Below are 144,179 nucleotides of genomic sequence, written 5' to 3'. Positions count from 1 at the left end.
TGTAAATAAAAATTGCATTTAACAAGGATCTTCATATACGTAGTGCATGTAGCAACAGCAACAGTAACAGCAGCAGCAACAGTAACAGCAAGAGCAGCAGCAACAACAACTGCAACAGAATGTGGTTAACCACAAACTAAAAGAAGCACTGTTTAATTCTCACCTTTCCATGTTAAAGGCAGAAAACATTTGCACGAGTTATGAGTGCAAGAATTTGCCACTGCAATGTATCAAAATTACTTAACCAAATAAACGGATTACAACAACTGTAACAGCTGCAACAACAACAACGATAGTAGAGACAACAGCAACAATGACAACAACCAAACAACCACAACAACAAACGGTGATGATAACTTGTAAAAGTGTGAATTTTAATTACAACAACATTGTAAGCTCCTGTTTGTGCAACAAATAAAAATTACTCTGCTCAGTTGCAGCAACAGTAGCAGCAGTAGCAGCAACTTTAACAGCATTGGAGGAGCAACATTGTGGAAAATTGCGTTGGTAGATGCAGGATAAAGGAGGGCGTTCATGATAAGTAAATGCACTGAAGTGTTTACTTTTAGCATAAGTATGCTTTATTCCTTTACTTTTTTTTTCTACTTTTTAACACAGTTTATGCAGTAGTGTTGTAAGTGTATCTTGTTTTATGATCGTGCTGTTGCAATTTGTTCTAACATGGACAAGCCGTATGCAAGCCTTTTTCTCTGGAGTTGACTTATTTCCACAGCAACAGCAGCAACAGCAGCAAACAACAGCATTTGTTGTAGCAATAGCTAGGACAATTTAATCATTTGTTAGCATTTGTCTTGATTTGCACTGCTTTTGTGGCGGTTGCTGATGTTAACTCAACTCTGCTGCTGCTGCTGCAACTGCTGCTGCTGTTGCTGTTGCTGCAATTACTTTGTTTGCTGTGTTGTTGATATTGGAGACATTCGCATATCACAAGTTCATCCCCGTTTACACATTAATTATCACCTTTTCAGAGTGCGTTGGCTACTTTAGCGCTTATCGTCGCTGCTGGTCAGTTTGTGCCTGCAACTACACACATTTTTATTGCCAACTCCTGGTTGAGTTCGTCGTTGCACATGTAAATTATTGCTTAAAAGCAGGCAAGCAGTAGCAGCATCAAGAAACTACAGCAAATAAAGTTTAAGATGAAATTTGATGAACTAAACAGCGATGCACTAAGAAATGTGCAATTATTTAAATTGTCCACATGCATTTTTTGCTTATTTCATATTTATTATGTATAACTCAAAATATACTTATGATATAAGACCATATGAAATTAGATAAGTCAAAGGCATCAACTGTTGAAAGTATGCAAACATAAACGCGGAAATACTAAATTTTGCTGCTAAAGCTGCGATATCCAATTCGTCATAATTTTTGAAATGCTTTCAAACTAATTAGCTTTTCAAGTATATTTTTTTTCAAAATCTAAGGTATGAACTTACGTTCTCATGATATTATCATGAACCAATATGATCATTTTCGTATATAATATTTTTGGTGAATGCAATTTAAGTTAAAAAAAATAACTGTACAAAAATTCTTCTAGAAAAGCATTTAAAATTAAAACCAAAATTGTAAATAAATTTATTTTGAAATAATTAATAATAATTGCAGTTCTCTCTGCAATTCAACAATGAAGAAAGAATTTCAAAAATTTTCAAACGCCACAAATGAAGTTGTAAAAAATTAAGTTTCATAGAACAAGCTTTAGTTGCGCCGGTAATATCATTAAAATGGGATAAAATAATTTTAGGGTTTTAAAATATGAAAACTGCAATGTTATAATTATTAAAAAAATATATGCCAAGATAAAGAAATTTTTTTGAGCAAAAATCTGTATAATGGACTTATTCATCTTGAAAAACTTTTAATCGAAATGATCAAAGTTGAGTGGATCGATTGAAATAGATACTCAAGGCTTAAGCGTCAAGCCCTTGCTACTAAAAGTATTTGGCATCTTCCCTGTGCTGTACCATGGGCGTATTTTTAATACACTTCGTAAGGTAGAATAATCATTGGGTCACAATAAGTTATATGTTAAAAACGAGAATATTTAAGACCATGAATGAATATATATACCATTTTAAAAACTTTCAAAAAAAAATTTCATATACATAAACAACTGTCAACAGTGATAGCGTTAATATCTTGTTTTAGGTATAAAAATACTGATGAAAATATACCAAAAACTATATGGTCAGGAATACTCGTTAATTCAATCTTGAATCCTGTTTCTTACAGGAACTTGAAGGAACAGAACCTGCGTATCTTTCCCTGTCTCTCTTTTTTGCTCTCACTTTCACTCTCTTACCCACGATTGCCACTTGAAAATTTTTTCCTGTACCAAAATTGGTTTAAAAAGGTACCATTTCTGTAAAAAAAGGTCCAAAACTTTTTTGGACCTTTTTATTTTTTCGTTCTGTGTTTTTCATAGTGTTATAAATGAACAAAATATAAAATAGTGCAAAGTTGCATTTATAAAAAAAATTAATTGGAAATATCCACAATAAAGTTGGGTCGTCAAAAATGTAACATTTTTTGAACGTGTGTACCAAACGAAAAAAAAAGTACCAATTTTGTACTAAAGTACCATAAGTGGCAACCGTGCTCTTACCATCTTACCATCATTTTCTCTCTCTCTCTCTCTCTCTTTCTCTCTCTCTCTCTCTTTCTCTCTCTCTCTCTCTTTCTCTCTCTCTCTCTTTCTCTCTTTCTCTCTCTCTCTCTTTCTCTCTCTCTCTCTTTCTCTCTCTCTCTCTTTCTCTCTCTCTCTTTCTCTGCTAGTACCCTCTAAATCTAGTTCAAATCTGTATACAAATTAAATCCTATGCTCTTTTAGCACTTAAATCTAGAATTAACAACTTTCTTAATACTTAAATAATTAACAGAAATATCATTTAACAAATATAAAAACACAATGACAAAAATATTTTTTTATTTTAAAACTTATTTTGTGGACTATTAGGTCAATTTTATTTTTATTTAAAACAGAACACATTGGCTGTAAATTTAGTAAATTTAAATAAAATTAAAGTAAAATTTAAATAAAATTTAATCATAAATTTAATGATTAAATTGAGCCAATGTATTAAATAAAATTAATCTAATAGTTCACATGAAAACTTAAAAATGAGTGAAGCAATATAAAAATTAAAAACAATGTTCTATGAAATAAATTTAATCAAAAACATAATAAAGTTCGTAAACATAACTTTAATCAATAATGAGTAATATTGAGTTACATTAAGTTAGTTTGTTAATATTAAATCTCAAACATCACATCAAAGTATTTTCAACTACATTTTCCGCCAAAGGAGTAATTTATTTAATTTTCTAACAAGTCTTAAATTTAGTTATTACATTGAAAATACGAAAAAAAGAGATGTCTAAGATAAAATAAAAGAAATATAGTAGCTGAAATAAATGAAATATAATTTATGACACAAAAGGTAAAAATCAATTTATAATATAAAAATGAAATTCGCAGAAAGATTAGCTAAAAACCTTGCAGCAATAGCAATACTCGTAAATCGTCGACCCCTAATAAGACTCAAATGCCCGGTACCAAAACAAAAATCCATATAACATGTAATACTCGCCACAAAGCCAGTTCACTCAGCGTACACTTACGATTCACCATTCACATCCTTCGACTGCCAAATGACATTTACAATTTAACAAAAATGATATATGAACCGCGGAAAAGTGCTCCAAGGTATTTAAGTCATAATTCAAGCCTTGCAATTTAATCGATAAGAAAATGTAATAAAAACAATAAAATTCTGCAACAACACAATCAGAAATTTTAATGCAAACTATAAAATCGAAAAGCAAATAAAAAAAATATTTGCAATGATAGTCGAATAAAAGATACAAGGAAAGGGAAGAACTCTGGCAACACTACGCATGCGCAATGAAATTCTGCATTTGCTTAACATAAATTAAATTATAAAAAGTTTATGAATGCCAACAGGCAACCCACCGTTCAGTTCATGTCTTCAATGCTGTTTATATGGTAGATACCCGGTGCATATATGTAGGTATTCGTACAGAAAATGAGGGTGGACACCTTCTTCCAGAACAACAGCGCTTACATTTTGTGATATAATTTCTATTTGTGAATTGTATTTGTTCAAGTGGTCCAGGTACTTGCTTCTTCGAGCGAAAACTCATTCTGATTCCAATATTGTTACGCCTTCAATTCGTATATATTTGTTTTTCTCGCCCAACAAATCAACGTTGATCAGCAAATAGCCACAGGATATCCGTATAAGCAGTATTTTTACACAAAGTAATAATTGTATTTATGTAGCTATGCACTTTGGAATATGAGAATATTTTTTGGTCAAATATATTTATAAATTAAGTCTAGTTATTATTGATATACTAGCATCAATGTTAAATAAATAAAATAAGTACTTGATTTTTTAATGTAAATAAATATTGAATATTATAAAATTGAATATTATATTTTAGGAAGTTGTTCCGTTTCAATTAAAATTAATTATAATATATATAATTTTGTATATATGTTAGAAAGTATCGTTTATCCGATATTTATTGATTTTACTTTTATTGCTATTATTTTAGTAATCATTTCTTGGCACATATATGAGACTTTACTCTTAAGTGAAAGATACCTTAATAATTCAAAGTAGTTAAGAAACATAGTTTATCGCAAATAGGAATATTTTTAATGACGTGAAAATTATAGTCACAAAACAATCAACTGATTGATTATCTAAAATAAGTTGAATTAAAAGACTCTTCTGAAACTCATGTAGTTCGATCTCCAATGATCTCCAAAATATATTCCACAGTAAAACATCCAGAGTAATATGCATCGTGATTCAGGATCACATGCTTATTGTTAATCATTAATAATGGATCCATAAGATAGTAGTTTAAACTGAATGACAGAAATTTAAATTCAACTTGAAATTATGTATATATACACACGTATATATACTGACACTATATCAATAGAAATTCATTTCATCAATTATTATTTGATAGTCTATATATGGAGTTTTAATATTTTATATATATATTATTATAATGGAAATAGTTAAGCGGGTCCACAATGTCATTTACAGTTTGCCGCAAACACATATGCTTAATAAATTGACACTTTTCAGCAGTTTTTCAGATTTAAGTATTACATATACAAAAAAACAACAAATCTCTTTAAATAAAAACCTAGGTATAATCGCGAACAACACTAAAGTTATTCTAATCTAACAGGAGTATGTTATAAAAACGTTATGAGTGCATTCACTATGAATTTTTAATCGAAATCAATCTCACTATTACACCATAAACTGGCCTTCAAAATCTCAGTTCCCTAATAACAAACTTAATTTATATGATATCGGTAGTAAGAAATCTTCTGAGTGCCTTGGGACCCATATTGCTGTTGGGAACTCTAAATTTGAAAAAATTTAGAGTGAAAAATTTTGTTTATTTTCGAAATCACTCTTACCAATAGATGTTACTTCCGTCGAAGCAGGCAATTGAGAAATAAAGCTCTCACTTGATAAATTAAGACTATCCTGTATACTGTAACACCTCTTATTATATCTCTCCCACTGTATGTTGCAGAAACTTACATAATAATCAACAGTGCTGATAAGGCATTTGAAATATTAAAGACACAAATTCTTCGGAAGATCTATGTGTTCCACATGCATAATAAGTATCAAATTAGACGGAGCTATGATTTGCGTTAGCTATACTGTAACATTGACATAATTTAACAATTTTATCATGGCGTACGAAAGGATAAAAATGCTTCGTCTTAAAATATGTTTGGTTCGATATCAGCAGGTGAAAAACTTAGTACAGAACATTCGCACACCTGGTGGAAGGTTCAGGTAACAAACGACAAAAATACACTCGGTACTATATACTAGCGACAACTAGCCAATGTTAGATCTGTCTAAGATTGATCTTAAACGCTACCAGGAAAGGCTCACGTTGTAATGGTTAAGTAGATATGAAAGTAAGTACAAATTATTAAGTACCTCTGAATTAGGAAACGCTTGATGCGTTTACTCTGTGCACCAGATTTTCTATTTGCTTATCCCTCCAGTTGTTTTGATATTAGTAACTTACTTACTGTCCAACAGAATATTTTGATTATCTGTGTAGTTGCCGGATATGCCACCAACTTTGTTAAGAGTAAAATAACATAAAAAGATAGACGCCTTACTTGACGGCAAGTTAATTTTTTATATATGAATTGGTCAGTCCCTTGTCAAAAGCGTCCTAAATATCGATTCTTAATATACCCTCACTTTGTTTGTTTTTGTAAATACTTAAAATAAGCTGGTTTCCAAAAAAGTCATTGTATTGGAATATATATACCATACAAATAATTTTAATACAAATGTTATGTATAATTACTAAATATACATCATAAATTATCTGATTGATAGGTATTGATTTTCAGGAAAGTTAAGTCTTTTGTATAAATTTATTTAAAAATACTTTCAACAAATTAAAAATATATTTATTTACAAAAAGTCTTAAATTTACATTAAATAAATATTAGAATAACATTTTCTGGTTTGTGTATATCCCATTAAAGTGATTATCATAACTCTATAGTGTCAATATATTTCAAAGTTTAGCTACATTTTTATTTCCATATAAAGGCTACGTTGCATGACTCAAAATGAAAAGCGAAATCAAATCCGCAAATGGCAAATGCAAGCTTCAAATACTTCATTCGAATCTTGGCAGAAACGTGGCTAATAAAGCACCGAATGGCGCCACTATCATTAGCCAAATTCGCAGAAGACTCAAATGAGTAAGTGTGGAAGACTTTACAACGCTAACAGCAAAAAGTGTGAACATTTGCATTAGAAACAAAAAGCCTTTGAAGAAAAGGACTTTAGAGAAATAAAAAATTTGTTAGACGGTAATTTATTTAGGCACATAACTCACAGCGGGATTTCGTTAAATTTGTTGCGTATGGAAGTACATACAAATTACAGTACCAATCGCCCATTTCGACGAAAGAAATTTGATGAAGACCCAAGAATGCAGAACGACTAGAAAGAAGTAATTTTCAAAGCGCTGATACATGCTTTATCGAAGTACTGCACGCAAATTTAATTAAGTGAAGAAACAACTCTGTTATTGCAATTCGCATACATGCGGATTTCCCTCATCGACTGGCAGTTTTATGTGACAGACTGATTTGCAATTGATTTGATGGACAGTTTACCCTGTGTACGAAGACAAACTATTCGTTAGGCAATAGGAACAAAGGTGCTGTAATAAGGATGAGAGCAATCAACGCGAACTCAGCACATGACTTGGCCTGGGAAAAACTCAAATCAAGAAAAATTAGAAGAGTTCCATAGATAAAAATAAATACACAAAACACTACCATCAAGTAAAAAATCTAAGAAAATGAGCCATGATGGTACTAACAAACTGCAACAAGCACATGATTTGCTTGGGTTGCGATTGTTTGATTTGATGTTCCTTGTTATGTTTATTTCGTTGCAAATATTTGCAGTTGCTTATCTTCAGTTTTTAAGAATAGCAATGTTGTTGGTTTATTTGCTTAGTTGTTGCTGTTGCTGTTGCTGTCGCTGTTGCTGTTGCTGTTGCTATTGCTAATGTTGTTAGTGTAAGTTAACAGCGTATGCAAACGAACTTGAAAACGTCAATGTGCCATCAATTTGCATTCGCAATGTTTTTGTGCTTTATTGTTTTTACTTTTTAACAATTCTCTTGTTTTGTTTATTTATTGTTGCAAATGTTGAGCGCAAATATACAAATGTACATGTAAATGCCTGCACGCGCAAGCTACTACTCGTATCTCAAAAAGTTAGATGCATATCTTTTTTAACTCAGTATGACCCCTGTGGTCACCGTCTGCAGTAGCTAGCACATCTCAAACACATAGCAACAAACTGCCAAAAAAAAAATTGCAGTTGTCTTGATGAACAGTATGAATACGCTACAGTATTAGTGACACTGGATCAACAAATAAAATAAATAAAATTATCTTAAAGCATACGAAAATCATAACCAAAGTATCCATGTAGTGTTTAATTTAAGCACAGCATATACATTTAAATAACTGAATACGTACATATTTCCATTTAATATAATAATATCAGTCGTTACCAATTCGTGGACTTATGATAAACTAATTGGCTCTTCTTGTACCATCAGTACTTAAAACTTAACATCATATCGATAGTTTGTATTTTATAAGAATAAATCAAAATTTTATTTCGATGTCAATATTCAAGCCTGAATATTCGGATATAAGTTTATTATTTGACATTCATTAAGTATTTAATATTGGGGACTATTTGAACTATTAAAATCATTCCATGCAGAACCAAATGTTCATATTTGCTGCATAATTCGAATATCAATTAATTCGATTTATTCAATCATTAGTTATTAGTATGTACAGCATATTCTGCAGATCTACCGCCTTCAAATTATCTTTTTTTCGTAATTTATTTAAACGTTTTGATATTGGTTTAGTTTTTGCTAACAAATTCCAGAAATTTTATCAGCGTAGGATAACTACTAGTATCAAAAAAATAGGAAAAGATATTTGACCAAAATCGAGAATTCATTATTCGTCTTTATATGTAAACAATATTATCATTGCCAATTATAAGTCTGACAGATTAATATTAGCTCTTGACTCAATATGTATGAAATTGGTTCCACACTAAAAATTGGACTTCATATGGTTGCATCAAAAATTCCAAATTTCAGTTTTGTATTTAAAGTGATCGCAAGTTCTTAAACTTGTTTCATGTTTCATGGACAGAGAAAAATAACATTTTTTTTTTCTTTAAAATAATACAAAATAATTGAAATTACTGTACTTTCCGAAAAACTCACGATTTGTCTCTTTTATACGTACCGAAAAACTCAAGATCAGGCTTTAACTGCTGGTTTATATAATCATATGTATGTATTGTATATGTAATTTAAGACTTTTTGATGTTTATTGTAAATATTAGCAAAACATTGATATTTAATCTATATTATACAAAAGGAACAGTTAACTCAATTTCAATTCTACTTTTATGTACATCCCCTTTTCATCAAACCAAACCTAAATAAGTAGTTTATAGCTTAATGCATTTTTAAATTCTAATTATTTGTAGCATCAAATTTCAATTTTTTCAAATGTAAAACGAGAAAACTTGCCATTTAATAATTTAACTTATATGTAATTTAATAATTAAATACTATCTATGGTATTTCATATCCCCACCCAAAACGATTCTGCTGTCATTATATAGTACAGCTTATTAGCCTGATGTGAAATTGTTTATTTTAAGATAACGAAATTAATTTCCGCATTTGCATATATCTTAAAGATTAAGTCAATTTTAGGCTTGAAATGTAAGTTTCTAAGGCAAAGTAGCCCCAATCTCTCGCCAGAGCATATAATTTTAGAGTTACTGCACGCATGCATTTTTACCCACAACCTCCCATGCAACAGTTTAACACAGAAAACACGGAAGAAGCAGAGATTTGCAAATCGAAGTTCAGTTCTGCGGTTGCTGGTAATTGCAGGTGCCTTACAATGAAATTGATATTATGTGGAAATTAATGGTTTGAAGAAGTTCAAACATTTTTCTCCTTCTCCTATAAATTGTTTGTTATGGCCTCAAGTAAGCCCCAAAATTACCTACTGAAGACAAGCAATAAAAGTAGAAAATAAAAATTTTATATAAAAAAATATGTGAAATGGTTTAAAAGAAAATTATTAGCAAAAATAGTCAATCTCATTTACTAAAGTAATCAATCTAGACAATAAAATTATTTCTAAGACTTTATATAGTGCACTCATTTTTTTTTTTGGTAATATTGGAATAAGTTTTTTAAAATGTTTTGAAGAAATTGATCGTATGTTACCTCCTAACTCGTTAAATGTTCACTTAAACAAAAAAATTCGAAAAAAAAACATGAAACAAAACAAAGAAATTATTTTCGATTAGGAAAAGTCACCGAAGAGAGAATTAAATTACAAATTATTGAAGCAACCAGACTATTCACCAGATTTATTATTCTCTAGATTTTCATATATCTAAAAAAATTATTTCATAATGGTTATCACAAACTATAAAAGCCATCACAAACATATTCCTTTTCATGATCCCACAATAAAGGGCCAGCGGTAACCAATCAAACATCTAGCAAAGCATCTAGATCATGATAAATAGATGCTTTACTTCATAATATCACAACATGAATTATACGTTCATGAAATTTCTCGCAAAAAGAAGCTAGAACAGGACATCATATCCCGTGACTCATGAAACTGTTCTGTTAAAACTATATACATATGTTCTAATTCCATATCTTCAATTTCACTTAAAATAAATTAATAATGACTTGGCTCGTTTATCACTGCTACGAATCAAATGCCAAATGTATATACTAACATACAATGACTTTTTGTGGATGCAATGTTCTTTTGACAAATACTTCTGCATTTTAACTGCCCCAGATGCCAGATCCTACAATTTTTTTTTGTTAAAATATCCACCAATGACCGATAAAAATTTTATCACGCTATAAAAATTTGTCGTCGTCATCATAGTGAGTTCTTATAATTTTTTTATAAATGACAAACCTTGAAAGTCGATGCATTTGCAAAGTTTCATTTAGGTCGGTTTAGATAAGAATATCTTCTTCTTCAGTTCATTGTGTTCTCAGGGGAACATTAGGCCATAAGAATATAATTGAAAAAAAAATTAATGCGAAAATTCATTTTCTCTTATCCATTTTTAACCAATTTAGTTTTTAAAAGATTACTAAAAAATTCTACAAATTTGTCATTAAAATCATACCAGAAACCTATTTTCATTTAAATAAAAAGTTCCGTAATATAGTTTGAATCAACCTTTTTAGTAAGAACTCTTTCTTGTTTTATTTATGACTGTGTTTACGTTCTTACTTTAATAAAATACTTCTTTTATTATTTGATACTCAATCAATCTATAGTAAACATTTACTAAGACTATTTGTTTTAATTAGTAACATCAAATCTAAAGTACTTTAGAGTAAGATAAATATTTGAGACCAAATTATCGGCGAGGGTTATTTGAAAAATTTTGAGACAATATAATTTTTAATAATTAATATATAATATTATAACATTTTATTTTAATTTTTATTTACAAGTTTTTTTTTTTAATTTTTTTTTTTAATTTTTATTGTTAATAATTATTTATTACATTTTTGATTTGTAAGTATTACATAAGGATGTATATTTTTTTTATATTACATTTAAAGTTTTGTTATCTATTTTTGAAATAATCTCCTACTTTTTGTTGTTGTTGCAGCCAAACACCAACCTTAAAGCAAGTACATAAAATAACGACACAACACTGTACAATAGGGTCGGATGGTGGTGCAATTGTTGACTTAACCCGATACACTTTTTCTAATAATGATCCAACTATGATCCAACTATGTAGTTTAACCCCCGAAATTGTGTATTTTGTGTACTTATGTGTCAGCACTTTATTTAATTGAAATATTGCCATTTTATCTGAATTTTTAACTAGGATTGGTAAGTCTGACAAATAATTAATTAGTTTTTAAATAATACAACCGAAAAGACAAGACACCTGTGAAAATATGAGTCCGTATATCCTGTTAGAGTCCATTAGCAAATGGACAGTGCTGCATATAATTATGGTGCTTAATATATAACGATATGATGCACAAAATACTTCAGTTGCCATTTAAAAATATTCTAACACCTTTCTGACAATCCAAAAAACATAAGTCCATTAAAAACTTACTCCTTTACAAATGGGCAAGCATGCCTATAATTGCAATATTGAACATATATAAAGTCATGTTGCCTGAATTACTTCTATTATTAAATAGTGTAATGTTTAAAAAGTTTATAATGAGCAACACCTCTCTGACATTTCAAATAACAATAGTCATGACCTTAGGACAAAATGAGGTCGGCAATTAATACTATGCATAACTTACTATTACTAATAATTTTGTTTGAACAAAAAAAAAGTAGGAAAAGAGAAAAATTATGAAATGTTGATTATTTTAATTGAGTTGAGATGTCACCTTTACTTTTTATACAAAGTAAATGTTTACCGATATAATATATATAAAGTAACATTTTTACCATAGCGCGTTATTATTTTCTTTTAATCTTTACAAAAGCTTGAAGTCGGTCAATGAAAGAAATTATTAAATATAATGTTAACAGTAAACACATTTGATATATTCATGACTGAATATGACTGACATAAAATCAAACAAACATTTTCAGAGTTATGAAGCGGCATTATCATTAGCGCAAAACTTTTCAAACACCCTACGTAGGTGCATCCAAGTCCGTTGAGTTTGGCCAATATATACGCAACACTATTATAAAAAACAACTCTGTTCAATAGTAGTGGAATTTGGTGCCCAATCATTCCATTTAATAAGTTCCAATAGCATAAATAAACATTCACGAATACACCAGCGAATACAAAGAACTGCCACAAGTTGCACGATGACGTCGTCGACTGACTTATGGCATCCTGACTCAAGTAAAAGATACGGATATACAAGGTTTGCTTCTTTGTAATCCTGGCAAATATTATTCTTCAAGCTGAGCTCCATTCATATTTATGTTTTCTTTCCAACAATTACAAATAAAGAACTGCTTTGTTCTGTCAGTGATGTTGGGAGTCGAGCTTTTGCAGCTGCAAAAGAACGCATTGCGTTGATGGAAAAGACGAGTCGTGCTCATGTGCTAAAGAAGCGGGAGTCAGTTCAATTAAAAAAAAAATCTACCCAAAAATAAGAAAACAATAAACAAAATAAAAGATAAACAGAAGGAAATTTATATGTTTACTTTTGTTATGCAAAAGACTTGAAAAGTGCAATGTTGTCATAAATAAGTGATGCGTTCCTTTTGTTTATTTTTTGTTTGAAATTCAGTCTGTGTTTGCATATTCTTCTATTGTTATTCCTTATTTAAATATACAAGGTCTACTAATCATGAGTGGAAATAAGGATCCTTCTAAAATCAAACTTTTGCTTAGCTTTTAACTCAAGGCGCGAACATTTTCTTATTTCTTCTATATAAAGAAAATAGTATAAAAATACTTACTTTTTTAGATTCACTTCAGTAAAGAATCAATAGTAATCATACGAGTATATGATATTGGACATGCAACATAATGTATACATATACATTGAAACAACACAACAGTACAAATTTAGTTTTAAATGCAATGTATTATATATATTAATTAAGGTGTTTATTAAATTAAACATACACAAATCAGGAATGTTAATGCATTAATGGCGAAAAATGGCCAATATGAGCTGTATTCCTGGAACTGTATTTTAAAGCTATAGTTTTAGAAATAATGTCGCCAAGCAACTTTTTTACCAGTTTTTAATAACCAAAGATCATCCAAAAAATATTCATGTACGGGTTCAAAAGTTTAGGGAAATGTTTTATAACAACAGGTCAATAGATCTGAATGTGCCCTAATGGGTGACAGTCACTTTACTAAATCATAAAGTGTTTTGACTTTTGATACTGTCTTAAAAATGTGGATTTCAAATTGTATACAATCTAAAGAAAACGAAACAAATCAAAATTTTCTTAAACAACAAGAAGAAATATCTGAAAAAATACTCTATGCGATGCTTAATTACCTACTATCAAAAAGTTGAAACTGCTGCAAAAACATACCAAAAAATGTAGGTGATTTTTCGATACATGGAGTGGTTAGCTCGTTCCTAAAATTTCGATACCAAAAATGCACCTCGTATGGATCAACTAGTCAACAAAGAAGTAGATGAAAAGACATGCAAACTATAGCGAAGAAAGGAAACATCAATTATTGAAATCATTTGAAAAGAGCAGAATACGAGTAGCGGCTCGATTGTACGAATTACCATCATTGAAACGCTGCTGAAATGCAACAAAACTGATCCATTTTTAAACTGAGTCATTATGATCATGACCTCCAATAACGATCCAAAGCCTGAATTGGCTTCAAAAAAGATTGTATTGTTATTGTGTTGGGAATTGAAAATGAAATATCTACTACAATCTAGTTTAGCATACAACTCAATATCTTGAATGATATAATCAACAAAAAGTGACAAAAATTTGGCAATAAAACGATGTTGTCGTCTATCATAAAAACTCCACACCACCCCACACCACTTGATTAACAAGTTTTTATGCATCCACAGTATAGCTCGGATTGTGCGCTGTCTCACTACCATTTAATTTGATCTCTGCAAATTTTCCGAAATAGTATAAAATTGACCGATCATAGCAGTTCCACATCGATGTAATTATGAAGCTGCCCAAAAATGCCAAGGGATCTTAAATAGTAATGTCCAACATATAATTGATTAAAATTAATTTTCAATAAAAGAAAAAATGTTTGAAAATGTAAAAAAAACAGGAATAATAGGAAATTATTAAATAACCCGATATAAAGGAAAATTATGGATTTTAAAGCAAAGTGCATTTGATATTTAAAAAGAATTTAAAAAAACAATATATTTATAAAATTTTTCGACTTCTCTGGCATTATCAGTTTTTCACACTAAACCAACGAAACTATGTTTTTATAATACATATATTAGTTCCCGTAGGACCTATGATGAGCAAAGCGTCACAAAGCCCTTTGTGTTATATGTACTTATTATTTTGTTATACGAGCAGTCACACTTTTATCGTATTATTTAGAACCTTTATATTAAAGGATCTATACTATTATCTCATTACTATTAGATACGTTAATGTGGCAGTCGGTCAACTAAGTGACTAACTCACTTAGACCTTACCAGTTCGTCGTGGTTGTATCAAGATATCATTTATTTGTGTATTACTTATTTGTATGTTGCTCAACACAACAATCAACATGTATAAAACAACTTTAGCAACAAGTTGCTGAACGCTATAAAGTCAAAAATTGTTTAAAGTTTTATATTCAAATTATTTTTCTTTGATATTAACAGTTTATACAGAAAATGGAATCTCTTAACTTATTTAGCTAATATTGACATAGTGAAATATTCTTAACTTTATGCGATTAAATAAACGCTTTTCTGTTATGTATTTTTCATGTTATTGAACCTTATTGCGTTTTGCAAATAAAACAAAAATAATATGCGAATTCGTTTAAAAACCCAACAGAATAAACAAAACAAAAAGTAATAATTTCACAAGTCATAATAGGATTTGCAATTCAAATTTGCTCAGCAACAACAATAGCAACAACACTGTGACTGATACAACATTGAAAAGAACAGCTTAAATATTAACGAAAAGAACAATAGCAGAATCAGTGGATGTTACTAAGAAAAGAACACAAGCCTACGAATACACGAATTTACAAGAATTAAGGACTTGAGTAGTTGAAAAGATGGTAGAAAAAAGTCCAAACCAATATGTCAAAAATGTTAAGAAATACGCATGCGTACAAACATATTTTAAGCTCACACAAATAACAACCGACTAAAGTCGAAAAGACATTATTATTAGGCAGCAGCAGCAGCAACAGCAACAGCAGCAACAAAATAAAAAAACCGTAGCCACAACAACAACAGCAGTAACAACAGCACCAACAAACCGCAAACATGTTGCCGCACAGGCGATACTCGTAAGTACATCCTTAAGTCTTGCACTACAAACGGGCCTTATGGCTACAGTTTAAGTACAATGCGATTTGAATAAGAAACGATAAATATGAGATATGCCCCTATAAAGTTGTAAACTTAGCGATGTCAAATCGTATTCACAGTACATGGATATGTGGATACGTAGATACTTGTGCATTGGCACTGGCAGTGCCACTGGTACCATAACATATCTTTAACCAATTCCAATTCCAATTCAAATAGCCAGAAATGAAGTAATAAAGAAAAAATTACATTTCCTCGTCGGTAGCCGCCAGTGCAAAATTAGGAAAAAGAACAACAGTCAACAACTAACTGGTGGCAACAACAACAATTACAAAAATAGTTTACTCGTCCAACAACAGTAGCAACAAACATAAGACAAATTCATTGCGATGTTGCAATTGCACTAACAACAGCAGCAGTTAGTTCGACATCAGCAGGATATAATCGCTTGTACGGATATGTATTTATGCTAAAGAATTTTGGGCTTAGACGTTTGGAAGAAGTCATCTTCATCATAAATGCCAGTAGGGTACACATTATTGAAATTAATTCAATTGCTAAGTGGTGGCTATTGGGAGTTATTGGGCACAGTTGATTGTGTGGTATATGTCAGTGTGTAATACATAAATGGAGTGGAATAACTTGGAGTGCTTTAGGGCATGCAATGGCGAAAATAGCAGAAAACGAGAGATGATGGTAACAATTGAAAAATTATTACAATAATTGAGGTAAAGCAATAAAAACTGCAAATTAAGCGAAAAATATATTAAATTAATAGTCCTGATTTAAGATATAACTAATTATAAATACATTCCTAAATAAATGAAAATTAACAAAACTCCAAGTCAAGTACGGCTTTTGGTACTTTTTCAGAGTCAGCGTTGACTAACTAACACTGACTCTAAGCTTTAAATTTGGCACGGTACAAGTTTCACCTTTGGTACTTACAGTCTCATAAAATTGTATTTCTAATATCGTCTGATAATGGGTATTTGACAACACTTGAAACAGTTATATGGTCAGCTAAAAATGCAATTGATTAAAAATAATAAAATTTGGTTGTTCTATTTCAATACTGTTCAAAAGCCTCTCCAATACTATACGAATTTTGATTGAGGAAGTAGATCTTTTGTCATAATTCACTTTAAAACCAAGTAAATATGGTATATTTTGTACAATAACATTATAAAATATAGCGTTGCATAGAAGGGCGGCTCTACGCATCACATCAACGTATCGCACTGTCCCAGCGAAAATAGTTCTTGTAACAGCAGGTATACCATAAATTAATAACTGTATTTAAATCAATCCAATCAGTAAATTTTTATTAAAACTAACTTGAACCTGAAACATCTACTTGTCCGGCAGCGAACATATATCTGAACAGTTTATCGATTTACAGTATAACTATATGTATTTAAAGTTGAATAAATCATTACAGATACAGATAATTAGAGGTACAGATAATAATACAAATACCTTCAAATTCTGAAGAACTTGTTTAAAAATTGTAAACTTTCGAAAACTTTTAACATTTTTTATTAGAGACATTTTCCCTACACATGGATTAAAAGGTTACCATCAGAAAGAAACACAATATTTAGATAGATACTTAAAATACTTTCTAATGGTTAAATATTATTTGTACTTTTCCTTCAAAGCAACTAAAGCAAATTTGTCGAGCTTTTTACTAAACCTTTCAATCGTGGATAAGTAACTAATAGTAATATACAGTTAAGAATATTTTTCGGTTCATTGAAAGAATTATTTTACTTTGAGGTTAGAATTCTTCAATCTGCCCATGTAACCTAAAAATTTAAAATGACTTACTAAAGGTAGAAAAAATCATTTTCTCTTAAAAACTTTTATTATCTTAAAAGCGTATATATCTGCAAATGAATAAACTTCACTTTTTTTTGATATCTTTGTGCAATCACTGAATATATCTAACTTCATCGGTTAGATACGCATGCATATTACTTTCTTATGCGTTAAGGCACATAAATTTAAAGACGATAAATTCTTATCACTTTTGACTTCTCTCTACTTTAATTCAAATTGTTAAAATTACAAAGCTCTGTGCTTTTTTTGCCATTCTGAATACAAAAACTTGTAGATAGACCAAGTAAATGCAAGTACCCATCCGACCGCTTGTATCTAAACAATTTTATATGGAATGTAAATGCTAGTATCAATCGCATTTCCCTGTTATTAATGTCAAGTGCACTTTAGAATGTTTGCAATGCCTAATGCATTATATCTGCAATCAAAAAAGCATTAAATATTGCACTTTTCTTTAATAACAAACAAGAGATCAAGAGGATGCATGGGCATGAGCAAAGGCCAAAGTAAGCAAAACTTTGAATTTCAGAAAAATTGATGGTTCAATGGAGAAGATTGCGTTAAAAGGTTTCTTGAACCACAGCCACATATAAAATGAAATATTATAGTAATACAAATGTATTTTTTACGCAAGTTAAAGAGTGCAGTTAAAGTGTGATAGTCCCTGACAAATGTATTGACAAAACTGTGAAATATTCTTTAGTATTTGTGTCGCTAAGATTTCAAATAATATTCGTTACAGTTCATTTTCGAACTTTTAACACATACTTTTGCACTTTATATAGACAATAATAGTTTTTCGCACACAAATATAGTAGCCATACTAAATTAAGAGTTGTATAACCAGGAATACAAAAATAATGGATTGGAGATATATTTTTGATGAGAAATCCATTATTATAATACATCTTCAAAAAAAAATAAAAGTAGTCCTGTACTAAATGTACAATTTACTATTCAAAAAAGTCGTTTTCTAAGTATGCAAGTAAATCATACGATTATAATATTTAGTTCAGAACTGTTAATGATAGTGTATAACATATTCGATCACTCATATTCAGCTCATACTCATATTTTCCGAATCGTGATAATCAAGCCATGTGTATAAAACAAAGAGTGAACACATTTTAAAGATATGACTTCCATATTTCTACAATCATTCAATGTACTTCAATTCGTATACCTTAAGCTTTTTGAAAAACAAGTTAAATCAACAAATAAAATCCAAGTTGGATACACTTGGATCAATCAATAAATCCAATATCAAACTGGTACGAATATAAATGGTGTCTCTGTACTCTATAAAGTACAGCTGATTTTATTATTTACAAGTTTTTGGAACTGTGTATATCCGTCCCAGCTATTTAGAAAAAAGTTTCTCTTAAATGGAGTTTAAATGTATTCATATTAGGTTTTTTTACTAGATGATGTGGGTACCCATATATCTTGCAACACTATTCCGATTGTGTTAAACGAGCATGTGTACGAAAAGTGACGTTTCCCGCTATATCTTTTTTAAAGACAGTTGCTTAATTTGTCGTTTTTGTAAAAGGTAATATTGATTTGAAAATGAATTAAATATCTAAAGAAACAGACTGTGTGAAGCTTTATTTCTATAAAATACGTAAAGCCGCTGCAAAACATACCGAGAATTATGTGCAGTTTGTGGTGATGATGCTGTGAGAAAACATCATACCCAGGCCAGGATTGCTTGATTACGTTCTGGAAATTTCGATGTCACAGATACACCTCGCTCTGGTTGACCAGTCACTGAAAAAGCTGATGAAATTTTGACCAATATGCTAGCTGTCAGGATATATTGGAGGCATTAAACATCAACTATATGACAGTTTGGAATCATTTAAAAAAAGCTGGCTAAAAAAAAAATTTGATTAATCGAATTTTATATCAGTGAAACACTGCTGAAACGCAATGAAATGGAACTATTTTAGAACCAAATCATTACGGGTGATGAAAAATTGGTTAAATGCGAGAATATCCATGCTCAAAGACCGGTGACACTCCACAAACGATATTAAAGCGTGGATTGACGCAAAATAATCTTTTGTTGATGGTTTGTTGAGATTATAAGGGAATTGTTTATTATGTGCTACTTCAGCCTGGTGAAGCGTTTAAATCGGTCCTCTACTGCTCATAATTCGACAGCTTAAAAAAAGAAATCAAAGAAAATCGCTCAAAATTGACCAAAAGAAAAGGAGTTGTGTTCTATCATGACAATACCAGGCCGCATACATCTTTGATGACACAGAACAAATTGACACTACTTGGTTGGGAAATTTTAATTCATCCATCATATAACCCGGACCTTGCACCAACTGACTACTTTTTGTTTTGATGTTTGCAAAACTTTTTTAATGTTAAAAAATTGGTCAGTGTGAATTAGTTAATCGTGTCTAGACCCATAGCATGTTATATAGTGATTAACAGAAGAAAGTATTGCAAAATGGTAAAGTAGTGATATAAAGAAAATTTTGATTATTTTTTTTTTGGGTATTAATTAAGGTGTTAATAGAAAAGTGTTTACAGTCTTCTACTGTGTTACATATATATTTCAGAAACTAAAGTAACTTATGTGTTTATTAGTTATGCGTTTGTATTCTTAACTTGATACCTTTAACATTAATTTCATTTCAAATAAATTTCATCGCAATAAACTCAGTGAGGGCATTTAAAGTCATTTCCACAATAATGAATTTGTTATATCATTTTAACAGTTCTTCATTATGTTTTTCTTTTTGTAGGTAACATGAGGGCCACCAAAATCAAACCCATCAGGAACACCAGTCACGTGCGAAAATCGCTGCTGTGGTGGTGTTTGGGAAAGGGAATACTGCAATAATTTGACTGTCGACTGACTTTATAGTTTTTGTTCTTTGGCTTTGCTTGGCAGTGCACCACCAGCGAATACCTGCCTCGTTCCGTAACTTTTGTTCATACAATGGCTCAGGTGTCGATTCCACTAGCTCAGTTATTGTTCTTTGAAATATTTTTGTGGTGCGAAAGCCGCTATTACATAATCAATACATAATCAAAGTATCGAACGTAACACATGTCCGCATTAAAACCATAAAATTTTATGTACCATATCAATAAAAAAGAAATTAATAAACAGAAAAATAAAGCCCAAAATAATATGCAACTCAACGCGCTTCACCACATAAAGTCGAGAATTTCTGCCTTGAACTACACTTTAGGTAAGCATGTTCAGTTTAGTAAACAGAATAATTTAAATAACTTTAAAAAACTATTAACTTTTTAAAGAGATTTTTTCGAACAGTAGTGAACTACAACAAAAATTCTATTAAAAATATAATAGTCACTTCGGTTTGAAAAATTTGACCTTAAATTATAACTTATATTCACTATTAACTTTTTGAAATTTCTAATATCTTCTGAAAAGTATTTAATTATATTAAAGACGAAAATATAATAACTTAATATTTATTGGCAAAATATTTGAAAATAATTATTTCAAAAACGAGCGTAAAATGTATATCACTTGTAAGAGAATTTGGTAAAATGCATCATACTAACCTGAAATATTCCTGTTTCTAATTTTCTAATTTCTAATTTTGACAGGCACGAGTTCTAAGCCTGACACTTGCAGTCCAAACAAATTATATTCGGACTATAAACTAATCAAGAAATTCGAATATTTCCTAAGACCACTGATGATGAGCACTTTACAATGCTCGAAAAAGCGTTGTATGGTCAGCCAAATTTCTGTAAATTAAATAAATTTTTGTCCTTGTCTTTTCTTTGCTATTTGAATACGTCTAACTTTTAAATTAGAGTAGAATATTTTGAGACAATGGCGACTATTAAAAAATAATCGCTGAAGGATATTTAGATCATCACTCCTTAAGTCTCTTAAGTCTATGGGGCCTGGATCACATAACTCTATTTCACCAGATGGGGATTACTTTTAATGGGACAAAATAAATTTTGGATTAATTGATGATTTATATATTTTTAAAATAGTTCTTAATACTTTGTACACCGAATGTATTATTGAAATAAATTTTTATTTATAGATGTTTGGTTTTCTCGGATATAGTGTAATACTCTTAATAAAATGAATGTAGCTCAACCGAATGCGTTATCCATTTTTAACATTTTTATTAATTTTTAAAAATTTACGTGTGTGCACGTACCAAGTTCGGTCATCAGCCCAGTGATCAAAACAAAAACTCTTTGATTCATAAATTTTTATTATGAGAACTTTTTGTGTTTATTACATATTTCTTTTGTGAAGTAGGAAGTGTTAGATTGTTTTTTATCATTATCCATTAAATTTAATGAAAATTTAAAAAAAGAAATTTGTTTTTATGTGCACAAATTTGCTCATTTCGAAAACCCATCAATTTATAAGCAGAACTGGAAAATTTGTACAACGAACTGTTAAAGGCAATACATTTATATATATATTGTATTTTTTGAAATATATATAGTTTTTAAATTAATTATATAAATAAGTCAAATATCGTCAAAACATTGCAAATTTAATATGTATAATATTGTCACGGCGTTTGTTACTTAAGTCTTTCGTTTGGTTGAATGCTAAACTATTTTTCTTTTTTGACTGCCTTAAAATTTTCTTTCCCTTTCTGGTATATTATTTAATATCATATCATTAAAATTGACCATGAATATTTAGACAATGTCAGTTTTAATATTTTACCTTATTAAATTACAAAACAAATTACATTAAACAGTATCGTTATCATTAGAGTCTAATTAGACTCGAACTTTTTGTTTGTTAAAGAAAATAAAGGTGTTATTAACATTATTATTATATTACCGGACTATTATTTTATTATTTGTACTATAATTTTAAAACAATGTCATATATAATTTATGAAATTTCAAAATTAAATAATTTTATATATAAGCATTTGATGATGTCTTGCTATGAATCCGCTATTAAAAGTCTTCAAAAATACATTATACATGCGTAAAATCTAATTTGCTATAAACCTGTGAGACGGGGTCGCTAACTAGATCGTTGGTTCATAAGATCCAAACTTTTATTAATATAAGTTAAGTAATAAGTAATAAAAGTAAGAAACAGTAATAATAGTAATAGTCTTTTTGTAATAAGAGACCTGTGGTATCTTATCGGTATATGCTGGCTTGCAAGAATTTCAAATTAAAATATTTGGCTTCGAAACAATCAGAAACCGATTGCGAAAAAAAATTTACAACGAAAATACGGATGGTTAGATCACATATTGAGAAAACCAACGGATGCGAATGCTCATGTTGTCATAGAATGGAATCCCCAAGCAGTGAAAAGACCAGAGCGACCAAAAATTACTTGGCGTTAGACAATAACGAGTGAAACACAGAACACTTTAAGCCAGCTATGTTTTTCCGCTAGAAACAGGGACGAACGGAAAGAATTTGTACAAACTATTTGTGAAAAGACTAGGTTCAAGATTTTATTTTGTAAACTGATAACATATCGGTAAATGTAAATCATAATAAAAAATCAATAGAAGATATATACATAGAAAGGCATTCTACTGAGCAAGTAATGCACTTCATGAACAAAAGCCAGTTAAAGAAATTTCGGGTTCTGAACGAACCTAAAAGAGTTTGAATATGATTTTCTAAAAGCTTGAATAAAGTATTATTATTAATTATACTAGTTAAATGGTTGGCATCTGCAGAAATCTGTAATTATCTTTGTAAAAGAGCACTGTGGACCACTTTATTCATATCAAAATTTTAGAATTTTATAAAATATATATTTAATATTTTTTATTAATTTCTTCATTTAATTTTTGAAAGTAATTCCATTCTGAACCTATACGACTTAGAAATGTAAGGTAAATAAACATGTAAAATAATTAACAAATAATTTAAGAGTAACATTCAAAAAAAATCGAACTTATTATTAATGATGAATGGTACACCTCCAACAACGATATTAATCCAGATCTAAGCTTTAATCATTTTATGAGAGAATCAGAAAAACGATCTTATAACAACAAAAACATTAATGACATTAATTGGTTAAAACCATTTATTTGCGTCAATTTCAAAGCTCTCACTTTTAAGGCATATCCTACACAATCAACATATTTTGATATCGTCCAACAATAATAATAATCAAACTAATTAGTTCATTAACAGTCGATTTTTGTTTTCATACTTGTCCTAGATACCCACGTAATCTAGAATTATTCTATATTAATATTTTCAGTTCTATAATAATCGACAAGCTCTATTTATAGTTTGTAAAAAGTTAATTTATAATAATAGTGCTGTAACAAAGCATGCAAATGCCAATAATAACCACCATTTCTTATAATAATGAAAACTAGTAAAGTTGAAGTAAATTATGTTTTTGTTTATAATTATTATTTGGTTTGGTTAAAAGGGCGTGTGATATGGAACAGAGTCAATCACTAACGTAAAAAAAGTTTTTCAATTTTTCAATGTTTAATCTAAGCCATAAAGTCTTAACAACCTTACAGCCTTTGTGATTAGTGTTTACTTAATTCATTTGTTGCCGCAATGGTGAATTTTTTTATGCTCCTAAACGTTTCACACCTCAAGTATCATATCAGAGTGTCGGTCTCACTACATATTGAAAGCCATTCCAATAATTCATATAAAATTTTATATATAGGCACTCAACAAACGGACTCTTAATATTGTTCAAAATTCATCCGTGAAATTCGAAATTATATTACAATTCTCGATTTAACCATACTTGATTCTATTATGTTATTTGGTGTCTGATTATTTACAAAGACGGTGATATAACGTATATCACTTATGAAAGTCGAGCTGCTTTTTCAATTACATATAACTCGGCCTGCAAGATACTATAATTATCAGGGACTCGATATAACTACTTTAATTGCCGTTGTTTCACTCTCCATCTTTATACCATCTGTGTAGATAATAACTTCAGTGTACATCACATATCTCCCAGTTTTCCTTGATTAGTGAGTAAGAAGTAGAAACTCTATTCTTATGTTGAATCCAGTATTGGTGTCATGTACTTTGTGACTGTTTCCAGATCAGTCTTGACAACCTGAGCCTGCTTTTTAATGTCATTCAAAATTTCATGGTTTCTGTAATTGACCAAATAATATTTATAGACCGTCTTGCTGAGTACTCTAATTATATTAAAACAAAGCAGTCTCTGTACTTTCCAGTATAGGATGGATAGGATATACCATGAACATAGATATGAGATATTGCCACGTATGGTGATAATATCCATTGTTTTGTATATCATTTTTTATATATATTATAGGAAGCTAGTTCCTTCTTTGTTCTTACCAGGTGTACCGGTATGAAATGAGCGTTTTTTGGTGAAAATAAAACACTAATTATTAATAGGAAAGTAAAAAACATTTTATTCAACGTATTGGCCATTGCTTTCTACACATTTTGACAACCTTTCTGGCAATTTGTGGATACCACGCCAAAAAAATTTTTCGTCTTTTAAAGCAAACCAACCAGACACCCAATTTTCGACCTCCTCGTAGGAATCAAAGTGCTGCTCAGCCAATGCGTGTCCCATCGATGAAACCAAATGGTAGTCGGAAGAAGCCAAGTCTGGTGAATACGGCGGGTGGGGTAGCAGCTCCCAGCCAAGTGTTTTAATTGCATCCTGAACCCGTTTTGCTTTGTGTGCAGGTGCATTGCCATGGAGCAGAATTACCTTGCCGTGTCTTCTGGCCCATTCTGGTCGTTTCTCGATCAATGCATGGTTCAAATTTATCATTTGTTGTTCATTTGTTGTATATCAATGTTACTCCTGGAGTTTATTTTAGAAGTCATGTATAGGGTTGAATAAAAATTAATAGATATCCATAGGATTAATGAAGAGACAATCCCAAACAAATCCTTTAAACAGATTACTAAATACTTGAAAATGATATGACAAGTGTAACATTTTGCGAAGAACTCAACCTAAAATATATCATTTATCATTTTCTTGTTTTCATTTTTTAAAGAAGAAGATCATTTTTAAATATTATCTTTTTAGTTTATCATCTTCTAAAAATTCCAATTCTTCGACATTAACGTATGCAGCTGTCTCTTTGCAATCTTCTAATGGAAATGAATTTTAGTGAAAAAATTTCGTTTTTAGTTTTATGAATTATTTTCAATTTTCTGGATTAATAGATGAAAAGTACCGAAAAAAATATTTAAACTTAGCGCATTTTTTTGTTTCATATTATTGCATGTCGTCTGTGTAGCAATTCGATGTAGCACCAATTCCATTGTGTCATTTAATGATAATGTATAATTTCAAATTTGTTATAATTAAAATTTAAAATTAAATTTTAAAATCCAAAAAATTAAAATTTATATTTCGTTAGTAAACTGTAACTGTTTTTCCATATTTTTAATGCAAAATCAAAATTAAATAAAAAGCGTACGAATTTTTAATCATTCAAATTCGTTATTGCATATTTTGAAAGGAAATTGATTATTTTTTAAATAAATAATCTACAAAATACAAATAAAACATTTTTTATGTTAATTTATTGTTCTTTTAGAATTAATTTAAAGAATTTTATAAATTTAAAATAATTTCAATTAAGTTAACGACTGCTTTACTGCGTTACTGAAATATTTTAATCAACCTTGAACTCAAAATAACTTAGTTTCTTAGAAAGAAAGATATAAAGTATATTATAAATCTACCTGAACTTCTTACTATAATCTTAAAACACTCAAATATAAAGATCTCAAAAAACTTCAATTAATTAAAATAATATAAAAAGAATTTTTGTTGTTGTAGTTCACTACTTTTCGAAATCTATCTTTAAAAAACTTCCTAAATTTATTTACTGAAATGCATATTCCTTTAAACTTACTGAAGTTGCTTTATATTATGCAAATAAACACGTACATATATTATTTTTTGGCAAATCTTTTTAATCACTTTGTTGAAGAATATTTTGAAACAATAAAACAAAATGCGGTTTTGTTTTATGGGGTATATAATAAGGCCGATAAATAATTTTACGACAAAGACAAAACTCAAAAAGAATCCTCCCAGTTTTTTTCTAATGAAAAGCGTTATGAATTGATGATAATTATGTCCAACAACATGAATGATGGGTGAATTAATTGAAGACAAAGTCGATATTAAGATCTTAAATTTTTAGAAATGTATGTTTCTTTACTTTAATTAATAAATTTCTTTTATCCGTTTTGTAATTAACTTTAAGTGTTGTTTCTAATATTTTATAAAAACTGACATCTTTTAAAACATCAACCTAAATAACCATTCTTAGCAAACCTTAAACATAAATCCCATTTCTATTAAGTTTACTTATAATTTTAATGTTATTTTATATATATTTTTTATTTATAATGTTCTATTGTATATCAAAAATAGATAAATCTAATTGTTTAAACTCAATTATGAGAAAAGAAATTAATAGAAATAAAATATTTTTAACAATACTGAATCTCAACAAAAAGACTTTCTTTTTAATTAATTTAATTTTTTAGCTAATTATACAGCTATATCGAGTATTCCAAAATACTCACCATCGGGATCTTTGGAAGTTTTCGTAAGTTTTTATGTGAATACAGAAAAATCCAACAAAAGATATTTGAGTTTATTTTGACACGTAAATAGTTATTTAAAATTTATTTAATGCCTTAAATATAATGGCTTAGATCATTTTATATATATATCTTACGTATTGTTTTATAAAAATAAATTAATTAAATAATTATTTTTCTTAAAGAAAAAATTAATTAAATGAAAAATGCAAAAAAAAAATAAAAAGAATAAAATCAAAAATTTCTTTTTCATTGTTAAGAAGAAAAACATCTCAAATAAACCTCAAGTTAAAGGAAGCTAACATGCGTATTTGCATGTTTAAACAAATAGCGACAACAATTCTTATCACGAATTCGATGCTCCTTACAAATTTACAACAAATGCAACTTGGAGAATATCAGCAATGCTGGAATCTCTGGAGTACACGAATGTATGCAAAAAAAAGGAAATAGAACTACTGCCGGTCTAACAAATAAAAGAAAAATCTCTAGAAAAAGCATTAGGCCCCAGAGTCAAAAGGGTTTACATGCAATAAGAACGGAAATATGCCAAAATAAAATCTAACTAGGAGGTTGGAGAAGCAACAAAGCTGACACGCAATACGCCGCCACCTCTACTGCCACAAATGTAGACATTACACATTAAAAACATGTTAGGGCTTTTATTGCTATTGTTATGGCTTACCAGATACTAATTCTCATATTACCAACATTTTCACAGAATTCATTGTGGGTGTACAGCATCGCAAAAAAAATAAAAAAAACTATTTTACATTTTTTAAGAAATAAATATATTAAGTGTATTGAACTATTTTAGAAGAGAACTGCAAAAAACACACTATGATTGTATCATATATTATTTTTCATCAGATCATTTCTATCTATAGTATTATATATGTTATATATTTTTTATATTGAAACTGGCGCTGTCGAATTATGTACTTTCAGTTTTTCTTTTATTTTTTAAGCGTAAAGTAATGATTACTCCAAATGTGGTATCTTCCACAAAATGCCAAACCTCGTTGCTTAGCGTACATAAAAAATATAGTAAAGTTTCAAAATTTATCCCTCTCTTATTTTAATATATTACTTATAGTTTAGATTTAATATCAATAATTTTTCTTACCTAGATTATAACTTAACCTGCTCTATTTATCATCAGTGAAGCTTCTTCCTGCTTTCACTCAAATATTATTCGTACTTTTTAATTAATTTTTTTTTAATACCTTCTTGTCACATATCTCATATCAAGGGTCTCCGCAAATACAACTGTAATTTCTGCTTTAATTTTCCAAACTCTAAAAAATAGGGCTATTTAAATTACAATCGCTTTTTATGTAGTTTTATAATATGTACAGATGACATAATTTAAATGCATTTTCGATGTGTCCTTATTGTATTTATTGGTACTGTTAAATAATTGTTTGACATCCTTTAACCTTAATGTCAGATGGTCAAGCTATCCAGATAAGCTATTATTTTATTCGAGATATCCAGATAAGTTAAAAAATTAATCATCTAAAAACAAAATGTATGCCGAGATAAAATCCAGAGTCTGTAGTAGCCAGTTCAATATTGATAAAACTAACTTTCAATATTAGAATTCAAATATGTTGGGGTGGTACTGAATTATAAAGAAGACATAGCAACTGCGATACAAGATAGAATTCAGGAAACAAATAAGACATACTACGTACTTATAAAACATTTTAAATTTTAAATTTTAGTAAGACAACAAAATCTCGGCATGTATAAATGCCTAATTAGACCATTTGTCAGGAGAATGACTGTGTAGTATGGACACTTAAAGCAAACGAAACGTGTCAACTACTATCCCACGAATTAAATTACTGAGAAAGTTTTTTACGCTCAACACGTCTAGATGATGGCACATATAGTATTCGCTACAACCATGAATTAGAGAACACAATCGACAGGCACAACGACTAAGATAGTTAGAACATGTTTAGCATATGAACCATATGAACCGAGCAAAACAAGCCCTTGTTAGAAACCTAATTACATCCCGAAGACTAGGCAGACTAGGTCTGCCTCTTCTAGCCACTCTCGACAGAAGTGGCTCGATGATACTGAAGTAGATTCAATGAAGCTATGCGTGAGCGATTGGAAAAAATTTGGCATCGGATCGAGTAAGATCCGATAAGACGACTACACTTTTCTTTTTTCTCTGTTTGCATGCATTTAAATATCATGAGTTTAGATTACTAACAGTTATAACAGTAATCTATTAACGTGTTAGCTTTCTGCTGCATCATTTCTGATAAAATACTCCACTAAAATAGTATAGGATCCACTTATAAAAGCATTTTAAAGTGCAAACGATAGTAAACTTAAAACACATCCTCTTTTGAATTCAGTAGCTCTTTTAAACCATTTAGAGATGTACTGGCCTTACCATATGACAACCTTATTTTCATCATACAAATACTTCAAAAGTAGCAGGATTTAGTGAAATAAACTACCATATATCTTATTTTTGTTGATAATATTTATTTCAACTTTCACTTAATGTATTTAATTCAAATAGCAGAGAAATTAATTTAATACTCTTTAATCAGCTTTAGATAAAAGTTAAAAAAGACCATATTTATTGATATTAATTATTATTGATTAATTGTTATTGATTATTGATATTGATATTCGAAAACAGATCAATTGTTTTATTGCCATTTTCAAATTCAACAGACCAAATTTTATAGTTTTTTATTTTGTCTAAGATCATACTTTAATGTTTAATAAATTAATTATTATAATAACTCATCATAAAGAAAAATGAAAAAACAAACTTCCATATTTTTTTATATTCCCATATAATGTATTCAATGGTGAATATATGTATTCATCTAATTATTTACAGCCAATTTATGAAATTCATATTCATGAATGAATTTTAATTTTCCACTTAATCAAATATACAAGAAAAACTAAAATTAGTGCTTTTACATGTAATATACGTATTTTTTTTACATTTCCATACCTCGCATCGCATTTGTTTAGTCAGCATTATTAAATTTTTCAATATGAAATGCTGCATATTAGAATAGCAAGTCTGGATCTGTGGATCCCAAGTGATCCCAAGTCTGGACCTGTGGATAAACAGGACAAATGGTTAGGTGGACTAAACATAGAGTCTTTAAACAGTATCTCTACCGTTTCAACCACGAATAGGATCCGTTTTTTCCTAGCTGTGAAAGGGTTGTTGAGAATGCGAACCACGTTCTATTCTCTTGCCCACGTTTCCCGAAGCCAGAGTAGAGATGAGTGAGGCTATTGGCGATCCCATATGTATGGGAAATCTTGACGCTGATGCGCCGGTTGTATAGCAAATATTACATTGCTGCTGCGGGCATCGTAACTTAACTGATAGTCATTGATCCTTTTCATGTCAGTAAAGGAACTGTAAGAGAGGTCCTTTCTAAAGAAATCGGACAAATACGAACTGGGACGCATAACTAACGATTTGTGCTGATGCTCATGACGCCTTCTGACGTAATACTATACGGTAGTTCCAGGAGTGACTTTCTGTTCGGATATGAAGACATGTTTTAGTTGGTTGAAGCAAACAACAAAATAAAACAAAAAAAAAGTGAATGCATCATATTATTTTTCAATGATTGAGCAACACCATTTTAATACAATATTGACATTAAGTTGAAGTATGATTCAAACTAGAAAACATTTACAATACGTCGTAGCAATTTGGGTATAATTTTTACACAAAGTTTATATATTTATTAACTTATAATAAAGTATATAATAAATTTTATTTATTTACACAACTTTTTTTTTTGGAATAGTTATTTCTAGAATATATATATATTATATACATATAATATTAATATAATATTAACATGTATTTTCGCACACCTCTTGTATGTGTTTTCCGTTATACATCTTTATGACATATATTATATTTTTATTATATATACGGGTATTAATAAGTTTTTTATAAAATACATGCTATTAGCATAAAAAAATTTTGATTCCAGTAATATTTTTAGTAATTTTTAATAATTTAAAATTTTTAATAATAATTTTGTTTTTAAACAGGCTAATTCAATAATTAAACAATACACTTTTTAAAAAAAAAGGTTTTGTATGTAAATATTCAGTAATATTTTTTAAACTCTTTTATTTTATTATTATTTAATGACAAGTACCCAAGAAAATAATATTATGAAGAACTTACCGGTAAATCGCTAAACATTGCAAACAACATAGTTCTGTTTATTAAAGCCCTTTTATGTACTGTACGAGTATAACAGAATACACATATAACATATAACATATTAATAGAAACCGTCGCTTTGTAAAAGTAACTCAAAACTGTACTAACGCTTTAAATTTGGTTTATAACACTTAATGATAAGACGAACCTTTCAAAATGAATGTCATTTTATCCGACCAATAATATCAAACTTTAATAAATTACAATAGAAAATTCTTTAATCAAATTAAATAATTACCACATAATATTATAACAATGACTATTTCCTTGTAATAAACAATAAAAATAAATATAAAAATAAAAATAAATTCAAAAATAAATAGATTTTTTTAAAAAACACAACATAATAAATTATTTGAAACACGCACTTTTCTTACGCTCGCGTAATTTACGACTAAATTTCTCAATTTTCATAATAATTATTTGACTCCCAATTATCGAAATAATTTCATCACTAACGGTTTTTAAATATAACACCGCATCAAAGCTCGATTTGCTTAAGCGTTTGCTCTGCATTGTTGCATATTTACTCAATAAAAACAATAACAAATATGCATAAAATATATAGCAACAAAATTAATGGATATTTTTTTTTCTGTTTTGCAGAATACAACTTGTCTAGAACATCGACAAGAATGATAGAAACAGGATTGGCCATACGTGGTGCAACAAATTACTCTCTCTACACATGACGTCACTAACCACACTTATTTAACATAAATAAATGCATTGTTATATAAGTAAGTATATTAAAATTATATTTTATTAGTAAAATTATATTCAATGTGCATTAATAAATTTATAGTTAATAGTTTGTAGTGATTTTTTTATTTTATTTCAAATTTTATATATTTTCATTTATTTTTTGCGTATAACGGTTTTACGTATAACAGCTTTTAACATTTATGCATTTGTACTAATAAAGCGAAAATATTTAAAATTTTATGATTGTAACTTTATTTATACATAAATATTTTTCTGCGGTTTTTTTTTTTGATAATATCAAATATATATTTATAATATATATTGTATATATTAATAATATATACATGATTAATATTATATATATTAATATTATTCATATTATTTATATTATTTATTAATATTATTTTATTATTTATGTAAATAATAACATTATAATTTATTTATTTTATTTATGTTATTATAAATAATAATATAATATTATATACATAATAAAATAATAAAAATATTATTAATATTTTTATTGAGTTTTCTTATATGTATATAAAAAATTTTCATTATTGTAAATCGTTTCTTTACTTTTATCAAATAACAAACGACGATATAAATACGTAAATCTATAAAAAGTATAGTGATATAATAAATTTAATCTCATCTTAGGGAGTACATGGATCTTGAATTTATCAAATAATGCTTTTCTTTAATTCTTATATCAAATAATTAAATATATTAATCGGAGTAAAACTATAGAAAATAAGAACTTTTATAAGAATCTTTATATTACAAAGAAACGTAATAAATTATTTTAGTTTGTCTTCGAGAACGTATGGTAAAAAGCTTTAAATAGAGGTTTTCAAAAAATTCATATCTGAAGAAACAGAGATGCCCTAAACTTTTTAGCTGAAAGAGATCACTTGTTTAAGGGCTATACAATAATTACATTAAAAGCTATACAATTGCTTTTTTCTCAACACTACATTTCTAAAATAGGTGGACACGATTTTTCAAAAACAATTGTACCGATCTAATTAGAATTTCCTACTTCTCTTTTAGAGATAATGATTAAACTAATGATTAAACGGAGATTAGATTAATATTAATCAATATTAATCATATCAATAAAATGAATTCAATTTTCCATTCTTATTGTGATTATGCAGGATTATATAGGTATAAAGAGTATCGTACATTAAGAATGTCTGATCATACCTTCACACTGCATTGCAGTTATTTATATATAATATAATACTTACACACCATATCGGTAGAGAATATAATTATTTAAAAATATTAAATGCATCATATAACACTATAAGCGAACAGCTCTAAGTGAGCCCGTAGGAATACCGCAATAACGTTAACACCATATGTAATTGATTTGTAATATAAATATAACGATCTGGCTGAAAGGAATTGCTATTATATCTGAAACAAGGCAAAAATATGTTTTTCTTTTTAATTTTATGTGCAAATAATTATTTCTTTATTACAGATAATTACAAAATATGAAATCTTTTAACTAAAAATGAAATCGTACAACACCTTTAGGGGATTTCAACTCGGATATTGAAAATTAAATTTTATTGATTAAGAAATAGGCATTAATACATTTCGTCTCACAAATATAGTTGGTTAGATATCTAAATAGATATTATTACAAATAATATTGAATAATAAGACAATTGTTCATATGTGTAGTATGAATAGTGGACCATTAGAGTGGGTTGGAAGATAGTCAATCAAGTGATTATTGCAGAATATTTTTTTATTTTCCATTGGCAATGGAATTAATATTTAACATTGTTAATGAGTGCATAATTTTGGATATAATACTTTAAATGGAAAGTCATTAGTAGCGTTAGGTAGTAGTTTACTTAGCCGTGTGCTCTTTCAAGCCATACATATGAGGTCCAAATCAGCTTAAAAATTTAACAGCCTTTTGATGAGGAATTCTATTAAAATTTATTTATTTATTAACCTTAAAACTTTTATACAAAAATAAAAACATTAATTAATTCACACATATATAAATCTAAAAGAAATTTTATGTTCTCACTTCACACCACAAAACAATAAGCACATTATTTTTACTTTTATTTAATGCATGTAAATATTAATTAAAATAAGAAAATAATTAAAATAAATAAATATATTTTACATTCTACAATACGAGTATAAATGTATACTAGCAATATGAAATAATAAATAAGATCTACAGACTTGTTTTATTATTTCATAAAACCTAAGAATTGATTTTATCTGATCGAGCATACCTAGTATACACTTTTAGTGTCAATAAAATCAGCAATTATTAATGATTTCTGCTACTGTTGTGCTCGTATAGCTCACTTCGAAGTCTCATTGACTTATTATTAATGAAGTTATTGCTTAGATAAATATGAAGAGTAGAAGCACTAGCAGAAGCATTAGATAAAAATGTAACACAATTTGGTATTCCTTCTACTATCATTAAGCCATTAATTACTTTTATATACTCCAGGGAAGTGTAGGGTATAATCCGAGAGACTTAATCAACATGGCACGAACATTTTTGAGTATTTATTCTTTTTAATAATAAATATTGTTTATACTCGTATCGTGATGCTGCACTTAACTTAGCAATTTGTCTGAATTTGTTATTACATATTTGAAATAGATGAAAACAGCGATGATACCAAAGCTATGAGTGCTTGCAATTTTATTTATGAAGTCATCAACAGCATGCAACAGCAATAGAAACAGCAACTTCAACATCAGCATCACCTTCAGTACCGACATTGACTTTAGCAACAACAGCAGTAACAGCAGTAATAGCAGCAATAGCAATAACAGCAGTAACAGCAGAAATAGCAGTAACTGCAGCGACAACAACAGCAACAATAGCAACAAGCAATAACAACAGTAATACAAGTAGCAGCGATATTAGCTTAAAGTGTTATTAGACACCAACGGTGAAAAGGAATAAAATCTTAATGACTGCTAAGCCAATCTTAAGAATTGCAATATGCCAGACATGGACGGGGAGATTCGAATGTTGGACTCAAACCTTTCAAGCTGCAGAGAATTAGAAAAATGTTAAATGATCAGGTTTATGCTTTTAATGGACTTCTTTATTTTTATTAATATCTTTTTTATTAATTGCTGCTAAATTCTACAAATGCATTTATTATGACAAGTTGCTTAGCATTTAGCTGGTATTCGTATGTTTATTGTATCTCTAAATGAAGACATAATACTAATGTATATCTTAACTAGGTTTTTTTTTTATAGTCAAAAATAGTTGCAAATTTTCAGTAAAAATCTAAACATGACATTAGCATGGGATATAGCCTTGTTAGCAGTTACTTAAACACCCCATTTCAGCTTTATTTAATTTTTTTAAATCTTATTACCATAGGTTTTATTAAGAAAGCACTTACATTATTAACCGAGATAATTGTATGTTAGCATAATAAATTTTGATAATTATTTATACTATATGTAGATAAAACCACATAGTAAAGATATTAGCTTTGGCTCTACCGGAGTTTTTGAATACGCTTTACACAGCATTTTGGATCCATATCAAGATGTGATTTATTTTATAATATATATTATATATAATAATACTAATAAGGACTACTTTTAATTTTATGTTCACTCTTATACCTATATCGTTAGCTTTTATTGCAGGATGAGCTTTTGGTGTTAATAGCACATAATACAGAATAAGATGAGGTAGGTAGGTGGCACGTTTAAACTGAAACAGTAAGATGAATAGAACCACAGGGCTGTGTGAACTAAGATTGTCAAGCTGATCCAGAATACATATACTTTATGAAGTCTATTACGTTTCTTCAATGCATCACAAAAATCTTGACAAACCTAGTATATCGTTTTTCCACTTTTTTGAGTGAACTATAAGAATGTATTAACAAAATTATTAAAATGTCACTATTAGAATGTAACTATTAGAAATCAGAATCAAAATTTTTAAACCTAAATGTAAAACGTATTTGTTTAATGTTTCGAAGACATTGTTGGTAACGATGCTAATACAAACAAGACGCAAACTTTTGTTCACATAAGCTCGAGACAGATATTGAAATTATGGTGCTCCAGTCACCAACGATGGCCAGTAGAATTGTAAAATATTTTTGTTAATAGACGATGATATTCGATAATGCCTGTTTATACAACTACTTGTTTTCTGTATTGAGCATGGTTTTATTAACAAATATTAAATGGTGTCCTTTCTAGAAATTGTAAAGCTTCGCTTTAAATAGATTTTTGAGTATTCATTAATTAATGAGTATTCTTTTGTTCTTCCCTGTGGCATAGATTGAGTTGAATTTAAGTCTTAACTTTCCAACCACTTTTGCTGAAGTTTTTCTGACAACCTTCATATTTTGCAACACAGTTAATTTCATTAATAAGTACTGTGGTTCGGAATATAGATGGCCTCTTTAAATCAAAAAGACCTGGACTCTTACAAATACAATGTTTTATAAATATTACGTAAACATTACATTTCATAGTAAATATTTCCCCAAAGAGCTGAAAGAAGATTGCCGATTTCGTCACATTTTTTGCATTTAGGCTACAATGTTAATTATTAACTCAGTAAATGAATTTATAAGTCAAAAAAGTGGAATTTTTAGCGACCAATGAGGTTGCAATATACATATTTCGATTATAGCTATATTTGAAAGTTATATATATACTATATGCTGTATTCGAAATATCTATTGTAACACTCCTTTTTTGACTTACTGATTTCAATTCGAATTAAAAAACAATACGAAGGCGGTTTGATAAGTCAGTGACTTTTTGAATAAAACAAATTTTTTTCCACAAATAAACATTTTATTTTTCTACATAATCACCTTTTAGCTCGATACATTTAGTTCAGCGTTTTTCTAATTTTTTTATTCCCTCCAAATAATAGGTTTTCTCAAAGCTCTCAAAATACGCGTTTGTTTCGGTAATAATTTCTTCATTCGACTCAAATCTTTTACCGCCCAGCCATTTCTTTAGGTTTGGAAACAGAAAATAGTTGCAGGGGGCTAAATCTAGAGAATATACTGGATGGGGTAGCAGTTCGTATCCCAATTCGTGAATCTTGGCCACGAATGCTTAATTAGCACACGAAATTCACTTTTTCGATTTTCGTAAAAATTCACGAGGTTCTCTGCTTTGAACGGCTATCAAACACAAACTGAACGACGTAGCTTCCTCAAAATTAGAAAATTGCTCACTGGTAGATTACAGCTGACGGCAGCATTGTTGCATTTGGAGTAACTGCGCGGGAAATTCTAAAAGTCACTGACTTATCAAACCGCCCTCGTATATTAAAAATAATTAAAACAATAGAGATTAATAAATGTAATAATTATTATTAAAAAAAACTGAAACATAGTCACTTCTAATTGAATATTCATAACTTTTATACATACCCAATTTGAAACATTATTAATTCAACAATTAATCCTTCCAAGTTGCTACCATTAGTTAACATAAATTAGTTACTTCACGAAAAAGTTATAAGTGAACAAATAGAAAATACATCCATAGAGCTTTATGTTGTTTGAACTTAAAGTCAATACTACTTATACATGGCTATCTTTGAACAAAGAGGCGCCCGCCACTTCAATTCAATATCAAAAAAATATACGTTTACTTCGTATAACGGTAAATTCATCACCTTAAATAAAGAAAACTGTAACTAACACTAGAATCCGCATTTCAACCGGTATACCAGTAAAGAACTTTATTATGACACCTTCAACCTAAGAGCACAAAAAAATGTACGTAGATATCGGACGCTCCAGTAGCAGAGCAAACTGCAATTCATAACAGTAGCAATGAAGTTCGTCAGACTTTGTTTGCGGTAAATGTTACTTGAGATGTTTGCAATCCACTGCAGTACCACTTCCACTTCACTTCAACTCCGGCCAAGTCGCCGCTGCAATAAAACTATTCATCACAAGCTGTGATGTAAGCGTCTCAACTGGCAACGACCAAATCACGTCGATTTAATAAATGCTAAGCAACAAGTCGTCTACTTGCTAATAAAGAAATGCAATACGAAAACAAAACAAACCAAACCAAAAAAAAATCCAAAAATATAGTAAAAGCGGTACTTTTCCAAACATCTTTTATCGGTTCTTACTTATATCGTAAAATTTATTTAAAAGCCTTTAAGGTCAATTTCTTAATGTTCTGCAACAGTTAAGTGAATAAATAAAATCTCACTTACGGACTCGAACTCAAAGAATGCCATAACAATAACAAAAGAAGTGTAGAAATACAAACTCCTGAAATTGCTGAAAAATAAAAGAAATATTTGGAGGCAATCATCAGAAGCGCAGTGCTTCTTTTAAGTAATCACGTCTGAAGATTTTCATCTTGTCACGTCTCTACTACCAGCGCAAGTATAACACACATCAGCACCATTCTACAACCCGCCACTACCGCACTACCGAACTACTTTGGCACTCTTTCGGCGCTGCTATTCAAATTATACCGTTTCTCGGGATTAGTATTGACTTACTCGTCTGCTAGCGTTACTGGTATATTGACCATTTGTAGCCAAACATTTTACGTGCTAGAGCAAAGCTTCCAATAACGCTTCAAACTCACTCTCAACCTTAAACCTGAGTGTGCTTCCAATTTCGCTTCTGTTCTACGTTTTGCGCCATGAAGCATTGCAAATACCCACACACTGATTTTGGCAAATTAATAGTCATGATTACCGTGCCTGAACCAAAGGTAATAATACAAACCATTATTGCTGGCCAGATGCTTTGGACGGCTTTCTGCAATGCTTAATTTCGTGTAAATGATATGCTTCTGAAGTGCAGGTTTGTGTAAGGATTTCGTTTTAGATTGCTCTTCCCCTTTTTAAATTTAGATTTATTTTTTTCTCTTGCTTTTGATATCGTTTTAATCTGTCTTGATTTCCTTCTGTCAAAAATTATTCACTAAAAACACCAATGAATCGCATTAGATTGTTCTGCAGTATTTGATTACTAGCAGATTTAATATTTTTTTTTTTAATGGTAAAAATAATAATATTATATTATAATAATATAATTTTTTAATATAAAATTCGTCAACTTCAATTCCCTTATCCAAGCGGTTCAACAATTTTTGAATGGTATCTCTTTAATAATTATCTAAAGCGTCTCTATATTACAACTCTATGGTAATTACAAATATATTATTATCTGGATTAAATGAGAATTGTTTTCCGCAAAAGAATTTCAAAGATATGAGTAGAATCAAAAATCGGAGAGAGTGAAATTTGGTCATACAAATGTACTACTAGAAACCGAGATAGATGCAGACTCTATCAGATCATAAGATTTAACAAATCGGAATTGGACAAAAATACTATTTACTTTAATATACAGTTACTACCATTAAAGCATAGCCAACTTAGTAGTACAATATCGGTGCTAACGAACCACTGCGATTTTTGTCAGAGTTAGGGATCTGCGAATTAGGAAAAAACTGTACTTTACTTTACATCATTTGATACAAGAAGATTCCAAATCTTTTAAATCCCTTATGAATCTGACAGAGTCGTCATCATTTAAAATTAAAAACTTAGTCAAGATTCTTGACTTGTCAAATAAGTTTTTTTTTAGGTGTTTGAGATAGTCATGTTTTCTCAAAGAGTATTTCTTTCTGAAAGCAATACACTGATGCTTGAGACTACTAGCTTTCAGGTAGTCCTTTAGGTCTGGCTTATGGGTACTGCCCCATCCGTAATATCACTTTGAGCTATTATTTATGTTAAAAATTGTCTTGATGTACAAGGATTCCACTTCAATTTAATCTAACGTAATATATTGGTTGATGCAACATTTCATACCTTTTGGTGGTAACTCACCAATTTTATTGTTTTGAATTGTATGACCAAACGCATTATTTTAACGGAAAGTAGTTTTTTTCTTCTGCAATTCGGATGTGATTGTATGAATTTGCACCCAATTGGTCCAAAAAGTTGCTCTTTATAATTGGTCTACCAAGAACATTTTGCATATAAAAAAAACTGACACTATAATCACATTTTTAGACACACGGTCGCTTTGGTACCGAAGAACTGGGTTCATGCCAGTTCTTGCCCTCAGAGTTTGACTCAGGGCTATGGTGGTAGTCTCATTAAGTTTCATTAATGGTAATGAAAAACGATTTGTATTCTTTCTTGTTGTGCTGAAAAGATCGAATTTAAATATGTTTCGGCGTTATAAACGAATACGACACATATGATGTATAGAGTTTTTGAAAATAAAAACCTTTCTTATAATATTACCCATATTCTTTTAAATCTCTAATGGTCATTCATGATGTTCCAAAATCTTGTGTTTTTGTTACATTTATGTATTGTTGACTACTATTCACGTAGTTCGTTTCAAAATCTTACTTAACAACTATTATTATTAAAGAAGCGAATTCACCTAGCATATTAAACTGTCATATCTGTATGAATTTCTATTCCATTGTCTTTTGATTTCTTTTGTAAATACTATAAGTACACAATATATATTATAAACAAATTTTGATTTGAAATTTGAAAGATAAAATCTGAAAAAGGTATCAAATGTTTGGTTGTACTGTTGAAAAACAGATTGCACTGCCCGAAGTTATACATATTGAACAACATACTAGGTTGTTTTAATACACTGTCTGTTCAATCAATTGCAAAACAGACTTAAGGGGTTTTATATATTCAACTGCAAGGGATCTCATTTCCAGGTAGACTAACTTAGATCATCGGCAGCTTCCTACGTGGGAGGTCCTTTCGCACGAAAATCAACAGCGCTCTCTCGTCAGTCCGATCTATAGAATCAGGTGTTTCTCAGTGATCGCCACTTTCCCCCACTCTCTACAACATTTATACATCTGATATTTCAATGTTAGGTCCCTCGACTCTTGCGTTATATGCTGATGATACGTGTATGCTATATTCAGATAAATGTGCTCTCAATATAACCAACACACTTCAAGTGCATATAAACCTCATTCTGGGGTATTTTCAGAAATGGAAAATTAAAATCAATAATGAAAAAACTAAGGCTCTGTTTATAACGCGTAAGTGGAGACAGAATCGAGAGTGAGAGTGGGTGATATGGTGATAAACTGAGAGGATAGCGTTAAATATCTCGGCATCACGTTGGACAAACGATTCACATGCTTTAAACATGTTCAACTAAAAAGAATTAGCTAAGCCAAAATTTTTCATTACTTCCAACCGCTATTCAGAAATGAAAATCTGAATGCTAAGAACAGGAGACTGATATATAACCAAATAATTCGTCCGTCACTTCTTTATGATTGTGTAGCGTTTAGCAAAGCATCAAACACTACTATTCACCAGCTAGAAATTGCACAAAGCCAGGCTCTGAGAAGACTTTTCGAAGTATCATGATACATTAAGACGAATGACATCCTCATGGACATCAAGATTGATCCCATCAAAAAATATATAAAGGATAGAGTCCTGAAATTATTTGCGAAATCTGACAGACTTACCACCACCGCCTTATCAAATCTCAGAATGGTTACAGGCTCTTCGGGGAGGTACGCAGATCTGAGGTCAATTATTGCTTCGTCTGATGATGTGATAAACAATAATCTAGTCAAGGTGTAGAGAGGGATTTTAAAGAAACCTCGAGTTAAAAAAGAGTATAAGTGCACTAGCTCAAAACAGCTTCAACATAATAATAGAATGAAACCCATGTTTTGTAGAGTCATACGTTAACATTATCCCTAATTTTCTTAAAGGGTATTTTTGGTCGGTCAAACCTCCACATCATGGTTCTTGACGCTTTCCACCTCTTACAAAGAAAAGAAATCAATTGAAATAAAGTAAAACATATTAGCATCACAAATTATTCTACTTATTTATATAAATGAATTATTAAAAAAAAAACTAAATGTTAAGTTCAACTTTTTATAATATTTGATCTTATATGCTTGTATGTTAGCCAACTTTTTCATCCTCATTCCTTATTATAGCAGAAAGACAACTCAGCATGCGCTGTCACGTCAATTGCTCTAAAATAGTTAAAAAGCGTGTTTTATTGCTTGAACGTTTCAAGGCCGTACTGAAAGCGGCTTCTTTCAAATACAATTTGCCGGGTTTGTTCTAAAGGCATTCATATTTTTTCTTTTCTATAAAAGTTTATTTATGCTTTGGATCTCTGATCGCTTCCATCGTCTGTCAGTCAAATCAATTTGCGCATAATAAATTACGTGCGATCAAACAATGCCTCAGCCGTGTTCATGTTCACTGAACCTTTTCTATTTATCTCCTCCCGTTTGGACCACACTCTGAAGAGCACTGTGTGCTGAATTCAGCTACGAAAACAAAACTAAAGAAATACTATATGTACATATGTTATATGTATATCCTACGATTTAATTCATCCCATAAATAGAAAATCACTTTTAGTATGAATAAGTAATTTTTATTTTAAGTCGGCTTTTTTTAGTTTTTACTTAAGTCACCATACTTTTGATATATTTGTCAAGTATTAAACACGATCTGTCAATGAGTTTGTAGTGCGGAGCTTGTCTCAGCTTATCGTTGGTTGTCCACTAAAAGGGACATCTTTAAAAGGGAAATCTAATAATATCTGTAAGAAATTGTTCACTTTATAAAAAACCAAACAATAGGATTGCTTACTCATATTAAATTATTTAATATTATTTTTTTCTATAGTATATTGAAAAAAAAAAATCAAACCAATAATTTTATAAAAACCCAAATGTTAAATGTATTTCTCCATAAATAATTAACAAAATTATCAACTTATCAAATATCAAAAATTTTGAAAAATTGAATTTCAAAATTATTGGTTTCCACTTGAAATTCATGACAGCCTCCAGACCTGCACACAAGAAGCATAAAATTGATTTTAAAACAAAAAAAAATGAACTCCAAAAAATAATTAAGAACCGTTTTTTAAAAAGAGCCTTTGAACGTCCTTCGAACCTTTTCAGAATAATAAAAAGATAAAGTATTTGTGCATTTATTAATATTTGGAAGTCATGCAAACATTCTTAATCAAACCCAGGCAATCAACAGTTCTGTTTCCAATTCTTTTTGTTATTCTCTTTTTTTTTGGACCGTACCTTGCATATCGTAAAATACGAAAACTTAAAAAAATATATCAGCTCTTTGTTTTGTTTTACAATAAATTATGAATTATGGTACCGAAACGTTAAAGCTCATAAATTTTAAAAACATTGTAATTAAAATTGGAACATTGGTATCATTTTCCAAAAGCACACATACACCTCAAAGGCTTTAAGTTTGAACAATAATTTAAAATAAATTCTCATCGATCCAATTAAGCTTCTCAAGCACCGTACACCGCCGACAGCGTATTGTATGAGCGTTATTATATGAAAATATTTAAGAGTCAGAAATATCGACCAAATTTTTAATCTCACTGACTTAACAAACCTATGGATCCGCATATCAAAATCATCATAAAGTTGCCAAACTTTGCAATAGCTATCAATTGTCACCTATAGGACTAATTTTTACTTAGCCCTTGTCTGCCACAACGCTGTCTACTTAATGCAAGAAAGATTAAGTATTAAGATTAAGTATCTGTCTTGGAAGTGATATTTTATAACATATTATTTAATAAGAATTGAAAATATTATTGTTTGATATGCATTCGATTGCATTTGAACTAAAAAGACAATCAGTAATCAATAGGAAAAACAGCCATCATTCGGATATCTAGAGCATCTGGAATATATTAACGGCATGTGCTCATCAAAGAAATAAAAATATACAGCAAATGTTAAAAATACTTTATTCTTCTTCACAAAAAATAAGGTTCCCCATTAATCTAAATAAGAAGAAGAAGTTATCAGCATGCTATAATTCTGGGCACTTCGATCTAGATTTAAAAAGATTGGGTTACCATATACAAGTCAGAGTTTGAAAAATTAGAAATAATAGGAGTGTATATATCGAGTACAGCAGCTGTATAAATTGAATGACTTACATGTCAAATGATACGATATCATATCCAATGATATAACCAGCATTACACCCTTTAAGTCAATTTATTGAAGAAGAATGATATAGCAAACGATTGTAATCCATTAGGGTGGCATTATAGATCTTTAGTTAGCAAAACTATATTCTTCCGATAATAGTATAAAAGTATACTTATGGTTTGCTTATGGAATTTCTTCGTCTGCAATTATGCAAGAGCTTACTGACATATTAACGAATATTGACTTCTCGAACATTACATTAACCACAACTTCCAATATCAAATCGCTTTTTTTAAGATGAAATTGAAACCATTCGTATAGACATGCCTGTATTTTTATGACTGGTTAAGATACCTTTAATTTATTCAAAAGTATAGATGCAAGTTAAACATCAGTGTCGTTGTGCTAATCCTATCTCAAAGAGAAGTTGTAAAGCTAATACCCAAAAGTAAATACTTTTTTCAAATAATAAAATATCAGAGATAGTCATTTTCATATTGTTCTTGAAAAGTAGTATATGATATTAGACAACTACAGTTAGAGGAAGTAACTGATACATCGAACAAATTAAATACCTTTACCTGAAAATATACCAAAAAAAAAAAACAAAAAAACGAATAATTAAGTTGATCCTTGTAGAGGTTTTTTCACTAAGTGTTAGGATATTGCGTAAAAGAGCTATTAAACATTTATTAAATTCAGATAAAAAGTTTGATCTTTAAAAGGTTTCTCCTTTTTAGAATGACGAGCGCTGGATATAAAGCAAATATTTTACTAAGGGTAGATAAGAAGATTGAATTAACTCACCCAATAGTATCCTAATATGCCCCAAGCCTATATACAAGTCCATATATGTTATACATGCTGAGTACAATCATTATGACAAAATAATAACGTATAACTTTAGAGAATCTTTTATTACATATAGAAGTATTTTAAAAGTAATGTCATAAATGATGTATATATTTTATTGCAATTTATTATATTATTACTGTATTTTCAGTATACTGAACTTAACTTACTTAATTAAACTGAAGAGAGTTGTAAGTATTCTAATTAAACTATTCGAAATCTAATTACTGAACAATCAGAATTGCCAAGTTACACTTTGAGCCCAAGAATTTAGAATCAAATAAAATCATATCGAAGTTGAATACCATGGCAACTGCAACAATTTCATTTTCAGTGTTTCGATGCTTATATTCTGTACTGCTACTCTGTACTGCTATTCTGTATTTCTACTATTAACTGGAAGTCTATTCTAAAATTGTATTTATATTCATATTGAGATGTACTACAGCGACTTATACATGTTGTTTTAGGATCGAAATTTTTTCAGGTATACTGTTCAATCAATTGCAAAACAGACTTAAGGGGTTTTATATATTCAAGTGCAAGGGATCTCATTTCTAGGCAGACTAACTTAGATCATCGGCAGCTTCCTACGTGGGAGGTCCTTTCGCACGAAAATCGACAGTGCTCTCTCGTCAGTCCGATCTATAGAAGCAGGTGTTCCTCAGTGATCGCCACTTTCCCCCACTCTCTACAACATTCATACATCTGATATTCCAATGTTAGGTCCCTCGACTCTTGCGTTATATGCTGATGATACGTGGATGCTATATTCAGATTAATGTGCTCTCAATATAACCAGAGCATATAAACCTCATTCTGGAGTATTTTCAGAAATGGAAAATTAAAATCAATAATGAAAAAACTAAGGCTCTGTTTATAACGCGTAAGTGGAGACAGAATCCGTCGAGAGTGAGAGTGGGTGATATGGTGATAAAGTGGGAGGATAGCGTTAAATATCTCGGAGAGGTTTTTCAGGTATACTTCAGGTATAAAAATGTCTAACTAAGATCATTAACTCACTTATGTTGTGAAGTTTAAAATAAGTACAACTCTTATATTATTATATTACTTCATACACTCACTATATTATATTAAATACTCTTATAACTCATACATACTCCGTACATTATACATTACTATGTTATTAAAATAAAATAAGTTGTTTCTAAACAGCACAACGTAGTTAGTAAAATTACTATATCTTCAACTTCTCTACCAGTTTCAGTACCCAAATAAATGCTTTCAATGTGCAATGCTTTTTATATTAAAAAAGTTAAGAGCACACTGTCAACTTTGGGATATATAGTGCTGTCTCTGAAGTAACTACTAAACTAAACTGAACCACTAAAAACCAATAAAACCTAACAGCATCCTTCGATATAAAACTCTAAACATAAATTGATTAAATTAAAGCCAGATGGAGATCTTATATGGAACAAAATTGATAAAAATTCGATATTTTACAGTATCTTCAGCTCTCAGACTTCTTTATGTCCCTTCTTAAAAATACGATAGCTCAAATGCGAAGTGCGAGTAGTAACAAAATAGTAGTTAATCTTTAATCAGATTTTTTTATACTGATGCACTTAAAAATGTTTTGTTTTTGATATGAGTTAGCCATTTGCATTAGTCCGATTAACGAACAATTTAAATTTAATGTTTTTCAGTCCTGATGTAGTGGACGAGATTCAACTATTATGAATGGAATTAAAGCACTCTCCTTCACAAACTTTTTACCGTTTTTATCGTTTTACCGTTCAGAAATGAGATTTTTCAGCCTCGGATCTACTTGTATTTATTGGGTTAAGATTGAAAAAATTTTACAGCTTCCTAACTATTGGAATATATAGAGCTGAAAATTTTTTTTAATAGTTTCTGATGCATTTGATAATAACATATGCAATTCTACTAGAAAAACTGGCAATTTTAGTAATGGTCAAAAAAGTTGATAACATAATATGACCCACTTTATAAACAGATGTCATTAACTATTTATTCTTTCAGAATTAACTGCAAACTGATAGTTTTGGAAGGACTGCTTTTTACACTGACTTTTACTGAATAAACAAATTATTATTATTATAACTATTTGAAATCAAATATTGGTCGACGAAATCGAATGACGTCTATATTAAAAATGAATCCATAGATGTAGTTGCAACCAGAGGCGAGGCGTCGAATGGTTCAGAGTGTTCAGTGAACACCTTAACAAAGCTTCCTTTTTAGATCTTTTTTTTATTAGATAAATAATCTCGCTATTTTGCTACTTAACATTTTTTATAATAGCTTTTCCAAACATATTAACATAAACACAAAACGTATAATACAAACAAAACCACACATACATATGTTAGTTACACCCAACATTACTTATAATTAATAAAAGAGAAAATATACTTCCTCTTAAAATATACTAAGGTTCAGAATAAAAACTGCACCGCGCTGCTTACAAAGCATGCAAATGAAATAACATTCACATTGTGACTATGTTCAGTAGTGAATAAACACAAAACATACAAACATATATAAAAATAAAAGAGAAAACAAAAACAAAATAATCATAACTCTTAAATTAATGTGTGCAAGCGGTTCAATAAAAAAAGTGAACCTCCAATGTTATGCAAAGTAAATACAAAAGAGAATAGAAATGACTGAGCGAAAATCGCTTTACATTTGACAAGAGGTTCAATCGACTAAACTGAACCATAAGTTCATACAAAGCGTGCAAATACAATCAAAGGCACGGTTGCCGTTTTATATTAGCAAACGGTTCAGTTAAAAAACTGAACCGCGTATAGTAAATACAAAGTAAAAGAGTAAATGAATGCATGAGAGTTTCTTACGTTTATGTAGAGGTTGGAAATAAACCAAAAACAAAGTCATTATTGCAATTTTATACTAGCAAATGGTAAAAATTAAGAAAAAAATTAAAGAAATTTGAAGTGAAAAATAATATTTAGAAATGGATAAAGGTGTGATTAAAGATTTGATTCAAATATCTTTTTTCAAACGATCTTCTGAAAAAAGGTCTTAATTCATAAAATGAATAGACCAACTCCAGATATTAAAAATTTGGTACCTGATGTGAAAATGTCGAAATCTGTGGTAAGACACCGGTTTCCTACAGCTATTTACCATAAAACCAATGGATCATAGGCTGCGAACATTTAAATAAATTATTTTGTCGGTCTTGTATGCTATTTGCTTGTGGAAAGGACAAAACTCAGGAGTAGGGGGAATACGTTATAGTTGGAATTCTGTTTTGATCAAATTATGAACACCTTGCCAAAATCTGACGCCTCGCTACTGGTTGCAACAAGGTTTATTATTTAAATTGAATCTATTGGTAAATTAAACTCACACATTGGGTAGATGTAAAAACTCCATATTTTCCATTTTTTTCTTTTAAGAATTTCCGTGAAATATAAAATGCCAAAAAAGGTAATTTTCTTGAAGGCTTTCAAATTTTAGAGATATATTTTATATCTCTAAAAACGCCATATAGCGTTTATTGTGCTACACTCTATGGCTCTATGTGTAGAGGTGTTAGTTCTAGAAATGCCTATAAGACAATTGTGGAACAAATTTTTTTAAAGATACTATTTGTGCAATTAGTGTGCTACATTTTTCATGTCAGAAAAAATATATATTGTCAGCATAGAGTTTTGGAGTATGTAATGCTGTTATACTTACAGTGCGTGATCGTGTCATCCACAGGATATCTTATTAAAAAATATTTTATCCACTAAAAAATACAAAAAACAAATTATATGACTTATGTCAATACACTACGCTATTAAAGAAATGAAACTTTCACCTTCAGCAAACAACATGTTATATATATATTTATTGAGGTGCCTTTATTCGTTGAGATAAATGAAAGTAATAGATAATTAAATTTAAAATCAAATTCTCTGATATTTTCATACTGTGCAGTTAAAATTATTACACTTTTATGGCAAGATAAAACTTATTTACTAACTTAATTTAAGAGTTTTATACACAGAGGATGGTTTTCAATACATGTAACTTTCAAATACCAATTCCATTTAATTGCTGTCGAATGTAAATATAGATTAATAAGCTAGACATGTAATTGGACTTTTATTTCTACAAGTAAAAAATTTTTACATTTTCACAAATTATATGTCTAAATTTGTTTGAAAGTATATAGTATCAATGTAATTTTATTTTTTTATTTTTATAAGACTGGCCTTTTCCTAAAAGCGAAAAAATCATTTCAACATTATTTTTTTGTAAGCAAGCATACGACTTTTTAACATCAAATTATAAAAAAAAAAGAAAAATATTAATTAAACAAAAAAAAAAAATAATTTGAAAATAATTTACAAAATTTCTACCTCAAATTTATTATAAGAGTAACATAAAATTTAATATAATTTTAACCATTAAAATTAAATACGAAAATACTACATATGGAGAACAACATATATAGTTTAATTTAATTATAAAGTTTTATAGAAAATAAAATTTAATATTTTCGATTTATTAATTCATTTTTTTTTTTAAATAAAATGTTCATGTAGCGCTTTTTTCAGAAAATTTTAAGCCTAATGACGTCTAGCACTTTTGGTCAGTTAAACGTTTTTTGCTGTTTTGAAAGATGTTTTAGCTACCATTTTTGATCGTTTTGTCTATTTTTGGATCTTTTAGCTAGAAGCTACGCCGTTTTCCCGTATTTGGTGCTGTTGTCCAGCACTTTTATATTAAATTTAATTTTTAATGTCAGTTATAATAAAAGAAACTATCATTTTAATATAAACTACCGTTTTTAATAGCTTTTTCGTATATTCTTTAACTTGTATATTCTAATTCAGGGTTTTGTTAATTTGCTATGAAAGTTCATCAACAAATTCATTTGCTGTGTTATATTAGAACAAAATCATAAGCCAACTATACAATAATTGAATTAATTAATCATAGTTATTTTTAAGTGATAAGCTTCAATACCTTTCTTTTGTAGGGGCGTTACTTATTCCATGAATTTATAATTTACATTATATCTTATATTATTTGATTTTATAAATAATTTAGGTAATTTGTACATATATATATATAAGTTATATATACATATAGAAGTTTGTAATTCAATTTAATGAGGCAATGGTTATGTGGTTCGACATTCACAATACCTTATTTAATTACTTTGGTAAATAATGTTGATGATTTTTTCTCGTTTTACAATTTAATAAAAATTACATTATCTCAATCCAATGTATATAAAACTATATTACTGTGACTAGTAGTAAAGCTAATAAAACTGAATGTATGAAAAACGTTTAACATATTTTTTGATTATTATTTAAAGAGTTCATTAAGTTTGTCAGGATTGTTGTAACGCAATAAAAAAATAAAGAAAACCAATCTATTATTGATGTTAATGATGACATAAAGGAGGTGTGTTGCATTTGTCTCTATAGCTGCAATTTGCTTGCTTATTAACAATATAAGTAGTGTCTACAGTCCCGAGTAACAAACTAAGTAAGTGAGTAACGTTGTAATCGTGTATGACATTGTAACTAGCCAAAATGAATTATTTTGTTGCCATTACTAAACTAGTCACTTTCAGAACACTTTCACCTATATTTAGGCTTTCAACATAACATGAACATTGACTTTAGGTGAAGTTTAAATAAAAAAAATACTTCATGTAACTTTCATACAACTACCATAAATTGTCAATTGTCAATTAAATATCTGTATGAAGTGTAGTGAAGTCTTAATAAAGACAAAAGCAGTATTTTTAATGTTTTTGAAATAAATAATGAAACATTTATTCAAAGGCTGTTTTTTTCGAACAGTAGTGAACTACAACAACAAAAATTTTATTTTTTATATTATTTTAATTAATTGAATTTTTGACTGACCATATAGCTGTTTCGAGTATTGCCAAATACCCATCATCCGTGGTGGGTATTTATAATTCTTGTATTTAATTATTCGTAAATAAGTATTTTTGAAACTGCCAGTAGCAGGAATCAAACTCATGCCCTGCCGAATTTGAAGCTCAGAGTCAGCGCTGCTTAACCAACTAACCCAAAGCCATACTTGACTTTTATGTTCGCACATGTTGCTGGAGTTTTTGTTAATTTACTGTAAAAGTTTTTATTAACTAATCCACTTGCTGTGTTTATATTAGAACGAAATCATAAACCAGCTGTAGAATAATTGTATTAATTAATTAATTATATTTTTATTTTTAATTGTTAAATTTCAATACTATTCTATTCGTTATGAAATATAATAAGTTTCTATTAAAATATAATAGTCACTGTAGTCTGGAAAATTGGACGTTAATTACAGCTTATATTCACAAAATATTTATTCAATAAATAGTAAGAGACACTCTTAAAAACATAGAAACTATATATGAACTTATTCAGCACAACAAGACAATTCAATTGTTAATATCCGTCAATACATTTTATTTTTAAATTGTGTTACGCTAACAAATAATGATATTGTAGGTTGAACTCATATAATTTTAGATGTTTTTAATAAAAATGGTTTCGATTTTTATATATTCAGTTTTGTACATTTTAAAGATATAACTTATAAACTAAGCATATACATAAAAACTATATGAAAATAACTTTACTCTTACTGGCATGAAGAATATATAAACTAATTTTAGAAATAAAAATTCTCTGAAGTAATGAACTTTTTCTTTGGATATAGAAATATTTGGTTTGGATTTTGTATTAGGGAACAATATGTAATGGCAAGCAAAAAATTATTTATTTTATTATGATAGCCACTATGATTATCTAAGATAAAAAGTGTGTTAATATATATTCATTATTAACACGAATATAAAAATAATTTGGCAATTTTATATAAACGTAATATAAGAAACTAAAAATTAATTCAATTTATGGCACATAATATTGCAAAACTAATAAAATAAATATTTTAAAGAAACAAAACAAGAAAAGAATGCAGCACTGCTGCGGTTACTAAATCATTTTTGTTTCATATACATCGTTGCGATTTTATCTAAAGTACTTTCAACCGATAGCTGCTCTTTGCGCAAATGCTCCATTGGTTTGGCTGGCACAATCCAATTAAGAAACTCCTCAACGTTTAAACGTAAACGTGCGATTGCTGATAGATTCTGATCATCGCATACTTTACGATTAGCCAGTTTAAGCGATGCTATTAGAACATTATCAATTAGACGCTTCTCAAAACCCAATTGCTGTAATCGCTGTTTGGATGATATCTTTTTGTATAGATAAGCTACCAAGAAACGCATGTGCGACAATGTTTGCATATCCTCATCGGTGGTATCTCTTTCTTCCGTCACATTTTTACTTTTGTTACATTTCTGTACATGGGATTGTAATTCAGCCTTAATTTTAAAAAATTTATTGCAAGTAGTACACATATACGCTTTATCCTGATGATGTATCCTTTTCATGTGTGTTTTCAGATGAGCCAATTGTGAAAAGCCCAATTCATCTTTACATATTTGACACAGGAATGGCTTTTCACCAGTATGGACACGAATATGCAATTTGAGTACGCTGGAGTAAGCAAATGTTTGCCAACATATCTAAAATGGTTTGAGAAAGAATTATTAATTTATAATTAAAGAAAGGATATTTACTATTAATAAGAAATGATAATAATAATAAATGTTTAAATGTCATCTTAGTTAATTAAAAGTGAACTACATGACTAATATGATTTGCCGTAGGACATTAACTTATTGTTATTTAAATCTGGTCATTTGTAAGAATTGTGGTTACTATCGTAAGTTATTTCCTACTTTTTTTAATTTATTATATTATTATGTTTTTTATTTATTGAGATATAATTTTTATATAAATTTAGATTATTCACTAAAGTGCCTCTCATCTACTCTTTCTTTGTCCAGCTTGTCACGACTATAATAAACAACGACGTCATCACAACAATAAATTTACTATTATCAATAATTTCCTTGGCTGTAAGCTTTATCAACAACACTAACCATTTTCCTTTGGGTGTAAACACAAAATTTGTGTTTTTGCTTTATGGTATATGCAATGAATTCGAGTTGAGCTACACACCGCAATAACAACAACCGAAGTCTTGTTAGAAGTAACCAGTATAAAAGGCAACGAAAAATCAAACAAACATCACTTGGTCGTAGCACTTAAAACAGTGCGCATCGCAGCAAGTGCATGGGCACTTGATCGCAGGCCACGGAGCAGAGCACTTCGCAGCACAAAAGGAATTGATGCCCAACCTAACAGCATAGCCAAGTCGGTAACGCTGATTCCAAGCAACGTAGCCTAGTCGGTAACGCTGATTCCCAACCTACCAACGTAGCCTAGTCGGTAACGCTGATTCCAAGCAACGTAGCCTAGTCGGTAACGCTAATTCTAAGCAACGTAGCCTAGTCGGTAACGCTAATTCCAAGTAACGAAGCCTAGTCGGTAACGTTGAATCCCAACCTACCAGCGTAGCCTAGTCGGTAACGCTAATTCCAAGTAACGGAGCCTAGTCGGTAACGTTGAATCCCAACCTACCAGCATAGCCTAGTCGGTAACGCTAATTCCAAGCAACGTAGCCTAGTCGGTAACGTTGATTCCCAACCTACTAGCATAGCCTAGTCAGCAACGCTGATTCCAAGCAACGTAGCCTAGTCGGTAACGTTGATTCCCAACCTACCAGCACAGCCTAGTCGGTAACGCTGATTCCAAGCAACGTAGCCTAGTGGGTAACGCTGATTCCAAGCAACGTAGCCTAGTCGGTAACGTTGATTCCCAACCTACCAGCATAGCCTAGTCGGTAACGCTAATTCCAAGCAACGTAGCCTAGTCGCGTACGTTGATTCCCAACCTACCAGCATAGCCTAGTCGGTAACGCTGATTCCAAGCAACGTAGCCTCGTCGGTAACGTTGATTACCAACCTACCAGCATAGCCTAGTCGGTATCGCTAATTCCAAGCAACGTAACCTAGTCGGTAACGTTGATTCCCAACCTACCAGCATAGCCTAGTCGGTAACGCTGATTCCAAGCAACGTAGCTTAGTCGGTAACGCTAATTCCAAGCAACGTAGCCTAATCGGTAACGTTGATTCTATTCCTAATACTAATCAGTTTTCTCATTATAGAAATTGTAGTAATTTTCAATATTTATAATTGTTAGTAAATAAGTATTAATAGAAATATTGTAAAGAAATCTATTTGGTAAAAATAAGTTAATTAAACTAAAAATAGCCCGGTTTTTTTAAATTACTATACGACGAGAAGATTCAGGGTTATAAAAAAATTTTCTTGTAACAAGCCTGGGATCCGGCGAGCAAAACCTCGGCGGAAAGGTTCATTACAAGCTCATACACAGCGGCGACTCAACACTTTAGGATTCCTCTTTCTTGAGAATCTTGATCAATTACAAGACCTCCCCTCTAAGCAAAATTCTAAGCTTCGTCAAGGGTTCAATGTTATTTTAAAGTGGATCCCCTAGGGATCTCGCGTTATAACCTATTCTATTCTAGATTATTCACTCTTCTTTGAGTATATACATATTCATTGTCTTGTCTTACCTCTCTAGGTTTTCTTACGTTTAATTTAAAGTAAAAATAATCGACGTAACTAATGGTGAATTCCAATAAATATGGATTACTGACTTACTGACAAACATCTTTGCAGATCTAATTATTTAATTCACCACATATATACTTCACGATATGAGCATATTTTGTGTTTAATGGCTTTTAAATATTCTAATAGTTTAAAACAAGCTTACTGAATAAAACTAAAACACATATTTTAAATAAAATCTTTAAACAAAAATTAAATACAGTTGCTTAAACTAAAAGTTATTTAAAGACTGTTAACCTATGCAACTCACTTGACACTGATAAGGACGTTCTCCAGTATGCATTCGCATATGAACATTATATTGAGACTTTTGTGTAAAGCATGAATTGCACACTCCGCATATATGAGTCTTGATATTTTTATGAGTTTTCATATGCGTAATCAAATCACCATCCTCGATAGTCTCTTTACACACATCACAATCAAATTGGTTCAGTTTAAAGTGTACATTTTTAATATGAGCACGCAAGACGACATCATTAGGAAAGTGTTCTTTGCAAATTTCACAAAAATGATCAGGACCCTGTTCATGCCGTTCCATATGTACACGCAAGTTAGTAGGTGATGAAAAACTCGCGGAACACTTGTTACAAACGAACTTCTTAATACTGTTCTTATGATGTGATATTTGATGTTGTTTTAACTGGAAATAATCAAAGCATTAGATATCTATGACAAACATACATCTACGACAACACTTACCTGCCCACCTCTGGCAAAACTCTTATCACACAAATTGCAGACGTATGGTTTCTCTCCCGAATGTATACGCATATGTAGACGCAAACGCTCTTTAAGCGCAAACGATTTCGGGCACAACTGGCATGGAAATTGGCGTTTATCCTCATGTACGGTCGTTATGTGATTCTTTAAATTGACAGCCTGACGAAAGCATTTGCTACACTGTTCACATTTGTGTGGACGTTCATTACTGTGAATGAGTATATGACGTTTAAGATCAGTTTTACCACCAAATTCCTTCTGACAAATTTGACAAATGTGCGAAATGCGAGATTTTTTGGCTACTACTCCTGATTGTTTGCTAGTTGATTTTCGTATAGAAGATGTTCTCAATGTAGATAATGACGACGATATAGATAATTCAAGTTTTGCTTCAGTTTCATCTTCCAGCGATGAACTCGGTGAAACTTGATCATTATCAGACTTTTGTGAGTTGGTATCATCACAAATGGGATTATAATCAATATCATTGGCATCATCATCTTCATCATCAGTGACACATAGCTGTTCTATAATAGCTTCCTCCTCTTTCTCATCTAGAATTAAACGTGCCGCTGGCGGAGACGAAAGTGATATGCCACTGTCACCCAGCAACGATGAGGCATAATCTTTCGATATGGAACGGCGACTACGTACCATGTTTCATATATTTTATTTAAAATTTTTATTTCGTAAAATTTAATTTTAATTTAAAGTCTTGTTTTAGTTTATATATTTACATCTAATTAACTTATTTTTTTTTTTTGTTTTTGATAATTATTGCATTTCCTTCACCACAAGCAATTTTTTAGCAATTCTAAGTTAAGTTTTTGTCAAAATTTTAATTTACTTTAAGCTACTTCACCTTTTTTATTTTAAATGTTGTTTTATTAATTCATTGATTTTTATATAAATCGATATTTTTTTTAAATTTTTTAGTAGTCAAAAAATATATTTTACAAACGTTCATTTTGTAAAATTATTCATTTATGTATTAATGTATGTAAATTCAACAAAATCGTTTTAATTCGACCTGGACCGAAAAGCTCTTCTTATAGCAAAAATCTATCTTAGAAGTTATGTTGATGAAGAACATAGAACCATGAACAAGGACACTGGTTGTAAAATATTTAATTTATTATTTGTTATTTAAAATTATTGTTAAACAAAAAACTATAAACAGTATAAATAACCGCCTTATACCACATGTTTTTAAGATCAGTTATATTAACACTCCGTTCTGAGGAAGAAGTTAAAGACACTTTAAAATTACAGCGACAGTTATATTGAAGATAATATAACAATAAATACAAAAATCAAAACTAATTATTAAGTTTTTTTTTATTTTAATTAAGCCTTTTCTTTAATGATAAAGTAATTCATTTAAGTTAATACTAATTATTTCCAAAAGAACTGTGACCATAAACCTCCTCTTAAATCAAAAACCTAGCTCAAGAAGGTTTAGGCAAATAATTGTTAGTGAGTAATGGAAATTTATAGAAAATTTAAAGTAATGTGTATAAAAAATGCTATATAAAAATTACTAGTTTTCGTTTTAATTAAAATGGGTTTAAAAGTTAGATATCCTATAATAAGAAATCTGTCTTGGAATATAAAAGGGCATAATAGGAATGAAATTTTGAAGTCCAAGCATTTTAAATTCATTTTAAATTCATTTTAAATTCATTTTAAATTAAGTGAACTACTCAGATAATTTATAATTTAAATATTTATTTTTTATTCTAATTAACACTTCAAATATATTGAATTTTGTCATCTAACAATATCAAATAAAACATTTTTTATATAATTAATACAGCTGCTTTGAATATAGCAGGCTTACCCCAATCTGTCTTAGAATATAGTAGGGGATAAAAGTAATGAAATTTTTAAGTCCAAGCATTTCATTTTAAATTAATTAATTAATACAGCTGTTTTGGGTAATAGCAGCCATACCCCACCCATAATCTTTAAAAGAATTTTAATTTAATTATCGATAATTGCGACCTAATAAATAGAAAGATCATCGATGACGAATATCTAGCGGTACCTGAAGTGTTGAACGAAAAAAATTGTTGGTTTTATTTTTTACGTTAAAATTACAGTTAATATTAAAAATGTAGTTCTTTTAATATTTAGATAAATAAGTATGTTAAGTATTAAATAAAAATAATAATATTTTTAGTATATTTTTTTAAAGTTTACACCACATTTATATCGAAGAAGTTGTTGACCGATTATGCGATGGAGCCACTGTATATATATTAACATATAACATATTATTATATTATATTAATATGTACAAATATGTATCGTAGCTAAATTCCTATATTTCTGCTAAAAAAAACTTTTAGAACACATAGTTAAACATCTTTTATCGTAAGTCAAAAGAAAATTAGTAGAACATAGTTAAAGATCTTTTATGCAAAAAAACTTCTTAGGTTTTTTATAAAGAAAAAATTCACTTTAATAAAAATACAATGAATGTGAGGGACCAAGTACTGTACTCATCCGACTTTGTTCCCTATGACTTTTTTATATTTTCGTATATAAATTTAACTATCCAGGAGGGTGTTTCAAGTCCATTGCATCCAAATATCACTTATAAGCTTATCAAAAGGCATGGAAGATGGTGCTTAATACGTTTTATAATACTTGAAGACGAAGACGCCAAATAAATTTTATTTTTAATATTGATTTTTTTAGTGGTTTCTTAATAATTTTTAATATTTTTTACACATATTGTACAATACATTTTCGATATATTTTTGCTTAATACTGATTATATATATATATATATATATATATATATATATATGTTTATAAAAATTCTGCATTTAGAAAATATATTTTTTGACCACAGTAAATGAAAAAAGTTTATTATTAATTATTTATATATAAACAAAGTACCAATTTTCAACCAACACCAAAATTCAGTTTCAATTAAATTTTAAGTTAGATCGTGTATCTGTATTTCAGGGGGTGATTAATATGATTTGTGAGTCAAAAGCTGTAAAAAGAGAAAATATTTCAAATTAGAAATAAAGTAAAGCGTAAATAAAAGTACAGCAGGCACAAACACAATACAAAAAAAAAATTATTTCAGCTGAGTACGTTCACGAAAAGAGCTTAGAACAATTTTTTATCATTTTTAAAATAAAAATTTTTTTTTTTTAAATTATTTCATATGATTACTAATGAATGAGATAGATGTTTTAGTTTACGAATAAAAACCAACTGTGTCAACAATTATTTAAGTGCTACAGCAAAACTGAACATGAAATTGAACAACATTTTTTTTGTTTATGAAAATTGACATAACTAACTGCGGTTCTCCATGTAGTTTGTATATAATTTGTTCAGTAATTTCCACTTGCATTGTAAACACTCGTCTCAGTTCAAGTTTGTCGCTTAAATCTTTTGTTCCATATGTAAATACCACATTATGAATTATTACGCAAACATAAAGTAAAAATTAAAAAAACCAGAATTTGATAACTAAAATGTTACAAGCTGATAAGCTGATATCATAAAATAATACCCATACAATGTTGAAGTGATAGCAAGTAAAAAAAGTCCTATCGTATCAAGATTTCATTATAATGTACAATAATTTAGTAATGGAATTTTCTTATTAAATTTCAGAGAAAAAAAACTAAAGCAAGTTTTTTCTAAATAAAACACGCTGTCTATTAAAGTGATTAAATAAAAAGATAATTGTATGCGATTAATGTTTGTATATCATTTGGGACATGTGTTTGCAGCAGTTGACTTGAATCAGACGCAAATGTGGTTCCTATTTCTAATCAGTTGAAACAAAGATATACAGTCTTTTAAGTAATCCAATTTCTCTGCTTTACTTAAGTAGACTAGCAATTTCACATGTCCTCATAGAAAATTATGCAGTATGGAGACCAATTCAGCAGACCTACGTACAACTATATTATCATTGATTGTTTTTTGTATGACTCGCTGCGACGCTACGACATCTTTTTAAATTCAAAGATGTTGTACTTTAACGACATTTATTTGGGGAACAAGAGTCTTTAAACGTAGCCCTACACCGTTATCTTTTAACGGTAACCTTCCTATCAGTATCAATTGAAATAATTAAATAAATAATATAAATAAACGCCAAAACTCTAGAAAACCGTAATCGCTTACTTATTTATATATATATATTTATTTCTTTTAAGATAATTATATCTAATGGAATTAAAGGCCCAATAGCATTAGTAACCTTCCTATCAGTATCAATTGAAATAATTAAATAAATAATATAAATAAACACCAAAGATCTAGAAAACCATAATCGCTTACTTATTTATATATATATATTTATTTATTTTAAGATAATCATATCTAATGGAATTAAAGGCCCAATAGCATTACCTAATGTGGACAGTAAAAATGATCAAGGTTGTAGTATTCTGCCACTCTGGTACCTATCATCTCTACTTTCTATTATATGATTGAGGTGTTATTTTCACATAAGCAAACCTCTTCCTAATAATTTCCTGAAAATGTGAATATTTGTGATTGTATTATTTATACTCCAAAAAATCAAGGATGAAAAGAGTTCTACGAAGATTTAAAAATAAGGTTAGAAATAAAATAAGGGGACACTCTATCTTTGTAATTATTTTTGACAATTGCTTATACAGAAGTTTTTATAAACATAGAAATAGTAGTTATATGTTTTGTGTTTACGATTACTGACATGTGGCAAAAAAAAAACAGAAACAATAGCAGAAATAGTCAAAAGAACTTTAAAGTGAAACCATACAGACTCAAAGCAATTCCTATTTTTAGTGCATCGAAGTATTTATAACAATATTTATCTGAGTAACCAGAGAGAATACATCCAAAGAAGTTTGGAAGAATAGTCAAGAATATGCAAACTACAGATGTTTAAAATGGTTAAACATAAGCTCTCATACGAATCCAAAATTTGGTTGTGATTCCTTATCACAACGTCTATCTTAAGTTTTTTAAAAAACCAAAGCGTGGACAATTTTTTTGCCTTAAAATGAGGTTGTCTCAATTGAATATAACGAGAAGTTTTTAGATTTGACGAAAGATATTGTTAATTTATCAAAGTGCAACAATGAATTGGCTTTATTTTAAGAACATATGACAGCATCACATGCGTAAAGCAACTGAAAATGCTCATATAGAGCATTGATAAGACTATATTTAAGATGACGTAAAAAAAATTAGAGAAGTATAGCCAAGAATAAAGAAGAAACGAGAAATATGATATATGAAGAATTCAAAATTCATGCTATGTTGTAAGGATAAATATAGACGATAATGATGGTTATTACGATTAAGAAAGAAAACATGAAATTTATGTATATGTATTAAAATTATTACAACTACTCCAAAAAATTATTATCTAATGCTAAAAAAAAATAGAATGTTTTATAAGTAATCTAAAACTTCTACTAAAAAAAGACCAAAACTTATTTAATATAAAAAATTTTTTGTATATCATTGGCCTAAAATAAAAGTTTTGTTGTGATATTTATTGGAACAAAATATATGAAGATTTGTCCAAAACTTATATTGACAAAGACCAGAACTGATTTAGTAGTATAGTACATTTTTATGCTCTGTTTAAAGTTTTGTTGTGATATTTATTAGTATAGAAACATAGTTGTATATCAAAAAAAAGTGTAGATAATCCTGATCTTATTTTGCAGATTCCCCTTTGCAAACTTAGACTAAAGACAATTTATTTTTTATTTTTGTTTTATTTTTTTATTAGAATATTTTTTAGATTTAACACTTAAAGTTTCATAAAACTCAGTTGAAAGTTTCAGTTTATTTTATTCAAATGTTTATTGTTTTATTAAAGGGATTACGCACCTTAACTTTAAGAATGAACTTAAAAGCATTGACCAATATATATAGTAGAGTTTTGTTTTGTCTTGTTTATATCTTAATGGTTTGTTAGCTGTCAGTTAAATTAAGGAATTAAAAAAAATTATAAATTAAAGCAACTTAAGTAAGTCCATAATTCTAAAATATATTTATAGATCCAAAAATTTGTGTTATTACAAGCAACGAGAACGTTTAAGAGTGATGTTCTTTATATGAAATAATACAAGCATTTGGCACTTTTATATAAAGTTATAATTGCATATATATTCATTAATATACTAATGCAATAAAAATAGGTGCAGTATTTAAAATGAAAATGAAATATCGGAAAGTTGATTAATTATTGAATGAAAGATTTTCACATATTTTTAACGTTTCTAATTTCGAAAACATAACAAACACGCACATGTTTAATTTAATATTTTTAATTGAATAATCGTAATTGTTTGAAATTAAGCTTAAATTACGAAAAACGATCTGCGAAACTGTGCTTAGGGCACAAACTATGCAATGTCACGATTTTCATTACCAATTCATGGCCCAGCGATAAATAATCTAAATTTCAAATTATTCATTCATTACCTTTGTTTGCTATAATCAAATTTTAGCAAATTTTTTTTCATAGAACCGAATTTTTAATGACTTTTTTTTCTAATTTAGCACGGAAACGCATGTACAACGTCTGCCACTACTGCCGGACGCATTCACATTTCGAATTAACGAATTTATACACTCGCAGTTCTAGTTTCGAGCTCATCACAAGGCACAGCACTAAATTCGAAATAAATCACGGACGAGCTCCCCGATTCCAAGTATGAATCAAACCGACTATTAGACTTAAACTGAAAAACACATTTCCAAGATTCAAAATAAAACGACAAAAAGGGGAACAAGAGCATGCATAGAACAACACCACTGGAGAGAAAATGTCATGCAAAGCAAAACACAAAACAGCAAACATTGCTGATAAAAATTGTATTTTGTGTTGCTTTTCACTAAAATTGAAAAGCAGAGCAGATACATTTAAACAAACATAAACGATATGTAGGCATCTGGTCAACAGATGTTTCCCTTCCACGCTCTTCCACTCTCGCTGGCTTAGAGTGTCGTTATAATTGCATTGTTTGAGCTGTTATTGTAAATACATTTTATTATTTGGAAGAGGGTTGAAAGAACGTTGTTATGAGCGCATGCATGCAACGACTACGTCGTCCAAAGCCCACTAAAGTTCGAAAATGTTGACGATCGGTGACGTCTACTGCGGCCGCTTGCAGTACGCAGCGTGTGTTATTGGTTCATTAGTTTATGAGCTGCGAGCGACGCTCCCAGTTCTAAACGAAACTAGCAATGTCATACCGCGATCGTCACAGATTATAAAAACAAAAAAATTAAAAATTTTAGCAAATGAAAATGTTCTTAGTTTTCCAAGTGTACCGAGAAAAGCAATTATAGTTTTGTGCATGCCAATAGACTGAAGTTCGATTCATAAACTTCCTCGAAGGCGTAATTGGAAAATTAAAAACAAACGCTTGAATGAGCCCTCACCCATTAACATTTTTAATGCCTGATCGTCTCACTGAATTTCTAAATTGAATGCAATTAATTGGAAGCTTTAGTCGATGACCAATGCTGACAGCAAATGTGGATATTATTAAATGGATTTAGCTTACAATATACTTTGCTTTGTGTTGAATTCCCAACTGAAATGACATTAATTGGAAAACAGAGAATTACGCGAATAACAAAATTTTACAAAGAATATATTTATTTTTTATGACACACAATAAAGAAGAAAATATGATGAGTGACATCTTAGGTGGAAAAAATATTGTCCAAAATATAAATTTTAAGTTTAAAGCAAAACAAAACTACTAAAGCAAAAAAACCTAATTTTACTTAAAATATAACGAAACAATACAGAACAAAGTACGGCAATGGCATATTCAGCCATTGTATATAGTATATAGTGGAGATATGTACTATATAGTATATATAGTGCAATATAATACGAAAATTTAGTAAATTGTAGAAACACTGCCCACATGTACTTCATTCTGTCTAAACCAATGAAGAACATATGTCAATCAAATAAGAATCGCAATAAAAACTTACAAATTTTGGAAATTCAGAAGAAAAAAATAAAAAAATATATGTAAAAAATAAAAAAAAAAAAATAAAAAAAAAAAAAATAATATATAATATAATAAATGATAATCTTCCCATGAAATAAGAGAAAGGACTACAATGTCCACGCAAAGTTTTCTTATTCTCTTATACTTATGTATTTAACGTTGGGGCCTTATGTTAACATGATGAAAAACCATATTTTTCCCCTTGAATAATTCTGACCTATTTTTAAAATTCTTATTTTAACACAATTATTACAGGCGGCAGATTCAAGTCAATCATTGGTTCAAAAGATACAAATAGCTCATAATGTGTCCCTATATAAAATTAGTCAAACACATAGCATAACCTATATTTTCACCAACCGTGGTATTTTCACCGTTTTTGGAACTTTAACTTATTTTGTGCCAGACTGTACAAGCAAAAATAACATTATCAAACGTTTTAGGATTAATAAGATTTTTAGAAAAAATTATTAAATACAGTTAAACTTCCATAAACCGAACTAAATATAGTGCAACGCGGTTTAGAGAGCAAATTACATATAATTACAAAGTAATTCTTTAACTCAAAGTCTCCATAAGTCGAACTTTTTCTTTGCAAAAGGGTACTTGAGTTATGGAAGTTTAATTTTTTTTTTAAAAAACTATTTTACAAATTAAAATAGTTTAATAGATTATAAGATTATTAGCTTATTCGAGTAAGACTACGACTAAGGTATTTGACATAACTATTTCTGAGTTATTAAAGCTGTTTGAGACAAGATTTTCTTAAGGTAAACTATTTTATTGAAGACGAGTATCTTAATGATTTACTAATGAATGATTTCCAATATAGCATATATATAAAGCAACAATAAAAAAAAATTGATAGTTCTTTGGTTTTAAACTTTTGGTTTTAAAGTGTTAAAATAATTATATATACGCCGATATATTATGTCAATAATAAATATTCAAATACTTTTGTTAATGTAAACCTAAATGTATCAAAAATGCATTATGCATGAGTTAAATTAGAATATAAAAGATTTCCATACACAATAAGTCAGGGGAAAATTACTCAACATACTTTTTATTTCTTTTATAAGGTGGTCTAGAGTTTTTATATGTTAATCAAATTTCCTAATTAAACTTTTGCTCTATTTTATTATTTTAATTCACTTTTTTAGATTATGTTATGTTAGATATTGAATACGATAAGAATTACCAAAACATAAAGAAATTTTATAATATTGGAGAATCTAAAATGTTTTTGAAATTGGTCAATGAAGTAGAATTACAAATATAACTAAGAATATATAAGATATATGGATATATCATCATCATTATTAGTGATTATATAGTCAATGTAGGATCTAAGCCTGTTTAACAAAAGTCTTTCATTATTCTCTGTTTTTTTTTGCTTTTATTTTCCAATTTCTTATGTTCATTTCTTCTAAGTCCTGCTGCACACTGTCTTTATAGATTTGTCTATTAATCTATTAATCAATTAAGTCACCTAAAAGGCTTCACACATAGAGTTAAGATCAATTACTATGATCAATTAGTCTTAAAGAAGTACAAGGGTAACGACAGATAAAAATTTGTTTTATTTATGAAAAGTTATATTGCAATTGGGATACTACTTCAAACAGAATCTGTTTATAACGTTACTAGTTCATATTTCTTTTTATTTTAACCAGGGTTTCTTAAACGCTAGTAAGTGGACCGCTAACGGTTCAAGCTACTACCACTCGTCGGTTAATTATATATTTTATTTTCGATTTAAACGATATAATATTCTGGTAAGAATATAATAATGTTATATATATTGCTAGTATATTATATTCTGGTAAGAATATAATAGTGTTATATATATTGCTAGTATATGGATACTAATATATTGTGGATATGCTAGTACTAGTACACAATTAGTCCTTGTAAAATACTTTGAATACACATTAAATATTTTTTATATGTTTTGGACTCTCTCTCTCTCTCTCTCTAGGAAACAGTCCAAAACATATGAACGACTGGTTGGGGCTGGTTTAAAAAATGGAATAGAAAAGCTAAGCATGGTGATGATAAAATTCGACTTGCGTTAATATAAAATAATGAATGACTTATCTTAACTCTAATATAGTTTGCTTAATTGTCTAGCATTATAAGGCAATAAGCCTTATGTATATGTTAAAACATATATTAAAAAAACTGCAAAATATTGTAATTTCATGATATTACAACTAGAAATAAATAATAAAACAATCAAAATCAAAAAAAAAAAATCTTTTGCACTTAAAAGTGCAAATATATGCCAAAAAGTCAAACAAGAAGGAAAAACTGATTTCGTAAGCAAAATTTTAAGAATTTTAAATTCGAACAAAAATAAATTTACTGTTGTTTGGAAATTTTATTCCGTAATTTGAGCAAAAATGCAAAATAAGCAAAAAATTTAAACAAAAAAACTGTCAAAATGCAAATTAAGTTTGCGACACGTTGAAGTCTTTTGTTTAACTTTGTGTTTTTACTTCAATTCAATGGAAGCACATTTTTGCAGTGGTAAATTTTGATAAAAGTAACTTCGTTTAAAGAAAACCTTAAACGATGATAAAAGGGTTGTTGGTAAAGTATTTGGGTTTTTGTATAAAAACCAGTATTTTATAATCCAAGAACTATGAATATATACGATATACATTATACATGCATATACAATTACAGCAATGAAAATTCCCCTAACAAACACGGCTGTTGAGAGCAAATCCCTTTTAAATGCGTGATTTTTTTAAAACAAATTTTCATCCATTTTTATCATTATCCAGAAGAACTTAACCCATTTTGGTCGGTTTGTGCTCTAAAACGAATCAAAATTGACTTACGAGTAGTCGCTCAAAAAGTCTTAACTGTAAAGTGTTCATGAAAGAGATATATTAATAGATTAATATATTTTCTCACATTTTTGTTTTGTATCAACAAATCTCATTTATTTAAATAATGAGATGTACTTAATAATAGATGTACTTTAAATACATCGGTATAGCTTTCTTTCTTCTTTCATAACGTTACAATGAAAAAAACTTTTCTTGCAGTCATTACCAAGTCAAAGAAAACACAAATTTTTAGGACAATCCAATCAGAGCTTTACGAACTTCCGTCAAGCGTAGATCTCCGAAAATCAAAACAAAATCCCAAAATGAAAAATATTCTTCATAACAACTAATTAAACCAACAGGAAACTAATAATATTAGTAGAATAATATTAGCAGAATTATATTAGTAGAATAATATTAGATATACAAACATTTAAAAAACTCACCACAAGCTCAGTAAAATATTTGCAATCTTTCGAGCCAATTCTTTTCCGATTTGGCGGAAATATGTGAATAAGTCATAATCATAATCAGAAGATTTAAAACCATCAGCATTACATGGTCAAATAAGTATCCCAATACGCATAAAATGTATCTATTGTAATATAATTTATAACATATAATGATCTGAACAGTTTTATAATTAAAAACGATACGATACCTGCCCGGGAATTAGGTCTATTTGATGACGAATTTTAGTAAAGGCAGTTATTTGGAACAACTATATGCACTCCACTACATATCAATATACAGATAGTACAGAGGCATGCAGATGTAGCAAGGATTATGATAAGGATTATTATTATTAATATAAATTAATAACTTACTTAGTTGCATTGTCCTTATGCTAATGTTCCATCTATACCCGGACAAATAAGCTTATTTATTGATCGGTTAGATTAAATCCAACTTAATATATAGAGCCATACTCGCAAACATCACAAGCATTGATCTTCAAGGATAATTTGTATTATTTGCACATGTTGACTTCAAAAGTTTTATTCTGAGTTTTATCTCTGTGTGTGTATTCACAAAACATCGTTCACATGGTACTTAAGCAGAAGGAAGAGCTCTACGACTCAATTGTTTTATGTTATACAAAAATTAATTAATAAAAATAAGAATAATCTGGCAATATTTTACCTTTATATATTGTAAAGACTATCATTGCCAGATACATTTCTTATACTATGTGGTTCACAGACCGACGTATACTCGTAATTGGTTATTATAGCATTATAACGATATGGGAATCTTTTCCATTCATTCCTAATGGTGATTTTAGTGAGTATATGTATCACACTGTGAGTATATGTATCACACATTCTATTTTTTTCACCAAAGACAAAAAAAAATAGGGATATGATGTTGACAGAAACGAAATAACAGAAGCTTCAGATGTTATAATTTTGATTATTCAATTCAGCTAAGATTTTAGTTATTTTAAGGTAACTAATATCGACGCTTCAGATATGTTATTATTTTTCATTAGACGGCAAAGCAACAGCTAATTCTTTATATATATATATATATATATATATACTCTTATATATACAGTAAAACTTCCATAACTCTACTTATACAGACTTCGAGTTAAAAAATTGTATATAACTTGCTCTCTAAACCCTTTGGCACTCTATTTAGTTTAAGTTATAGATAGTTCGTGTTATAAAATTTTGAGTTATGGAAGTTTAATTATATACGTATCTACTAGTAAACGAACAAATTACATGGGCATCAAGTCTATAAATAATTTTAGCTAATCGATGAAGACACAGCTAATTCTTTTCACTATAGCTTTCCACAACTTCTCTAATAATTAGATCTCATCTAATATTAACATTCATTACACGATAAAGCAATTGCTTAATTTTACCACACTTTTTAAAAGCTAACTAAGTAAACAAAGCAAAATCAAATTGGAATAAAATTATTTAACAAAATTTCTATTATTTGCTACAAATTAAATGAAATATTTTATAAAGAGATTTTTCGAACAGTAGTGTACTACAACAACAATTATTTATTTTATATTATTTTAATTAATTGTATTTTTGGCTGACCATACAGCAATTTCGAGTATTGCCAAACACCCTTCATCAGTGGTCTTGGAAATAATTCTTGTATTTAATTATTTGTAATTAATTTTTTGAGACTGCAAAAACCAGGAATCGTACTCTGCCCTGCCAAATTTGAAACTCAGAGTAAGCACACCTTAGCCAACTGACCCAAAGCCGTACTTGACTTTTATGTTCGCACATTTTTCTGAAGTTTTATTAATTTGTTGTGAAAGTTTTAACAAATTCACTTGGTGTGTTTATATTAAAACGAAATCATAAACCAGCTGTAGAATATTTGATTTAATTAATCATACTTTTTTTGTAATTATTACATTTCAATACCATTCTGTTTGTATTGTATAATATTATATAAATTAGAATACAGTAAACAGCAATAAAGCATGTTTAAAAGAAGAAAGAGAACTGAAAACAGAATTATTATTACTAAATACTATAAAATTTTAATTAAAAAATCAACAAATGTAATAGATTAATGTAGCATAAACAGTAATGAAATTGTTTACTCTGATAAGATAAGAGGGGACGACTCTTACTAAACGGTAAGCTGGAATATCTCATATAATGTCATAAGCATATGACGCAGTCAGAAAGCAGAACATTTTTGATATTTTTTAAAGTATAAAATGATGAAAAATATAATTAAAGGGAGCGACTACTGTGTGTCGTTTAATTATTTCCTTATAACCTTTACCTTGTATATATTATAGTACTGACATTTTTTTTTTACACCTCACAAAAAGCTTTGTTTATCGTAGTTTGATTGAAGTTTTTCATGACAAATTATTTCGCCGAAATGTCAATCCGGTTGACGTGTCACTTAAGTCACATAATAACTGCAATTCGTTACACTGATAAGAACAGCAAAAATCGAGAATTTTAAATAAAACAATTTTATGTGCACAACAAACCAATAAACACACGTGTCAAATCGTAAATTATTTAAAATAAAAATAAAGAATTTTAATAAAAAATGCACAAAAAATGTAGAAAAAAATTTCGAGCACAAACTCAAATTGAAGTCTTTCGTTTCTTTGCACAAATGAAAACTATTTCGAAGCGAATCGCCTCCGTCTTAATGCATCGAAACAGTAACTCTTCTCTTATCGCCTCTGTTGATTTTCGTTGTTATATTAACTGTTTTATCAACCACGTTGTCACTTCACTGATAAAACATACATATTTATTCAGCACAAGCAAACATTAAACAGAGCACAGCCAGTACACACTTTTCCACTCTTGGGTAAACAAAAAAGCACATTTGGATTTAATTGAGGCCACACAGAGGAAGATAAGGCAAGGATTACGTAGACTGAGGTTGAAAAACTACTCCGGCGCATTTAATGTGGCACTATGAATGTAGGAACAATTGAATTGTGATGAAATATAATTACTATTAAATGTTATTCGTGACTTATTTCTAACTAATGCTTATGAGATTTATCTTATTTTATTTTATTTATATGATGTAAGAATAATCTTCTTAAGATATAAAAATATTTAAAAAAAAATTTAATATCTTTTAAGTGCTGAATAGAAGTAGGTTAAAAGTGTATTAACTACTCGATGAATTATTTCTAGTACTCCAACTATGTTTATCAGCCAGAAATTTTGGATGATATTAAAAGTATCGACGACTTTTCGGGCATTATTATTTATAACCTTTAGCCATTTTTCTGGTAACTTCATAATTCCATCGGTGTAAAACTTTTATGGCTTGCTTATAGAAGTTACTATTTTCAGTGTGTCTTCAATGAGACAATCTTTTACCGACTGAGTTTTGCAGATACCTAAATAAGTGGTGTTCAGACGGTTCAAAGTCCGGGTTAAAGTGACAATTTACGGGCACTATACCTAGAATAATTCTAGTATACTATAAACTGTTTTATGAACGTGATTCTATATTCATAGACGGAGCATACAGCATTCAATTTTATTCGAACTAAGTTATGGGAATAGCTGACAGTATCGTTTTTAAAAAAATTTCCATGTTTCAATTCGCTGTTTTCCTCTAAGTTATAGTCAACTCACTTGACTGCCTAGAACCATATGAGTTTTTCCTCTATGTATGCCAAGCAATATTTTTGCTTGATCTTCTAAGACTGTGTACTATATAGCCTCATTTGCTTTTCTAAATTTGTGATTCTGTGATTCTGTCTTCTAGGTGGAGCATAGAGCCTCTGGTCTCAATTTAATTCGAACTAAATTATAAAAATACTTAACGGTGTGGTTTTATAAATAATTTGCATGTTCCAATTCGCATGGTTTCTCGATATGGATTCTATCTTAGTGTATGTCAAGCAACATTGCTGTTTGGTCTTCTAAAAATGTGTACTATACAGGCTCATTTACTTTTTTAGATTTTTTCTGTTGCTCTAGTTTAGCCTACAGATCGATATGAGTTCCTGAGTTGTCTCATAACACTAATCAGTACAAAATTAAGCTTGAAGGTATATTTGCAACTACGATACAGGTTCTTTAATATGCACTATCATAATTGTGAAGAGGATAAGGAAAGCACATCACATCTCTATTGAGCTTGCTGTGCATATTTTTTAGAAGCTTATCTGTTAAGAAGATTAGAATTTTTTATTATTCTGTTGCAAATGAAAACCATTTATTTTTCAAGATTTTCTTGTGTTGCTCTAATTTTACTCATTCTAACCCACAGATCGTTATTGGATATTTCTAGGACCACCAAGGGCGCAAGATTCTTTGTAGAAAGTTTAAATTTCTGAGTTTTCTCGCACACATTTTGATCTTTTAGGTAAAAGAATGTCTGTTTTATTCTTAAATAATCAGGATCATAATTGTGGAAAAGGTATGGATGATATGCGCATCATATCTACTCTAACCTAACTCGCGCCTAATTTTTAGAAGTTTACCTTTTTAGAATTTTGGTTGTTTTTATTAAGCTTTAGTAAACTGCCTTACTGAGCTTAACGTTGAAATATTAAAATATTTTGATATTGTATTAAGCGGTTAATCGATATACATGTATAAACAAAAGCATTTTTATTAAAAATTATTAAATCATTCATTCAGTTTGACTGTGTAAGATGCGCTTAACAAAAAAAATTATTTTTCCCCAACCCGAATGATTACGACAAATTTTTATAGCATACTTATAAGCGCTAATTATTTAAAGTTATAAATTCATATCTAGATAAAAAATTATATTAGGCCTTTTTGAAGGCTCGCAAGTATGGAAAAAAATACATGCTGGCCTATATTGGCCACGTGAGCCCTTGGTATCACTATTGTAATATGTCAAGGGTTATGTCTTGACAATTAGCAAAAATAGCAGAATGCAAGCAAATTACATTTTGTATAAAAATAAATAATTAAATTAGATTGAAAATTAAAATTAACACAAAATTAAGAGGAATTGTTCGCTTATTGCGTTGATAACACTTTTTTTTACTGGCCGATGTGTGTGATAGTATACCTGTACTGGCCGAGATAGAGAACATAGTGTTGTTGTTTTGTATACATTTCGGCCAATACAGGCTAGCATAGGCCAGCAAATTGCTGTTTTTTGCCATACTTGCGAATATTTTTAATGTTCAAAGAATATTTTATATTTTTGAGGTAAAAAGAAAGTGAGAGTAATATTTTAAATAAATTTTAAACATTTCTCATTTACTTAAACTTGTTTTATTTTACTATTTACTATAGAAAATTCACCGTAAAATTTCAAGTCTAACATTGCCTTGTACTTAATGGGTTAATTTATAGGACGAATGACCTAACAGTCCAGTTCCTTATTCTTAGTTAACTTTAACATTAATTTTAAAGTTAACTTACAAATAAATAAATAAATATTAATTTATATTAGAAAATACCACTAATATGTGTATTTTAAAACTAATGTTACCCGAGTCTTTACTTTTATATTTATATTTTAAATAATTTAATGAGGATTTATTTGTAAGGTTTTTTTAACAATTTTTATACTAAACTACAAACTAATAATGACTACTAAGCCATATGTAAGGACTTTCTTAACTAAATAGTATAAATGCAGAAGATGACTGCTTAGTCCAAGAACGAGGAGGCAGCTTAGCTGCATAAACTTATGTAGATAAACGAAGAAGAAATTAAAAACAATTTGAACAATTTTTTAAATAAAAAAAGTTTCCTATAAAGCTAAAAGAAAATATTGCAGACAAATTTACTTTAAATCACAGTAAATTCGAAACTCTTTTAAATATAAAATCATATTAGAAATTAAATTATAAAACATTATCCTAATAAGAATTGTCACCTTAATTCTAATCAGAAAATCACTGTATAGTAATTCTAATAAGACCACGTTGAAAAAGTCTATATGAGTCTACATGAAAACCAACCAGACACATTTTATTAATAAATACCACAAATAATAAATTAAAACTTTTTGATTTAACACAAGCGTATATCTCTTAAAAAATAAGAACCAGTTTAAATACATAAATAACAAAAACACAACAATGTGTACATAAAAACTTAGAAATATTATTATTTTGTGTAATGAATTAATAATAATTTTTTTAAAATAAATGCCACCACCAATTTTCATCCTTTCGAATGCTCACACCAGAAACAGATTGCATAGCCCGCACCACATATAGAACACATTTTAATATTTGCTTACCGACGCCGGCACTGCTCTTCAGCTTTCACATTATATTCTTACGTTTTTATTTAAAAAAACATTGCAATAAAATCATTTAATAGAAAATATGTACAGCCAAGCCATAATTCAATTGGACTGCATTGATTTTTTTTTTTTGCAAAATCTGCTTTACTTAAAGCTAACCGAACCATATAAAATATACACCCCGCACGCACATTTATTTTTAACTTACGTAAATTTCCAATAACATTATTTTCTGGTATTTATTTTACATTTTTAGCATTTATTATTAGAATATTTAAGTAAAATTTATTTAACCACATATTTGGATTTATAACATTTCAATTAATTCTTGTTATTGTTTTTCCACAAGAGTTCTACGACTGTCAAACGAAGAATAATTGAAAACGAATTGTGAGAGAGACAAAAGTAAGAATAATATTAAAAAAGAGTGTTGCCAGACTGCTAGTAAAACAAAAGATTTCAATTAGTACACAAACTTTTCAACGCATATATTTTATAACATTTTCATAATGTATTAAACCTAAACAAAAATATTAGGTACAAAAAAATATAAAAATATATATTCGAAAATTTTTATTATGATTTTAAATTAATTTATATATTTTAATAAATGAATATTCCATAAAGAAAAAGTAGTTTTTCGAAAAGTAGTGAACAACAAAAATTATTTTTTATATTTCAATTAATTGAATATTTGGCTGAGCATGCAGCAGTTTCGAGTACTGCCATCGAGTATTGCTCATCATTATAGTGGTCTTGGAAATAATTCTCACATTTAATTATTTGTAAAAAAAATTTTAGAAATTGACTGCCCAGTCAAATTTGAAGCTCAGAGTCAGCGCACCTTAACCAACGGACCCAAAGCCGTACTTGACTTTTTTATGTTGGTACATTTTTCTGAAATTTTGTTAACTTGTTCTAAAAGTTTTATTAACAAATTCACTTGCTGTGTTTATATTAGAACAAAATCATAAATCAGCTATAGAATAATTGAATTAATTAATTATATTTTTATTTCTAATTGGCAAATTTCAATACTATTCTGTTTGTAGAGGCATTATTTGTTGCATGATTTATATATTCTTTTTTATGTATAGAACCTAATATAGCAATGTAATACGTAGAAAGTCATGCTAATGTTACTCCACGATTGTTTATGAATTACAATTTATAGAAGTACCATACATACATATAATATCTAATAGCATATTCACACTGTCTCATTTAGGCGGTTTTGCTCATTATATCCACTAATGGGGATTATTTACCATAAAAAGTATATATTTCATGTAAATGAGCTTTTTATCAGCTTGTTTAAGGCGAAAAATGTCGAATGCAAACCTTAAAAAAAGTTTCCCAAAAAGGAATTGATCGAAATTTGAAATATATGTGATATGTTGTATATGTAAACTTTAAAGAAATAACAGCTGAACTGTAGAAAGACACTAATACTATGTTCAGACAGCCAAATTTCGTTAATTTCGTAAAAATGAAATTAAGTTAATTTCGAAAGTGTTCATACTGCCCCAAATTAAATAAATGATATGTTTGTAAACAAAAAACATGAATTATAAAAATTACATGCTTCAAACACCATTTGTATCTGAGAAATTTTTAAAGTTCATTATTATAATTATAAAGGATGGTATTCAGCAGTTTTATTAGCTTTAGTGGATTTCAGATACGTGAATTATCTGAAAGCTATTTTCCTTAATTTCGACTAACCTCAAAACAGAATTTTGTATGAAAAAACAACTTAATTTTACTGAAACGTTGGGGAGATTAAGATTAAGATGTGTGTGAACATAGTATAAGGAAGCAAGTAGTTAATAAAATCTTTGTTTTTATTAGTTGAATATGTAATTAATACAAATAATATATATAAATGATTTAATATATCAATTTTTTAAATTTTTTTTGTGATATATTATTAAGTGAAGTTCTAATTGCTAATCACAGACAAATATTCACATATGTGTATCAAAATAATAGTACGGATTTCTTTATAATGATAAGCTCAACAATTTTCATCTTGAAAGTAGTTTATACTAAAAGTGTCTATATATTAAATAAATGGACTGTAACGCATATCGCACACATGTTAACATAAAATACCAAAAACCACAAGATACGGTACTCATATTTGAAATATTTTATGTGAATTTTATTGAAATACATTTGTGTTATTCAAGCAGAGCGTATCGATTTAATTATTAAAAATATTTGTTCAATTTGGATTACTTAAGGCAGTTGATGGAAACGATTACTAGTATTTTTTTAAACATATGTGAATCACATTTTAAACATAATAAAAAAAGAATCTTTTGTGGTATAATTGAAGGCCTCAGTAGTCAGCGGTATATCTGTGCAAGTTAGTTTTTAATTTTATAAATTATAATAACTTTATTAATAAATAATGTAAACCAAGAAAATATAGGATATGGCTACAATTAGCATATAAACTGCAGTACACGTTCTATGTTTCTTATATAGTGAAAACTCCTTGAGCGAGCATATACCATTATACAACAATTAAAGGGAGTAAAAGAACGGAGTTCAATCAGAAGGGTCGATTATCTTGTTTCAAGTGATTTTAAAAACAAAATTTGGATACTGGAGCTTACAGTCTATATATGATCAGATACTTTATGTACATTCTTAACTATTGTGCAATCCCCTATATCTAAAAGCAATAATCTCTTAAAATATTATATGGTATATTAACATATTTAGTTGGTATATCATTTATATACATAAGATCGCATGTCAGTATAGAAAGTATTGACCTCAAGTTTGTATACATTTCTAGTAACATTTTCTAGTCAGGTCCAGTCCCATATCGTTATTGCTGGATTCCAAGTCTTGATCAAAAGACCTGTTATATTCAAATTTATATCGCATTATACAATGAGAATTCATTAAATGTGAATTAAAAAATGGGTTTAACCTCACATTGTTATTGCTGGAGATAGCTTCTTGATCAAAAGCATGACACTGCTTTTGTATTCCATTTCATATATTCATATAGTTCATATCTTGTTATGTGCTATTGTTAAAAAACAAACAATTTAATAGATATAATATAATAAAATCAACTTCGAAGAATATTGTTGATTCTTATAACCAGTATTTGGCTTTAAACACAGTAAGATATGATTTACTGTACAAAATGTTTACACACTTCATTCTTGTCTGTATCATAAATTAATCTCTTTTATGTCTCAAACAATAAATAATACTAAACCTGAAATTCGAAATACCATGCTAAGTACACATCAACATATGTGCACCAGAAGTGAAGAATAAATATTATATCCCAGTTACTCAAATTGTCTTCGATGACATTGTCCGCAATACATTGCAAATGCATAAGATTTTACCTGTGTGAAGGACAATAAAGGAAACTAAAGTGCGAGACTAATTAGTTTTATACAATAAGTATAGGTACTTATCTTCATAAATCATTGTATGTACTATATTATTGACCTAATGTTAACATACGCGGACACGTTCGCGGACAGTGTCGTCAATGCATTGTAAATTAATGAGATTTTACCTAAATGAAGACAAATAAAGGATATGAAAGGATGAGATTAATTAGATTTATACAATACTTATCTTCATAAATCGTTGTGTGTGTGGTATTGTGCGTTATAATACACATGCCTATACGTCTCAACTCTTCACGCGGACGGTTCGCGGATACCGTCGGCGATAAATGAGATTTTACCTAAATGAAGGCAAATAAATGAAACGAAAGGGTGAGACTAATTAGTTTCGATATTAAAGACTAGTGAAATTTTGTGGTTATTTAATTTAAGTTTTTAATATAATAAAGAACAATATTTAACCATTTATAATTAAGGGGGAAAAAAGCGCAATCGGCCATTAATGACTTTTTGATCATTTGTTCGAAAATGTCTTCTATGACTGCAATAGATATAGATAAATCGATCGTTATATATGTCTCCATGTTTTTTAGATGTCTTCCATGGCGGATATATCCGTTTACAACTGGGATGTGCCTCTAGCGTATCATTGCAATAATTAAAACTACATAATCGGATTAAGTAATAATAATAATAAAAGTAATAAAAATATTTTAAAAAGAAATAAATATAAGTATGTATAGTAACGATTCTCCAATTTATTTATCTTATTTTTGTAGTAGTTTTTTGAAAAGTTATAGAACATAAAATTCTTTATATACATTCTATATACTTTATATACATTATGTACATTTTATATACATTCGACCGTTCTTGAGATACACCGTGAAGAGTTGATGCGCTGAGCAGTATGTATTTACTGAAATTGATATACTTTTAAGAAAACTTTTGTTATTTACTAACAAATGAAATTATTATAATTAATAAATCACTTATTAAATGAGTTATCAGATTAACTATCAGATTAACTATACATCCGTAAAAATATATTATATATCATATCAGCTGTAAAATAATCTGCATTGATATGTAAATACTAAAAATTATGCACAGATTTCGACAATTCTAACACTTTGAATATATATAGTTTAGTTGTTCGTTTTTCAACAGAATAATCAGTGGGGATGCTAGACATCGGTGGCTGCCTTGCACCCACAGGGGTCTCGAAAATAGCTGTACATAGTTCACTAAACTTTAACTACAATTACCAGAAAAAAACAAATTTGTTTGTCTCTTCTTGCGTGAATAACACAATTTTTTAATAATGTAAAATATCTTTTGAACAATTGTTCAGTTATGAACATATGTCTCGACCCATACAATCTAAACGAACACCTTCTCAAGCATTGTAATGCTTTACATATAATACCTCTGGAAGGTCAAAAGGTAACATTCAGTCTTTTGCACTGTATGGAAAACTGCTGGATCCGGTATATTAAATAAAATAATTTAGAGGAAGTATATCAGAATGCTTATATTGTAACCAGAATTATACTCACAGTTTCAATCAGTACAGCTTCTACGTGAGGAAGCGTCTCCAAGTTTAAATTGATTAAGACCTACTTGAGAAGTACGATGAGCCCAGAGAGACTATCTGCTTTGACAATTTTATTAATTGAAGTGAAAACGGCAGATAGTGCAAATTAAGGTACAATTTCAAAACAATTCGGTGAGTGTAAATATATAAAAATTTAATTTAATTTAATTTTACATCTCGGTAATGGAAGAAGCCTTGCAATTCTGATGGCGCCAACGTCTAGAGTTAGATTTATTGTCATTTATAAATTAAACTCTTATAAAATTTAACTCTTATAAAGAATTCTTAAAAGAAGATTGTATAAATAATTGTTTAAAATTTATAATTATTTATATTTAAAATCAATATTATGACCTAAAAAGTAATTTATTGCACAAAACAAAACTGCACTAGAAAACTACACATTTCATAAACATTTCTTAGAAATGTATTTCTTTAAAATGCAACATTTTGATTAATTGTAGAGTTGTTAGTGGATTATTAACAAAATTTCTACTTCTTGCATTTCCGTCTCTTTTGAAATTGAAAAAGCAATTTTTATAGTACAATAAATTAAAATAACGTGTATTGTTATTCATTTGTCACATCATATCACCACCATAATCACATCACCAACTTCACATTAACAGCCGAAGATTTTTGGCGACCTTTGCGAAATGTGTCCTCCATACAAAAACATCCATTCTGGTCTCTTCTAAAATACTTTAAAACGGTCACAAACGATGTTGGTTGATGTTAAGTATTCATTAAATATTTCCATACAGTTAAGATTACGACGATATCCATATGGAATGGCAAACTGGATCTCTTACTACTATGGCAGTGGACTTTGAACCGACTTTTTTGCATATTCCTCTTTCCATTACGACTGCTTGCTATGAAACTTTAAATGAAATATCGTCATTCAAATCAACTATAGCTTACATTGTATAAACATAAACATCTGCAATTCATTTGTATGTAGTCCACTTGCGAAAAGTATTTTATGTTTCTTCTCAAACCACACTATATATTGTGAAATACATAGCATTATTTGCTGAAATTGCAATAATTAGTCCAAACACTCTGCGCCGCTCTTAAAATCAAAAGTACTCCAGATGTTGCATGACCAACAACGTTCAATAAATGTACCGGATGCTTAATTTACTTAACTTGTAATTTCTTTGAATTTTATATGTAGCAATATAACAAAACAAGTTATTACATTTGTAATAACTAATTAAGATAATAAAACACTTGCATTAAATCCATTCCTATCATTTATTTACTGAATAAAATGCTTGATCAATGGATTAATATTAATAAACTCATTCAATATTTGATAATTTGATAGTTACAAATTAATTAAACTAATTTAACATTTAGTTACGGTTAATCTCAACTACCTTTATCTGTCCACACAACCAGCTCAATTCCGCGTTAAGCAATCCATCTCATTTTCCTCTAGTTTAAAAAATCCAGCGATATCAGTTACTTTGTGTCTCTTCAGCACATTCCTATATCTGCATATGTTCTTTGAACGTTTACAGAACAGCAAAAACATATGTAGTTGGCAGGGGTCTAAACCTCCCCTACGCATTCGCTATACGCTATACCTCATAACAGAAGTTTTTGATATGTGAATTTTTTATAATTTTTTTTTTCATATTATATAAAAAAGGAATGCATTTAGGAAATGCATTCAAAACAAGTTTTTGCGTAGATTAAAGAGCATGGGTTCTCGAGATTTTTAAAACAAATTTTCAACTGCAAAGATAGAGTTAAGGACATTAATGAATTTTAATCATACAAAAATTTTATTAAATTTGATTTCAACATCAATTATGAAGGTAGTGAAATATAAGATAAAAGAAATAATTCCAATACCACTAATGATGGATATTTGGCAATACTCTAAACAGCTGTACGGTCAACCAAACATTCAACTAGTTAAAAATAAATATAAATCTTTGTAGTTGGAATTTTGTACTGTTCGAAACCTCCCTATAAGATTTTTATGTTATAAAACATATATAAATATATATGATATATATGTATTATATTTTCTTATATAAAACTAAGAAAATCTAAACTGGGTTAAAATATGGGCTAATCTAAATGGTCTAAGATAGACCATTATGAAATACCTATAATGTACACGAATTATATTATAAATTATTGTTTTTATTAAAAGTAGTTTTAAGTAACATAATGCTTTACTAATTTACCTTTTGGTCTGAAGGCCCTAGTACCCATAACCCTAAGTTAGGATATTGTTAAAAAGAAAGCAAATTCTGTTAAATAAAAACTTGTTTACAGAGATTTTTCGATTTGTATTGAACTACAACAACAGAAATTCTTTTTTTATATTATTTTAAATAAATGAATTTTTGGCTGACCATAAAGATGTACTTCTTGTATTTAATTAATCGTAAATAACTTTTTGAGACTGCAAGTACCAGGAAACAAATTCATGCCCTGCCAAATTTGAAGCTCAAAGTCAGCGTTAACTAGTCAACTGACCCAAAGCCGTACTTAACTTGAGTTTTGTTATTTTGCTGTGAGAGTTTTTATTAACAAATCCACTTGCTGTGTTATATTAGAACGAAATCATAAACTGAATCATACGATTCAGTAAATCGTTAGTTATTAAAGTACAAGTTCAATTTATAAACGCTATCACACCGACCTCGACATTCGTTTTGATAAAACATTTTCATTTCAATATCGCTCGTGACTCAAGAGGGATTACTGCTTATGTTAGGTAAAAGTCTCTGCGATTAAATACGGTTGTTCTTACAAGAGTATTACTTTTATTTTATGTATTCGAAAATATAAATCTGAAAAATATATATTTATAGATTAAAAATAAAAAAGTGAAGAATTGATGTAGCACTATATAAAAAATATTAATTTCAAAAAATCAATAGCTGCATTCGAATTGTAGAAAAAAACTACAAGTCTCTTGCTAAATTCTCGTATTTGCAACAAAAAAACAGCACTACTCTCTTACTGTAAGAGACTAGAAATGTAATAAAGAGAACATTAAATTTTTTAACTCATTAGTTGGATTAGCTTATTAATATTTTTAATTATACTCATTGTAAGTATAATTATTAACTGTTTCTTGTATCTACTTGTTGTAAAGGGAAATTTCCAAATTTCCTACATTGTTAGTAATGCTTTTAATTAACTATTCATTTTAATATTTAGTTTTTTATAAAAATATCTAAAATTTTAAAAAATGTAGTTTCCATTGAATTTTGAATTGCGCACATACGTATACCCTATTAATTGTGAACACTTAATATAACAGGTTGGAACACTAATGCCAATATATCAATAAGAGACTTTAGCAAGAGACTTGTTAGATTTTGTCTCACTTTAGAAATACACCTCAAATGAATATTTTGCTTGATTTGTCGCCAACGTTTAAAAATAAAATCTATATTCCTTACATACTCGTAACGTTCTATTTTTTATTCAAATGTAGATCGGGTAATGTGTTGTTTTATCGACTTGTATTAAATTCAAATAAAGCGAGGTGTGTCTTCTTAATGCCAAAAATTGACTGAGTTTATTTATTTATTTTTTTTATAACTAACATCGGTTTCTAAGACTAATTTCATATATAATAGACATATATTATTTCTTAAATAATATTTTAACAGTAAATAGTTAAGTATAATAATTTAGAATTTCTGTACTCTATATAAGGTTTCATATAAAACCGTTCATTCTAATGACCCAGTTTCAACTCATTGCATATTGCACATAACATATGGTACAATGTGCGGCTCAGTTATTTGTCATCAAAGCAGTGACAAAATAGAGGCTTATATTACTGGAAATTTCTATTTTTATTTAGTGTTTTTGTGTCAATATTTTGTAACACTTAAAATATTATGTGTTTTGTGTCGATATTTTATAATATTTGGAACACTTATTGTGTGATATGTGTGGTCTTATACCCATATCACATTACATTAAGTACGGTTCTTCTTACAAAAGTATTATTTATTTTTAATTCAAAAATATATCTTTAAAATATATATCTATAGATTAAAAGTAAAAAAATTAAGAATTGATGTAGCACTGTATAAATAATATTAACTTAAAAAACCAATAATTGCATTGGAAATGCGCCAAAAAGCAACAAGTCTCACAATTGTACTCAAAATAATGACACAGTTCTCTTTCAATAACAGACTAGTTAATGAAGTCTCCAATTATCTAAGAAACGGCAAACAAAAATTATTTGTTAGAAATTTTGACGAATATTCTTTTCAGTCATCTGTCGAAATCTTGAACGTAACTACCGGAATCATAAAATTGCAATACTGACTGACAGTCGGGCAGCTATAATGGCACCCATATCCTAACAGGTAACATCCAAACTGGTATAGGAGTGCCTTGACAAGCTGAACATACTCAGCTGGAACAATCATGTGCACCTTATATGGATTCCGGGACATGCTGGCATACAAGACATGCAAAAATCCAAGGCAGACAAACTTGCAAGATGCGCGGCTTCAATAATGATAGGGTCAGAACCATTCTGTGGTCTAGGCGAAGGAACTCTATCCATTCTTATAAACAGTACAGAGGAAAAATAAAGAGAACTCAATTGGAATAGGCTATCAAGACTATCACAATCTAAAATGTTTTTAGGAACTTACAACCGAAAACGCTTCAAAGATTGCATCACAATCAAAAAATAACCCAAAAATTATTGCATAATTATTAACTGATTCCATGTGCTTGGGGAGTGACCGACACTGATGCACAAGCGGAAGAAACACCAGAAAAACAAGGCTTTTTCATGGATCATAAGGATTCAAGACTAGGAAAGATAGGCTCTATATTCTCCTTCATTGAAGAAATCGGACTTGAAAAAACACTCAAATCTGACTAAGATGCACAATAGATCTTTTAGGTCGCAGTGAACGGTTCCTTCTTTTCAATAATAATAATAATAAACTGTCGAAAGTTATTGCAATTCGAGCAAAATGGAATAGTTCCAAAAATTTTAAAATTGTGAGGACTTTTGCAAGAGACTTTTTATTTTTTGCCGCACTTTCCAGCGGCGAAGTACTCCTAATGTGAAAATTTTGGTTGGTTTGTCCTATTTTTTTTTATCCAAATGTGAATAGTATTTTTGTCCACATTTGTTAACGATAAAGTTATTAAAAATGTATCATAATTTTTTGTGTTTATGTATAAATAAAAAGATAAACATGTACCCAATCGTCACACTAACTTAACAAAACAAAAGCTTCAACATTTTCACATCAAATTTGCATAGTAAGGAATTTGTAAGGAAATACTCGACAGCATCAGAACTCCATGGTCGCGGCTCAGTTTCTGTTTCGTGCTTTATTATTCTTTCTAAAAGTAATGCGCCACTACATTGTATCGAAATAAATAAAGCATGAATTATGAAATTTATTATTTTGTCTCAATATTAGGAAACTATAAGTTTGAGATTATTAATTTCGACAACGTTGGCATCTTAACTATACTGGATTCACACGATAGTTTTGTTTGTAATTTAAGCTGTCAAAATTTTTTATGTTGCATTGAAAGCAACAACAATTGATAGCTAAAATTATAAACATTACAACTAAAATTACAAACAAAACTCTCGTGTGAACACAATATAAGGCAGGAAGTGCAATTACAAAATTCGATATTTTTAAACCACTAAAGATATTAAAATAGACTAATTGAATCTTAAACTGGATTCACACGAGAGTTTCATTTGTAATTTAAGCTGTCAAAATTTTTTATGTTGCATTGAAAGCAACAACAATTGATAGCTAAAATTATAAACATGACAACTAAAATTACAAACAAAACTCTCGTGTGAACACAATATAAAGCAGGAAGTGCAAAATCTCAAAAAGACTATTGCTTCAAATCCTTTACTTCACAAAAACAAAACAAATTATAAAATAACTGTATAATATTAGTTATTACAAAATTCGATATTTTTAAACCAGTAGAGATATTAAAATAGATTTTCCTTATTACTAATTAAGATGGGGATGGGTGAATGGGTTTTTAAGTTGGAATTTCTTTAAAGTCTAGACTTGCTGAAACCACTTCAAATTAAGACTCAAACATGGTTATATTAAAGTTTTTTAAATCACTCAAAATTTCATTTTAATATCTTCTCTGGTTCAGAAAATATGGAATATTGATCGTCTAGTTTTAATTAACATATATACACCTAGCAGAAAAAGTCTGCGGTCACCCATAAAATTTGTCTTAAATTTCGCATTACTTTTTTAATTTTTACTCAAATTAATTTTTGTTTTCTGATTTATTTTAACCAAAGAAAAAAATAAAAGTTATTCTTAAAAAAAAATTAAACACAATTATATGCTAAAGCAAACAATTTACTAATAAAAAAAATTAAAATCCCCGCCCCTTATTTCTAAAAATTTTACTCTACTATAACTTCTATGCTGTATTTAATTTCAAATAAATAAATAAATAGTTTACAATGTTGTTCTTGTGAAAAAAAAATGATTTGATCGACATTTTTAAATATTGATTTTTTTACTATTTTCCTTTATCCAAAAGAAAAACCAGACTCCAATAAAGCGGTAACTGATTCGTTATGTTTTAAAATCGTTGAAACTGTTCTACTCGCCGGGATGATATATTTCGCAACCACTTCTTTTTTTTATCCATTTTCGACATCCTTAATTAGTTGAAATTTTTCTTCAAGCGACTAACAACAAAACACGTTCGATGTCATTAACAACAATTTTACTGAATTTTACTGTATTTTACTGTACGACGTTACTCTAATCTGTGTTGTTCACTTCAATAATCAAAAGCGACTGGCATTTGCATAAAGAAGCAACATAAGAAAGAAAAAATTAATCATTTGGTTTGTAAAAAGGGACTTCCCCTAACATTCATACTTAAAACAAAAATTCAACTTATATGTAGAACGCACTTTCCCATATTCCATTGGCATGTGACAATATTTTTATTCGAATTATAGAGAAATTCGTATTGTCTTCTGAAGAGCTGGAGTATTCTCCTTATTTCACAAGTCTTCTCCGTTATCATAGTTAAAGCCCTTAAAAAATTTTTATATTTATATGTATATATGTATTTATCAACCACAAATTTGTTTAAAATTTTTTACTTGTCAACGATATAAGCAGCTGTACCAATTTATTCTTAAGCAACCAGTAGTTGTTTTATTGGAGCTATCATGTCAAAAGAATGCACCTTATGTAGTTGTTGTTGTTGTTGTTGTTGAGGTTGCTTGGCTACAAAAATTGTTACCAGATAAGCTGTCAGAATGATAATCACCCTGACGTTCGATGGTTAGAGTTCGTCTACGGTGAATTACTTGCAGCTTATTTTGATACCCAACGCCCACAACTCAAACTATGCATTGTTTGACAGTTTGTTAGGGGCTTTTTATACAATTTTTCAAATAGAGAAGAAAATATATGCTAGAGATAAATATTTTCGATAAACACATGAACTGATTCAAGATTTTGCAACATTCTTTGCGGTTGTTTGCGGTTCTTTGTGGTATTGATAAAAGTATTTTTTTTTATTTTTCTTAGATATTGTGTAAATGAAAGGGTATGCGATAAGAAAAGTCAAAGCTTTTTACATAGTTAATTTATATTATTATATTATTTATATTAAGTAAGGAACAACAACATGTAATTTATTAATACACATTGTATGGAATGTAGTGGTTTTCCCGATTAAATAAAACAAAAATACGTAATTTCAATTATTTTTAATAATATTTTATTTTGGATAAATAATATACATAAGTACGAGTATATATTGTATATATACATCTTATATATATATATAAACGGACCTATTCTGTGCCCTTGACAGATTTGTCAAATTCTTTAATAAAATTTGGTATTCTGGACACATCTTGACAAATTTCAAAGCTCAAGTACCTAGTGCTTCTCACCACACTATGGTGTAAAGTATTTTGTATAGAAAACTGTTCGTAATTGTTCGTAACTGTTCGTAAAAAATGCTTGTAAAGAGCACATATTTTAAGTTGCCAAAAGCATTTTTCATGCATTCAAATAACAATAAAAAATATGCTTGTAAAGAGTAAAGAGCGTATATTTTAGTTAACAATATTTTTCATGCATGCAAAAAATAAAAAATGCTTAAAAAGAGCATATTTTTATATTTGTCAACAGCATTTTTAGTTTTGATAACTAACAAGGAAAAGAGCTTTTTATTTATGTCACAGAATACCAAAACCTTTACAGCAGCCAATTTTGACAAGTGTCAATGTTTGACAAGTTTATAAAGTGCACAGAATAGATCCGAAAATATATATATTTTATAAAATATAAATTTTTTTATTTTATATATATATTTTATATATAACAAGTATATATTTATATTTGTTATACTCAAATGTGTAATTTCTACATTTAATAATAGAGCATAGTTGATATTATTATAAAACTACATAAGTTTCCTTGCTTCTTCTTCCTCTATTTGCCTTAGATATGAACAGCTGTAGGTGTCTGGTAGTATTTTCATTTGACCTGACCATTCGTAATTTTCATAATGTTTTCCAAATCGAGTTTCGTAGACTTTTAAACTATTCATTATCTGTAGTTTTGATTGTATGTGTACAACTGAAAGCGGCTTCCCAAAATATTTCACAGTTGTTGAAGCTATTGAATCATTTCGACTGAAACTTTTTACTAAGGAAACCAAACCGTGTGGTATAATAAATGCAAATCATACACTTTATCGTCATCTCACAATTGAATATGTTGATATTTTTGAGATTCCTATTCGTTGTACATGCGATAATAATTATGAAAAGCGACAATTAAAAATAATTTGCTTCGAATGTTTTGAAATTGAAAAGTTCCACAACATTTAATTTAAAATCTACATTACAAAATATTGAAATACTTGATGTAAAAAACTATAAACAAACATATCAAGTTGTTGATCTGATGTCCACTTTACATTTAGCCAGTAAACAAAGATATTTAACTCGTTCAATAACTTCAGTTCCAATTTTAATGGGAGTATCGTTGTATGGTAGTCGCTTTTTACTGGTGGGAGTATCTACTGGTATACTGATCTACTGATGGGACTATCTTAATGGGAGTATCGTTGTATAGTAGTCGTTTTTGACTGATGATCATATACTTGGTTTTTTTTTATATTCATGGATAGGCCAAAATCTGTACTCTTCTCATTAAATTTTTCAAGAAGAAGTTGAAGATCAGCTATACTATAAGCTGTAAGTGCTGTGTTGTCTCCGTATGCGCACCTAATATTGTTTATAAATGTACCATTCAGCTTAATGCCTTTATCTAGATTGGATTAACCAAACAGAATTGTTGTTATATTTTCAATTTAAGTGTCTATTTAATTATCCTTTAGGATTGACGCTTCTAAAATCTTAAGAGCCGCGTAAACACATTTCATGCTGGGATCTGTAATTGGGTGAACGTGACTTTATACCAATAATACTTGTATGCATCATCATCGAAGAATTCCCGATAGAGTTTAATGTTTCTTTTATGTTCGAATTTAAATATTTAAATTTGTGAAAGAAATATATTTGTTGCGTTTCAAAAACATTTATTATTTTATTAAATGCTGTTGCGCTTTATTATACAATGTGTGTATCTTTGATACAGAAAATGTCACGAACTATTTTAAAAGCATTCAATACTATGAGGCATAAGAAATGTTTATTTTTATAAAGGATCAACTTTATTGTCCATAATACTATATTTATAATTACCAGGAATTTATGTGGTTGCATGTATAACTCATGTAGCACTTTAATGAGTAAACAATTGAAGCGTATAGCGTGAAGCAAAATAAAGGATCGTTCATAATATGTTAAGTCCTCAAGTGGTAATCCACTTAGTACACACGAGCCTTTATTATTTTGCCGCTAGCATAATTTAATTTATTATTTTAAAGTCAATTATGACAAAGAAACTTATTTCTGAAAAGATATGAATTGCAACAATAAAATTTTTATATTTAAATAATTAAATTTTTATTTGTTTGTTCAAGTTTGTGTGATTGTCCATTGACGATAAATTAGTAGCGTGAAGTGGTGCTGTTTTGTTAGTGTATTGTTTTTTTCTCCAGAACAGTTTATAGTTCTTAATAAATAAACACATGAATCATATTTCAACAGTTATTTGATTTTTGTTTACAATTTTAAAATCAAAAATTAATTTGAAATTTGTTTATTAATTATATAGAAATTAATGTCAACATTCTTCTTGTATAATTTAGGTTTTATATTATTGTTGTAGTCCACAAAGATTTGCTAGCGTGGTTCCTTTTGGGACTGCTGATGTAGACTCGCCTGTTCTTAGAACTTTAAGTAAATTATAAATTGAGAACTAAGACCAGTTCGCTTGTTAGCTTGACTAGAACTGAACTATGAGTTCCAACAAAAACTAACCGAACCATGCCAGTTATGCTGAGAATTGCATTCTTAAGATAAGTGTGATGGTGTTTGTCGTATCTAAGTTGATTTCTATAAGCGGAATCATAATGCGCAATATTGTTAATCGAGTAAACAAATAAGGCTTGACTATGGTGGTCGTTGCTGAATCAGCATAAACATTAAGTTAGCTTCGATGCACTCAAAAATGTGTAAACAGGAAGTGTTACTTTGTGTGTAGAATAAATTCCTAAGCAAAAACTGTAATATTACATTTTGTTTTTTATTTTGTTTAATACAAAGTAAAATTAAACTTAAGCTAATAAATCCACATAACAAAGTTTTAAAATTTACAGTTTAGTTCATTTTTAAAGATAATGATTAGTTATAAAATTATATTTATTCACTTTAGTTTTTAGTCACAGCTTATATTTTAAACAAAATCATTGCAATTTATTTACTTGAGCGGAAATTCATTTTACTAAATATAAACATAAATAATATAACATATACTCACTTTTATATATTGATAACAGCCCAAAGAAAAATGTCTCCTAAGCATTATTTGCTTTCGCTTTCAGGTTGAGCAATAAATATATGTATCTGTATAGTCTAAACAAAATTTGCATATTTAATTATATTTTACACTCTTATCAATGTGTCAGATTGCAGACTACTTATATTTCAACTTAGTTGCTTTGTTCGGAACTTAATAGAATCTAAAAAAGTCTTTTGTATATATAAACATATTTCGTTTTTTTTTTTATTAAAGGTATATTGATATAAGGTATAAACTTGATATAATTTTATGAATTACTTTGTAATAATGCTTTGAATATTGCTTTAACGCTAAACATTTGCAATATTAATTGGAGATCAAATTCAAGTACTGTTATGTCGATAATTATTGTATATGGATCAATTATGAAATTTCAATATAAGTAGTCCCTTACGTTTTGATGACGTAAACAAACAAAAATTTAAAATGAAAATTATTATTATTAAGTTTCAATCAGCATTATTTAATTTTAAATTCATTGTAACTTATAAAATACAGAATATTTCTTCTAAATCAAACTACTCAAATACTTATTCTATAGTTATTTGTACACTGCTTTTCATTTTTTATAAGAACTTATAAAGAAAAAACTATTTTATAATGAATTAAAAAGAAATAAAATTGTTTAACTTATAATTAATTTGCTTAATCTTGTTTTACAGTACTAATTAAATTAACTATATTCATTTGTTCATTTAATTATAAATTAGGTACAAAAATATTCCTTATATTAACTTATATATATTTATTACTTAGAAAAATATATTTCTAATTTTTTTAAATTGTTTTTAAAACAATTACTTTATTTGTACACATCTTTTTTTTTAAGCCTATATAGAAGAGTATTTGAATAATGGTAAGAATATAATTTCTTAAAAAGTAATAATCTTTTAATTAAGTTAAAAAATGATTTGTAAGTAAAGTTACATATTTTCCATACGTTTTCAATTGATTAATTTTACATTAAACTTAAAGTTTATAGCACTATCCTTATATTTTACAAGTATGTATAATACAATGACTTGTCTTTTCATTTAAATTAATATTAATTAGCTTCGAATTTGCAAAAAATATTCTTATTTCTTATTTCATATAAACTTTTAACATAAAAGCAAATTAATTAAAAACCTTTTCAAAGATTTCTGATAATGTTTCATTTATGACTAAATATAATACTTTAAAAATTCAATTCCGAAAATTTTGAATTTTAATTTAATCAAAACCATTTTAATAACTTGATAATATTTCATTTATGGCTTTGGAAAATAATTTAAAAATTAAATTCTAAAAATTTCAAATTTCAAGTGAAATATTTAATAGTAAAATTATACTCATATAAAATCAAGCTCTAATTTTAAATTTTTATTGTTAATTAATAAGTTTATGAAACTTAAATTATTTTGAAATGTCTCTAAATATTATATATAAGACATTTATATATTAAATTTCATATTTTTTCATAATAATAGTGAAAGAAGTATTCATATTTGTGTTCAAATATGTTTTATCTCAAATTTAATTTCAAATTTTATTTAATAGTTCAAAGAATGCTATTAACTGAAAATGAAAAAAATTAGAATTAACTACATTTAAACCAAAAAATTAAAAAATATTTACATACTTGCAGAGGAATCTGCTTATTTCAGTTTCAAATGATTTAGTCTTTGTATATGTAACCATAATTGTTCTGAAGATCTGAATGTTTTTTTACAGATTTTGCATTCGACTGTTGTGGCGCCATGAGTTTCTTGCAAATGCTCCCACACCATGCTTGAGTTCCTATAGACTTTATCACAATAAGGACATTTGCTAGACCTTTGTAGAACCACCTTATGAATCTTACTGACATGTTGCAAGCAAGCATTAGAGCTTTTTTCTGTGAATTCGTTGCATATTTTGCACTGAAAAGCGTGTTGTTGTTCATGCATCAAAGTATGATTTAGAAGGGATTTATTTGAAATATCCATTTTACAAAGCTTACAGACGTTAACGTTATTCTCACCAGTCATATACAATTCCTTATATCTCACATTTTTATAATCATGCGTTACATTGAGATGATTTATCATAGTTGATCGAGTGTTAAACAATTTCCTACACACGGGGCATAAGAAATTTAGAAAGGAATTGGTTTCAGTTAGCTTTTGGTAGTACTTAAAGATTTTTTCATGATTTTTTTTCAAATGCCCATTTAAACCCCGTGCGTTTGTGAAACGCAATGGGCACAGACGACATTTCAAATAGTTTTTATATTTTAGGTGCGAAATGCGATGAGTTATAAACTTTTTTAATACTCCTCGTACTTTAAACTTTTTATTACACTCTGTACACTGATGTCGTAAATCGCCCTCTTTGCTGATAATTGTACGCAGGTTAAGTTTCTCAATATCTTTAAATTTATGTATCATATCTGTATGTGCTTTCCATTTCTGCAAAGAACCACAAAAAGCATCACATTCGGGGCACATGTAATGGCAAAGAGTATGCTTGGAATCATTACAATTCAATGCATTAGAATCCATGTTAGCTTCATCATCTGACACAATTAAATTAACAATGGTAGCTTTCGTGTCCTGATCCACTTCTTCATCAGAGTTATCATCTAAGTCAATGATATCATCTACACATAATTCAATTGCATTGAAATCTCTTGCGGAATTTTGTGTTGAAAGATCCATTGGTTCGGTTTTTACTTCATCTAAAACCTCCACTTTGATAGGTGTGTGTATAATAATATTATTATTAGTGACTGCATTGTCGGTTTCTAGAAAAGATATAGTTTTTTTAGGTTCGGTTTTCAATTCATCTAAAACCTCCACTTTAATAGGTGTGTGTATAATTATATTATTATTAGTGACTGCATTGTCGGTTTCTAGAAAAGGCATAGTGTCTTCATCTCCGACCGATACGAATCCGTTCACTATGTTTCCTGCACTGTCGCAGTCTGGAACTTCAAGAAAAAGCAATGGACTGCTAGTATTGCTTCTAAATTCTTCTTCTTCTGCTTCTAAAGTTTCTTTTGGTAAAACGGTCTCTGCGAAATATTCAGTACCATATTCAAGGTCTTTTTTACTTAATTCTTTTTTTGGTGTAATATTTTTGTTATCCCCTTCAATATCTTCATCATCACTGAGTAAATCTATAACGTCCACTACCACTGAGTTTTTCTTTGGAGTTGCTTTATTAGCAACCAATAAATCTACTGTAAGAGCGGTAGTTTGACCTTCGCCAAACTCTTTTTCACACTTAATATTCACCATATTAGTGTTCATTTAATTAGTTAACACCTAATAGATCAAGTGAAATCAATTTTATTAGAATATAACAGTTGTTAACAATTTATTAATATATAAATCGTAATGTTCACGCGCTTTAAATTTTTTTTTTAACATCGAATAACATGGCACGTCCCGTTGCTATCACTATAGAAAAGAAACTGTTGTTGACATTTCATAATAATTTTCAATTTGTTTCCCATATGATAGATTAAAACAGGGTTGTTGTAATTGAAATTGTAAATATAGGAGTAGAAAACATCGTTGTAGTATGTTAGTGTTCAGGATGTCTGTGCATCGTTGAATGTGCATCATTCCAAACTCATATAATCGTAAATACATTTTGTGCATATTAGTTTTGAAAATATTTAGAACAGCTGATTTTTGTTTTCGTATTTATTTACTTGTTAATTATAACTCAGACTCGTTATGCATAATTTTTACAATGCCAAAAAAAAGTAAAAAGCAGAATTTATTCACATTTTCCGACATTGTTGGACGTGAGATTAAGAGAACGAGATTGAGTTAATCTATATTTTTAATCTCCACCGTTAACATTATATATTGGAGATTCATTATGACATTTCTCTTGTTGTGTTTTATTTCGTGTGTTTGATAAAAGTTTCAATAGCAAATAGTAGTAAAAAATGAGTGGAAATAGTGTTTTAATTAAAAATTTTTCTAAAGAGGAAATTATTGCTTTAATTATAAGCTTAAATTCAAGTTGGGTAGAGAAAAAAAAATTGTTGCATAGTTTTAAAATAAAACGCCGCCTGCCTATACTGAATCTATGTATTCTTATACAAAAACATTAAATACTTTACTGACATTTTTAATTAAAAAGGAAACACGAAGATTTTGGAAATAGGTATTATGGACGTGTGCGGGTTAGGCTAAGTTGATGCTAAACCAAATGGGAGATTTTTTGGGATTTGCACTGCACACATTTTGCCATTTATCAACACGTATCGACACATCAATACATTATCGACACAACTTAGAATTTCCCTCATTTAGAACGCAACTTAGCCTAACTCGCACACGACCTATATCTACAAGCAATTTTTGTATATTTAATAATTGTACAATTGTGTTATAGGAAAGATATGAGAAAATTGGATTCCCTCAATGTATGAAAGCTATAGGAACGTTTACAGATTATAAATAAAAGTTATCATAATTAAATTTTCTCATATTTAGATAGATGTCATATAGAAGTGAAACCCGCTGCTGCAGATGCCACGGACTATTTCAACTACAAAGGGTGATATTCAGTTGTCCTTTTAGCTTTCGTTGATTACAGGTAAAGAACATGATCAATATAAATTAATAATTGTGCACATCATTTCTGAGTTCAGATATAGATTTATACTGCATTTACACTGCCCTCAAATGGCTCATTTAAGTCAAAAATCAAAAATTAAAAGCAAATGACTAATTTTTGCATACAAAATCTCAAACGCAAATGAGATTGAATCGCATTCTGCAGAAATGACTTGCAACGAGGTTAGAATAAGTTCCAAATTCAGACGAATTTATTGAACTTACCCTAAATAAAAGCTTTTCATGGCATTTTGACAGTTTGAGGAAGCTGGCAGCAATATGAGAAAGCATATTTATAAAAAAAAGGTAAACAAATGTTTGGTGGTTGCATTTCTTGAAAACGATGCACCTCTTTTTACAACTTTTACTTAAAAAGGTACTTAATCGAAGTGAAAAATTTGTTTTCAGTTTATATTGTAAGGTTTGAAGGTGTATTTATCCTTCATGCAAGATTTTTTTGGCACAGATCAAAAATCAAATCAACAGGCAAGTATTAAAATCAGCTGTGCAATGACAACAAATGAATTACAACGAATGTAAACACTTTCAAATTGCTCATACGAAATAAGCCTTTTTCTACCAGTGTGAACACCTCATTATATATCAATGTTGGGGCAGATGTAATGACTCCAAAACTTTTAAGAGTTCTTCTTTGAAGAAATTTCTCCAGAGTCCAATTTTAGGAAAAAATTATAAAACTGTATATAGAATACGTGTTCTGACAATCGGTGATTTTGCAAATAAAGTATTTAATAACAACTTTTTACAAAAAAAAATTATAATATATATTTAATAAATAGTTTTATAACAAAAATTTAACCAATTTTAGTTATAATTATCTATAAAACTGTTATTAAACAAATTTAATAGAAATGCACTCACTTCGGAATTCTCAAACTTTCAATGTTATATATGTTTTGAATAAATTTTGGCATTTCTTTTTTAATTATTCTAAGATTGTAAAAAAATCTACGATATTAAAACATTTGCAGAGTTGTACAGAAATATAATCACCATTTCGAAGGAGATTTATAATTAACTCGACCAAAAGAAGATTAACTTTTGTATAGGAAATCTGAGATTAAACTACGAGGTTAGTACTTTAATCTCGATTGTTGCTTTTATCTATTTTTAATCTTACAATATAAATGCCGTATTAGTTACATCTGGATTTAATCTAGATTTACTCTCAATTTGTTCAATTTTATTGGCAAATCCAAACGTTTTTAGAGTAATATAATATTATTATAATTGTATTGATAGGCATTTTTATATTTCATAAATATGTCGAATCAAATCGTACTTCTTCTGCTAAGTCATTAAAAACAGCTGTTAATTTCATAGTGTAGTGTTGGGTTGTTATTGCACAGGAGAGAAGAGATGTATCGGTTACGTAATTGTTGCCAATTTTTGTTTGTTGAAAAATTTGGGTTATTGTCTGCCGTACTACCAACATAATTATATCCCCTCAATTGTTATTCTTCCATATTCGCCAACAATCAGTTAACAGAACTAATGCCTATAAAAGTATAATATTTTTCGATTTTTTTTAATATTTATTCACTTATTTTATTAATTTTATAAATTCTTAATAAGTTTAATTATTAATTGAATGAATGTACTTTCTTTAATATTCCTGGTTAGATGTTCTCAATTTCACCAAATCATATTAAATTTATTTTTTAAGTAAATTAATGACAATATATGACAATAAATTAATAAATTATTATTGTCACGAAAACTTAGTCCGTTTCTTTTTTTTTAACCTTTAGTCAGGACTTTTTATTATATTACGATCTTTTAACACTTTCTTATAAGACTTCATTATTACAACTCCAAAAAAGCTTACACATCCGAACTTTATAGTTGAAAACTCTAAAAACCAACACTTCCAAAAAAAGACTCTTTCTTAAGAATATCTTACCCAACGTTTGACTATATCGTTACCTTAGAGATGCCCCATTTACCTCATTAAGATTTACAATTATTTCATAATTATTATTTGCGTAATTCGCAAAATTTTCATAAAAATTGCTCTAGAAATTTTTTAACTTTTTCCTATTCATAGTTTTTTAAAGTCATTTACATCATGACACAATTAATTCACCAAATACCAAAAATCAGCATTTCTTACCGTTGAACTGACGGACTGATGTTTTTGGTTCAGCTAATATTTGCCGCGATTCAAATAACTTTGCCTACTTTTAGGAAAATGTACGATCAACTAATATCGTACACAAATAAAAGTTGTCTTTTTTCCGATACAAAAATCATTTTAGAATATGTAAAATTGTTATTAGTTATAAGTTAGTTATAAATTTTTGAATTAAATAAATTTAAAAATATGTAGTTAGCTATATAACTCACAACAGGGGTAATCTTACTACTCTGGCACAATATCAAGAGTGTTATAAATTGATCCTTAGTTGTAGACATTTCGCTCGAGATTTACCAATGGAAAATGAAAATAGCACGAAAAGTAAATCTCGATTAAAAAAGAACTCCAGATTTACTTTGGTGGCTATTATGAAATGTCTACCGATAGACAATAGACATTTGTCTACCGAGTCGATTGGTAGGCAAATTTGGTATTATGAAACTTGATAGACAAACATTTGCACTATTGTGAATGATGTAAGGGTTTTAGAGCGCCCAGCTTTAATTGAACTTATTTTGTTTGTATTGTGTTCACTAAGAAACATTAAAATTGAATTCAAATTCTTTTTAAAATAAATAAAAATATATTTTCTTAATACGAATTTATTATTTAATATTACATTACATTAATAAACTAAAGTAATATATTAAACTTAAACTTAAATATTCTAAAAATAAATATGTTTATGTATATATTAATTTTAATATTTTTATAATATATAGTTATATTTACATTATATATATATTACATTAAATTAAATTAGTAATATTCATATCTTTTTTAAGCAGTTGAAGCTTAAAGGACCGATATTTATATCTTTTGTCGGTGTTTTCCATAGCCAATTTTAATTTTTCTTGTATTACAGTAAGTTTTTGATCACAATACTCTTGCCTCCCTTCACTGAAATGTTTTCGATATTTTCTAGGCCCCTAGACTATTAAGCTCAATCATAATTTTGTCCCACATTGGTCTGGAATGTGTCTTTTTGCAAATGCCTTTCTATTTTCCATATTTGCAACAATATTTTTTCCAATATTTGCAACAAGTTTTGCTATCTGCATTTTATTGCTCCTCAATTTTTCCCTACAACAAAATTTATTAATTTTATTATATCTTAGTTTTATGTAAATACATTATTCGTTGAAAAATATATCTAAGAAATTTGAAAAATGCTTGCGTATGTTGAAAATATTTGAATAAATACACATAAAAATTTAACAAAACAAAACAAAAATGCAACAATCATTATTCTCAATATACATATAACACTACACTTGAAATCAAATATATTAAATATATATTATATTATATTAAATCTAAATGAATTATTACTAACTATTAAATTAGTAATATTTAAGTTATATTAAATTTATATGTTAAATTGACTATATAAAGCGTTTTAACAGCATATATTTTATACGATCGACAAACTTCTACTGCTCAAATGCAGTAGAGAAATTTGTCTACCGCTGATAGAAAAACTTCTATCGGTTTGCACTTCATAATACCAAAATTTGATTTTGTCTATCAGCAGTAGAAATTTTTCTACTGTCTATCAGCGATAGACAATTCATAATAGGCACTTTTGTCAGGGATTGCTGTTTAATATTATTAATTAAATAAATTATATTAAATAATTAAATAAATTTATTAATATATGGTTATTTGAAATGATGATTTCTTTTGATATGAGAAAACTGATAGATTTGCCAGTAGTCAGCAAATAGTTAATTTTTTTAATATAATCATACTTATTTGAATATATTAATTGTGAAATATTAATAATAAAATATAATATGTAATCGATTTCTGGACACTACATCAGCATAAGATCATATTTCTTTTTTTGCATTCTTATGCTGAAGTGCGTGCTGTACTCAAAAAGCAATAAATCCGAAAGCAGTTTATTAAAGCGCTTCATAGTGAGCTAAACTCAATTTGTATTTAATTTTTGTACAAAGTTTTCATAGAAAAAACAAATATTTTTTGACATACGTGAAGCCGTGCCGCAGTTAAATCAACTTATATTAATTAAATTAAGGTTTGATCGTTTTCATTGTCATAAGTTGATTTATCATTGTAAAAAAACTTGATGTGTCAGAAAGTTCTGTAAAAATTCGAGGAGAGCTATTTTTTATTTACATTTCAGGTGATATTCAAAAGTATTCATTTACTTTTTCTTAAATGGTATATAATATTGTATAATAATATCAAATATATAAAATCATTTATTTATTTCTATATATGAAGCATATATTCTATTTATAAAAAAAACCATTTTAAAAAATTCTTACCCCTAGTTAAGAATAAATTAACTGAATAAGTAAATAAATTAAATTAATAAAAAGGTAATAATGCGTCAAACACGTCAAATTCCGATCGTTTCGCTTTTGGGAAATGTATTTTCCAATGTTGCTTTCCACGTTTTTAGTATAATTTCATTTAATTTATTTTTAACTAAGTTAATTTGCACTAAAATTTTGTACACAGTAAATCAACTTGATTAGCTACCCAAATCAAATAAACTCTTTTAATGAAGTCAAGGAGAACATACTTTAAATCTGTTTTATAAGTTTTATTCGTAATTGTTACATTTTAACAAGTAAAACATTAAGGCCGTTTGCGAGTTCGAGCAAATTGAGGTAAAGTAAATTAAAATTTAATTTTAATTTTTTGCACTGCATTTGTGTAAACATTTTTGGTTAAAAGTTTTCAAATTTATTTATTTATTTATTAAACATCTAATAGAATTTTCACAATGGAAACAGTTAATTTATCTAATTTACCCAAATCAAAATTCTGGTATATACCAACATTCGCTGCCATACCGACATAATTTACTATTTCCCTCAATTTACTCGAACTCACACACGGCCAAAATAGCAATATGACACTGTCAAAAGTAATATACGATCAAAATTGACAATGCACCTTTACAGCACTGGATTCATTGATAGTCGGTGGTTTTAAACTTAACGTATATATAAAATGGTGCTTTTATCTTTGGAGTTAATGGAAAACAGACGCAAAATTTTGGTTGAAGAAATAATTAAAAATATTATCTGTGACGATGTCTGTAAGCAAATTTGAGAAATGGGAAGATCTTTCGTGAGTTTTTAATAAAATAAATACAAATGTTTTACATTTATTAAAATGTTTTTCATTATTTAAACATATAAATGTTAAACAATATATTATGTGGAAATAATGTATACGTAAAGGTATTTATTAAATAATTTATTTAATTTTAGAGAACTACAGCGATTAGAGTTCATATCAGATCCAGAAAATGTGCCTGATTGCCATTTTATAGTTGGAAAAGCAACTGGTGAAATAAAGCGTATATCATGTCATAAGAAAGTGCTTTCGCAATGCTCGGATGTCTTTAGCTCAATGTTCAGTGGGAATTATTTAGAATCAAAACAAAATTGTGAAATTATATTAGACGATGTTCAGCCAATTGCATTTCAATATTTTGTGAATTTCATATATTTCAACGTTATACCATTTGAAAAAAGTATAAAAGAGCTGCTTCAGCTAATATATCTAAGTGACAAATATATGATTCGCATGTTGAATGATATTTGCCATCAATTTATAAATGACAACCTTCCATTTAAAGTTACAATACCCGAACTAGTGGCAATTTTTGGATCTCCACTTTTGCCAAATTTTTATGAAAAAATTAATCTCACTGAATTCAACATGGAATGCACTGCATTGAAGCTATGTTCTGATATTTATAATTTGCGTGCGCCAAGATTTGTATTACTTCTCACAAAAATTTATAAGAATTTATCTGCATTTGATCTTTTTGTAATCATTGAGAATTATGTAGAAAAGAATCTTATACCAGAGAGAAAAGATAAGAATCAAATAATAATTGATCGCATGATTTCAATGGTTCGTTTTCAGGATATGACGGCAAAGGAGTTTGTTGATAGACCAATGAAATCTTCTCTTCTAAGTGTACACACAAAGTTGGATAAACTTATTAATATATCCAATAAAATCATAGAAAAACAGACAAATCGTAAAAAACAACGCGAGGTGGAACGCCAAGTAGGAAAAGAACGCAATAATAAAGAGCGTGAAAATCCGAGATTCCCAATCTCTCCAAATTACAAACCAAGCGAGGTGGAACGCCAAGTAGGAAAAGAACGCAATAATAAAGAGCGTGAAAATCCGAGATTCCCAACCTCTCCAAATTACAACTCTCCATATCATATGTCTTACAAACCACGTAAACATTATAACTAAAGTAATTTAATTGTTATTATAAAAGTTGCTATATAAATGAACAATTTTACTAAATAAATTTCGTTTAAATTAAAAATTATTTTTAATTGTAATTAGTTTTATTGAAACATGTTTGTGTTCACATAAATCTTAAATAATTGTCTGAAGCAGAGGGTCTTCTAAGCTGCGTTCGCTTCAATCAAAACAAAACGAGTTGTTTTTGGAGGTGTAAGGAAATACTTAAGTTATATGGACAAGTTTAAGAAGCATTATTTTAATAAGAAAAGAAAAACGAATGCTTCACAGTATATGAATAAAGAAATGTGTTGAAATATAAATCTCGTACCATATATGACCACAATCCCTCTAACAGTAAGCGCAAAGTAAATTTTAAATATTTAATTTTTGATATATGTATATATGTTGATTCAAAAAGAAAGTATCGGAATTATTTTTGCCACCTAAAGTACACTGTCGCTTACACTCTTGACAAGTTTCCAATCCTTTCTTACGACGCTACGTTGAATGACTTGTATGCCATGCTGCGATATCCTGATTAAATACAATACATTTTCAAATGTTGATATATTTTGCTTGTACGACAAATAAATAAATATTTTTTGAAAGTTATTTGTATCCTAAAGGCTTATATATATTTACTTTATAGATGTTAAGTCTTTTGATTATTTACTTCACTTCTTTCCCTGTATTTTTGAAGGAGATTCCCAGACTTCCTTTGCTTGGAATCTTTTCACTACTTAGGAGTCTATTTCCTTTAAGTTCAATTTTTCGAAAGTAATTTTTTACAAAATAGTATCATTTAATAACTGGGATGATAGGTCTAAATAAAACTTGCTTAATCTTGACTTTTGACGTATCTTAATTTTTAAATTACTTTCTTACAAATACATTTTATTGTTAAAAATTTTTTTAATATGTTTTCATCTGAAGATGAACAAATTTAATTAAAAAATAAAATTATCAATTATTTAATATAAAAACTACACATTTTTAGTATAAATTTGATACATCGAATTAATGTCTGCTATTTTACAAAGCCCTAATTCTATATTTTGCAACATTTATCCAAAAAAAAAAAATTTAACTTATTCACATATTAAAAAATAACTTAAAACGCTAATTTTTTCATTAGCAAATACATTTGCTGATCAACTTCGAAGCCATGCAGATTGTTTGCATCGCCTTGTAAACGCATTAGGAGTCCACCAAATGACACAAAGGCGGACAATCGTGAAGATGCCTCATTATGCGCCTCGTCACCTTCGATTCTATAAACTTTGCCAAACATGACGTATTCAAAGGTATCTGCCCTCGTGCCTTCTGTATCTAAAGGATTATATTCACCGCTGTCTGGACAGCCGTCTTCTCGTAATGTTGTAGCTAGCACTAAACGAAATTTATCACCCAATTCCATTGGATACAGCCATGAATTAATATCTAGAATCAAATCCATTTTAAATGACTCCGATTCACAATGCAGACGCGAAACGCGGTCGAATTTTTTGCCTTCTGGATCCATATCTTTCACGTTAAAAATATCCTCAAATAAAACACCAGACATTTTAAACAATTTACTCTAAATATTTAAGTAAGCTATATATAAATTCTTCTCATTCAATTTTATTTTTAATTTACAAACACGAGTTGATCTAAGCTGCTGTATATGGCTAAGTTTGACAGTAAATATACCGGCAAGATTACGCCAGAAATAAATGAAAATGGAACAAATTTAATTAATATGTCATTAAGTTATAGTTTCAATGCGCTTATAATATTAAATATTGAAATCGTTATAAAAATTTTCATAAAAATATCTATAAAGTTGTTGTTTTATTTTTATATATACACCAAAAAAATATTTGACAGTTTAATTTCTATATTAAGCCTTCTTTCTTAATATTATGAAATATTTTAAGAGACATGTTATTGTTGCTGTCATAACATAGAAGGTACGAAACTCGTCTTCTAAATTCAAATTAAAGAAGTACATAAACGTAGCAGACACGAAACTCGTTATCTACATTGAAGTTAAAGACATCGTTTTTCTAATATATATTTATATTTAATAATCAAACAAGCCCGAGTAATAATTTAATATGTTGCTATGAACGAAATGTAAAATTTTGCTTAATTGTGGTTGTAAATACAAAGATTTTTTTTTTGTGAATTTAAGAAAAGAGTGGCAAAAGCAAATACTACTATGGCCGTGTGCGATATTGAGGGAAATAGTAAATTATGTCGGCATAGCAGCGAATGTTGGTATTTGCCAAAATTTCAGGTAGGTGTTACCATTGTGAAAATTTCATAAGATGTTTAATAAATAAATAAATAAAACTGAAAACTAAAAATAACCAAAAATAATAAAAAAGTACAATAAATAAATATTTACATAACTGCAGTGCAAATAATTCGTAGGAAATTTTAATTTATTTTACTTCGATTTACTCGAACTCGCACATGGCCTATATTGAATACTTGTTATAATTGATCATGTTGACAAATTCAATAAAGTGATATACATATATTGTATAAAGGCAAAAATGAAAATATAAATTTATTCATAAAAATCTAGTCAAAAAATGGAGTAGTAGTAGTAGAATTATTTACAGTTTTTGATGATTCTCTACTCAATTGTTGTTTCAGTCGTTGACAACAAGGTCTAAATGCTTCAAAAAAAAAAAAAATTTATCAATAGACCGTTTGGTGGTCAGTTTGCAGTTTGGCCTAAGAAAATAGAAAGTTAATATTTAAAATAAATATCTAGCCTTCAAATAATTTTAAATATTTAGAATAATATTTGCATGTACTAAATAATGAACTTTCCTGCTGATGATGCATATGGTAGATGGAATATCGTTCATTCATCAGAGAGCAATACCGAAATAAAGCTGATCCTTTTGATTTGCCAAAAGCGTGTTTTATGGAACCATTTCATTTCAGCAGAGTCTTTATATAAGATATATGTTTCCCTGAATACATAAGGATACTGGGAGCACTACATTTCTATGCTACTGGATCTTTTCTAAGTAATATTAGTCAAGATTTTGTTTACGCTATAAGCAAATCAATGATGTACAATATTGTAGAGGACGTTCTATGTTCATTTAAAATAAACTCAGCTGATTGTGTATTATTCCCAGCTGCGTGAAACATTGCTTCAGAAATCAAAAAAATAATATTTTTTTTAAGATTTTCCATTGGTATGCGATTACGATCTATATGTTATATTTTAGGTCGCCATATTTAAATTGACAAAATTGTCATGAACAAAAATTTAGCTAACAAGTGTCCCTATTAGTTGGGAACAGCTTTCTTATATATATGCTATAATAAAGAAAATTTATATAAAGATTTTAATTGACTTTTATGACTTTATTTTCAATTTTATATTCTACTTCTAAACTATAAATTTATCTATATTAATAGATAAAAAAAATAATAGAAAGGTCTTGCGCGAATGGAATATAACGCAAAAAGAACTTATTTTAGCTGTTGGAACCTAAAAATCCAAATGAAGAAACTATGTTCTAGTAATTAAAGGAAGGAAATTATATCAAAGTGAGAAGACTTGACACTTAAATAATAAACATATCTATGCTAAAATTGAAATATATATGAGTTTGGGAAGTTTGGGAAATAGTTTATTCGTAAGGTAAAAGTCAATCTCGATCCTGGTAGATAGATTTAATTTCTGTTCACACTGTAACAGTATTTATGACTGTAATTAGCAATAAGGTGTTTGAGCAGAATATGATAATATGTAAGCATTTAATTTTAGAGGAATGAAGAGAGAAATACGACATATGAACATTTTTCGAGTATTACCTTAACATACTCGAAACTGCAAATAGCCGAAATCAGTTCCTGAAATTTGATTTCGGTAAAGAGATTCGAGTCTATAATCAGCAATTTATGAAATTTGAATTGGCTGCAAAATTTTATAGTTGGGTATAAAGTGTCCTTAATGTATGATTTCTAAAATGTACGTAAAAGGTAATATCTTTTTACTTTTTTTTTGTACGTAAAAGGTAATATATTTGATTTTTTGTTTAAATATTATTTTCCTAAAAATTGAAATACAAATATATTTAAAAAACAAAAAAGTTCATATATATTTTGTATAAAAAGTATCCGGAATTTATAATTTAAAAAATATGTCTGAAAAATATCGGGTTTTAGCAAAAAAGTCAGAGTGTAGTGGATCAAACATCGAATTCACCTAATATGGTCGCCTGTAGTTTTTTTTTTTTGACGAAATTAAAATTGCTACTTTTAGGAAGGCACTGTGACTTGATTGCGATGTTAAAGAAAATTTGGAATCAGCATAAGAAAAAGCAATAGAGAATTGAGTTCAGAGCTAAAATAAAATAAAAGTCAAGTATGGCTTTGGGTTAGTTGGTTAAGGAGCGCTGACTGTGAGCTTCAAATTTGGCAGGCCATGAGTTTGATTCCTGGTACTTGCAGTCTCAAAAAATTATTTACGAATAATTAAATACAAGAATTATTTCTAAGACCACTGATTATGGGTTTTTGGAAATACTCGAAACAACTGTATGTTGTTGTAGCTCACAACTTTAGACCTAGAGACCTTTGTACACTGAATGTTCTACCAATAATTCGGAGAGGACACCGAATAAAGGAAAAAAAATTATAAAGTTATTCTTAAAAGTTAGTGCATTTCTACAGCATACACACTTACATAAGGGACAGAGCTCTGAAGCGAAAAACCAACAGGCTGCCCTACTTAACACTATCTAATCTCAGAGTAATCACTAACCGCACGGGGCGGTACGGAGATCTTAGATCAATCATTGAATAATCACGAAGACTATGAGGAACACTCAAATTAGTCAGTGAGATGGGTGAGACTCTGCAGAAACCCCTCAGCCATTATAGAGTAAAAGTGCCCAGATGCACTAACTCGGAAAAGGCTCAACATACCACTCTTATATCGAAAAAAAAATAATTGAATAAAATAAATAATTTTTTAATTTTAACATTTATTGTAATTTTTTATTCAAAATTCAATTGTTAATGCAGCTTTTTCTTGATTTGTTATTGTTTTGTTTAGATTTTCCTGCAGTTTATTTGCTATTTTTAGACGTTCGAAACAATAAATTTTGACTGTATACTTTAAATCGAACGGAAACATCGGTACTTACATTTGTATTTGTTAAAAAGTATTTTAATTTTTTTTTTTTTTGGGAGATAAAACAGAACCAATTGTGGGTTGATAGTACCTGAAACTGTGGCATGAATCAACTTAATATTCGTATCTTTTGTAATTTTTGATTTTCTTGTAAGTAATATCATACTTACAAGAAATGAGAAGTCTAATTTTGTAAGCGGAATTCCGTGGAAAAATCTATATTTGTTACGTCTAATGTTTTCAGAAAAGTTCTAGCCAACTCGACAAATTTGAGATAACATCTGGCTGTAAAAGTGGGTTAGACGTAAAGCAAAAACGTTCAGATCGAAGATATTGCTCATGTTTCAAATGTTATTTATAAAGTTCATACTAGATCAAATAGATTTTGTGTCAATAGATATAACATTTTTATAATAAGGAATACTTATAACATATGTTATATAGGAGTGTACATTATTAAACTGTAGGCATTTGCAGAGTTCTCACCCGACCGACATAATTCCCACTCTATTTATTAGTTACCCAAGCTTGGAGTTTAACACATAATAATGAAGTATTATTGAAAACATTCGAAGAAAAAAAATATTCATGAAATGTTTGGTCTCTATGTTACGTAGAAAAAAGAGTAATTGAGTAAAAAGAGTAATCGGAGAAAAAAAATATATGAATTGACTGTTTCTTGATTGAAATAATCTCACTTAATGTACGAGACTAGAGAAGGCACTTACGAGATAATTAATCTATTGATTAATTACCCAAGTTTGGAGTTTAACACATAATAATGAAGTATTATTGAAAACGTTCATGAAATGTTTGGTCTCTATGTTACGTAGAAAAAGGAGTAATTGGAGATGCATTCGGAAAAAAAAAATATATGAATTGGTTGTTTCTTAATTGAAATAATCTCACTTAATGTACGAGATTAGAGAAGGCACGTACGAGATAGTGGCATCTATGTAGTAGTATACGTTGGATGGTCAGCCGGTTACAGGGTATGGGAGCTAATTAAATAAGAAATTAAAGTATTAGTTTCATAATACTGTAATTAAAATGAAGACAGGGTTCTAGAAGGACTAGAAATAAAATTGTTCACTTATTTCTGCTAAAAAGTTTTATTTTTATATCATAATAATTTGAAACTTGTCTTTTACTCTTTAAACTTTGAAATAAAAAGTTAAATAGTTTATTTTTTCGAAAGCTAATTATCTATAACTTTTTTTAAAAAGTAAATATTGATTATTCTTTTAAAAACATGATGGTTTTTGACCTTATTATCTTCGATTTTACTGTACTTTTTTGTGTGGGCTCATTTAATATTGTGCAATAAAAATTATGGTTTAAGAATATATATTTCTATATATACTATATATTTAATATAATTTTGAGATACGGTTTTAAAAATTTGTATATTAGATGTATTTTTATTAGGTCATATTTCTTGCTCCGTAAGAGGTAGAAATTTAAATTTAAATCATTTTAGTGATTATTAAATCAAAATTTTCTTATAATTTATAATATTTAAATAGTATCAGTAATTAAAAATAGATGTTATATATTTATTTAACAAAATTTATTCTTATCTTTTAAGAACTACATTTGTCTAAGAGGATATATTTAATTAATTCAGCATTAGAACATCTGGTTGAATGATCTCGAATCAATCGAATAAAGTTGGAAGAAATGGCGGATTTCAAAGTAATTCAGACTTTTCTAAAATAGGTGTTTGTAGTGATGTCGCTGATATACTGTCAAAATTTCAAGATATTTAGATGAATCTCAGCTTTTTGTGACTTACATATACATGGATTTTATATTTCTGATGGATGCCATTACAGATCGATCTTACCTTATATGTATGTTACAGTGACGACGCGTGCCCTATCTGGAAGGGTGTGCGGCCCTTCTTTAATGTTGTTTTTACATGTACCACTTATATTAAAATATATGAGATCTTTTATTAATAATAACTATATTATATAAGGCAACAATATATTCGCGCAATATTATATTAACAATTCATTAACAAAATAACATATTAAACAAATTAAATTAATAATTTATATACAAGTTTAATATTATATCAATATGGAAGAAACAAAACTTTTCACATAATTCTCGTAACATCAAACCAAATTTTTTCAAACAAAAGAGTTTGTACTTAGAAACATACATGTTTGTGCAGTGATCAAACAAAATCGAAACCACTTGCAATGTGCGCACAAGTACCCCGCACAATAAGAACAGAAATTCGTGGGTGCTGCTGTTAAAAGGGGAGAGACGAAATGTGATAGAAATGTATGGTGAGATGAGCTGCAAACTTCAGCCGCTCATGCAACCACTTTGGCAAATTATCATGTTGGATTCGTATGCATGCAGTTGATATTCGAATAGAACAGAAAATTACTCTCCCACTACATAAATCTCTATTTCTGATATTACGAACGGGAGCACACGCACATTATTTTGTTCATATGTAACGTATGAATGTGCGTCCAACTTCTTTGCACACAAAGGGGAGAGACGAAATATAATAGAAATGTTCTGTGATTTGAGCTGCAAATATATGAGCACAACTAACAAGTATAGCGGCTAACAGAAGCAAATTAATTGAGTTTTCATAGACAATTATATTTAATTGTTTTTGCTAAAACTTTAAAAATATATATTTATATGGAAATGTAATAAATAATAATAATTCTTGATGTAAAGATACTTAATAAATTTATATACCTATGTTATTTAACATTTTGCAAATTATATTAGGGTGTTCACCGCACACCTCCGCACCTTAGAGCAGTCGTCACTGGTATGTTAGCTATAATGAATTTATTTTTTAAATTTATTTGAAAAATTTCGTTCTACATTTATACCAGTAGCGATTATTCCAGATGTCTTTGTTTTAAATTATCTCATTTTATTTTACTATAAAAGGCAGCATTAATTTTTGAAGTAAATTCAAAATTGCAATCTGTAATTATCTACTTTTCAATACTTTTAACAATTATCCAGAGTTCATTTCAGTAACTTCGACTTTCTATTTATACTGGTCGATATAATGTATATGTTAAGTTTGTGTACTGTAAAAAGAGTTATAGATATTATGATTTTTTACTTAAACTTGGTTCTAAAGTCCTTATGTCTTGCAGTTATATCCTCATTCAACATATAAACTTAATATGACGATACACCTTGTCTTCCCCATTAATATTATCGATTTAGGTAATAAATTGCATTTAATAGACTTAGATTTGCATTTAAAATGATCATAATGTGTAAAATGTATATCCTCATTAATAATATGAAGTAAGACAATCTTCGTTAATAATTTATAGACGGTGTTACATTTCACAACCTCTCCAACACGTACGAGTTGCATTACTTGATGCATTAATTTATTAACTATATTCACCTAATTGCAGAAGACAAATGCACAACATTTCTATATGAACTTCCTATATATTAAAATAAATTATATTTTACAGTTTAAATTGATATATTTAGGAAATAATTTGTGCCAACTGTTTGAGAATTTTAAGTTGAATCATAAACTTCATTTAAACATAATAAATGAAATTTATAATTCTCAAACAGTTGGCACAAATAATTCATTATATTTCAAATTAAATTACGTGCTTGTATTATCATGGTTTCATAATAATTTATAATTGGTTTATGTTTGTACTTGAAAAGTGTGCAGATTTTGGCGGAGAGAAATAATAATTGTATTCGGTAAACGTTTTGTATATTTGTTGAAATTGTTGTGACAGTTACATGCTTCTCGACCTTCTTGGAATATCTAAAAATACACTTCCCCAAACATCTCATCTTTACTATATAAAACATATTTTTTCAATAATAAACACAGAACTGAAATGATTACAACTCTATTGACTCAAAGTTTAGCTACTGCTTTAAAACAAATCTACGGTTTCTAATACTTCAAATAAACCTTTGTAAATCAAGCTAGATTTATAGATACCTTCATGAGGTTCGTGTCAACTTAAGAGCAGAAAAGTTACTTCAGAAGTCTTGCGTATAAAGCACAAAGTTATATACGTCAAGCTATATCAGGATTTACATATCAAGATGGTACAATAAAAAATTTACTGACATAATGAAATATATGTAAGCCGACTTGATAGTCACATTAGTCTCCTCCCTTTTGAATTCGTTTTAGGGATACAGATAATTAATTGGGTTACAGCCACGGTTGCCACTTATGGTACTTTAGTACCAAAATTGGTACTTTTTTTTTTTTTTTCGTTTGGTACTCATTTTGAAAAACTGGTACATTTTTGACGACCCAACTTTATTGTGGATATTACCAATTAATTTTTTTTATAAATGCAACTTTGCACTATTTAATATTTTGTTCATTTATAACACTATAAAAAACACAGAACGAGAAAACAAAAAGGTCCAAAAAAATTTTGGACCTTTTTTTACAGAAATGGTACCTTTTTAAACCAATTTTGGTACAAAAAAAATTTTCAAGTGGCAACCGTGGTTACAGCCAAAAGGCTTCAAAGTGACATTTTGAAGTCACGGAACTCATACAATGCTTTATATCTAATATGGGAGTATATCACTAGCCGTTTTCTTTTCTGTTAATAGATCTTAATTTTATTTGGAGTATATTGGAACAAAAAATTAACAAATATTTTTATTAATAGAAAGTCAATAATTAAAAAAGAAACACAAAAAAAAAAACAATAATATATGGTTAGTAATAATTTAATGATTTATTGGGAAGAGAAATAGAAATAAATTTGATTTCAGTGGATTAAATAGTAGGTTCCAAAGAAGAGTTCGTTGCGCTACCTTCGAGCTTTCGATTTACGAAATCCTCATGCCTACTGATCTGGTTTGAATGACTAATTTTATGCTTGATTCTTGATTCAAGAGACCTGTACTATTTCAACAAATGTATTTTCTATGAAAATCAAGATTTCTTATATCAGCTTTAAATAGTTATTCTGAAAAATGGATTTTGTAACTATTGTAGTCATATTCTTTATTATGCTAGATATCTACAAGGTTCTAGTTTGATCATTTTTCCTTATCCTCTTGGTAAAGGTTATGGAAAACTAAATTGTAGTGTAACTTATTTTCGTCAGTGAAAATTAGTGGTGTAGGTACATAGATGTGGGATGCTGAAGGATATGTTTTGCAAATTTGTAAGGGGTTATCAGATGTATAAAGTGTTAAGTGATAATCCATGCCAAGGAAGTGAAATTAAGAAGAATGTTTCTTCAAATTTTTTAACATTTCAACATTTATAGATCTTAGTCCTGACATGCTTGTTCTAAAAATTAATTTTTTTTATCACCAACTTAAAATAATATAAATATATAGTAGTCAAGTCTATGAAGAGGTTTTGGTCAAAAAAAATAAGAACACGATGTTTAACGGGTGTGTCGCTGCTTGTAAGAGTTTTATGGTCAAACATTTTTGCGTAATATTTTTCATATCTAACCTATTATGGCACTTTTCAGAGAATATTTGCATATTTTGCAGCATCCGTTTAATGATGGATTTACTTTCAACATAGTGAAAAGTCTATTATCAAAACGTTATAGACTGAGTTAGTGGGTCATAAGATTATTTCTACATTATAAGCGCAATTAATTAGTAAAATAATTAATTGAACAGACATATAATTTCAGTAAATAATAGAGATACTAAACTATGTTTGCAAGAAAAAAATAATTGGGAGACATTGAAGTGTAGTGATTAGTTGCAGTGTGAACTCTTCATGAGATTAAATGCCTTAAAGAAATTAGCAAATAAGCTTAGGGCTATTCAACTCAAGAGTCTACTGTTGGCAAGCGAAGAAATGCAATTAGTATTTCATTCCTGATTAACATCTGTTTATAATAAACTGGATATGAGCTCATTAAAGTAATATAAAAACTTAAAATACGCTATTAAGCAGTTGATATGAATGGCTTAATGCGATTTTTTAGAGCCTCTTTCTTAATTTGTGCTAACATGCAGTTGTTCTCACGATAGTTGGGGGGTTTCTGCAGAGTTCCACCCATCTTACTGATTAATTTTTGTATTCCTCAAAAGCATTATAATAATTCTATAACTGATCTAAGAACAGCGTACCGCCCAGTGGGGTTAGTGATTACTTTAAGATTAGATAGTGTTAAGTAGGGTAGCCAGTCGGTTTTCGCATATATCTTCAGGGCTCTGTCCCTTATTTATTTTTTGACCGGATCTATTCCAAGATCTCTTAGCATGTCACAGTGCGGATGTACTAAGGTACTTTGAAGAGTATTCGGAGAGCCGGATTTTGAGCAGTTTGTATCTTCTGGATAGTAGAGTCGGCAGCTTTGCTATACACGACACACCCACAAAGTAGTGCTGGTGCAATTATCCACTATGAGACAGTCAGGTTTTCTTCTAATATGACTTTATTGACACTAAAAAGTGATATGATTTTGATGAAATGATTTACATTAGGTTTATAACTTTAATTACCAGGAAAAGAACATTCCTTTTAAATACATAAATAATAATATTAGAGCCTTGTTAATAGATAAACTAGAATTATAACACACAGGGTTCGAGTTCAAGTTCAACTAATGTCTGATAACAAGAACGGGTTTTAAGAAATGGCGTAATTATATCACAATATGTTTTATTATGATATAACATTATAACATCATTAATGTTATAGTTTTTGGCTTTATCATTTTTAAATATTGAATTATTTTAGGAATATAGGAAGAAAAATCTGGAGCGATGAAAGATATCTGAAGGGATGGATTTACTGAACTGGAACACACTAACCTTAGATATGCCACTGATATTAATATTATGTACGTATATTATATATATTATAATTAATATATATATTAATTATATAATATATATATAATATACATATTAATATAATATGTTTATAAATATATATAAATTTTAAGTAATATTTGCAATATTACAAATATAGTTTTCCAAAAAAAAAGTTAAATTTCAAATCATTTGTTATATTTTTTAGTTAATATTAAGACGGAATGAGTAATTAAGAATTTTAGGTGTGGTTAGACATGCAAGTATGAGAAAAAGAGCTTCGAGAACTATTGAAATATATAAAACTTTTTCTGATAGAAAAATCAAAGAGTAAAGAACAAAGAAATTAAATGTTTACAACTGAAGAAAAGAAATAAAAACGATGAAAAAAATCATGCCATAAAACCACATAAGGTGAACAGTTTTGTTAAATAATTGTATTTGTGAGATAAATTTTGAGAGCACGAAAAATGCATATTTCACGATCAAATTTGAGATCGCAAATTTCCTACCTTTAAAAATATTACTGCGTCATGTACTCAGAAAGAAAAATGGAAATAAACCAATTTTGGTAGGCGTACGTACGAGAAAGCAAAACATAAAGAATGCAGTCGATATATCTAACTAAGAGGGATCTTAACAACCTGATATATAAATTGTGTGAATTTTCGATCTTTAAACGTGATCATTAGCTATTTGAGAGGGCTGGCTCTATAGTTGTTAGATTTTAATTATTTAAAGGCTTATTGTTACTGATATATTTAGTGATTTTACATACCTGAATTTCTATGCAGAACTAACCGTACTCATTGGGAGAACTCCTGAAAAATTTTTTCTAATAAAATTTTCTTAGTTTAGTTAAATATTTTCCAGAGCACTTTTCATTATAAACATTTTTATATTTCAGTTTCTCCATGAGCGCACTGATAGCTGATCCTGCGCGAGATTTGTTTATTCTACAAAATCACCTCACATCATCATCAACACCTACACTACAGTCGTCACTTTCTGGCTCACAAAAACGTAAATGATATAGGGTTTTTTTTTGTATATTTTAGAACTTTTCAAGAAGCCACAGAAAAGAAAAAAATTTGAAAGAATCGTAAACGGAAAAATCTCAGTGCTTTGAGAATTTTTTGAAAATTTTGGAGTGTGGGTGCAGTGCGTCGCCACGCGCTTTGCTGTGAACATCGAATTTTCTTCGAAGTCAAGAACTGATCGGCGAAGATTTTTCTTGAAATTTCTTACTAATGTTTTTTTTTTGAGGACTATAAATAACACAAAAAAAATGTGTAAAAAGTAAAAAAAATCGTGAAAGTGAAAATGTTGAACTTTTTAGTGAACTATTATCATTTATTTTTAAAACTGTCAAAGATTTAATTTTATATAAATATAGTAGATATTTTTCTATATATGAATATGAATTTTTAGTGAAAATTTCTGTTGGCGAATGTGTTCTGAATATGACGAAAATAAAACGTTGCCAATGTTATTAAGAATTGAGATAATTTTTTTTAAATTTTCGTCTATAATATTGAATTTTAAAATCTTGAAATTTTTTGTTTTAGTTTGTGGTCTTTTATTTATATTCATTTAAAAAAAATATGTATATTTTTAAAAGTGGTAAGTTCCTAGTATTTTTTTTGCACCTTCATTATTCTAAAACTTAAGTATTTATTAACATTAAAAATATTTTATAGTATTAATACATGAGATTATATATATATGTATAGTCTTTTTGTTATATGTGGGTATATTATAATTTAATTATAAATCTACATTATCAATTACTTATTTTGGTTATATATGATTTTTATATATTAATTAAAAATGTATATAACATTTTACATACATACATACATAAAACATTTATATATAGATATATATATATATTATATTTAATCATTTTTGTAAAAATATTTTTGTGTAACTTATCTATATTTCTCTATTTATTTATATTTATGTACGTATATACTTATACTAGTATGAATATAAATTTGTATATACATAATATACATATTTAATACTTCAAATTTATATTAAATGAATTAAATATTTTTAATGCATGTTAATCTTTATATACAATAATTTTTTTTATATCTCCGTATTAAGCGTTATATATTTTCATTTATTATTTTTATTATTTTTATTTAATAATTTTTTGTATATCTCCTTATTGATCGTTTTATATTTTCATTTATTATTTTTATAAAAATATCTTTTCGTAATTCATATAACATTTTTCTGTTTATTTATTTCCATATACAAATATATATTAATTAAAATAATTTGTTTCTTATTGTTAAGTATATTTTTTATCACTCAAATAGCTTTAATACTTTTTAAATGAATACATTTAATTTATATATTATATTATTATTTAATATATTATTATTTTAGTTTTTCCTTTTTATACAAATAGCTTTCTGTAATTTATACACCTTTTCTAAATTAATCATATATACATGTAATTCATAGATATATGTAACGTATTAGTTTAATTAAAAATATATTTTAGATTTTTATTAATTCAGCAATATATAGTTTTTATACATTTTAAGCAGAAACATCTGTTTGTGTTTCATATATATTTTTCAATCCATATGTATACGTATATAATTAAAATACAAACATGTACAAAAATACATATTTATATATATAATTAATATATATATATATAAAATACATATATAAAATATATACAAATATGTATATATATATATAAAATGTACATAAATATATATTTATATATAATTATATATACATAAATATATATATTTATATATACATCAATTCAGTATTGACGATGTTCGTTAAATTTACATAATATAATACATATTAATATAAGTAAAAGTGTTGTCAATTAAATATTTTATGTAGTTATTATTATTTTGTGTATTATTAGATAATTACAAATTTTTTTAATATTATTTAATTAATTAATACACATTTATATATATTAATATATATATATATATATCTTTTTCTAATTAATACACATGTTCTAATACGCTTATCATTATGTATACTTATATATATTCATATAATAATTTTTAATTAATATACAATTATAATTACAATTATAATAATTGTTGTTAATTAACATATAAAATCCTTTTTTTGTATTTTGTATTTTTAAGTATCAATTTTTATATAAATATCTCTTAATATTTTATATTTAATTTTGTATATACATATATAAAATTTATAAACATGTAAATGTAATATATAATATAAGTATATATACGCACGTACATGTATTTGTAAATGGATGTGTATGCATATGTTTATATATAAATATATTATAGGAAGTTTATATGCATATATATATACAAATCTATGCGCATATATAAACAATATTTTATTGGGTGTGCATTATATAGTGATTTATGTTGTTTAGCTTAACCTAACCTAAGATCATATGCGAGATATTAAAGATTGACAATATTAAAAATATGCATAAATTAATATATTATATCAATATAATATTGAATAGATTGTAATATAATTGATCAGTTAATTAGTAGTTAGTTCATTATATTAGTAGTATTCATTATTGATTAGTATTATTCATTCATTAGTATTATTCATATTATTCATTATTCATTTAATTTAAAATTATTTAATGAACGATTTCAAAATTTTATTGTGATTATTTATTTGAATGTGGAAGACAGTCAAATTTTATGAAATTAATCAATGACTAAAATATAACTATATTAAAAAAAATTTTAAATTTTGATTCTATAATAGTATAGAGAAAGTGCAGTTTTTAAAAATGTTACATATTAGCAAATGAAGCAAATTTCACGGAGGAAATTATTAAAAAAACAAATATTTTGCCTAAATATTTTAAAATTGCAGCTACTTTTTTAAAATTAAATTAATACCCTGTTATTATATCTTTTGTATTTAAATAAGATCTGCATTAATCTCGAAATAAAGTATTTATTTACGAACCCATATTAAAATCTGTGTGAACGTATAGAACACAGTTATAGCGTATTATATATATCATTACACCCAGTTATTCTCTTACTTATGTGAATTATAAAAGTGTATTGTTAAAGTTATGCGCTAATCCACTTGCAGTCTACTTTTCTGGATGAAAATAATTACTTCAGAAGACAACACATTTGGGACTTTAATTAACTGAGCTTCTATGGAACTAAATACTATTGTTTAAAAATGTATAGTTCTTAATAAATTATATAAAAAATAATTACTTTCGTAAGGTACACTTTTATAATATATTGTACAACAATTTAGTTAAGGAATTATTTTTTCAGCAGGAACTCATATATTCTTCTAATAGTTTCAGCTCATAAGTTCATAAAATTAAACAAAAACGTTTACACTCAAGCAGTGTAAACATGTTTCACATAAGTATGTATCCAAGCGAGTGTTTCCATTTTTAGTAGATATTCGATTCCCTAACTAACTTCGTCTATTTTCCGTTCTATTTAGGATGAATATCAAACATTTATTTCGAAACTATTTAAAATCTTTATCTGGCTAATTAAGTTATTTTACATATTAATCATTTCCTTCTCTTTATTTCTATAAATAAATATGTTCCATATTATTAAAAATAATTTTACTTAAAACATTAAAACTGTTTTATTTCATTATTTTTTTTTTTTTTCGAAATTATATTTTTGCACTGACGAAATCGAGTTTAATATTTTCTGTTGCCTGCATCGAGCGTTCATTTCCCTTCACGGTAAATGTCACATTCTATCCGAGAAGGCAAGTATATTTATGAGACAATATTCTCTCGTGATTTCTTCTTTCACGTCTGCTTTTATTTTCCCACTAATTTACTGTGCACTAAGGAAATTCCAAAATAAAAATACTTCATTTCTCATTCTTCACTTTTCATTTAAATTTGCAATTTTCTGTGCAAATTTCGTCTGTGGCTTTACTTAATTGTTCCATTCAAGCCCCCTTTTTCGACGGTTCCACTCAATTTAATGATAATTCGTGTTGGGTTGTCAGCGCAATTTAGCCACAATTAATTGGCAACACTTCGAAAAGTGCGATTCTTTTTGTCCTTTTGGTTGTGGGCCAATTAAAAGTTTTTGTTAATTTAATGCGAGAATGTGTAAATTATTAAATTGTCATTTATTCTCTAACATATGTAATTTATTTTTTAATTATTTATTGTATTTAATACTGTTATTAAAAATTTGTACTATAAAAAGATTATAAAAAATTAGTTTTTGGTAATTCATTCTTAGTTTGAAGAAAAAAAATCGGGAGATTAAAAATATACCACGTTAATCCACAAATAATTTTATTGATAATATTTTATTTATAGTTTTACTTTAATATTATTACACATTAATATATATTCATTTTTTATTTATTTGATTTTTTTTTAATTTCGTTTTGATGTTTAATGTTATATTATTTAGTTTTTATATATATTTTTTATGTTGTTATATATACTGGTGTGTACATTATTAAAAACTTCTTCAAATTACTTCACCATTTTACTTATTAAAAAATATTAATTCTTATGATTTCTTATTTTAATGTAAAATTTGTATTTAACTTAGTTTTCTGTAACATATTACTATATTAGAATATTTATTATTATATAAAAAATATATATTTAAATATTAAATAATATTTATAATATACTTTACTTTGTATAATTTATTTTAATATTCTTTAATATTCTTATTTTGTTCCATTTTTTTAAATAAATACTTCAATTTTAATTTATTTAATTTATTTCAATGCTTTCACATTGTTTTGTTCCATATTTTTCAGCTAAATAAATTTTAATTTTCTTCATATTTTAAAATTTGTATTTTACTTTATTTAATTTATTCTTATATTCTTATATTGTTTTATTTAATTTTTTATAAGTAAATAAATTTTAATTTTTTTTATATTTTAAAATTCGTATTTTACTTTATTTAATTTATTTTAATATTCTTATATTGTTTTGTTTCATTTTTTATAAGTAAATAAATTTTAATTTTCTTTATATTTTAAAATTCGTATTTTACTTTATTTAATTTATTTTAATATTCTTACATTGTTCTGGTCCATTTTTTGAAGTTTAATTTAAATTCTTAAGTATTTCTTTAAGAATTTCATGTCCAAGGGCAAGAAATTCCTTTTAAATAGCAAAAGAATTCATTGTGAGAAAATTTCCAGATCCAACATTTTTTTTGATTTTTAATCTAATAAATTTTTTATCTCTCTATCCGTATCTGTATCGAATCTATTCGTTTAATACCAATTTGTTACTATGATTATTTATTATCAATAATCATATCAAAAGGATCATACTATATCATATTTGTAATTGTTAATTTATTATATTAGGCTAAAATTATATGATTATATTTTGGGTTTCTGTATTTGAATTTATATTATTTAATTTAGTTTAAATTAATCGAGTTAAGTCCACCTCTGCAGATCAACTGCAGCTTTGATGGAGTGCAATCCAAATTCTATAAATATACCATAAACTTTTGCTAATTTTGTTTTTTTACTTGAGTTTTAGTAAAGTAAATTTTCTAATTTTTTTTTAGTAATTTAGAAGCTTTCCTATTCCAACCTTATTATTTTACTTTAGTTTATTTTGTTTTAATATTAAGTTTAAATTATTCTATCGTATTTTAAATTTTATTTCAATTAATTTTTCATAATTTTATTTTTTTTAATATAAATATATTTAAGTTTATTCCGTGTTTTTAGTTTTTTAAGCAACTTTTATTGTAATTTATTTTATTATTTTTATAATATATTTTTTATATTGATATATATTTTATTACATATATGTCTTATTCCATATTATGCTATTTACTGTTTTACATTTATTTTTTAATTCAGTTTAAATAAATTTAATTTTTGCGGATGTTATATATTTAGCTCATTTTTTCATATATTTTATTATAATTTATTATAGTATATGTTTTTATATTTCCTTTAATGTTTTTATCATATTTTATAATATTTTAAAAATTTTGTTATATTTTATTTTAACATACTCGTTAAATATAATTAATATATAGATATAATTATATATCATTATAATTTTTAACATTTAGGTATTATTCTATATTATTCTATTTTGTTTTCTTTGTAATATTTTGTTTAATTAAACTTATTTAAATTTAATTTTTTTTGATATTATATATTTTGATTATATTAAATTTTATTATATGTTATATTTTTTATTTTTATATTTTTATCTTATAATATCTTATTTTATTAAAATTTGTTATATTTTATTTTCATTTTAATTTATAATCTGTATATAAAGAAATATATAGGATATGTTTCGTTCATTCATTTATATAGAGATAACGTGGTATTAATAACAATCAAAGCAATTAACCGATCCATTTAAAACGAAAAGAAACTATATTGTTATGTATATAATTATATATTATGAATTCTTGACTTTAGTTATTTTATTTATTTTTACGTATTTTGTTTAATAATTTAAATGAATTTAATATAAATTAATTTAATTTAATTCAATTTAATTTGGTTGTATTAAATCGAATTTTATTTCTAAATAGAATATTATAGAATAGAATATAAAATCAAATAATAAAAGTTTAGTGCAGCTTTGATTCGTTCGGTTAATAATTGCTCTAGTCCAGGGTTGTCCTTCAATTACGTACTGGTATTTATTTTTATGATATACTAAATAAATGTATTTAAATTGATAAATTAAAAAAACTAAATTTAACATTACAAACGTATTTATAATGTATTTAAATTAACAACTATGAACGTATGTATTTGTTTCTGCGGCCCTCCAATCTGTACCGTAATTTGTAATGGCCCGCGATCGCATCTGGCCTGGACAGTCCTGCTCTAGTCAATGCTTCTAATGCTACAGATTTATAGTTCAAAGTTTGGTATTTGCAGTCCGGTAATTTATGTATTTAAATCACATAAATTAATTAATGTAAAAACATTTGTTATTGCCATCTAATTACTGTTTAAAATGTTCTAATTGGAAATATCTTTTTTCGTCATATGTGACTCTAAAATTAAAAATTGAATCTAGGACTCTTTTAACTGATTTAGTTTTCTATAGGGTTTCAGTGCTATATACTAAAACATTAAATCTTATTTCGGTTCAAATTTATTCATTATAGTTTTATATTTAAGGTGAAGTAGCTACATAAACTTACATAGACATTGGCTATACATTTTTTGTGATAAGCTAGGACTCTTTTGACTGATTTAGTTTTCTATAGGGTTTCAGTGGTATATACAAAAACATTGAATCTTATTTCGGTTCAAATTTATTCATTATAGTTTTATATTTAAGGTGAAGTAGCTACATAAACTTACATAGACATTGGCTTTACATTCTTTGTGATAAGCTAGGACTCTTTTGACTAATTTAGTTTTTTATAGGGTTTTAGTGGTATATATTAAAAATTTGAATCTTATTTCGGTTCAAATTTATTCATTATAGTTTTATATTTAAGGTGAAGTAGCTACATAAACTTACATAGACATTGGCTTTACATTCTTTGTGATAAGCTAGGACTCTTTTGACTAATTTAGTTTTTTATAGGGTTTTAGTGGTATATATTAAAAATTTGAATCTTATTTCGGTTCAAATTTATTCATTATAGTTTTATATTTAAGGTGAAGTAGCTACATAAACCCACATAGAAATAGGCTATACGTTCGTTGTGATAAGCTAGGACTCTTTTGACTGATTTAGTTTTCTATAGGGTTTCAGTGTTATATATATTTTTGAATCAAGAGGTATTTGCATTACTATTCAATTTAATTTATTTTATAATTCCAAACAAGTTCGTAACTTAAAAATGCTGAAGTTATTTTCTTTTATTACAAAATAAACAAATATATAATGAAGGTATTAAATCATGGTGTGAAGTTATACGATGTTGAACTTAGAACAGTGACGAGTTTGCCCATCTTATGGGTTCTGTTTTTAAAAAGGCTTTTGTGAATCTTTAAATAAAAAATTTATGAAATTAGTTTTCAACTTTTGTTGAATTTCTTTTATAATTATTTTGAAAAAATTTATGCAAAATAAGTGCATAATCGCATTATCTGTTAATTTTATATGGCAAGTAGTTAATAGAGTCCGTATGCTCCACAAGGAGAAGAGGGTAAGTAAGTAAGTAGAACAAATATTAGAGATATAAGAATTTTATTCGGATTTTCTATACTTATTAATTTATTGAATATAGTTTAGATACGTGTGGAGATTAATGTTTTTTGCTTAATAGTTCTGGAAAGGTCTAAAGTATTCTAAATAATAGAATAAGTGATGAGCTGTTTAGCCTATCATTTCTTAAATATTGAACTTTAGTTATTTTAGTTATCACATCCGTTGATATTTTAAAATACTTTTTTTAACAAACATATCTGGCATTTTTTTTTATTTTAAGAAGCTAATTTTAGTTTAGTTTAGAAAAGTATAACTCAACGAAGTGCCAGATCAAGAATTTCATAAATAAAAATATTTCTCTGCTAAACGTTAACAAAATGTTTACAATGAATTCGAATAGCAGCAAATGTTTGAAATCAATAAAATTATCCGAGAACGCCTATTTTTTGTGGAGTTATTGCTGTACTTAAATTTAGCTGCAGTGCTAGAAATGAGGGTGTTGTTTGGCATGTGCTATAATGGAGGGAAAGAGGAATGCTCGCGGGTGTACCTGCTATTCCAACTGATTAGTTAAACTGCAGTCGACGAACTGCAAATTGAAATGCCTTAAATATACAATCTAAACATGTATGCATCTCGGGCTTCTCTTCTATACGAGTATTTGTTTACATCACACCGAACTGGAAGTGAAGTTGTATCTTCAATTATATCGTTTTGTTTATGTCTCGAAATAGAACTAAGCAGCTACCGCTAACTTTGTTCTTCATGTGCATTGGCTAAATGCGGAAAAGAATGCTTTTATGGGGGACTGTGAAATTAATATATGGCACTTTTAATACATATTTTGAGTTTCTGTTTCCTTCAAATTTATATCTAAAAAAAAATCTCAGTTGTCTGTCTTATTTAAGATATCATAAACAAATTTGTTAGTATTAAGAAGCAATGCAAGTAAAATATAAGCATATGACTTTAAATTGTGGTATCTATTGCTTATTTATAATTAGTATATAATATCCGGAAGAAAAGGTTTCTAAACTTTTATAGTTAGAACTTAACATTAAATTTAAAATCTGTTGAAATACTAATTTAGTTCAAAGGAATTAAAAGAACTCTTGATTTATTAGCAAATGTTATTAACTAAGGCTATAAATAATAAATTCCATTATTAGAAATCCATTATAATAAATTCTATTAGAAATCCATTAGTTTACCAATAGATGGCCAATAGATAGTTTAAATACCTTTAAATTGTCAGCAACCAAACGGTGTATATTTGACGTAAATCGGATCATTCTAACAAATGGTAAACAAGACTTCAATTTCTTGCAAAAATAATGGATTCTTTTTTTTAGTACACCTATTATAATAGATTAATTGATTAATAGGTAGATAATAGACAGGTTTTCTGCTCTAAGCAAAATAAGACTACAAGACGTAACTCTTTGTGGTTGTGGAGAAATGAGGTAGTTTGACTTTTCCCATCACAAAACCTCAATGGGCACAAATATTGTGATCACTACTTGTCACCATTGGTTTGCAGTTCACTTATAAACTCCAAACTTCTTATATCTTAGACGGATTCGAATAGCAAAGAAAGAAAGAACAAAGACAAAAATTTATTTAATTTATTGAAATTTGACTGACCATACAACGCTGTTTCGAGTATTGCCAAGTACTCTTGATCAGTGGTCTTAGTATTTCCTAAGAATTTTTATTTAATTAGTTTATAGTCCGTATATAATTTGTTTGGACTGCAAGTTCCAGGCTTAGAACTCGTGCCTGTCAAATTAAAAGCGATGACTAATCGTGTTTATCCACAAGTAGCCCAGGCTGCACAAACTTTCAATGCTCCAGGTTCTAGGTTTTGTTGTCACTTATTTTTATTTAATTAGTGACATCAACATCATATCTTATTTATATATTTAAATAGTAATAAGAATATTAAAAATGTGATAAATAAGAAATATGTGGTTAAATCTATTCATATCACATTAATTAATTCCATTGACATGAGCCATTTTAATCGACTTTGGAGTATTGCTTCTCTTTGTGAGTACTGCGTCTCTTAGAGAACATTTTCTCTATGAATATCAGACTTTGGGATTCAGAAGAAATACGTTTTTAGGAAGATACTTCTTAGACAGTTAATCAGATTGTTTATCAGTGGAGATAAACGATTTATTCAATTATCTAAATTCGACGGGATGGATTTAGTGTCTACTCTTCTATAATAGGGGTTTTTGAGAGGAATCTGGTAGCAAAACGGCGAAATATCGCTAATTGAGATACATAGAAATTATTTAAACGCCTACCACTGCTACCAACCAACCAACTGCTTCTTTGTAGTTGGTAAATTTTTTTATTTATTGCATGGTATGCCTTATATTTATATAACTTGTGCCATCTGCGGATTTCTATATAAATCGTTGTCCGATATATACCATACTCATAATTAAAGTAGTACTTTAAAATTAAGGAAGTGCAAGACAAGAATGTAAGTTATTAGTATTTTGGAGCTTTTTATTATTTAAATATTGTATTGTATTGTATATTGATTGGCGAAGGAACTACTTTGTGGATTAATAATTTATTTACAATTGATAGAGCAGAGTTCGGACCAAGCAACAATTGTTCAAATGCATTTCAATTCTTTTCTGCAAAATATATTCTTTCCAGTTGAACTTTTAGTCCATTTTTACTCTAAGATATTTAGTTTTCGTGGCTAATGGATTTTCTGTATACCATATCTTAGGATTAATTTGTATAGATGACTTATAATGAGTTTTCCACATTTGTTTGTATGCTCTATTTTGTTAACAATTCATCTTATATATAAGGTTCTGTAGGTTGAATAGGGTTATCATTTTTATAGGTTTCTCTGTACACTACAGGATTTATTTTTGTAAGCAATTTATATAGTTGTTTCCGCATTTATTTTTATTTTATTAAGAGTTGTAAATTTTATAAGACTTCTTAGTATTGATATCTGTGAATATCAAGACTATGTTGTAGCGATTTAGTTATCATACAATAGAGACTTTATCGAGTTAGTATATCTGGTATATAAAGCAGCTATAGGATAGGACAGAGCAAACCAGCAGTTACATATCATTTCTGATATAGTTAGGGTTAGATTTAGATGGTGCGTGTTGCTAAATTTGACACCACTTCCATTTGAAGGCAACTGTTGCCCATTCTGATACCTTTAAAGTTACCTGCGAGTCACGAGTCATACTTCCGGGATATAACCGTTGTTATATTTAAGTATTATCTTTTTTAACCAAATAAGGCTATCTAACCAGTGAAGAAATGTTTTTCAAGACATTAAAATCGTTTCAATTGTATCTCCGGACATATATAAGGATTGATTGAAGGATTCTATGTCGTCTTCATAATAGCAACTCCGACACAAACCAGTTAACAGAAAAGACCATCGTTAAATCATCAGTGTAATGACAGAGCACCCCATTAATACTCTAGTTAGTACACGAATTGCAGGTTTGCTAAAGCCCGAAAGGCTTTTCGTTTCAAAAAAAAAAAACCTCTTAACTTTCACAAGTCATTTGTCATCGCATGCCAAACTTTTTTATGTTTCAAAATAGTTCAAACATCGGGCTTTGTATGCATGAGTTGTCTTCAATGTGCATTTTAAAACCTTTTCTGGCCAACTGGTCTCCTATAATCCTATGTCAATATTTCTAGGGTAAAAAGTTGGAATTTTAATTTTGAAGTTCAGTATTCGTGTCATAAAGTCAGTAACTAATACCAGTTTGTTTTGAACAAACCATAAACCGTCCTTTTAGTTTCAATTAAAATTTTATAATATCCGTAGTTGATTTTTTTTCATACCTTAGTGTCATGTAGTATAGGTGCACTTTTCGTGTTACACCTTGTTACACCCTTTAATAAATAGCTATAGCGACAACATGTGTAAAAATTTATTTAAGTCTGCTTGAGGCGTCTACTATATAGTAGTTTTAATAGTAGTCTATATAAATTTTAATTTAAGTCTAAGTGCATTTTTTTTTACGTCTGCCACCAGAAGTCTACAGTCATCATTGTCAGGATCCCATTGACAATAATGAGTCTAATGATCATCGTGTATTTCTCATTATCTCTATCCCTATAATTCTCTATCTCTATTGTTTTTCTTTATTATAGCCTTTTAATAATAAGTCGTAATGATTTGGTGGTTTTTTATGAAAATCCATAATGCTTTCGGTTATATAGTTAGTTAAATAGATAAGTTTTTTTCCTTTATACACCTGTATAATTATAGAATGTTATTTACTGAATACCATCTGGTGGTTAAGATTATGTTTAGATTAATATAATAAGATTAAGCTGTTAAAGGATTGAATTTAAAGGAATAAAAAAGTATTTTTATAAAAAGTTTGTTAATATTTAAAAAATATTGAGCTCTTCATGTGATAAAAAAGTTAATAATGAAGATGAAGTCAAACATCCATAACTCGAACTTCTATGACTAGAATTTTCTATAACTCAAACTAAATAGACTGCAACAGGGTTTAGAGAGCATATTACATACAATTCTTGAACTCGAAGTCTTCATAAGTCGAACCTTTTCTTTGCAAAATGATACTTCGAGTTATGGAAGTTTGATTGTATATTTAATTTGACTATATGTATTACTTTTAAATTTATATTAAAAATATAAATATAATTACAATATCTTCATGGCAGAATATATATCGAATATCGAAATTATATCTTTTAACTTCATAATACCAAAGAACACGAGAGCTATTACGAGCACGAATTCAATTTGTCGCCAAGCAATATTTCAAAAGAATAATTCCACAATATTTTCCTTAAAAGTTCAAATTAAAATTTACTATTTAAAGAAAATTCAAACGTAATTTCTTATTTTTGCATTGCACTGATTAACCTAATTTAAAAGTGCCTCAAATAAAGTAAAAAACTATGCTCTCGAATAATTTATAATCGCACACATTAAAATTTTGCGCTGCATTTTCGCGATATTTTCCAATGCAACGCATCCCGTCGAAATCTCGTCCCCTGTCTTTAGGATCGCTTGCCAACATCGGATGGAACTGATAATGAAGTCGTTGAGGCATATTTTAAATTTGGCGGCAAACAGCAATGAATGAATGAGTAAATGGGATTCAATTGCCATGTTGGACGTACGCCTGCCATTGCATTAGCCAACAGTTGGCAGCTTTTCCGTCGTTCTGACGACATACGACAAAAACATGAAAAAATATATATTTTAGTGGGTGTAAAAATACTCTGAAAGCAGATTTGGGCCGTTTGTTTACAAGGGGACTAACAAAAGTTCTCTCGCTTGTTAGCGAATTTACTTAAAGAATTTCTGGCAATAAAATTATTTATTTTTGTAATTTTTTCTATATTTATTTTTAAAATAGTTTTTTTTTACATATTTAATACGTCAGTTATCACTTCTATAATAAAAGATGGACAGACTGTCGATGCCATTAAATTTAAACTAAGTTTCACGACGGATTTTATGTTTTCTTTTTCACTCGTAAAAAATTTTAAAATAATTTTAAAGCATTTTTTTGTTTATGTCATAAATTTATTAGTGGCAAATAGAATCTTGCAGATCTTTTGGTAATTAATGGCGGCCTGACAAGACTCCTTATTGGATTGGTACAGTTGATACATTATGTTAATATGGATTTTGGAAAATAAAACTTGATTTATCCATCTGTCGATGTATATAGACATATACATACCGCCTCACCTTTTACTTCTTAATTTAACATTTTAATTTTTTTTTTATTGTGCGATTTTTTATTAGATAATTAAATATCTTCAATTTATTCCCGTAATAATTTTTTTTAAAATATAAATAGATGAATCAACTTTTGAAATTAAAACACAAAATAATTTATATGCAAAATAATGAAAAACAGATTAAAAACAGGAATTAACAGGGGTTCTAGTTCTCAACGGAGCGCAGCACTGCGACCATGATTGATCTTTTGTGTGCAACAGATCCTAACCGCACAGAAGACATTCCGCATTTTAAATGAAGGATAGAATTTGGCCGTTGAGGATCTTCTAATGTCAAAAGGGAAGAGTAGTTCTCGACCCTCGTCCTGGCCCAGAATAAAATTGATTAATAAATAAAGAATTAAGTTATTAAGTTTCGAAATTAAAGGTGGTAAGGTAGAAACTGGATTAAACGTTTGATACATATGTATTTATCTGGATAAGATAAACATATAATTGTTTAATGTTATACAAATATTTTAGTAGATATTTGATAGTCTAGTATGAAGAAAATCACGGGGGAAAAAAATAATGAAGAATTGGAATTCAAGCTGTTCTAATCGAAATTTATTAAATAATGTGATACCTTTGATTTCAACAATTTAAAGGGAATTAGTCTATCTATTTATGTATTATGCTCCATAGTAATGTGAAGAGAAAGTTAAACAACTTTCACTATTAAGAAGTTCTGACTTATATCGGTAAAAGCGAACGCATGACTTGATCTATAGGCAGCGTTGATAATGGACGCAAAAGGTATATCTTCTATCTATACCTTGAACACTTGTGCTGAACCTCATTTCTGCAGGTGTTGCAAGAGCTCTTAGAAGTAATTTATATTCTAAGATATCTGGCAAACACTATTAAAATTCTTTCAAGGCCTATAGTGAGTTATAAGTAAATTATAATAAAAAAGAAATAAATTTATTTTATATGAGTCAAATATTTATCTCCAGTAGTCGCTGGGAGCTAAAGCTGCAGAAGATTACGTATATGTCAAATGCATCTTAAAACACAGTTGTCGTTCGCTTGATTAGCTCTACTTTGACTTTTATGGTTGAGTTTCGGTGACTACAGTCCACTTAATTGACAGCTAACTTATTCCCTTAATGTGTAGTTATTTATGATTTGTAAAGTCCAAATGTTTATGTTAAAAATAGCTTATATATTCGCTGACAGCTTTACGATGTCAGCTGTCTAGTGCATTTCAATTTAGGGCCATTTAAAATAATTTTGAATAATTTTTGTAGTGTCTTTCAGTATAACCGTCCTATACGAGCGACTATAGCGTTCGTCTGAATCGGCAATATGCGGAAATGCATTCAAACTGAGCGTATCAACACTATATAAACACCGATTTATTGTTCTAGAATCCATGTAAAACTTATAGAACTAAGATGCAATTTTAAAAAATCACTATACCTTTGTCAAGAAATAATAAAAAAAATGTCATTAATTATGGATACGTATCTTATGACGATTAGTATCTTAGAACGAAGCGCCATATATATGCAAATTTTCTATATATCTAAGAATAATTCTTTACTAATTTTTGACACTGCAAGTACCAGGAATCGAACTCGTGTCCTGCCAAATTTGAAGCTAAGAGTCAGTGCATCTTAACCAACTAACCCAAATATAAATATGTAAATAAAAAATAAATAATATAAATATGTAACAAATATATCTTTTGGAACTAAAATAAATTGTAAATTGAATTCTAATGGGGTTGGCAATTTCATTAATATCTCTACGGAAATTAAAGCTCTCGATTAACGTAAGTTCTCGATTAGATTGGAAAAAAGACACTTGAGCTAGCTTCAGTTTGCTAGAGATGTCCATTTATGTTTTCATAGAGATTGCTATTGGTAGCAAACTTCCCTTTCTTCACCTATCTAATGATAGATGTGAGTCATTTGAAACAAATGTAATATCCCTCGTATATCGAATTAGCGCTTGTATAATAATATTATTTCTTCTGAAATTATTAAAAAATATTTCAGGTCATTGGTATATAGAAACCCCTTTCGACAAGAATCTGCACATTCCTTTTAACATAATAACTATAATTACTTGGGTCTTGGTTAACAAAAGTGACACGTTTTTAGAGTAATGCGACTTTAAGAGCTCATTGAACTATACATGAGCAACAATGTTATATAAATTAAACATGCATGGTCAGCAAAAAATTAATGAATTAATAAATAATAAAATTTTATTGTTGTAATTGGCTAGTGTTCAAAATACCATTCTATTGAAAATAATAGTTTATATTAAGAGTTTAGTTTCTTTAGTCAAACGGACGTTAGAAATTAATTTAATATAAATTAAATAGGAAACATATAGTTTTAAATATCAGGAAAATTTGACAAATAATCGCCATTTATGGGAAACAGATTGATCTATTGATAACTCACTGCAACCGACCAACTAACCTATAGGTTATTGTTCATCATAATTGATTATCGTTAATAATGAAAAGCAAAAGATTGTCTGTTAATTACTTAGTGGAATTAATCTAATTGATTATTCATAATATATTATATATGTCTGCGGAAAAATATTAAGTTTCAATAGACGTTGTACAGTGATATATTTGCACTATAGCTACATCTATTTGCTTGTCTCACTATTCGATACAGTATTATAGGAATTATTTGTACACGTACTGCATTTAATCCCATTATTACTTTTTTTATATATTACAGTATTTATTTAATTCTATTAATAAAAATCCCCTACAATATTCTTAAATTATTTTATATTAACTATTTCTGCATATCTGACGCATTTATAACAATTTATTTTTAATTTAATTATATTTTACAATAAGTCGTATTGAACTAATTTTGTCGTATGGCAACTATTTATTTTACGAGAAAAACTATAGTTTCACTGTTGGCTTCAAGATTGTTTTCATTGCTGTCGGCAGAAGTGTACACATGTGCCCATCCGCACGCAGCATCCAGCATCAACTATAGAATGTCATGTACCAAATACCAAATACTGAGTTCATAATACTCAGTACATGAATGTTTAGATTTATGATTATTTTTAGTTTCATTGAAAAATAGTGTTTCCCGAGAACCTTTTGAACTCTTTGGCGTTTATTGAAATTTATTGGTAATGTTTTTTATGAAATAGATAATTTATTGAAAAAGCAATGTTATTTTATTTAAGATTTATCTAATTAAACCATATATATCAGAAATGTTTTTATTTAAGTTAAGTTATATTTGTACATTATTTATTTATTATATTAATATTGTGTAGGAAGTAATATATAAATTTAGTTTTTTATTTTTTGGCACAATATTTTCTTAATGTGAAATACTTATCCTAACTATGATCTAACTCCCTTAGATCCCTTAACTTCAATGAATAGAGTATTGCTTTAAAATATGTATTTCAGAATACTCATTTACGGTGGATATCAGCTTTTCATGTGACGAGAATCATTAGCTTTCGAGCCATTCCTTCAAGTTAAAAAAAAGGACTTGATAATTTGAGAGCATATCTAGTAAAAAAGAGGAACATGACCAGACACTTAGCTTGAAAAGGGGTTTGATGGGGTTTATTTTTATCCAACTAAATAAATAAATGAATAATGTTAATACATATAGTATATATTGGTTGTTCAGAAATTTCGTTTTCTTTTTGTTTATATGAAAGATAATTTTCATATAAAATAAATATTTTATTGCATTATGTATTGTCAATTCCGATCCAACATGTTATGACATCTTTCTGACGGAAGCATATTTCCACTCTTATGAAATTTTTGTTGTTTATTGACAAAAAAACCACTTTACAATTGATCTTTATGCTCTTCAGAAGAAACGGCTTCCTTTGAAATCTCAAAATAGATAGCATTACCCTGTTTTTGATAAATATTGACTTTCGAAGTGCTTTAAGCCGGTTCATATTTTTTACTCTGTGATATCTCGCAATTCACGTTATTGAAAACCAATTTTTCATCCTCAGTTATCTTCTTTAATTGTTTACACAAAAATTGAATGTTATACAATCATATAAATATATTATATTATATAAATATATTATATATTAAATATGTATAATATTTTTGAAGTTTTCTCTGTCTCTAGCAATATGTAAAAAGTATTCAATCGTTCTTAACTCAGTTCAATGTCGGATGTTCCTCAGCCAAGATATTTGATTTCTTCTCATGCCACGTTTGCTTTCGATTCTGCTTTCCACAATCAGTTGCAGCAATTCGTATTTTAAACCTCGGATGATATGACCAAAATACCTTGTTTTTCTTATTTTAGGAGTTCTCTATCTTTTTTTAATCTTATTAGAACTCCTTCATTTGACACTTTGTCCATTCAAGGAATCTTCAGAATACGTCTGTAGCACAGCAGTTCAAAAGCTTCGATTCTGTTCACTGCTAAGATTTTTAAAGTTTAAGATTCCAAACCATTAAGTAAAATTGACCAGCCACAGAGGTTGCTCATCAGCAGTTTTCAGTATGTACTACCTGTGATACTAAAAGGCACTGGATGATGTTTTTTTTGGTGTAATCAATATAAAAAGTTAACAAGCTTAAACCTCGATATTACAACATATATGCTGACATATATTGCAGTTTAATTGATTAAGAAAATATTAAATTAAAAAAAAAATTAATATTATGTATCATCAGTTCATCAAGAGTTTAACGATTGGAAGAAGTGGGGTCAACAAAATAGAATACATCCTTGTTACGGTGTAAAATGTTTCCCATTTATTAATAATAATAACAGGAAATTATTGATGAAATTAAATATTTATACATATACATAAAAATTATGATTCTGTAATTAATTAATTTTAATAATTAAATTTTAATGTTGATTAAAAAAATTAAAATTCTAGTTGGTTTTGTCTTTTTCCGCTTTCTGTCGCATGCTTGAGCCGATAGGAAAGGGTAAAAGGCAACTTCACTAGAGTTTAAACAACAAAAGTGACTTACTTTACTTAGAGTTAAAATACAATATTACTAAAAAAAAAATTAAATTGTTTATAAATTATTTATTTTAATGGCTCTGAACTAAAATTAGAACTTAACACTTAATTTATTAATTATACCTAAAAATGGTTTCGTTAAATTGCATTTAATATTTTTTTGTAGAACTTTTGTCTAAGCAAGTTTAAAATTTATTGCCGTTTATGAATTTTAGACCAGAATTACTTAAATTCGGTGTTAAAGACCCCATATATCTTAGTGTGACTAATAAAATGGTTGAATTCATTGTCATCGTTACAATTGTTTATATATACCAAAAAAGCTTAATACATTTAGTACGCTTTGACTAAATTAATTAATGCATTTAATTTTTAAAATTTATTTCTCTTGAAAAAATAACATGAAATTCTGGCGTTCAACAAATTTGTTGAACAAAAATTTTGGGTTTGTGATTTTTTACTCATAAATTTGCTTAAATTCCAAAAATCTAGTTGAATGGAATGCAGAATGAATATAAATGCGTATAAACAATAGTTAAAAAACAAATTGCGTTATTAAATTAACCTGTTACTTATTTTTAATAAAAGATGCAGTGATTTTTTTAATGAATGAATAGATTTTTTGCCCCATTTTCGGATTTAATTAGGTACTAAAAAATCTATATATGAGGCATACAAATATAAATATATATATATATATTTTTCTAAGACATAAAATATATTGCCAACTCCTTAACTCCTAAACTTCTTAAATAATCTTGAAAAATAAATAAGTTTCTTACATGAATTTTAATGAAAAACACTATATTGTATTGTAGAGATAATTAAATCTATGTCTTTTAAATTTATTTTTAGTAATTATATAGAGCTTAATTATAAGAACTCATATTCAAGTTTGAAGGTGAGTTCATCACCAAATACAAAAGTTTCCCCTTCAATAGCTCGAACATGACCTTTCAGCTGTTATAGCTGCTATCGTCAACTTTATTATAATTCCAACAAATGAACTAAATATTAATAACTTCCGACTATTAGATGTTGATAATCGAGTTATTTTTTTTCTATAAATTCCCAAATTCGAATTTTAGTAACTGCTGGAGATGTAATTCATTCTTGAACAATTCCAGCTTTTGGAGTAAAAATTGATGGAACAACAGGTCGTTTAAATCAAACTAATTTTTTTTAACAATTATACTAACCGAAATTTATTACATGGACAAACTATTGAAATTATTTGAACTATTTTACCGGCTATTATTTTGTAATTTATTGCTAATAATATATGGATAATTAAAATGATCGATATAAGAATATATGTAATATTTATTAATAATTAACATCTAAATTAAATGGGTGACTGGATAGCTATATTGCATGAAAAAATTTCTGAATTGTATAGAAATTATATCTGAAATTGAATCTATCCATACAAAATTCAACTTCTATATTATATTTTATTATCCACAATCCATAATATATACCTAAATTATTTGAACTCAATACTTTATTATTCCAAATTATTTAAAGTTCAGTTTTCAATAAAAAAAATACTTTTGTAAACAATGATAAAAATTTTTGTTAAGTTCAGTTCATCAAACTTACTATATTAACGATTTAGTTATCTGATTTTAATAATTCCTTTAAATCTCAAGGATTTTCTTTTATAGTTAGTTATGGTAGTTGTGGTGGAGGGAGGACAAGTCCTCCCCAATTAGCTAAAAAAGCCGTATTGAATCCACAAAAAACCTCGTAAAAGTGGGTAGTAGATAGAGGGTCAACCTAGAACCAGCCAGAGGCATTAACAAAGGTAAGAATCTGGCTAATGCTAATGCTGATGATATCGCTAAGTGAGTTTAAGAAGGGGTCCCCCAGAATCTTAAACCTAGTTCTGGCCAGACCTGGACAAAAACACATCAGGTGTTCTGGTATCATTTCTTCAAGGGCTGGTAGATACGCACTGCAAGAGGTACCACAGAGAAGGCCGAGTCTAGCTCTATTATATGTCGATTTTCTTTTATTGTATTAAAAAAAAATGGTTTTCGTTTACTCTTAAATGTATTTTTTGACAAATCCACCTTTAAGCTATACATTTTTACTGCAATCGCTTCTATAGAATATAATACCTTCAAGTATTCATGAATAACCTCAAATTATAATTTTTTGGAAATAATAGTTTATAATTTTATAAATCTTAAAAATTTGAATAATATTTGCTTGATACTGCTGAAACTATCCTCACTCTACTTGGAGTACGCTCATCAGAATGAGTCCAATATTTGCATTTCTATTGATTATGGAATTTAAGGATATATACATGTCTCATCTTCATTTATATATTGACAAAGAAGAAAGCGCAAAAATATTACAAACTATGCTTGGAACTGATATTACGAATATGTTAGGTTTTTGATCTGCGATGAGTGCTTGTGAGCAGCGTTTTCATATGTCAATAATTTTGGGAAATATTTTAATTTAGTGAAAGCGAGGAAAAACTTTAAAAAAGCAAATGCCTAATACTATTTGATTGTGTGCTTCATATATAACTTCTTAAGTTAACTCTTCAACTCATACCTACAGACTAAAAAGACTTCACTTTCTCAGCACTGAAACCAATAAAACCATGTAGTATGTTTAGTTAAGGTGTTCCTTTACAGGTTGAAATTGCACTTGTCATGCTTTACTTCGTTTGATCATTAATCATTTTAATCGTCATTCATATTTAATATTTCAGAGATAATGTTCTTGTACAAGTTTCACTTTTTATTGACATTTGTATCACTATGAAAAAAGAGCTTTCTTCATCGATCTGAGTTTCTAAATAGTAACGAAACTTACACAACCGTTAATATTTTGGTCTGGTTATTTAATTTTATCTGAGCAAAAAATACAGTTCCTTTGGAACTGCCGGGTTGGATTACATACCTACAAGTCGAGTGCTTTTAGAACCACTAGTGTATGTCTATCCAGTATTCTCACACCATCATCCGAAATTGTGCAAAATATTTTGAAAGAGTATTTGACATTTTTTTACGTCTGCAAAATTCTATTTCAATAATCGAGCACTACTAACTCATGTATTTTATTCACCATAGTCAAAGTTGTTACCTCACTAAGGCGTCCTGTCCACACAGAAATTCTATAAACTACTTTTGAAACATTTTATAAAAAGGCACTTGTCGGACACTCTCTTTCATACAGAATTGCTTCTTTTTTTCTTGTATGGATTTCAGAAAAATATGTGTGTGTTACAGCTTACAAAACATAAAAACTGATGTGACATAAAAAACAAATCGGACTTAAGTAATGTGTGATGGTTTTACGCCGAGCTGATAGCTGGCGACTATTATTTCTAAAATGTCAGCTATATGAGCTATCATCGCAATAGTTAAAAACAACGACGTCAGCCTGGGGAATAGACAAGCAATTACCATTGCTAATAGGTACTACTATTTAGCAAGCAATATGGTTGTAAAGCACCCTCCCAAGAAAACTTTCGTTCTATAGATTGTTCATATTACCTGTGTTCCTTTATAGCAGTAACATGAATGCTATCCCAGTATGAGAAAGCAGAATTGTAAGTGATCGATGGAAGAGTTCTTTGTAAGGTCTTCGGTCTCCTAAGAACTGGTGAGAGCTATAACATCCGAATGAACTATAATCTTTACGAGCTTTATCACGATATTGATATCATTCAGATAATTAAAATTCATATGCTTCGATAGCTCAGCCCTGAGAATGAATAAAGATGCTTGAGTGAAAAAGTTGTTGAAAACTGTATTTGTGGACGAAGAAAACATAGGGATACATAGTGTCTACGGTGTAGGGATCAAGCTAAAATAATAGAAACTTTATGATGACAATATTGGTGAAGGTGTCCAAGTAGCAGAGAAGTCAGGACAGAAGTGATGCATTAGGCTGAATTCTGATAACTGGTTCTCATAGCCAATTACATAAGGAATTAAGTATTTAATGATATTATCACTGACTTTTTAAATAATACTCATGAATATAGTGATTTATTTGACCATCTAAAAATTTTGAGCTACTAATATATACAGAATAAAAGCAAGATGATAATGGTTTAATTCATTTGTATTGTATTCATTTTTTTCCGGTAGATGAAAAAGAGAATGGTGTCAGAATTAATTCACTTAAACTAATAAAGTAGAGAACAATAAGGATTTAAGCTATTTGTGAAAGTCGTAATGCTGAGACCTCTATTCCAGCAATCAAGAGTAAGAGTACAAATTACTAGGTTGCAAAATCGAAATGTATATAAGTCGAAATATATATAAGACCTTCTTTCACTGCGCGGTCGTTGGAGAAGAGAGAAGTTAAACTATTCAAAGGCGTGGGTTTATTATGGGAATCACAAGAAAGCCGTTAATTATAGAGTTTGTGATTTGTATTTTTGGATGGATCTATACTTTCTCTCCTGATGCTTATAAACTTATAACCTTTATATATGTTAATGCTGGTATGGTAGATAAAAATATTGCTTTTTAAAAAACAGTCTTATTTCTTTTATCAATATAGATTATAAAAAAATATAGTATCAGTTGTAGGTATATTCTTAGGTATATTGGTTGATACATAAGAAATGAGATTACCGCATAATTGATCAATTGAAAAGCAATCAAAAAGCAGACTTTATAAATAAGTTTTAAAAAATAAAATATAATATAAAAAATATTTTATTTTTTATAAATATCATCGAAGTTTGTTATACTGCCTATATCATTTTTTTGACGTCTAATTAAATTGATTATATATTATTAATTAACAACATATTTAATGATATGTATGTGAAATATCTATAATATGAATATATTTTCTATACGATAGATATTGTTTTTTTTTCTGCTATTATATTTATGTAGCAATGTACTTTCTTAAATAAATAAATTTGTTTTTATATTAATTTGTAATTATTTTTATTAAATCTTTGTACGTATAATTCCACTTCTAAGGTTGATGTGAATTATCTTCAGATCTGGATTTGTGTTAAATTTATTTTAAAATTATTTTTCTTTAATATTATTTCTTCAATTTAATTTTATGAAAACATGCAAGAAACAATAAAACCACACACATAATTTATTTTATTATTGTTTTATATTTTATTTTAAGAAAACTTTTGATATGAAAATTATTAAAAATTAAGAATGCTCATCGAACGACTCGCTCAGATACAGCTGGTGCACAACATCCTGTATCTAATTTAAGCTAAATCAATAAATACGTATTCTGTATATATATTAAGTATGTATATACATATATATACAATATAATTCCGATGAAAGCATTTTTAATTTGCTTCTTTGCAATTTTCAATTGTTGGAATTACATTATTTGTTCTTTTTTAGCAGCTGATTGTATTACTTCAACGTTTGGCCAAAAGCCAAAATATATAAAATAATTTACAAAAAAATTATTTAAATTTATTTTTTTTGTGTTTTGAATACATCAACGATTTATTAAAGAACGTCGTGTTTGCCTTCAAAAAATTATTTAAATCTTGGCGTGTTTTTTGCTTCAATACATTTCGGATATTTCTGCAAAATTTGAAAAATTGTAGCCAATATTCCATCAGTGAATTTGCAAAATTTTTATCATAAATATAATTGTATACCGAAAATACAACAAAAAAAAAAAATAATTTTAAATTGTAAAGAAAAATTAATGCTTTTAATTTTAATGCAGTTTTTTTGTTTGGGAAAATTTTTTTTATTTTTCACATAAATAAATACTGAAGCAGACAAAGCCACTAATCCAACTCAAAGGTTGTAAAGTCTAGAATTATATTTTTTTAATAATCTTCTCTTAATTTTTAAGAGCTTATCTGGTTTTGTGAAGCTTAAGGATTCATTTATGTTCCTATTCTTACTCTGTATCTATCGTTTCATGAGTACATTTTTAGCCAAATCTTACCATATTCCTATTAAATCTATCACTTTTAAATCTTATCCTATTCCAACACATAGTCGGTGTTCTAGCAAACACGGTACAGTGAATTGCAGTAGATACAAGGTAAAGCCGGTTTTAGCTGTTTCTTTGTGTTATATATTTTGTTGTTGCTCAGATGGTCACTGGAGCATTAATGGATTCTATTTTGCAGGGCTCAGATTAAGATTTCTTTTACGATGTATTAAATTTACTAGATTGTTTATGTATACATACTCGTATAGGCAAGTGGACATTAATCAATGAACTCGATGGACTATAATATTTATATTTCGTGTCAATGTTTAGGGTAACCTCCACAAAAAAAATTTTTGAAATCCAATTTTCTTCTAAAACCACGAATTGGCCTGCATAATATTAATACTAGATTATAATACATAACTTATTTCTTTATACTTAATATTTAGGCCTCCCATCTTAATAAAATGTGTAATATTTTTTATATTAACTCTAAGAGACCCTTACTTATGGTATATGTACAAAGAAAATAATACAGAATGCAGAAAGCAGTTAAAAAATGTAGATACAGTCTAAGCCCTATGAGTTGGGTACAGTGCATGAATAAATATGTTGTAGAAGTAAGTTGAGTAGGTAAAATAGATTGTTCTAGCGAAAGTTCTACAAACTTTATAATATTTATAGGATGGCACATACAAATTAAGATCATAACTAGCATATAGTCAGTGTTCGATAACACAAAGCATGACAGTAGATATATCCTCTTTTGGTACACTATGTAGATTCTTTAATTTTTTTCTGTCAAATATTGATCACATGGGTGTACGCACTATACTAGGCTTTAATTGCCCAACATCTGATAAATTTCCAAACAACTCAACTTTCAACAAAAAATTACAGATGGTAGTTTTCCAATATCGCTTCTGTCTAAGTTCAGGAGAAGATTAATACATGGTATAACAAACGTCAGCGCTACAATTTTCTTGATGTCATTGTGCACGAAAGTTTGTATTAGGCGTGATTTTATTTGGAGCTAGCAGACAAGCCAAAGCAATTTATTTTTAGTACCACCGAGTTCATTGATTAATGTCCACTTATACGAGTATAACATAACAGAAATTGATTTGGCTATTAAGAAGTCTATATGGAATGAAAGAAAACCAAATAAATTTTTATATATACAAATAGATATATGTTACATATATATTCAAAATAGATGTTCAGCATTTCTGTCTGATTAAGGGAACTGTCCGTTTAATAGAAAATGTGCGATAAACCTATAAACCTTGAGACCAGAAACACGTTTAAAGGAATATGTGTATTTATGAGAGTGTGCATTTTACAGAGTTGTAAAATGTATTTTAGGGTTCGAGGCCCTATGCACCATGAGGAGAATAAGACTGCATTAAGTAAGTAAATAAGCATACTGTATTTTATATATATTAAGACAGTATTATTATGATATCGACGTTATAGACAAGTTTTTTGGATACTTTCAAAAATTAGAATAATTAGGTAATTTTGATTATCTAAAGGTTTGTTTTGCAATAAAAAAAGATTTTTAAAATATTATCATAAAAAGTATATTCATATTTAATTGGTCATAATTTTTTACAAGACTATTAAAAAAATTGCTATATAGTAATTAAAATTTTTAATAATTATATAATAATATAATAATTTATAATAAATTTTATATAATATTTTTATAATTAAAATCAATATTAAAAAATTTTTAAAATTCAATTTCTGAAAGTTTAACTGTATTTATTAGGAACAATAAATAATTTAATTAAAATCATTTTACTTTTCTCATAAAAAAATATTTAGTGGTTCTTAATTTATATCTTCTGGTAACGTACTTCCTTCAGCATAAATCTTTCTCTTTAATTGGCCATAATTTCTCTAGGAAATTCCTTCAACGCGTCTTTAAACGATAATCATTTTGGTAGTCGTAATTAATGTACAATTTATTTAAATGAATTCAAATGTGTTTATAAGCATATTACCTGTAAAATTAATGATCCTAATTTAATTTAATAGATTTCATTCAATGGTGCACATCTTTTAATATTTCTAGGTGGTCCCATTCGAACTGAACTGCAACGTTCTAATTTCTCTAGAAATTAGAATGAATTAATTTCTTTTTTTTTCATTTTTAATTAATGTCTTAATGCAGTTACTTGCTTTTTTTTATTTTAAGCTATAAGATTTATTTAATTAATTTAAAATATTAAAAATTTAATATTTCGTTAATTTGCTAAATTAATATGTTCTTATTATTTTCTAAGAAAGTAAATATATAAGATAGAGTGCATGATAACTGATGAGTAGATTTGGATCTGCACTTACGATTCAGAAACAACTAACCAATCAAAGGAATAATGTGTAAAAGACGTCCATAATCTTGATTTTGTGCGTTATTAATTTCTTCCACCGGACCAAACTTTTAAAAGAAATACTTGTATTATTTGGACGTAATGCATTGTTTACCTAAAGCTATAAACTAAAGCTATAAACAAAAAGAGTCTAGAATTTTGGGCATAGCATATTCACACCGCATTTGTTCTTCGAGATCGTTTCGTTAAAAATTCAACTAGTATCGTTCTGGCTATTCCCGTAACGTAGGACGTAACGCAGGAATACTTTTGTGGTATGATTGAGAAAATAAAAACCGAATCGCTTTGAAGGGGATTCCAAAAATCGTCTTTAACAATTGCTTTAAGGATTGGAAAAACGTAAAAATATTTGTGCATTGTACGGGGAAGAATGTACTTTGCAGGCAATGAAAATGATATAGAAAAATAAAGATTTTATTTTTTATTGAGAAAGAATAAAATCCTTATTTTTTAATAATCCTGTTATAAAGAATCTCAAGTTAACAGAGAAAAAATGTTCATTTATTATAATATGTAACGAACTCTAAATACAAGGCGTTCATTTAATTATTATGCTCCATAAAGATCATAATTTGTAATCATTTTCTTAAAAACGTACTAGAAACTTTCTGTACCTAAAGCGTAACCCGTTTAGCACAATGGTTTCGGTGCTGACAGCTCACTGCTTATATGGAAGATATGCTATGAGCCTGGGTCTATTCTATAATGACTTTTGTGGTGGATCTGCCTTTGAATAGAAAAGGAAAAAGGTTTTCTACCTTCTTTATTAATGCCCATGTTTGGACAATATTAAATTAAAAACTTGGGAGCACCTTTTCTTGCTGACCTGATAGATCTGTCATCTTGCGAAATTTGGTACTTATTCAAATTTGTATACTTATCAGGATGATCAACTTTCATCTAAATGGAGAGTTGTGCGTTTTAGCGTTGTCTGTATTGTAACCATTGCAGTTCTTTCGAAGGGCCTTAAGGTATGCGTTTGAATAACACTAAGCGTAACGTAATATCGTAACGAGTATTTATTGCAGCTCAAGTGGGCTTTTGGTTTGCAAAGCTGTCACTCTTAACTAACTTTACCTATAGAGACACGAACTTATCAAAAGTTAGAAGAGCAAATGAGTGACAATGAATTTTGATTTCATAAAGGACAGAGTGTAAAAGAAACATTAACATATGTTATATGAATTTCGATTTGACAGAAAGACTTAGATACTTTAACAAAGATGCCTTTTTATGTTTCATTTCATTAAGTGAATTTTTAAATTGCTTGATTTCAAGCCAATATAACTCTCATGCTAAAAACGGGTAATATTGGCATAAATATTTGTACACTTATGTTAACCAATCTAATTTTAAAATTCCTATTAATTCGCTGACTGAGTTCAGTGAGCAGCATTTCCCGCATTTCCTCTCTTATATTTTACTTGGTAAAGAACAATGCAATGTCTTGAAACTTCGGAGAAATTTCGTAATCAATACAAAGTTTCTGCGGGTGCTGACCGATCCTTTGAATCCACAGATTACAATGCTTCGGAAATATTCTCAGAAATAATTAATCAACTGTTATTTGATATGTTTCCCTTTCATCTTTTAAAGTATTCAACATTTTAATATGTCCCTTTTACTTTAATGAATAATTGATTTAATGGATTTCCCTTCCAATCTCATCAAACTCTCAACATAACCTTATTTGCCAATAATCTAACCTTTGAAGCTGTTTGTAGAAAGCTACCGGCTTTTGACTATGATCGCTAGCGCTTGATATTCTCTCATATATTTTAGTTTTCAGATATAATGATTCATTGCGTTTAAGCAACGTTTTAATGATGGTAATTCGGACAACTTAATTTCTTTACGTTAATTCATGTGGTGCCCAAACACCAAGCGCCTTAATGTGGCCTGTTCTTTTTAAATCGTTTCAAGCTATTCTGTACTTGGAGTTAAATACTACTTCCCGAGAGCTTGTGTGTCGGCTTTACCCCAACAGCTGCAAGATTTTTTCTGATTTTCTAGAGAGTAGCAGACTATATCATTGTGCATCTTTGGAATCGAAGTTTCCGGGACAGAAATTCTTGGGTTCAGCTTTCCCTAACAGCATCCTCACCATAAGCCACACAAATTTTTCGGCATGTTTTTTCAGGAGTTTAAATTTTTTTATAGTAATAAAGCATCACATAGGATATGTCTTCTGCTTTTCCTTCCTTTTCTAATCAATATAGTTATTCACATGAGCAATGAATAACACAACTGCCATAGTAGTTTGAAATGTCAGATTTCAATTTCCAATATATGTTCGTTAGCGACAAAACTCTATCATTTTAATCATTGGAGTCATTTTACCGTCATTAGGTGTAAATATTTATATAATATTTATATATGATATATATTTATATATTTTAAATGACTTGGATTTGTATGGAAGGATCTAGAAAGTATCAAAAAAGTTTTGCTGTAGAGGCAGGAGGTGATCAGCAAATTTAATTTTTTAATTAAATTAAAACTATGTGTATCTCAGTACCGATCGACGATAGTGTCTGTGTAAAGATTGTCTTGTTATTTTTTTTATTTTCTTTTCTTTTATTTTTGTTTATTTTGTTTTTTTATTTAATTCTTTTTTATGTTATTTTTGTTTATTTTATTTTTGCTAATATTGTTTATCACAGAGCATTAAAAAAAGAATATGTAGTAATTAATACTAAATATAATAATAATAATTTTTTTCAATTATTGTTTTTACGGCAAGAAGGAATGGAATGCCTCCGCACTGACCATAATCCAGTGCCCTGCGAAGTGAGTGCCCGACTCGCATGGACTAAACCACTCCCCCTCATTCCTAAAGACCTTGTCCTACCCCGGGACTATGTTAGTATTACTTCCAGATGGACCCTATCAGGCCCCGCTACTGCTGCAAGTGATTAACCTTGCCCTTCGTCTTAGTGTGATCCAGTTGTCCTCTGTCAAGGGCTACTTTTTTCAATTTTAAAATCTTTTCAGCAAACATTTTTACGCGATCCCAGTTTGTTTTGTTTTCGGTCATTTTTCTTGTCACCGTCGTTGGAGAGAAAACACCAACTTGTGCTGCTAATGCTTCTCGTTCGGGTAATCACTTATTGCACTCAAAAAATGTGTGTTCTGTAGAGGTAGCTATTGTAATATCCATGTCCAGGCAGAACCTGAATGAGACAGTAGTCAACCTCGCCAAAGTCCCTTGCCAGCCAGTTTTTTCTCGGATATAAGCCTTGCGGTCCATCGTCCACGATTATCTGTTTGTTCCCCATGCATTTTACGTACCAACTTGCCTTTCGCTCTTGAGCCTGCAGATCAATAGGAATATTAATAAATACTATAATAATAAAAATAATAATAATAAATACTATATGATATTTTAGAAACCAATGCCAATATTCTGAACCAATTTTGATCTATCTAATTTTATATGAATTACTAATATCATTTCATGTCATTATATATTCTAGGCAAGTATATATGTAGATAAACTTTTTGTACAAGAAGAAGAACTGTGTGCATTACTCGTACATGGTTTCCGATATTGGTTATATAAGTCTTTTGTATGTGACTACATTATAAAATCAAATATATAAAATTTTTATTTATTCCGTTTGGTTTATGTGTGTTTGAATTAAATAAAACACATTGCCCCTGTACTTTGGCACGTAGAACGTATCTCGGTTGAGTTTTCTTTGGATTTCGCTGTTGTGAGGGAATCTGGAGAAAATTTGCATCTATAAATAGTACCGAAAGCCGTACGTTTGTACATAATTTAAGAATTTATTGTAAACAAATTCACAAATGAACGATCGCTTCTATTAATTAAAATATTAGAAGCGAGTAATTCTGGTTGGAAATGCATAAAGATTAGTTTATTTTTGTATCTCGATTGTTGTTTCAATTATATGTGTAAAGAAAAATAAAAAAATGTAAGTGTATTTCAAATTTTTTACCCACTCAAACACTTTTCCTACTTCCACGGAATTATTTACAGAAATCGAACTGTGAAAAGATTTTCGACAATATTTTGCCTTTGTTGAGTTCGTCCAAAGGTAAACAAATGCCAAGTCGAAGTATTTTTAAGAATTCTACAAAACGATTTTGTTTTTTTTTGTTTTTGAATTTCTTAATAAAAAATTTTATAAAAAATTTATATTTAATGGTTTTAAAATTAAGTCTTAATTAG

At 28.3% G+C, this 144,179-nt stretch overlaps 4 protein-coding genes across 6 annotated transcripts; 1 reads left to right on the top strand and 3 right to left on the bottom strand.

Moving 5' to 3' along the window:
- Nucleotides 1-51,834: 51,834 nt before the first annotated feature.
- LOC119668431 (gastrula zinc finger protein XlCGF57.1) lies at nucleotides 51,835-73,105 on the bottom strand. Of its 3 annotated transcripts, none has more exons than XM_038077929.1 (5): nucleotides 73,053-73,105; nucleotides 58,177-58,276; nucleotides 55,249-56,131; nucleotides 54,797-55,189; nucleotides 51,835-52,508 (listed from the first exon to the last, which is right to left on the bottom strand). In XM_038077929.1, exons 3-5 carry the CDS (start codon nucleotides 55,924-55,926, stop codon nucleotides 51,915-51,917), a joined length of 1,665 nt encoding a protein of 554 aa, XP_037933857.1. In that variant the 5' UTR covers nucleotides 55,927-56,131; nucleotides 58,177-58,276; nucleotides 73,053-73,105; the 3' UTR covers nucleotides 51,835-51,914. The 3 variants fall into 3 exon arrangements, with proteins under 3 accessions (XP_037933857.1, XP_037933856.1, XP_037933858.1); XM_038077928.1 differs by having other exon boundaries at nucleotides 72,839-73,094; XM_038077930.1 differs by having other exon boundaries at nucleotides 55,249-56,083; nucleotides 72,839-73,094.
- A 17,193-nt stretch (nucleotides 73,106-90,298) lies between these two features.
- LOC119672123 (zinc finger Y-chromosomal protein-like) lies at nucleotides 90,299-92,282 on the bottom strand. The gene is made up of 2 exons (XM_038083090.1): nucleotides 90,446-92,282; nucleotides 90,299-90,381 (listed from the first exon to the last, which is right to left on the bottom strand). The coding sequence occupies exon 1, from the start codon at nucleotides 92,094-92,096 to the stop codon at nucleotides 90,462-90,464; it is 1,635 nt and encodes a 544-aa protein (XP_037939018.1). The 5' UTR covers nucleotides 92,097-92,282; the 3' UTR covers nucleotides 90,299-90,381; nucleotides 90,446-90,461.
- A 6,268-nt stretch (nucleotides 92,283-98,550) lies between these two features.
- LOC119683991 (kelch-like protein 41) lies at nucleotides 98,551-99,840 on the top strand. Its single transcript, XM_038097902.1, has 2 exons — nucleotides 98,551-98,688; nucleotides 98,832-99,840. Exons 1-2 carry the CDS (start codon nucleotides 98,651-98,653, stop codon nucleotides 99,838-99,840), a joined length of 1,047 nt encoding a protein of 348 aa, XP_037953830.1. The 5' UTR covers nucleotides 98,551-98,650.
- Nucleotides 99,841-100,832: 992 nt separating this feature from the next.
- On the bottom strand, nucleotides 100,833-101,605 carry LOC119672029 (DNA-directed RNA polymerases I, II, and III subunit RPABC3). Its single transcript, XM_038082979.1, has 2 exons — nucleotides 101,476-101,605; nucleotides 100,833-101,416 (listed from the first exon to the last, which is right to left on the bottom strand). The coding sequence occupies exon 2, from the start codon at nucleotides 101,399-101,401 to the stop codon at nucleotides 100,949-100,951; it is 453 nt and encodes a 150-aa protein (XP_037938907.1). The 5' UTR covers nucleotides 101,402-101,416; nucleotides 101,476-101,605; the 3' UTR covers nucleotides 100,833-100,948.
- Nucleotides 101,606-144,179: the final 42,574 nt, after the last annotated feature.

Source organism: Teleopsis dalmanni, chromosome 1 (genome assembly GCF_002237135.1).
Source record: "Teleopsis dalmanni isolate 2A chromosome 1, ASM223713v2, whole genome shotgun sequence".
In the NCBI taxonomy this organism is placed as follows: Eukaryota; Metazoa; Arthropoda; class Insecta; order Diptera; family Diopsidae; genus Teleopsis; species Teleopsis dalmanni.
The sequence above is the reverse complement of the archived record's forward strand: the minus strand, read 5'-3'. Positions and strand labels throughout refer to the sequence as shown.

Bases quoted from the DNA above. Each gene is read 5' to 3' on its own strand.
- LOC119668431 (XM_038077929.1), bottom strand. From the start codon at position 55,926: ATGGTACGTAGTCGCCGTTCCATATCGAAAGATTATGCCTCATCGTTG. The intron at 55,190-55,248 runs GTAAGTGTTGTC...GATTATTTCCAG, and splicing joins GTTTTGCCAGAGGTGGGCAG to TTAAAACAACATCAAATATC. The intron at 52,509-54,796 runs GTGAGTTGCATA...AAACCATTTTAG, and splicing joins AACGTCCTTATCAGTGTCAA to ATATGTTGGCAAACATTTGC.
- LOC119672123 (XM_038083090.1), bottom strand. From the start codon at position 92,096: ATGAACACTAATATGGTGAATATTAAGTGTGAAAAAGAGTTTGGCGAA.
- LOC119683991 (XM_038097902.1), top strand. From the start codon at position 98,651: ATGTCTGTAAGCAAATTTGAGAAATGGGAAGATCTTTC. The intron at 98,689-98,831 runs GTGAGTTTTTAA...ATTTAATTTTAG, and splicing joins GAGAAATGGGAAGATCTTTC to AGAACTACAGCGATTAGAGT.
- LOC119672029 (XM_038082979.1), bottom strand. From the start codon at position 101,401: ATGTCTGGTGTTTTATTTGAGGATATTTTTAACGTGAAAGATATGGAT.